This window comes from Anoplopoma fimbria, chromosome 15 (assembly GCF_027596085.1).
Source record: "Anoplopoma fimbria isolate UVic2021 breed Golden Eagle Sablefish chromosome 15, Afim_UVic_2022, whole genome shotgun sequence".
Classification (NCBI taxonomy): Eukaryota; Metazoa; Chordata; class Actinopteri; order Perciformes; family Anoplopomatidae; genus Anoplopoma; species Anoplopoma fimbria.
The window spans coordinates 6900692-7044870 of record NC_072463.1 but is presented as its reverse complement, the minus strand read 5'-3'; the positions used below and the strand labels follow the sequence as shown (position 1 = coordinate 7044870).

Genomic DNA, 144179 nt, shown 5'->3' with positions numbered 1-144179 from the left:
ATGTCTTCAATACTTTTATAACAAAATACCTGCAAAACTGATAACAATCCCTTCTGCTTCTGCACACTAACAACACTAAAATAGGACATTGAACATGTTCATTTCCATTGTCAGCATGTTAGCATGCAAACGTTAGTTTCTTTGCTCAAAGCAGCCTCACAGAGCTGGTAGCATGGCTGGAGATTTTCAGTCTTGTTTTAGCCTGAATAATGACATAAAGTGCATGAGTCCGAAATTACTTAACATTTTGTTCACTTCTTTTTCCCTTGTCTGTCCCTTGTTTTTTCCTTTTTTTTTTTTTTTTATTGTTTTTTGGTTAGATGCCTTAGATAAGGTCTGTGGTTGCTTAAAATATTTTAACATTTGGTTCAACGATACAAATACTTTACTAAATACCTCCCATGAATATTATCTTTCGTATCAAAATGTGTAGGTATCATTAATTAGGTTTGCCACAGATTTTATTTTGGTCAATAACCCATCAGCTTTTTGTGGAGGTAACCAGTGCGAAGCTAACTTCTGTGGTTGGCCTTAAACAAAACACCTCATCCCTGCAGTACTCTAGAACCAGGCATTCAACATTTAGCATTTTATCCACGGTGGTTTTATCCTGATTCATGGTGAACAAGTTGTTCTCATCACATGATAAAAGATGGTTGTTAAAAACATCAGTCGATAGTTATAAAAGCAACATTTCTACATGTTCAGCTGCCGTGGGGAGCTCAGTCTCGAGGCCACAGGAGAGGACTACATTTAATTATTCCCCTCTCAGTTTAACGAGACAAAAACCTTCCCACTGCAATCCACTTGCCTCTTTACATTGTGCTCCCTCTTTCTCCTGACCCTCCCGTCTGGCCTTTACGCCGTCTCATGCTCTGTCAACATCATCTGCCGCTGTGGAGCAGACAGGCTCAAAAGCGGACCTTTTCACTTTCCTGCAGGTGGCTGATGTGACTAAGGCAAGAGGCAGCAACAATCCCTCTTCACTTGCTTTCCTCCACCACTAGCACCTCGTTTCTTGTTTAACACCAGGCCAAAACTGCATGCTTGTTTGCCAAAGTAAAACATTTTCCACCTAACGTAAATGGGAAACTACAAAGTTATCACCCTCCTTTTTAACATTTCTAAGTATTTATAATGTGTATAACATAATGTAACACGATTTTGCAGACATTGTTTGTCTTTGAAAGCCACTTAATTCTCTTGTGTTTTCTCCTTAAACAATCTCATGGGGTTAAATATTTTAAAATGCACTTACATGCATCTCAAAACCTCTCAAGAAGATATGATAATTATATACTTCCAATCCCACTAAACTAGTATTTCTATGCTGATATTTTCATTTATGCAATAATAACAATCCAAAAATATAATACATATCTGTAGGACCCATTCGGCATAATGAAGACTTTTATTTTTAGATCCTTGTTGTTGCCAATACTTCTATACTTCCATTTGAGAATGTTGGACTTTCACTTGTAATTTAATGTTTTTATATTGTACTACATGTTATTTTACTAAAGTTAAAGATACATTTTACCTGCTTCAACCAGTCTTTTACAGTTTCAACTACATCAAATTCTTAAAAAATAAAAACACGACCGCATTAAGTGACATTCAAAGACTGTGATTGTCTGCTACATTAAAATTCTGTTTAAAAAATAATTAAATTAACCTACTCCAACGCTCTCCTCGCCTTAGATTGCATTTCCTGCTAGTTTAAAGAAAAGAAAAAACATCACATCTCTCTTTGCAGTCAGGCAAATTAAATGAGCAGTTTTTTTTTTATTATTTCTGAGCTCCTTGTGGTGTGGGAACATTCAGCAATGGCTCAGCATGTCAAACCATGTCAAGTGTTACAGTTCCCTTCCTGTTTTTGGGTGGTGGGGGGGAGAATATCACCCCAGAGATGAATTAACTAAAAGGCTGGTCTTCAGACCCCTTCCTAAAATGATTAACCCTTCTGGAGAGCATTATTGAGTTCTGAGTGGTTGTGCTTTCTCATTGCCTGTAATTGTTCTTTTACTGTTGTTGCCTTCATCAGTCTCTCTCCTCATTATATGAAAAGAAGGAGAAAATGTCTGAATAGAGGAGGGAGATTTTCCCACAGTCAATCAACTCAGAAAAATCCACCATTGTAGCCATTTTCCCATCCCAGTGCCCCGCTACACAGTTGGCTGTGGTCCGAGGGACAATGTTCTTATAATTGAGTGACCATTCCTTCCCCTTTTTGAAAAGTAAATTATGACAATGCAGTTTAATGTGAAGTACAGTCTCCAGGTAACCATGTCCAATTGTTTCCTATATGACTGCAGATATAATTCAGATTGAAAATCCTAGCGGTATAATGTACTTCAGCTATTTAATTTATATCCTAGGCATATATAATTATGCTTATTTGAGAGAATACAGACAGAATATAATTTTCTTTTTTGAGCATCATTCATCTTGTATGTCACCAATTACTGAAAGGCTTTAGTGTGTACTGTGATCTATGTGAGCCATGTACCGGTGAACTTTTTTATTTATTTTTTAGCTCTTAATGAGAACAAAGGTAACATTATTCTGCTGAAGCCTCTCCTAATAATATTACCATTACCTGCAATATCCTTCATTTATTTTACAGTTATAAGACCAAGAAAATCATTTTTTTTATGTAGCTCAATTCATACATGGGAGAGTTTTAACCTGCTTGACTTGCATTTAAAGCAGTAAAAGTGAAATTTAAAACTGTGAATAAAATAAAATATGATAAACAAAGCCAGAGGCAGTCCAGATACAAAAATTAAAAAAGGATACAAAAGAAAAATGTAATTAAAGAAAAATAAAAGTGATAAACATGACATTGATAAAATTAATTTAAGCTTACTCTTCAAGGTGGTCAGAGATAAGGCACAACTTTGATTCCCATGTAATTTATTCCATTTGGCACTATTGCTATAAGAGTAAGGATAACAATAGTACTAATCTAATAAAATATATATTGTAATATATGTCATACAGTAACACTTGGGCATAAGGAATACTTTTATGGGTTATTTTAAAGAACATTTTGCTGTAAATTTTTCTGTACTTTTTTCATTGCAGGCACACATGCATCAATATTGTTCTATCTACAGTACAACATACAATTACTATAAAATATTTTACACTAAATCAGTAAAAGTAAGAAATACAGTACCAGTCAAAAGTTTGGACACACCTTCTCATTCAACTACTTTGAAGAATCTAAAATATAAAACATATTCTGGTTTGTTGACCACATAATTCCATATGTGTTCCTTCATAGTTTGGATGTCTTCAATATTAATCTACAATGTAGAAAAAAATAAAAATACCATTGAATGAGAAGGTGTGTCCAAACTTTTGACTGGAACTGTAAGTAAATAGTCATATTAACAATTTTAAAGAAACATTAGCAGATAAAGCCAATTAAATAAACACACATAATAAATATAGAAAGATTAATGGATTAAAACCCAGACCGAATTAAATAATAATTAAATGAATTGCATTTGGCTCTATTCAATCTTTTAATCTTTCTATATTTATTATTATTTTTATTATATGAAACTAAATATAAAGGAATAAGTAGTAACTTCCCCTACAGCAGCGGTTGTGTCAGTGCACGCGCATTTGTGAACGCGCATACAGCCCCGCTCTCACGTGGTCTGATTTAAGCCAATCAGCGGGCCGCATCGAGCAGCGTCAGAGGAACTTCAATGGCGGAGACAATGAAGCTAAGTGGAAATCACGCTCCCCCTAATGAATCCTGCAACATGTCCAACTACAGGGACTGCACCTGTGCGATGCTGAAGCTGCTCTCAGACTTCGGGAGAGAGGTTGGTTGACATTGTTTGAGCACGAGGGACGTTTATTTCCGTCCGTGCAGTTAATAAGACAGCTAGCTACATGCTAATGTTTTTAGCATCCAGGTGTAGCAGCATTTTGGGCTGCTGCTTTAAAGCCAGCACCCTCAACTCATCAATTGAAGACAAATCCCTTCAAGTCTTGTCACTGACCCCGCACATAGCTTGTCCCTTCTCACCCCTGCAACCTGAATTTAACATGTGAGACATATAAATTATGTTTATTTGGTTTGAACGTCTGGTTATTGTTGAATTATTGTTACAAATGTGACACAAAAAGTTCCCAGAGCCAGAGAAAACACCTTCAACTTAATACTGCACATTCAAAAAGTTATTTTTGTTATTTAACCCTAATTCAAATGGATTAACAAAGTTGCTTCTGGTTTATTATGAGCTAATCTAAGTCATTTATAAATATGTTAAACATTAAATCTGCTTGAATCCCTAATGTCTAGGTGTGTAGCCTTACTATGTATGTGTGTGTGTGTGTGTGTGTGTGTTTTAAATCAAGCTCAAATTAAGTGATGCTGCTCTGAGAATAGAAGTCAACATCGATGCTGTTGATCTACCGTCATCTCCAGATACTCACGTATACAACTGTTTGCAGGAGCATATCACTCAATTACAGGTAAAGTGGCTACATTTGGTAAATTGCATGATTCCATCGTGGTAACACTAACAAGATTTGCTGTAATACTTTTGATTTGATGACCAATACATCATTATTTATGGTGGCACAAGGATTTTTAAAAAATGTATCATACCATGTTATGCTTGTTAGTAGGGTATTTAATTATAAAAATATTATTTGTGCTTTGATGCAATATTCTCTCTGCCCCAACTGTTAAAATAGGCTGTATCAGAAAACTTAAAGACACTGATGGAGGCTCACCGTGATACATCATCTACAAAAGACAACACATCAGTCGATGCTGTCACCTCATCGTCACTCAAAGAGCAGACGACTGCGATGTCTGAGCACCATCCTCTCAGCCCAGAGGATGCGGAAAGCAAGACGGCAGCTGATGATGTCATGGTTCAGATCAGAGCCAGGAAGTCAGAGGTTGGTCTCTGTCAGCAGATCTGTCAGCTGTTTTGGCAGTGACATTTTTAGTGCCCTCTCTAGTTTCTGTCAAGCAAATGAATAATCATAAGTAATTGCTTGACGTGCCGCAGTGAAGCAAATGTTTGATGGAGATCTGATAAGCCGAGTTCAGCAGAGAATAAGGGGTCCTTCAGAGCTGTGGTTGGGTAGAGCAGACCACATTGCTGGAGGGCTTTGAGAGAGGGCCAGGTCCTTGATGGATTATGAAGTGGATGCTCATTACTCTGAGATTGCATGTGGATGAAGGACAAGAGGCCCCATTCTGTTGTGCATTTATTTTGGTAGCCAAGCAAACAGTATTCATATTCCATCATCTGAGGATGGCAAGCGGTTCAACTTTTTTGGCTACCTGGAATAATTCCCCACTACATTTCTATTTGCCCCAGATCATTACACTTACCGAGGCAAAAGAAAATCTCATTTCATTCTTGACACCTATCAATAGCTCATCCTTCCATTGCATCTCATTATCTGTGTTGTCTCTCCTTTGTTTCCCCAGATTGAGCGAAGAATATCTGCATTTATGGAACGCAAGCAGATGGAGATCAATGAAAACAATGTACGCGAATTTTGCAACGTGATCGACTGCAATCAGGGTGAGAATGGGAGAGAGGTTTGGGGGGCAGGGTGGAGAGGGAGCCTGCGCACAGATTGCCAATGTTTGGGAGAGAGCTGATTTCCACATGTGAGAGGTCAGGCTGAACTGCTCCAAGAGTGGGGCTGAAGTAGCTAATGCACTCGGCCTCAAAACACAACCAGCTAAGTCCAGAAAAACACGACAGAATTTTGCAAGACACCAGTTATATAAATCAGGACACTCTAATGGTAATAATTGTATATTAAATGTTTCTTATCACTGTTGATCACATTTGTTATATTACATTCTAAAAACATTTTTTAATCAAATTTTCTCTCTTCTGTAGAAAACAGCTGTGCAAGAACAGAGGCAGTTTTCACTCCATATCCAGGTTTTAAAAGCCACGTTAAAGGTAAAAAAAATTATATTTGCCACAAATGTCAATGTGACATTTTTACAATTTGTAACCATTACTTTTGAAATTGCACAAGTCATTTTGAAAAAGCCATAAGTCCAAAATCTTGACAAATGACAAGAAATGTTGTTTATTAGTTTTGGTTTCATAAATATAATTAAGTTTATATGTCACTCTACAGTACCTTATATGTATCATGACAAAAATATGTGCAGAACAGATTAATCACATAATTTATCAAATTGATCTAAAATGCTTAACAAATGTCAATGGTTTTGTGGAATCCACCTGCATGCTTTGTACATGGCCTTAGACCATACTGTTAACTAGTCTCTGGTTAATATTATTTATTCTGTTCATGTGTTATTTTCCTTGACTGGCTAGTCACAAGGGTGGTAAACACTTATGGGCCCCAGACACGTAGTGGGGGAGGACAAGGAGAGGCTGTGGAGCAGCAGAGGGGGCCGATGGCAAGAGACTGTGGAAATGCAGCCATAGAAGAACGACTTCACAATATCGAGACTCACCTGAAACTCCCAACAGGTCAGAGAAGGACAAAATGTGTCTCACTGTATGTCATGTTTTACGTGTCACATTGCAATACAGATACTCTTTTTAAGTGTTTATTTTAAACTAAACAGAAATATTAGCAAATTTCTTTCAGTAAAAGTCCAACGTAGCAATTGACCATTACAATGTTTAGGAAACTTAACACATTGAAATGCGATTGTGAAGGCATTACAGGCAAAGTATAATTTATCTGAAATTGTTGGTGAATTACGTAAGATGTCAGTGTTTAACAATTAGCTAATTGATTACATTTTTATCTGATATAAACAATCTGACAACTCAACTAAGCCACCTTTTTATTATGACCCTACCTCTCTACACGTGCCTTACTTCCAATCCTTTACTAAATATGTTAAACTTGTCATGTAAAATGATCATTATTGAAACCCCTTTAAACATGTGTTTATTCTTTAGCTGGCCCAGTTCCATTGAGTGTCTACCAGAGACTAAAGAAGCTGGAGGATCGTATCTTGGAGTTAGAGGGACTCTCACCAGAGTACTTTCAGTCCACGGTGAGTCTTGGCTTTGAAATAGAAATATGAAAGGCACTTGATAATTATTAGTAAGAGTTTACACAAAGGCCTTTTGTGCTAGTGTGCTATTAATAGTATTTTGTTTGACTTCATTTGCAAACATATAATCAAGTTACTAGATTTCATGGGTTTACTCTCCCCTGACTACTGACATTTAAACTCTGGAGCTCTGATTATTTTGGCAGCCAGACTTTCAACAGTATATAGACCTTTTACATTAAAATGATGGCAGACACATGTTGGTGTGTGTGTTACAAAGGGTGAGAGTCTACAATGTGTTCCATTTCAGTTGTCTATAAAAGTTGGACATAGTGCAGCGACTAGATAGTTAATTGATTCCGGCCTTTTGAAGGTATATTTTCCCTGTCCGTTAAACATTTATATTGGATTAACGTAAGTGTTTTTGTTACTTTAAGGAACCACATAAATGTTCATTTAGAATTCATTAATTTCACATGCTCTCCGTCAGTTTGGAATTTTGTGTACGATGCCTTAATTGGTATGTAGAATATTGGTTTGCTCTAGGCAAAATCATTTCAAAATGAAATCTACTTACTGAGTGGAGTTTGTGGGTGATGCTAATGGAGTTTCCTCTTATATGCCCTGATACTTCAACACGTTTCCCCCCTCGAGTTACACTTAAGCTGATTTGACCCAAAAATGCAACGCTCATGGTTAGATGTTCTTTCACTTTTAGGTCACTACAGACAGCTCACTTGAGAAATTAGTTATTTTTTACCTCACCATGGTTTTTTAGGAAAGCAAAGACTCAAAAGATGGCTGCAAGTAATACATTGGGCTTCTTATAAAACCTGACAGACTTCATTTCCTATCTTGAATTTGTATGTCCAGCTTGTGTTTAGTTATGTGAGTAAGTGTACTTAAGATGCTGCATGTCTCTTCACACTGGTGTCTCTGAGCACAGCATGCTGCTCTCCATCTGCTTTTGACTCACTGCATGGTTGTGTGAGCAGAGCAAGAGATGTCGAGTGGCTTTGAATAAACTGATGGGGTCTTTTATATTCGGAGTACCACTTTTTTTTGTGGCAATTTCTGAAAATACTGTAGTTTGGTGTTTGCTGAAGAGCTGTGCACAGTTTGCCCAATATTTCAGCAACAACAATTTAACACTTAACAGTAAAGGAAGCTCCTAAACTATTTTTTTTTGCAGCAAATTAAAAAGAAACAATTCCACAAGGTTTTAAAGTTAAAGTAAAAACACATTTCTTAGAGCAGGTCTCAAACATGATCCATGTTACCGTGGCATCCCATTTCAAGTCTGACAGGACATCTGTCAGATGATGTACCCATGTTAATCTCTTAAAAATACAATAAAGGCAGATTAACATTCCAAGCACACATTTTGTTTTTTGAAAAACTTCCTTCAGTCTTTGAGGAAAAGTAAGAACAGGAACAGACGAGTACCTCAGTATGCTTCTCAAAGCTTGAGACAGTTTACTACTTAAAAGGGTCTAATGTGTTTTTTCTTTTGTAGGGTCACCTCCACAAACGACCAAAGACATCCCCTGCTCAGGTAAGGAGCTGCTTTGTTTCCTTTCACTGCATATTGTAAGTCGAGGTTAACCTTTTTTGATCAGTTGATCCGTTTTTACTCACTTTGTCCTTCAGGCCTGTAGTCTGACAGAGCTGGATGAGAAGATCAGTGCAGTGAAAGCTGCCCTACTGAAAAGGGTGAATGAATTCGGGCCAGGATATGGAACAGAGTGTCCTCTGTAATATCCCCCCACAGCAACACTCCAAACAGACTGTTTATTAATGCAGTATTGGTTTCTTTTTGTGTTCCTCCATTCTTCATTAGCACCGTTCTCAAAATATGCCATCAAAAACACATTTTATACGAGCTTCATGACATGGGCAGAAAAACTGTATTCCTATAAATAGTTTTGTAGTTACCTAAGATGTAATTGTTACTTTAAATAAAGACATTTCTTCCTTGGAAAACTGATTAAATTATGAGCTTAAAGCTACTACGAGGAACTTTTTTTTCTGTTGAGTTTGGCGGTCCCTGTGAACAAAAGTGGTAGCGTGACAGTTTTTGACAGCATACTATGCCATTATTTCTTTACATACTATACAATGATGTTTTAATAACGTGGTATGTCATGAAATTGTCAAAAGAAGTCTTAGTTTAGTATGCCATTACGTGATATTATTGTACATCATAAGAAGTCCAAATAAAGTATGTAATAAAAGTGTCAAAAAAGCAATTGTATCATATTTCATAAAAAACTTTTTTAGGTCATAGTACACTATGTCAAATTATTATAGTAATGTCAGTCTGTTAATGTCAAAAAAAGTAATAGTATAGAACAATGAGCCAATTGATTACATAGTTTAGTATGTCATAGAGTAGTTTGTCATTAAAATGTCGACGTAAAGTACATCAAAAGTTTAAAAAAAGTCATCAAAAGTTTTAAAAAGTCAAAAAAAAGTCTAGTAGAAGAGTGTCATCAAAGTCACAGTATGCTTAAAAAAATGAAAAGTCATAGTATGTTATGTCATACAAATGTCTGTTGTAAAATGAATAGTATAGTATGTCGAAAAAAAAAGTCATAGTATAGCATGTCGAAAAAAGTAATAAATGTCTTAAAAAGTAGGCAGGTAAAAAAATAAATAACTGAAACTAATTGCTAGTAATACTAACAGAATACTATAACATCGAAAATAAACAGCTGAAGTTATTATATTAACGTAGTGTATACGCTGGATCCCATATTTACAATATAGACAGTAGTTTGTATCAATATATGAATACTCTATAGGACTTAAAGGTGCAGATTTCAGCAAGGTCAAGGGGAAGAAACAGTTCCTGAGCCTGTAGGTCCTGAAACGGTGAAGTCTGTGGCCGGGGTGAGAGGCGTTCTTGACAATGCTGCATTCCCTCAGAAGACACGGTTTGCCCAGGACAGTCTCAATGGCAGGAAGTGGAGAACCGGAGAGTAATGGGGCTGTTTCACATGCCTCTGCAGTGCTTTACGAGAGAGCAGTTGGTGAGGATGCTCTCAATGGTGCAGCGGTAGAAGATCAACGGAATCTGAGGAGAAAGATGGACTTTCTTTCGTTTATTCAATACTGATTTGGAAAGAAAATGTCAAAAAGTGTTGTTTGGTATGTTCTATGTATTGTATGTAAATAAAATGTCATGTTATAGTATGTCAGAAAAGTCAAAGTATAGTAAGTAAAATAAATCATAGTATAGTATGTCGAAAAAATAAAAGTCATAGTATGTCTAGAAAGTCATAATATAGTATGTGGAAAAAAATCATAAAAAAGTCATAGTATACTATGTCTAGAAAGTCATAATATAGTATGTGGAAAAGAATCATAAAAAAGTCATAGTATAGTATGTCTAGAAAGTCATAGTATAGTATGTCGAAAAAAAAAAAGTCATAGTATAGTATGTCGAAAAAGTCATAGTATAGCATGTCTAAAAAAATCATGAAAAAGTCATAGTATAGTATGTCTAAAAAAATCATGAAAAAGTCATAAAAAGTCATAGTATAGTATGTCGAAAAAAGTCATAGTATAGCATGTCGAAAAAAGTAAAAAAAGTATAGTATGTCGAAAAAAAGTATAGATAAAAAAGTCACAGTATAGTATGTCGAAAAAAATGATAAAAAAAAAAGTCACAGTATAGTACGTCGAAAAAAATGATAAAAAAGTCATAGTATAGTATGTCGAAAAAAATGATGAAAATGTCATAGTATAGTATGTCAATAAAAGTCATAAAAAAGTCATAGTATCGCATGTCAAAGGTCAGAGTATAGCATGTCGAAAAAAGTCATAGTATAGTATGTCTAAAAAAATGATAAAAAAGTCATAGTATAGTATGTCGAAAAAAAAAAAGTCATAAAAAAGTCACAGTATAGTATGTCTAGAAAGTCATAGTATAGTATGTCGAAAAAGTCATAAAAAGTCATAGTATAGTATGTCGAAAAAAAGTCATAGTATAGCATGTCGAAAAAAGTAAAAAAAGTCATAGTATAGTATGTCGAAAAAAATCAAAAAAGTCATAGTATAGTATGTCTAGAAAGTCATAATATAGTATGTGGAAATAAATCATAAAAAAGTCATAGTATAGTATGTCGAAAAAAAAAGTCATAGTATAGTATGTCGAAAAAAAGTAATTGTATAGCATGTCTTAAAAAGTCATAGTATAGTATGTCTAAAAAAAATGATAAAAAAGTCACAGTATAGCATGTCCAAAAAAGTAAAAAAAGTCATAGTATAGTATGTCAAAAAAAATCATAAAAAAGTCATAGTATAGTATGTCTAGAAAGTCATAGTATGTCGAAAAAAATCATAAAAAAGTCATAGTATAGTATGTCGAAAAAAATCATAAAAAAGTCATAGTATAGTATGTCGAAAAAGTCATAAAAAGTCATAGTATAGCATGTCGAAAAAAGGTAATTGTATAGCATGTCGAAAAAGTAAAAAAAGTCATAGTATAGTATGTTGAAAAAAATGATAAAAAAGTCATAGTATAGTATGTCGAAAAAAATGATAAAAAAGTCATAGTATAGCATGTCGAAAAAAGTAAAAAAAAGTCATAGTATAGTATGTCTAAAAAAATCATTAAAAAGTCATAGTATAGTATGTCTAGAAAGTCATAGTATAGTATGTCGAAAAAAATCATAAAAAAGTCATAGTATAGTATGTCGAAAAAGTCATAATATATAATATAGTATGTGGAAAAAAATCATAAAAAAGTCATAGTATAGTATGTCGAAAAAAAATCATAAAAAAGTCATAGTATAGTATGTCGAAAAAGTTATAAAAAGTCATAGTATAGTATGTTGAAAAAAAAGGTAATTGTATAGCATGTCGAAAAAAGTAAAAAAAAGTCATAGTATAGTATGTTGAAAAAAATCATAAAAAAGTCATAGTATAGTATGTCGAAAAAAGTAAAAAAAGTCATAGTATAGTATGTCTAAAAAAATCATAAAAAGGTCATAGTATATGACCTTTTTATGAAAAAAGTCATTATAGAAGGTTATAGTATAGTATGTCTAGAAAGTCATAGTATAGTATGTCGAAAAAAAAAAAAAGTAATATTATAGTATGTCCGAAAAAAATAAAAAAAGTCATAGTATAGCATGTCGAAAAAAACATAAAAAAATGTCATAGTATAGTATGTCGGAAAAAAATCATAAAAAAGTCATAGTATAGTATGTCTAGAAAGTCATAGTATAGTATGTTGAAAAAAATCATAAAAAAGTCATAGTATAGTATGTCTAGAAAGTCATAGTATAGTATGTCGAAAAAAATCATAAAAAAGTCATAGTATAGTATGTCGAAAAAGTCATAAAAAGTCATAGTATAGCATGTTGAAAAAAAAAGTCATTGTATAGCATGTCGAAAAAAGTAAAAAAAGTCATAGTATAGTATGTTGAAAAAAATGATAAAAAAGTCATAGTATGTCGAAAAAAATGATAAAAAAGAGTCATAGTATAGTATGTCAATAAAAGTCATAAAAAAGTCATAGTATCGCATGTCATGAAAAGGTCAGAGTATAGCATGTCGATAAAAGTCATAGTATAGTATGTCTTAAAAAGAAAAAACAGTCATGGTATAGTATGTCGAAAAAAAGTCATAGCATAGTATGTCGAAAAAAACAATATTATAGTATGTCGAAAAAAATCATAAAAAAGTCATAGTATAGTATGTCGAAAAAGTCATAAAAAGTCAGAGTATAGTATGTCTAAAAAAGTCATAGTATAGTATGTCGAAAAAAATCATAAAAAAAGTCATAGAATAGCATGTCAGAAAAAAATCCTAAAAAAGTCATAGTACAGTATGTCTTAAAAAGTAGGCAGGTAAAAAAATAAATAACTGAAACTAATTGCTAGTAATACTAACAGAATACTATAACATCGAAAATAAACAGCTGAAGTTATTATATTAACGTCAGTGTATACGCTGGATCCCATATTTACAATATAGACTAGTTTGTATCAATATATGAATACTCTATAGGACTTAAAGGTGCAGATTTCAGCAAGGTCAAGGGGAAGAAACAGTTCCTGAGCCTGTAGGTCCTGAAAAAGTGAATGCTGTTAGCGCCTCCCAGTGAAGAGGGCAAACAGTCTGTGGTAGTATGTGAAAAAAATAAAAAGTTCTTCACAATGCTGCATGCCCTCAGAAGACACGGTTTGCCCAGGACAGTCTCAATGGCAGGAAGTGGAGATCCGGAGAGTAATGGGGGTGCTTTACGAGAGAGCAGTTGGTGAGGATGCTCTCAATGGTGCAGCGGTAGAAGATCAACGGAATCTGAGGAGAAAGATGGACTTTCTTTCGTTTATTCAATACTGATTTGGAAAAGAAAATGTCAAAGAAAATGTCAAAAAGTGTTGTTTGGTATGTTCTATGTATTGTATGTAAATAAAATGTCATGTTATAGTATGTCAGAAAAGTATAGTATGTAAGTAAAATAAATCATAGTATAGTATGTCGAAAAAAGTCAGTATAGTATGTCGAAAAAAAAAAAGTCATAGTATGTCTAGAAAGTCATAATATAGTATGTGGAAAAAAAAAAAAGTCATAAAAAAAAAAGTCATAGTATAGTATGTCTAGAAAGTCATAATATAGTATGTGGAAAAAATCATAAAAAAGTCATAGTATAGTATGTCTAGAAAGTCATAGTATAGTATGTCGAAAAAAATCATAAAAAATCATAGTATAGTATGTCGAAAAAAATCATAGTATAGTATGTCGAAAAAAAATCATAAAAAATCATAGTATAGTATGTCGAAAAAAATCATAAAAAGTCATAGTATAGTATGTCGAAAAAAAGTCATAGTATAGCATGTCGAAAAAAGTAAAAAAAGTCATAGTATAGTATGTCGAAAAAAATGATAAAAAAGTCATAGTATAGTATGTCGAAAAAAATGATAAAAAAGTCATAGTATAGTATGTCGAAAAAAATGATGAAAATGTCATAGTATAGTATGTCAAAAAAGTCATAAAAAAGTCATAGTATAGCATGTCATGAAAAGGTCAAAAAGAGTATAGCATGTCGAAAAAAAAAAAAAAGTCATAGTATAGTATGTCTTAAAAAAATGAAAAAAAAGTCATAGTATAGTATGTTGAAAAAAAAAAAAGTCATAGTATAGTATGTCGAAAAAAAGTCATAGTATAGTATGTCTAAAAAAATGATAAAAAAGTCATAGTATAGTATGTCGAAAAAAATCATAAAAAAGTCATAGTATAGTATGTCTAGAAAGTCATAGTATAGTATGTCGAAAAAAATAAAAAGTCATAGTATAGTATGTCGAAAAAAAGTCATAGTATAGCATGTCGAAAAAAGTAAAAAAAGTCATAGTATAGTATGTCGAAAAAAAATCATAGTATAGTATGTCTAGAAAGTCATAATATAGTATGTGGAAATAAATCATAAAAAAGTCATAGTATAGTATGTCGAAAAAAGTCATCATAGTATAGTATGTCGAAAAAAAAAAAGTCATAGTATAGCATGTCGAAAAAAGTCATAAAAAGTCATAGTATAGTATGTTGAAAAAAATCATAAAAAAGTCATAGTATAGTATGTCTAAAAAAAATCAGAAAAAAGTCATAGTATAGTATGTTGAAAAAAATCAAAAAAGTCATAGTATAGTATGTCTAGAAAGTCATAATATAGTATGTGGAAAAAAAAAAATCATAAAAAGTCATAGTATAGTATGTCGAAAAAAATCATAAAAAAGTCATAGTATAGTATGTCGAAAAAAGTCATAAAAAAATGTCATAGTATAGTATGTCGAAAAAAGGTAATTGTATAGCATGTCGAAAAAAGTAAAAAAAGTCATAGTATAGTATGTCGATAAAAAAGTCATAGTATAGTATGTCGAAAAAAATGATAAAAAAGTCATAGTATAGTATGTCGAAAAAAGTAAAAAAAGTCATAGTATAGTATGTCTAAAAAAATCATAAAAAAGTCATAGTATAGTATGTCTAGAAAAAAAATCATAGTATAGTATGTCGAAAAAAATCATAAAAAAAAAGTCATAGTATACTATGTCTAAAAAGTCATAATATAGTATGTAGGAAAAAAAAAATCATAAAAAAGTCATAGTATAGTATGTCGAAAAAAATCATAAAAAAGTCATAGTATAGTATGTCGAAAAAAGTCAAAAAAGTCATAGTATAGCATGTCGAAAAAAGGTAATTGTATAGCATGTCGAAAAAAGTAAAAAAAGTCATAGTATAGTATGTTCAAAAAAATCATAAAAAAGTCATAGTATAGCATGTCGAAAAAAGTAAAAAAAGTCATAGTATAGTATGTCTAAAAAAATGATAAAAAAGTCATAGTATATGACCTTTTTATGAAGGTTATAGAAGGTTATAGTATAGTATGTCTAGAAAGACATAGTATAGTATGTCGAAAAAAAAATAATATTATAGTATGTCCGAAAAAGTAAAAAAAAGTCATAGTATAGCATGTCGAAAAAGTAAAAGAAGTCATGGTATAGTATGTCGAAAAAAATCAAAAAAGTCATAGTATAGTATGTCTAGAAAGTCATAGTATAGTATGTCGAAAAAAATCATAAAAAAGTCATAGTATAGTATGTGTAGAAAGTCATAGTATAGTATGTCGAAAAAAATCATAAAAAAGTCATAGTATAGTATGTCGAAAAAAATCATAAAAAAGTCATAGTATAGTATGTCGAAAAAGTCATAAAAAGTCATAGTATAGTATGTTGAAAAAAAGTCATAGTATAGCATGTCGAAAAAAGTAAAAAAAGTCATAGTATAGTATGTCGAAAAAAATGATAAAAAAGTCATAGTATAGTATGTCGAAAAAATGATAAAAAAAAGTCATAGTATAGTATGTCAATAAAAGTCATAAAAAAGTCATAGTATCGCATGTCATGAAAAGGTCAGAGTATAGCATGTCGATAAAAGTCATAGTATAGTATGTCTTAAAAAAAAAAACAGTCATGGTATAGTATGTCGAAAAAAAGTCATAGCATAGTATGTCGTAAAAAAAAAAATATTATAGTATGTCGAAAAAAATCATAAAAAAGTCATAGTATAGTATGTCGAAAAAGTCATAAAAAGTCATAGTATAGTATGTCGAAAAAAAGTCATAGTATAGTATGTCTAATAAAATGATAAAAAAGTCATAGAATAGCATGTCAAAAAAGTCATAAAAAGACATAGTATAGTATGTCTTAAAAAGTAGGCAGGTAAAAAAAAATAACTGAAACTAATTGCTAGTAATACTAACAGAAGACTATAACATCGAAAATAAACAGCTGAAGTTATTATATTAACGTAGTGTATACGCTGGATCCCATATTTACAATATAGACAGTAGTTTGTATCAATATATGAATACTCTATAGGACTTAAAGGTGCAGATTTCAGCAAGGTCAAGGGGAAGAAACAGTTCCTGAGCCTGTAGGTCCTGAAACGGTGAATGCTGTTGCTCCTCCCAGTGAAGAGGGCAAACAGTCTGTGGCCGGGGTGAGAGCCGTTCTTGACAATGCTGCATGCCCTCAGAAGACACGGTTTGCCCAGGACAGTCTCAATGGCAGGAAGTGGAGAACCGGAGAGTAATGGGGCTGTTTCACATGCCTCTGCAGTGCTTTACGAGAGAGCAGTTGGTGAGGATGCTCTCAATGGTGCAGCGGTAGAAGATCAACGGAATCTGAGGAGAAAGATGGACTTTCTTTAGTTTATTCAATACTGATTTGGAAAAAAAATGTCAAAAAGTGTTGTTTGGTATGTTCTATGAATGTAATGTTTTGTATTGTATGTAAATAAAATGTCATGTTATAGTATGTCAGAAAAGTCAAAGTCATAAAAAAAGTCATAGTATAGCATGTCAAAAAAAGTAAAAAAAAGTCATAGTATAGTATGTCAGAAAAGTGAAAGTATAGTAAGTAAAATAAATCATAGTATAGTATGTTAAAAAAAGAGTGAAAAAGGTCATAGAATAATACGTCAACAAAGAAAGGCATCGTGCAGTAGGTTATCAAAATGTCATAGTATAGTATGTTACAATTTTTTTCTCCAAAAAGTCATAGTATACTAAATCAAAGAAGTCATAGTACATGATGTTAAAATAAATATTCAGTCAGTAAAAAGCCAAAAAGGTTATAGACTAGTATGTCAAAAAAGAAAGGCATCATAAATTAGGTCATCAGAATGTCAAAAAAAGAATAGTATAAAATGTCGAAAAAAAGTGATAGTATAGTATATCGAGTATGTCGAAAAAAGTCATAGTATAGTATGTCGGAAAAAGTAAAAAAAAGTCATAGTATAGTATGTCGAAAAAAATCATAAAAAAGTCATAGTATAGTACGTAAAATAAAATTCATTAAAAAGTCAGAGTGTAGCATGTCAAAAAAGTTATAAAAAGTCATAGTATAGCATGTCGAAAAAAGTTATAGTATGTCATAAAAATGTAAAATAAGTAAAAGTATACTATGTCATACAAATGTCATAGCATTATAGGTCTTAAAAAAAATTGTACTGTATGTTATAAAAATGTCAAAATAAGTCATATATATAGTACAGTATTTCTAAATAAATATACTGAGTCGATTGCCATAAAATTGATTAATTAAATATGTCTAAAAGTGTCAAAAAAGTAAATCTATAGTATGTAATAAAAAGTAAAAGTATAGTATGTTTAAAATCGAAAAAAGTTATACCATACCATGTTGTAAAAATTGAAAAAACTCATAGTATCGTATTTTCCCCCAAATTAAAACAATTAATTGTGAATTATTTAATAAAAAAGTCATCGTATTATATGTCATAAAAAGTAATATTATAGTATGTTATGAAAAAGTCAATGCATAGTATGTCATAAAAAGTTGAAAAAAAGTCTTAGTATAGTACATCATATTAGTATTGTCATCGGCAAACAGTAATCAAACTCTGAGAAACCCTAATCTAGTCTTTCTATTATTTGTAAAAAAAAAATAGGTATACAAGTAATGATTTTTCTTTCCAATTAATATACCAGTTTCTGCCAAAGCCTGTGGTGACGTTTTACCAACAGACCATAAAATGGTTACATTTGAAAAACAGTCATTTCTTTGCTTACATCATAACTTTAACAATTAATGAATTAGTACAAGTTGCGGCTTATTTTTCTGACAGTCGTTTCAGTTCTAATAGATAGTATAAATATTTGAACCACAACTAAAAACACAGTAAACTCAAAAACACAGTAAACTCATCTGATATAAAATGTATTTATCATTTCACATTTTCATCTATAATCTCTAATGCTGGTAGGTGTGTGTGTGTGTTTGTCATGTATGTGTGTGTGTAATTGAGATGAATCTGAGAGCACCTGATTTATCTGCCTGACTGCTGTGTGACGATAATGGTTGTCATTATAACAAATGACCTGATTACTGCAACTCTGTTTGGAAAACATATTGGAGACCCAACAAACCAGCATTAAATAGGACGCTGCTGTGTTTGACGCTGTGACATGTTGATAAAAGACTTTCGCATAGAGCTTTTACTGAGCAAGCAGCTGAAGAGACAATCGTTATGTTTTTCTTTTTACTTTTTATGAGTAGAATTGGGCCCCGTTCTGTACGTGGACTCATCAGAGCAATAGCTCTTTTAGCCCAAACTTGCAAAAGTGCATGCTGATGACATGATGACAGCCTGATCATGGCCATGATGTTTAATGGTTAACCCTAAACATTAACTTATTGTCAGATACAAACAGCCGTCTTTCATTGTAAAAAAAAAAAAAGCGTTGATATAAATACGATTTTAGATGACACCATGCAGGTTATTGAGACTTCATAATGATCTGCTGATGTAATTATCACAACTTAATTCTTATAACTTACCTGCACTTCAACTAAAAATAGCTTGTGAAACTGTGAGCCAGAATAAATAAACTGAACTTTAAGATTCTGACTGTTAAGAGACCTATGGAGCAAGAACATTTCATTTAACATCATATAATTTGTCATTTGAACCCTAAACTGTAATAAACTTTCAACTGCAGAACTCACTATGATGAAAATCGTTCATGTAATTAAAGCTGGTTTTTAAGATATTTTAGAAATAAAAAGTTAGATTTCTATAGCAAGCTTATGATTACCAATTAAAGCAGCATAAAAAAGGAAATATTCAAGTAAAGAATGAGCAGTACTGTAGCGATAGTAATAGCAAACTCTAGTACAGTACTTGAATAAATATACATGCTTACCACAGCTGTCTGTCTGAACCAAGTTTAAAGGAGAGGGAAGTTGCAACTTCCTCAATGCCATATCTGCCTTTTTGAAAACATGAAACTAATAAAACGATTTATTTTAAATAAAAGTTGAACGGTACTTCAACAAAAAATATTAATTAAGTAATTCTGCAACAGGTGTGACAAACAGAAAGAGGAAAAAAGCAACTTTCTCACATCTTTGGAAATTACTGTAACTCCCCTTTCTTTTCTTTGCAGTTGCTCTTTGTATGTCACGTCAAGATTTATTTCAGAGTTGATTGATGGAGTGACCTGAATACAATAGAAGACGTTGCATTGTGCTTTTTTCGGAAGATATTTCATTCTTAACGCGGAAATGGGATTTTTTTTCACCCCTTCTTTCAGGTGTACCTCGCTTGTTCGGCTCTGTCTCTTGCTCATAGACTGGAACCTTCTGGGCAACAAGGGGCCACAATGTGCTGGGAAGGGGAGCACTTGAGCTGCAGCAATGTGGATGGACGTTGAGGGGGGTTGCTCATTGTTCCCAAGGAGCTTTTGTCTCAGACACAGTCCCCTTATGAGGGTTAATGAGGACAAATTGGCCTGAGTGGAACAAATGAATTATGGAGTTGGACAAAAGGTTGTATTTTGTGGGCTGCGTTTGCTGGGATCCACCCATCATCTGCCCATTGAGCCGAGCACACTGACTAGCGTCTGCTTGAAGTGGCTCACTAAATATATCATTATCTTTATCCATGTTTTATTGCATGAGCACATTATGCATGCAGCTTCCTACATTGAATTTAACTCAAATGTAAAGTTTAGATCACAATAATGCAGTTTGTAACAACTGTTACAAATCTGGCTTATTTCCTACGGTTTATTCACAGAAAATAAAGTCAATATGTCAACATTAGTGTCAGTGGTTAGTGCTCCAAGGTTGGGTGGGAATAGTGTACCCTTTCATATGAACAAAGAGCCACTTCCTCATTGACTCTATGTAATTCCTGCCTGTCAATCAGTCCTCCCTCTGCCTGATTTCTTGTAATGTCCTTGGGAACCTCGGTAAAAAGACACAGAGGTGTTCCTTGTCTTCTATGGGTCCAGTTGTATTTTTTGGTGGGGTCGATGGAGAGGATTCATATCCATTCATATCTCACAAACTCTTAATGGGCTCCAAACCCTCGCAAAAGAAAGCTCTTTCCTGTGACTAGTCAGCTCCAGTCTTTATTCATCTGTGGCTCCGTGTCAAAAAAGACTGTTGCTCGTTTGTGCCCTGAACAATGAGGAACAAGGCTAAATCTCTAGCAGGGAACAAAAGACAGAAAACAGGCTTTTCACTCTGCAGAACATTAGATTCTGACACATTTTGCCATGGCAGTTTTTTCCCCATCCTGAGTGCTGTGGCTCTGGTCTTTTAAAGAGACCACCTGTTGGCAACAAGCCTGTTCTTCATTACAGACAGGCCTATTATCACAGGATGAGGAGCGCCACAGGCTAACTTTTTAAAGTTAACCCTACTGCAGTTTCCAAAGCTGGCCGATTGGGAAACATAGATTACGTATTGCCACTGGAAAATCTATTTCTGCTCGTAATTTTGTATCTTGTTTTTGAATAAAGGCTTTTGTCGCTGTAAGAGGGAGGTACTTCATTCATGCCCTTGTCAGTAACAAATGTCACAAACAAAGGGACTCGAATGTAGGCAGCTTGAATGTTCTATAACTACAAATTTAGAGGCAAATTCATATGTATTGTTAGGAGAAAGCCCAAATGTATTTAGTGTAAAGTTGTTGATGGTGGTCTCTTTTTTTTTTTACTCAATTATTTCTAGCATCAGGAGGGTTTTTGTTCTTCTTTTGAAAGCAGATTTGAGCAATTTCCAACCCCCAAAACATTAGCATAGCTGCAGCATGGTAATGATTTGTGTAAAATAAAAGTACTGTAGGTGGCAATATGAAGCAATCAAGTGCATACTTGGCGTGTTTTGGCATAAACACAGGCTGAAAGAAAGTGTTTGCTTTATTTTTTGGTCAGATTGTGAGGAGATTTAAAATATAATGTTAAATTATTTATAGATTTCATTGCTCTGAAAACCCATGTTTATACCAGCGAAATTTAAAAAGAAGTTACATTTTTCATGAATAATCTTTGCTCGGGATTTGGTCGTACAAACACAAAGCCTGCACATGATGTAAGGCATTTTGGAATAACTGGCCTCAGGACAGCTAAGGGGCAAGTTTTTATTCCCCATAAGTCGGCATTAGTACAGCAAATACCTCGGTCATGCTCATGCCATCACTGTCAGAGTACGCCCGATGCAGTCACACTTGTTTCATGTTCACAAACACCCAGAGGGGGTTACATGCACCTGTGACCCTCCCCCACAAAGCCGACAGAACCAGAGAGGTTCCCCCTGCAGCCCACAGGCTTCAACGAGAGGCAGTCAGCTGCTCTCTGTGGCCCTGCTGCTCGGTCCCCAGGCTCTCTGGAGTTAAATGTGCCTGTGATATTGCCAGGAGGGAGCAGCGGGAGTTGAATTCAGGCAATTACAATCAAGTCAGGGCATAGTTAGTGCGTGGGCCCCGGCAGCACCTGAGCTGGATGCTGATGAGACACTTAGCCCCAAACCCTCATGCATTGGCCCAAGCGCTGCGTAGAGCAGGCCCCCTCCCCCCACTTCCTCCCTCTCTCTTCCCACAGCAGCAGACCCCCTACTGGACACTTCCACTTTCTCTCTCTCTCTCTCTCCCTCCCTCCCTCCCTCTCTCTCTCTCTCTCCCTCTCTCTCTGCAATACTTCTGCTTTATATAGGCGGCGTGGAGGACTGCACTCAATCACTCTTCATTCATTCACACTGTACAATAATAGACAACTACTTCGATATTGTCCTTCAAGCACCTGTGCATAGCAGAGCTTCTAACATCATGCCAAGTTCTTGAGAGATATGTGAAGAGTTATTTCTCTTAAAAAAAAAAAAGGCACCAAAGGAAAAAAAGCTACAGGTGCGTGCAGATAAGTCGCCTTTGATCATTTCTTTTACACTTCAAAAATGTGAAGAAGAAACAACCTTTAGGGGAGTCTTCCTGTCTGTCCTCATATGTATCACACATAAGACCATCATGCCTCTTTCTCTGCATGGATACTCATTTGCAGGTGGCCAACTATAGGACTCCGTATTACGGCAACAGGATGAGAGAATGGAAAGGGAGATGCACTTCTTGAATATCTATGACCTGAGAATATGGAGTCGGGCATCACAACAACACTCTTAGCCCCTTTTCTCAATAAGATGCTCTCAGCTCTTCAGGGGGAAAGCCTCCCGGCTCCCGCCCTCTCTCAGCCACCACACTTTGTTGAAGTGTCATTAGGTTTGTAAAGGGCAGGTTGCCATAGAACCGATGTATGGACTCTGGATAAAACCACCATATTTTGAATGTAAAGATCTGAGTGTGGCTCCTAACACGAGGGGCCATGTTGGCGACTACACTCGCAGTTTCTTCATCTGCAGTCTGTGCGCATGTATCGCTTTAGCGCTCTGTTTTGTGAGATTGCTAGCTTTGCTCTTCAATCCACTTTCATTGTCTATCTGTGGCTGTGCTTGTTAGTTAGAGCTGGGCATAGTATTTGGCGAAGCCAAGGGGAAAGGTGGAACACCTCTTTCACTATTTTTTGCCATAATGGTTGTCTTTTGATTTTTCCTGGGCTTTGGAGACTACCAGGGATTGTCTCTTTGAAATTATTCCATTTTGGCAGAGAAAAAGAAAATGGATTGCGCTGATCCTGTTTTGTTCCTGGGGGGACGGCTGCAGTATTATCCCGGGCTGACACCGGTGGCGAAGAGGCAATCACAGTAGCCCTCGCTCTGACAAAAACACTCCATCTGCAAGGAGAGGAGGAAATCACACCACAATGATGTCTGACTCTTCTGCCTCACTCTGGCAGCTGGGCCCTGGGACCCATGAACTGCTACACAACCTCCACCACAATGGCTGTTATACAAACGCACAAACACCACACTACAAATCAGCAGCTGTAACACACAAAGGCAATGCACCTGCCATCACACAACAACAAGAACAGGATGGATTTGTTCGAAAAAGTTTCTTTGGCTTCTCAAGGCCGGTAAGAATGGTCTCCGTTTTATCTGCTGCATGCTTATTAGTATAAGAGTTGATAGTATTATAAGTATTAGAATAGTTTCATCATTAGTTTACTTTTTCAAGCCTAGAGACAAATTAATCCACATTTATCAAGCTTTAAACCCACAAAGCTAACTGTTTGCTATCCTAATGGTATTTGTTTGTACACACACACACACACACACACACACACAGGCACGCACGATGAAAGATAAGCAGCCGTGTAGCGCTCCCTGTTAGTATTCAGTAGTGTCACCTCCTTTCCCTTCGTGTCCCATACCTGGGGATCAAACGCACCTCTTTGTGAGAGAGTCCTGACCCCCTGCTATTAGCAAACAGAGGAGAGCCCAGCTGACACCACTCTTGAGATGTGCCATGCAGACGGAGGCCTGTGATTACAGCACAATCCTGAGGAGACAACCCTCCACCTCACTCCAGCCCCAACCCCCTGCAACTCCCCACACACACACACACACACCCGCCCATCCCAGCACCCACTCCCCCCACCACCTCTCCTCCACGACAAATTCACCTCTCTCTGAAATAGATGTTAATCTCTCGCCCAACTGGCTGCCTCTGAGACCTTGTTGACACACATATAGCCATGCCTGAGCCATGAATAATCAATAGGGCGCTATTTTCGTGAACATATTTCCCAGAACAGGTCATTTCTTGTAACTATTACTGTGGCAGATTAGAATGCAAGATTGGACTTTCAAATCGGTGGCTGTGCATGTATGTTTCTTCCTATGCGTGTGTGTGTGTGTGTGTGTGTGTGTGTGTGTGTGTGTGTGTGTGTGTGTGTGTGTGCTCTCTCTAGAATACAGTGGAACACTGAGGGATATAGGTGTTTCTAGTGCCTTCATAGCGCCACATGAAAACCAATGAAGGTAAAGCAAGAGAGGGGATTCATTTGTGAGAGAGGCAGAGGCTCAAGTGGGTCTTCGAATAGCAAATTAGCAAACCCTCATTTCAAAACCCCTCATATATACTAGAGAATAGTAATGCACAAACACACGCAACATGCATGTGCACATGTATACAGTATGTTCCAGCCAGGTTGCAGACTAAAGAGCAGAAGCTTTTTTGTCTCTTACTGAAATATATTTTTTTCCCCCCCTCCCTCTCTGTCTGTCCCTCGCTGTCACATGCACATGCACGCACACACAAGAAGAAAACTTCAATTTTATCTGCAGGGGCAGAAATCAATCTCACATCTCTTTAGTTAATCCGCAATGGCTCTCTACAGATCCTGACACTAATAAGGTATTGAGCAGGTGAGGCCAGGGGCTGAGGAGGAGAACAGAGGGAGAGGAGAGGCCTGCAGTCTGGGGCCCGACTGCCGGCTGGCACTGTTCCAGTGCAATTATGGGGCTTGTGTATGGGAGAGAAGGGTGCAGGAAAGAAGCAGCCGGGATAGAAGGGAGAGAGAGAGAGGCATAGAGAAAGAGCGAGAAAGAGGGGGTGGGGGGAAAAATTGATCCCATCTGTGGTATGATGGTTAATTAAAGCAGCTCTTGAGCAGCCCAAGGATGAGAGGCTTGGCTGGGCTCCTGGAGGCACAGCTCTGATTACTCACACAGAATGGATGGTTTCTTAGCAATGAAAGGAGGAGGCCAAGAGCTGCCTGGTGGGGTGCACAGACGACGTCAAGGAGGAGAGACATGTGCATGCTGCACACTTACACATGTGCACGCACACACGTGCAAATGGACTGGCATACGGACACGCACTTCCATGCATACGTATACGTATGTAACACACGTATGCTTCACGAGCCTGCAGACACGAGTGCAAACATCATCAAATTAACTCAAAATAATTGCATCAGGAAACTAATCAGATATAATGCGAGTCCACTAAATGTGAATTTCAACAACAAGATGAGCTCAAGAGGTTAATGACAAAACAACCCAAAGTTCCTCTAATTGTAGCTTATGGTGCATGCTTCAGATTTATACTGAGAATCTTTAGTTCTACATGGCGTTTCACAGTAAGAAAACCATGATCCTTAATTTAGCATACTATTATTATTATTATTTCCTTATACACCTTATACACAGTAATCATGTACCTGAATAAAAAGACACAGATTCTGCATCCAATTGCTCCATGTCATCAATGTTTCATCTTATCTTACCATTACATTTAGCCCCAAAGCCCATTACGCCCTCCTTATTGACATTCATGGCTCTCTCATATTTAAAAGGGCATGGGTGACAGCACTAGCACTTTGGTATGACCCCACCCCCATATGGTGAGATCTGGTATTACATAACATGACCAGGAAAAATAAAAATAGGTGTTTTTTTGCATTTCTGCTCAGTATATATAGGCAGGTACGTGAACATATACTATGACTTGGTACATTATTACAATTTTTATGGATTATAACTCAATTATTAGGTATTGATCGATGATGTGGAAATGACATGCATAGAGCTTGTCATTGTCTTGACATTGAAAGCTGTAACAACAGTCACTGAGACTATGTAAAACAACGGCTCTTGAGAGACGATATGGAGATGGGACAGAAAGACAGCCCAGCCGCCTATTTTTATAAAGTTGAAGATATAATCATACTCTCAGAGTTAGAGAGGGGTTATAATAAACCTCCAGATCTGAGGTGTGTATGAATTATGTATATGGCGATGATTTGATGGCTGCAAAATAGAAAAGAGGCTGTAAGCGGCTGATTGAGGTGCGCCACGTGGTGCGTCGTTCGCCGCCGTGTCTCCTGGTACAGACATCTGAGGTCAGGGCCTCGTGCTAATTGGTGTCGGGCCGAACGCTTGTGAGCTAAATGAGAAAATTACACGTTCTGGGAGGAATCAGCTGCGGTTGTTGGGGTGCCTTTTTACGGTGCGGCTGCAGTCGTATCTGTGTGCCGGAGACAGCCGTCTGGCTCTATGTTTGTTGGGGGGGAAGGAGGAGAGTTAGAAGGTAAACTTTTAAGGTGTGGGAGCTCCAGTTCACAGCCCTACCCATTAGATATACATACTCTGCATGAGCGTATGTGGCTAAAGTGGTAGTATAAATTATGTATATAAATAAGATTAAGCATCTGACAAAAAAAATGTGTTTTCTCCTTTTAACTTTACTCGCTTGCATGGAATATTGCCTTAAAAACTATTTAAGTAGGTCAGTTCTCCGCCATCACAAATAAAAGATGCATCTTCTACTTTCTCAAAGACATCAAGACATGCAATACGTTTCTGTTTTATGTGCTGAGGTTTTAAGGATCCACCACCCCGACAGAGCAAAGGGGATTACAATTTTATCCTGATGCTCAAAGGGTGGACAAATGCCATTTCAAATAAATGCTCATCCTGAGTTGGCTATCCTTAAAACTTAAAGCTGCTCTACCCAATATGTTTACATTAACACTGGATCAAATGACTATGTGTAATGTGGAAGTTGTCTCTCGTAGTGTTTAACTCAGAATCATCACCAACTCTGCAGTTCTCCTCAGCTCTACGGGCTTTTTAGCATCTATCAACATATTGTGCAAGTTTACTTTCATTGTTATTACCAGCATGGTTGTCAATGTTGCACTGTATCTGCTGGATGTTTAAAAAAGCAACTGAACCGCTAACACGTTTGCAATATTGACTTAATTAATAATATGCCAGTGTTTTTCAATTCACCAAGTGGCAAAAAAACCAAACAGTTATTATAGGTTGAAGTATATTATATTATTTGAGGTACTATGGTTTTCATTTGACTCTCCTTCATACTTCTTCTGCCTTATATTCATTTTTGTAGATAAAGATTTTAAATAAGGGTTTTTGTTATTGTTTTTTCTCTTTTTTGTCTGTGATTTGGATGAATTGAACTTGTGTGTCGAAGGCAAATGAAAATGTTGTGGCGCTAACAAGAACAACCGAATTGAAATACTACAAAAACTCTTTAACCTTTTAATGCCATTATAATTCAGCATTTACTGTCACGTGCCTTTTGAAGCCGACAGTGTTTCTCACTTGCAGCCCAAGACTTTTTCCAGTATTTGTTCATATCATACAGCAAAATTCACTCAATCAACACAAACCACTCAACATGATCTACATGACAAAGCATTCTTCACTCCCAAATCAACGTATTGAATCCCCTGATGCATGATACTGTTTAAGAACATTTAATTCCACTTAAATTAGCTTTTATTCATGAAATGTTTTTCTTTTTTTACCACGTGTCTGTGTGCAGGTAAAGTTGTGCATGTATGTATCATTCAAGGCTCGGGCGAATTATTCACTTCTAAACACAGCATTCCTCCACTCCTCCGGCACACCCAACAAACAGACAAACAACAATGTGGACTAAATGACTAAAGCAATGAATTGCCTTCCTTTTGTTCTTTCCATTATTTCTCTTTTCTGCTGGCTCTTTCTCTTTCCAAGACAGAATCCTTTGGTGGCGAGTCCCAGTAATCTTAAGTAAACATCATTAACTGTTTGCTCATATCGCCCACGGAAAGTATGCCACAGCCTCCTTTGTCTCACTATCAGTTGTTTAAAGAGGTTTGTGCTGTAATGGCGTGGTCAGCCAGTGCCAGCAGCTTTGAAGTGTCGTCTCACCTGGAGAATTCACCTCTATGGTCACTGAAGCCCTGACGTTGCTTTTTTAGAATGTCACGTGGCAAAATAACTTTTTCAACGCATGGTTTTGCAATTAACCTTTGCAGAAAGAAAGCCTGTATCACTCTAATACAGTACACTTTATGACGGCTAATGATTAATACGTTATTTATTAATGTTTTATGATCATGAATAAGCCATTAGTGGACACTTAAGGACAGTTTTTATTCTGGTCAGGTTAAGATAATCCCTTTGATTGGTGTGCATCATCCTCTAGAGTAACTTTCTTTTTTCTTACTTGCCATTTCTTTATTAAAAAGACTCCCTTTCCAAAGGACCATTTGACGACTATCTTACTTTAAATGAGCTGCAGAGCATCCAAACCATAAATTATTTATTAACATTCATAACAAGATTGGTTATGTAACAAAATAACTTTATAAATGACAAACTCTCACTTATAACTGCAGACCTGATGGCACGTTGTAAAATAAGAAACCTGTGACGTTTCTAATATTTATAGTGCAGATGTTGTAGCAAAACAACTCTCTGTGAATGACACATTTATAACTATATACTTGATTGCCTATTATAAAGTGTTCATATTAACAGGTTACTTACTTATTATAGAAGTATTAACAGTAATATAAAAGTGAAAGCGCCTTGAGGAAAGTTTATGATTTGTGATATTGGGCTATACAAATTAAATTGACTTAACTTTAGACCATCATCATCAAGTTAGTTCACTAAATACAGAGTTTAAATGTCCAACTTCTCATGCTGGCAGCTTTATGTTTAGCAAACTAAAACTTCTTTGTTACGAATTAAAAATATTGTGGTCTCATTCTACTTCTGCCTTTGTTATACAGATAGAAAAGTCAATAATTATATGATACTGCAAAAAGCTGTGAGGAAAACAAAAACAGAATAATTTGAGTTTTGAAAAAAGATTTCTGTTTAAGAGAGTCTCAAAGTGATTAATGGGCACATAAGTAATACAAATAATCCTTCAAATGAATGTTGTTTATGTCACAAATTGTTAATAAACAGGCTTTGGATAGATGGAATTTAACCTTACCATACAGTTTTCATCTTTTGTTTCTAGTTTAACAGCTGTTGGTTGGAAAAATATTCACATCTTCTCATTTCCCTAAAAATGTACATACAGCATTTGGTCAATGGGAACCCTGGGATCTTCAGTAGAATTTCAAATGAAGTTAATTGTGTTTGAACAGGATTCGGCTGCAAACATGAGTTTGTTATATGGGACCCAACAGTGAGTCAGTGAGGTTAAAGAGCTGAATAAAAAGACAAAACAAAGTTATGCTGGAAGACGAAGTATGTTTTGATGCTGACTATTTTGAAAAGTATTATTTCTACTTCTACTTTTACTTGAGTAAAAGAAATCCATCCAAGTGTACATCTTATCCATTTGAACACCCTCAAGCAAAACAAGTTATTCCCAGCTCATTACTATTCTTTAAAGCATAAATAACTAATAAAACTATTAAGTATTGTTTTTTAACTATTAAAAATACATTAGTTGCAACTTATAAAGCATGCCCTTTTAAAAAGATTTTATCTCCATTTTTATTTTTATTTTTTAAATGGCACTAAGTTAGAGCCAAGATGCTTTTGGGGACCCGGGCCCATTATTATAGAGATTTTGGCACCGGCAGAACCTGGGTGAGTAATGGCAGTGGTGCATTAGGAGAGAAAGGGAGAGAAATATGTGATAGCCTGAGTTGTGAGTCAACATCAGAGGCCTTGGACTGACCCCACAGGGGATTACACACTCTGATTTAAGAGCATCTCTCCAGCTCCCCTCCTCTCCTCTGTGAAGCACTCGGGTCCTCGGTGCATACAACACCCACCTGATGCAACATGCAGGATTACAGACTCAATCTCATGACGTGCATGCTCACACGCACACAGTTTTATGCAGGATCATTCTCGTTATACCCTTATTCTTAGCCCTGCTCCATATTCTGTTATAGGGCCGGGCAGAGTAGGATCATATCAGGGTTTGTATCCAGAGAGAGAGGGAGAGGGAGAGAGAGACCAGAGCCCCTGCAGTGGTAAGTAAATACAGCCTAATGGCCTCTGATTAATTCTACATTGCTCTCATCGGGCCAGTAAAAAGAGATGTAATGACCTGTATGTCTCTCTCCCTCATTCCTCTCTCTCGCTCCCCCCTCCACCCGTCTCTCAGTATTTCTCAATTTCTCCCTCATTTGCTCAGCTTTTGATTATGAATTAAAAGGGATTGCAAATGGTATGCTGTTGGTTGGCCCCCTGATTGCCATATTTGATTAAGAAATGTCAGTGTGCATGTTTCCCATGTCTGTCTTTTTTTAGCCTCTCTGTTCACTGCAACATTCACACATGCACGAGGAACACAATGGCTCCGCGGCTCTCAGACAGTCTGCCATGAACAGCAAACTTGCGCTAATCAAACGCATTCTTCCGTCTTTGCCTTTTTCTTTTTCTCAGCCTCCTTTCTCATTTTTTGCCTTTCCAAGACTCGTGGGTTTTTGTATCAGCTGTGAGACACACCAACAAGGGAGAAATCACAGAAAATTAAAGAGCATTGAGAAAGACAGGTGGAGCCGCGAATAAAGACAGGAATAAGTGATGGAGAGCCGTGTTTTTTTTCTTTCTGAGGACTGAAATCAGAGCAGACAGGGGGCAGTTTCATATCTCTGTTTGTTAATTGTAATACTCAAAACTGAAACTTCTTGCACTTGTTTGGCGGTATGAATTTGATTCGCATCCAATTAAAACAAAATAAATAATATTAAATAAATAAATAAAAATGTTATATATGCACACAAACATGCACACCTGTTTTATAGTAGCTATAAGCAAAATAATAAAAAGTACCCTCACTGCTTTAACATGGAAGCTGCAATTGACCTATATGTACATATCTATATGAGCTGCATACAAGGCTGTTAGACATTATATAGTCTTTCCTTTCAGAGCATTGGCTGACTGCAGATCTGCTCACATGGAGCTGCTCTGAGTTTGGTCCCTTTCTTTACAGGTTAGTGGTCAGCTGGCCTCCAATCAGCAGCTTGGGAATGAGAAACACGTTGCAATCAGTCAAAAAGGTGGATGCAGTCATTGGATTGAACGTCAAAGGTGTTAAGTCTCATCTCTTGATACAGTGGCCCTAATGTTTAGGTACCCATAGCGTCAGTTTTGGACGTACCTTGGACGGCGTGCCGGTTTCTACTCGTTACATGCATAGCGCCTTTTCATTTAAACCGTCTTCACAAAAAGTTAGGTGTAGTCAACAAAACCACTCAGTCAAGTTGACGTGAATCATGCTCTTTTACTAAACCTAACTAAAGACTCACGTGACTAGCGAGTGATGTTAATGTTTACTTTTAGTTTCACACAGTTTAACAATGCGTTATTGCTATGTTCGCTAACCAGTTCCCATTAAAAGGTGATATGTCAATATTGTTATAACTTTCCGCTGTCCCCAAGTGGCCAAATAATCAGTTATTGCAGGTTTAACTAACTTTAAGTGGTGCAGTTTTCGATTTAGTCAATCACTAGTGCAAAACAAGCTGGTATAGACTAAGCCCTTTGCTAAGACTTTATACAAAGACATAATGATGATTTCAATTAGCTGGTGCAACCCACAAAGCCCTTAACAAGCCGCTATGTACAAAATGAATGCCACACAACAAAAAACGAAAGCTGTGAAGCATATGCTCATAAAATGACAAGTAGTAACGGTTTTCAAACCAAACAAAAAGAGCCTTTTCACAACTAAACTGTGTGTGCTTTTTTGGGGGTAAGTTTTAATGATTACACTGCAGCTTTTGAATTTGAAAAGAAGAAACCTTTTGTAGTTCTTTCAGTGGCAGTTTTTCCATAAAACCTTTAAAATCCTCTCTCTGGATCTGTTCACTGCACTAGTCTGTTTCAGTAGTTGACCTGCTCTATCTCAGAATATTCTGCAGTTAAAATGTGTCCACTTTGAGGAGGGTAACATGTCTTTTAAATTATAATTCTCAATTGCAAGTAAAGTTACAGATCCTTAGTTTTCAAGTTTAAAGTTATTAAAAGTTGCAAGACTCTTTTGATTTTGTCAAGCCTAGTCTGAAGTCATCAAAGCTGACTCACGTCCAGGAAATGCGTGTACTGCACATCTACCTGTCGCTCTGGTTGCTGCCCTTAAACGACCCTGAGATCTTTGCTTTGAGCTGGTGTGTGTCTTGTGTTTAATGTCTAATCACCACTCTCTCGCCTCTCTTCACGATTCAGGTATCTTCAGCTTTGAACGTTTCTCTCCTGTGACCTCTTCAACCCTCTCCCCGCTCCTTTCAAAGCCATTAGTTCGTACTCAGCAGCACATATCTTATGGTCTCAAAGCTCAATCTTCGCCGTTATTCTCTGCACATCGGCTCGCGGGCCACGCTGCTTGAGTCTGTGTGAGTAGCCTATGTATGTGCATGTGGCTGCATGCGAGGACCCGCAAACGGGTGCGTTTTTTTTGTAGGTGTGTGTGCGTGTGTGTGTGTGATAATGGGCTGTGTCCATCAGCACACAGAGCACGAGCCCTCTGTATCAGGCAGAAGACACACTTAATGCCTGTCACAGGGTCAGATCAAGTGTGTACAAAGGAGAATTGAATCCTTTGAAAAACAGAATCCAACCAAGGACAGTTTTCCCATTTGCCAAGGAGTAAGAAAGAGAGAGGTGTATAGAAAGAGGGGGAGAGGTAGAAAATGGGAGAGAGAAATGGTGTAGGTGCCTGCAGGAGAGAAATGTGTTGATCTTTTGAGATGAAAAGCCCTACTTTCACAGGCTGCAAAATGGAATGGTGGGCTTCAGGGCCAAGGCTGTAAGAAGAAGAGTTTCTTTTTCCCTCCTGGTCCTTTTGTTATCCTCTCATCAGTCCATCTCAGAGGAGGTGGAGGTACGAGGCGAAGGGCGCGAGAGGAGGTGGCTATGACAACTGGCTGCACCACCAGCAAGAAATGGGCTCCCTACCCGGCCATCGGGGGGGGTTATACACGAGCTACCTTATGTTTGAGATGAACACAGGAGCAGAGGAAGACCCGAGATAGAAGTCTAAAAGGCGAGCGCAGAGCAGAGGAGAGTGTTAATGAGGGGACGGCACAAGTAGAAAAGGTTCCACTGGGGCTCTTTTTTAGAAGGTGGCCTCTCACGCATTATATTCTTGACTCCCCTCCAGGAGGGTCTAATGACGCTCTCCAAGGATGGCAGGGGAGGAGGAGGAGGGTGGGGGGAGGCTGACATACCAGGAAGAAGCACCCAGAACAACAGAAGCAACAGAGGAGCTGGCCAAGAAAAGGGAGAGAGAATGGTGTCCCCACTAGAGAGACAAGTGAAAAGGAGCTCTTTTTCTCAAGACTCTTCATGTGCCCATCTTCCTCTCACTTCAATCTCTCTCTTCTTCTGCGGCTCGGCTCACCTCTCCACCTCCACCCATCATCCCCTTTCTTGCCGCTCCGTCCTCTGGAGCAGGCTGATAATTGTCACACATACAGCAGCATTATTTTACATTAACCTAAGTATGTACAAGGAGCTAATACCTAACTGAGCTAAACGTGGGTTTAGTTGGAGGTTTCAAGCTGAACCGGGAGACCCTTACGTAGCACCGCTGAGTGCAGTGTATATAAAAAATTCTGGAGAATTTTCCCATCCTTCAGGTTTTTTTTAAGCCATCTCCAAGACAAATTCATAATTCCCACCCATCTACCCCCAACCCCTTCTATTCCCCAAGAATGTCAGAGTATCCATAAACAAAATCAGAGGGTACAGTAAGGTCTCTAATCAAGGCAATCAGTGCTGTTTTCAGAGGTGTACAGCACAGCAGCAGCGCTGGTCTCATCTTTGTCTGTGCTTTAATTACTTGCTTTTGCATTTTGATGGAGGGGGGTGACGGGGGTGATTGTGCCTTATCACCTATCTCCAAGGATAAAAGACTACCCAATTACTTTGTTTGGATGCTAATGATTGCATTTCATTAGTAGCCGCTCTTAGCCCTCCTCACCCAGTAAATGGATGAATATGCCGTAATTTCAATTATTGGAATTATGAAAATTGCTTTTAAAAAGACGGCACGGGTATCATCAGCTTTCCACTGTGACATAATGCCATTTTAATTTCTATAATAGTTTTAATTGTCGGTGGCCCCGCTGTGCATTAATCATTTAATTGTATTGTCTTTTTCTGCTGCAAACACCTACACCCCCTGAACACCCAAACGCTTTCCCGCCCCAGCTTTGAAAATACAAATCACAATCAGCACTATCATCTTGAGAGTGATGAGATGATGAAAACAAAACCAAGTTCTAAGATGTTGGGAGATAGTTTTTCTTTCTTAGAGGTTATCTGCAGAGGAAATATACAGTTTTTGGACAACGTGTGACCTCTGATCTATCTGACATTTTTGTTCGGATTAATAAAAAAATATAAAGTTTTAAAGAAAAGTTATAAAGCCTATTGAAAAAGGTGAGAAATGACAAAAAAATGATGTTTATTTTACTTTTACCCTTCGTCAAGGCTTCATAGCCACATTGAATACAAGTAGAATACAGTAATACAGTACAATATCTTTCTAAGCTGTAATTCTATTAAAAATAGACATTTCTTCAATCACTAGGTCAAACAAAGAGACATATTGTATATTAAGGGAATGTAAAGGCTCTTTTGCTGTGATAATACATTTAAAAAAACCCTGATCCCAGCTTTCTATGCCTACACGGAAAGGTCAAAGGTCACGGACATCACACAGAATGCCAGTGAACAGTGTCTGAATGGTGATCTCACATAATGCAGCAAGAAACAGTACAAGTAATATTAATAATAATATTTCCATTCAAGAAAAATACTAACGCTGTTTATTCTTGCTTTATGATCTTTATTATAAATATTCTCTTATTGAAGACACTTGAAGATACTTCACATAACCTAAAAGGCATATCAAAAATACATTTTTAAGAATTGCAATTTGTTGAAATTAAAATATGAAATAGAATAATAAAGAAACAATCATAAAAAGGGACTTAAATCAGGTAAAAAATTGAAAGAAATGTTCAAACTATTAATAGGTTGGGTCCCATATCTTATCCCTTATATGTGTTTGTGTACAGATGTTATTTATTCACAAACCACATACTGTATTTTATGAGGCAAAAAGGAAACGGAAAAACCACAGACTATTATGTTTAAGCACAAAAGGCCAGAAGAGAAGAACTGCACTGAAACAAAGATGTAAAATACAAAATACTGAACATATCAATTTATTCAGTGTTTTACACGTGTGGAGTTGTGAGACGCAGCAGCAGCAGCAGCACGAGAGGAAACAGTCTGACTGACAGCCTTGAGAAGCCCTCCACTGTCTCCTCCATCGCTCCTCGAGAGGGAGGAGGTCAAGTGTAGCCCCTCAAACAAACACACTCGGATGCCCATGCAGAACACCTTGCCAAGCCTTTTAGCCACAGCTCTTTTTCTTAAACTCATGTCATCAAGAGCACCAGAGGCATTGCTCAAGCTTGAACTTCTGGGGCGATGAAGTGGGCTGACGATCGGGCAGGAAAACACGTCAGCGTCAGGAGGATCAGGTGTGCTCCCCCGTGAATACATTTAATGCCCCAACCTCCAAATGTTTTCTTTCTAGTGTGTTTTGAAAAGAGGAAAAAAAAAAAATCTTTCTGCAACGTTTTTAATGCCAGCAAATTAGTTGGAATAGTCACATAGAAAACGGGCACTTCAGACCGTTCCGAGATCAGTTCTCTCTGAAAGCACGACCAAACCTTTTCTCACAGAAACATGAAGCTTTATAATTATAGAGGTTTGAAGGTGGTCTTGTACTGGACAAAGTTATGTTGAGTTTTAAAGGGAGCATATAATTAGAAACACCTCTCAACACCATCTCTCTACAACACCATCACCAACTATGACCTCAATGCTAAAACGTGTAATTAATTTAACACTACTGTGAAACTGTCAACAACAACTGAACATGTAGGTATAAATATACATGTTTGACCTCCTGCCCTCAAGAAGAAAATGCAGGTCTATCCAAGGATTCTCCAAGCAGTCGGGCTGTTAAACAAAACTCCCCGGCAACAGAACTCTGAACCATGTTTGCAGTTCATGCGCTAGTTTACACGTATGGGTGCACCAAACCGATACGGATATCGGGCCGATACTGACTCAAAATTGCTGGATGGAATATCTGTGACAATGGAGCCAATCTATTTAATTCAAATATATGTTTTTATACTGTATATATACACTCCTTTATTTCCCATTCTATTTATATTTATTATTCATTTGAAATAACATAACAGCAAAGATACTTGGACAGACAGACAGACAGATAGAAAGATAGATAGACGGATAGACAGACAGACAGATAGATAGACAGATAGATAGATATATATATGCATGATAAAAGTAGACTATATGGCAGAACAGTGGTATTAGATTATATTGGACTGCACAGGTGTATAAACTGGACAGACTATAACAGTTTAATGAAGTAAAAAAGAAAAACTGTCTATTAAAGTTGTGTCAGGATTCTGTCCCTGATGACAATGATAAATTATTATTTAAAAAACATATTCTTTGATCTACCAAACTATGTTTCTAACAACACTAAACAAAAATGTGCCCTCCTTGGTGGAGGTCATGAGTAATCTGCACATCCTTTGAGCACCAGATGATTAAAAGCCAGTTCTTTTATTTCATTCATAATGTGACAATAAAAGCTAGATTTAAAATCTTTAATGCAGAAATTTAACTTTTACTCAAACTACACATTCTCCCAGTAATGTGGGTTTATATGACCCAGTTGTACTGTTCTTAAAATCATCTTAATAATTAATGTGTATTCTAGGGATGGGCGGTATGACCAAAATCTTCTCTCTCCATATATGAAATACTGTGTGGCTATTTCATAAAAACAATATATTTATGGAATTACCAGTAGATGGTGAAATATGTTGAGATATGAAATGACCACACGGTAAAGCCTATTTTTGTATTCTACTGTGTTATATAAATACTTGAAAAGTCAAGTATTTTCTTGTTTAATTAAGACCATTAGAGCGAAACGAACATAAACAGTTACCAGTGAAATTAAAGAGAAATAACTGAATACATATTTCCAGCTATACACTGTCTATATTTACATGCATGCACACAAATACGATGGTTTGATTGAACTACACTTGGGAATTCCCACGAGCAGAATTCAGAAAGACGATGCAACTGTGTATCAAGACATCTCTGTACTCGATTTGGCCACAATATGATTTGATTGAAAGAATACAAAATATTATTTTGAATTATCACCCAGCAATCTAGTATCCCACACATATAGTGCGGCAGTAGAACTCCCCGAGAACACTGAGATTGTTTCTATTTGTTTCTTGTGGTGCTTTAAGACAGCAATTACAGTTGTTGAGGAATCATCTTGTCTTTATGAGACCCGGACCGACGCTGTCAATCAAAAGTGCCAAGAAGGACGGAGAGAAAGAAAGAAAAAGCGTGTGTGTGTGTGTGTGTGTGTGTGTGTGTGTGTGTGTGTGTGTGTGTGTGTGTGTGTGTGTGTGTGTGTGTGTGAGAAAGAGACAGAATGAGGGGTGAAAAAAAAAAGTGCGAGCGAAAGACAGGAAAGCACACTTGATTGAGGAGAGGATTTACAAAAGACTTAACCTTGGTGAGTTTGAATTATGTGACTTTGTGAAAGGGTCACATACAGCACTCTTCATGTGAGACTTTCTTTTCACCCAGCGGTAATACAGGCAGTGTGGAGGGTCAAGAGGTCTCTTAACATACAGTGAACAAAGATGGAGATACTGTTAGTGCGACTGTCTAAAGGGACCTCGTTGACCAACTCGCTGACAGACTTCTTTATATTGCACCAATGCCAGCTCGATGAATGTCTGGCCTGGGATCAGCTCTTGCACAATTGTGCCACCTTCTGGAATAAAATGGGAAAATCGATCAAGGACAAGTTTGGACTTCAACGGGGATTCAGCTTCAGGATAACTTTGTTTGAGCAAAGAGGAGGAAAAAGAAAGAATCTGGATTTCTTTGGCTGTATAGATGATTATGAGTTGGTGCTTCGTTATGGTTTATTGCAATTTTAAAAACCTTTCATCAAAATATTCTTCAACATATTACATGAAATTCTACTTCAGTTAAATGATCATACATTCATTTTAATTTACTAATAATTTCCTCTGGAGCTGTCTGGGAAAAACTGTTTCACTTGGTGGAATTAAAAAATAGTAACCATAACACATTATGGTAAATTGGAACAATTAGCTGTGTCCCGATTTATTAATATTGATAACTGATTTTCTTTAAAGAAATAATTATTCCATGCTAATAATACACATAGATTGATAAAGTGTATATAAAATAAGATCATTTTATTATAAAGTTAGGGAAACAGACTCTCTCTCCACCTCCCTACACTCATATTTTGAGTGTTATTAATAATTTGCCAAAACGCACAATAAAAAGTTAAGATGAATTTGTCTTCTATAGAATGTTATCATTAATTATTTTGATCGTGATAATCATGCAGTGAAAAGCTGATATTGGGTCATTCCTTCTATAAATGAATTAATTCCAATTAAGTCTCTTAAATCGATTTCAATTGAACATACAAAAATGCAAAACAATTCCCATAGAAATTCAACAAATTTGGAGAATAAACTTTCCTATTATAAATGAATAATTAAATACTATTTACTTGGGTGGAGCAGTTAGTTCAAGGCATATTATTATTATTAATATGTATTATTGAGTATTATTGACCCACAAAAAAAACATACGTACCAAGAAATTCAACTGTTGTGGTTTTTTGAAGAAATAGTAACAAAATTGTCAGGGCCATTTCCACTGTTTGGCTCAGATGGATATGTTCCTGTCATATTTCTATTTGGGGTTTGTGGAGCTGTCAGAAAGGCTCTTGTGTGCGTGTGCATATGTGTGTGTGTGGTGTGTGTTGTGTGTGTGTGTGTGTGTGTGTGTGTGTGTGTGTGTGTGTGTGTGTGTGTGTGTGTGTGTGTGTGTGTGTGTGTGTGTGTGTGTGTGTGTGTGTGTGTGTGTGTGTGTATTTGGGCACTGAAAGCGTGGGTGTACGGATGCGTCTTGTGTATTTGGGGTTGTGGGGGGCCGGGGGACCGACAGAGAAGATTGGGGAGTGATTCAATCGCTACACAAATGGATTTGGCTAATAGAAGCAGCCTCTGATCCTGACTGGTGCACAGCTGGAGCTCCCCTAATTGGAGAGGGTGAAGAGTGGAGAAGAGAGCGCAGAGAAAAGAGAAAGAGAGAATATGGCCCCCAGAGAAAATGCACCTCTGCTGTAACACTATTGACTCGACGAGGATCATGCCGAAACGTTAATACCGGTGAAAAAGGACACGCGCCGGGAGAAACAAGTCATGTGGAGGCTCAATGTTCATATTTTCACCCTGAAAAGCAGCTCAATAAATCTTTTTGTAATCGTTCTCAGTGTTTTAAATATCTGATGAAGGGTGCTATACGAGCAAAAAGTGTCCCGCTCTAAAACCCACTTCACATCAGCAAGGACCATTAGAGAAACAACTCGGCCTGATAGGTGACAACGGGAGCCTTATAAACCATTTAGCTGCACTCAGTACTCGCCACTTCCTGTCAGTGAATTGCGGTTTGAAGTTACAAATATCAGCGTAGTTCAGGCACAAAATGAATTCACACTTACATTCCTGAATAGATTAAAAGACGTGACAATTTCCCATCGCTGTTGCCTTTGTGGAATTATGAAGAGACGTGAGTGCACAAACATCCACAAAGAGAGCAAGGCTCATCGTTTTGACAGCAGCTACTACAAATACTGTTGAGCACTGAAAGATTATGAGAGCCCATTATTACTTATATGCCTCCACTAAAGCTTCAAAAAAAAAAAAAAAAAAAAAAAAAAAAAAAAAAATATACAGATCTCAGCAAAAACAAAAAGATAGAAATGTGTATTTCACTTATTGTACTGTACACAAAATCAATATCCTAACTCTTAATATAATAAATAATTTGCTTTTATACACACAAATGAGTAAACAGTTAAAGTGCAAAATAGACAAGTTTTCCTCAATGTTGCTGCCACAAAGATTTGTTATTAACGGTATAAAAACTATGCAATACAACTCAGGACATGCAATAGACTTAAAACCTAAAAGGCTAGAATATAAATGTATATATATATTAAGCTCTTTTTCCCCTCACTGCTTTGTTATTGACTGTAAAAACTAACTACAGCATTTATACATTTATTGTATTATCTACCAACCAACTATCTCAATATATGAACAATATTATCACAAGGAATTAAAGAACAAAGTTTTTACAAAACAAGGTAATCTGTTTAGGTCTTGCACCATTCTCGTCATTAAATCCGACTTTATATGAGAAGGAAGTGATAAAGTGTCCGCCATACATCCGGAAATGTGGAGATTATATCCTTTTTTAAACATTAAAAAACAAGTAAGTATAAAAAACTAAATAATACTATTTTATAATAAATAAATAAAATAGTATCTTTGATTCGGTCTTTTACCGGACAACGTGTGGATTTGCTGTTACAAACAATGTTTTGAAAACAAAATAAAAACTTGTGAGATATTATCCATGGCTTGGATAAAGGCTCTATGCCACTTCTCATAACTATCTACAAACTAATCAAGAACTGAGCCACTTCGGAGACTTATGACCCTCACTGTTAAGATATCCGTTTATTGATATTTTATATATTCTTTGCACTACTTCCTACTGAAACTGCTGCAGAACAATTTCCCCTCAAAGAAAGATGATCTTAACAGGACCAAAATATATGTTTGCATGCAAAAAACATACAACGAGAACAGGTGTCCGGCCGGAGAAAGAGTGTGAGTGTGTGTGTGTGTGTGTGTGTGTGTGTGTGTGTGTGTGTGTGTGTGTGTGTGTGTGTGTGTGTGTGTGTGTGTGTGTGTGTGAAAGAGAGAGAGAGGGACAGACAGTGAGAGAGCTCTTGTGTGTATTCTAAAAGCAGGGGGTCTCTTCCAATTGCCCAAAACACAAAGAGCTGCTCAGCATGAACACACCGGGGGGGCTCTTAGGAAAAGCCATCAGCTCATAGGAAAAGGGCAGAGGAAAGACTTTTACATATAGAAACTGGCTTTATGGGAGGAGCACATACACACACACATCCTCAAATCCTCTCCGAGTTTCCGTCTATACTGCAGAAGGAAGAACCAGCACGGGAGAAACTTGTGAGAAACAAACTTTTTACGCACTTCCATGCAGAAAAAGAAGAAATATTTGTACAGCATGTGTCAAAACTGGGAAAAATAAAAGTGTCAAGAATGTGGAACAACTTGGAGAAGAAGACCTTTACCCCACGCCGCCCGTTTGACAACCCGCAACCTAAGATCAACATATTAGTGTACAAACTGTCAGATCTTGCGGGGACACTCTCACACGGAGGCAGGCCGGCAGACCCTCCCACCGTGTTTCCATTGTGGCGACCATTGTAACAGTTTTGTCTGAGCCATATGGGCTGGTTTAGGGATGTGGACCCCCGGCAGCTGAGGCTTTGTCCCCGTGTCACAGAGGTCGCCGGGATTGTGTTCCCAGCTAATTCCCTCTTTCAGGGACTGCAGATCAGAGTCTATAATGATCTGGGCGGCCTAGCGCAGGGATTACTGCTGCTGCCTCTGACATCAACAGGCTTGTGTGTGTGTGTGTGTGTGTGTGTGTGTGTGTGTGTGTGTGTGTGTGTGTGTGTGTGTGTGTGTGTGTGTGTGTGTGTGTGTGTGTGTGTGTGTGTGTGTGTGTGTGTGTGTGTGTGAGATGAGATGAGAAAGAGAGCGAGCTAGAGAGAGATGACATCTTAAGATGAAACATTGACGCTCCTCCTTAACAACAGGGATCAATTGATTCCCCCCTCAGGCCAAACCCACCCACCACACCGACACACACACACACACACACACACACCGACACACACACCATTTCCCTCAATCCAGCTTAGGCAAACATTATTAGCAGAGAAAGTGAAGGCGGTGAAGGAAAAGTAATAGCTTCTTGTGTCTTCACTGACCTCCATTGTCTTCATATGGTTTACAAATTACAGAGTGCCGTCTGGATATGACACCTCTAGTGTAGCCGCTTCTGTCCTGACACAACTAATTAATCCACCATTTAAATCTTATTATCTGTTGTTCATTATCTGCTGTGGGTGGAATCAACACTCACCACTGTGTACAAATACTGCTTTAAAATGTTTAATTAAGTTAAAGGAGTTATCAGCCAAATACACTTATCAAAAGTAAAAGTACATCATGCAGTAAACCTCTCTGTGTTACAATATTATATATCATAGTGCTAATTTATAGTAGTGATAACTTTCTTATATCAGAGCTGAAACAATTACTTGCAAAGGAAATTTTTAAATAATCGGTTATTTTCTCAAGCAAGAATGCCAAACATGACCTACTTCCAGGTTTTAAGTTGTGTGGATTTGCTGTTTTTTTATGGGATATTTATCAGAAAGGTTTCAGACTCAGACAAAGCAAGTAACGATGATCAATAATAAAAGTAACTGGTTACAGCTACAGGCCTCTTTATATGTATGTATGACAATCATTTAAAATCTCATCATGTTATTTCCCATATTAAATTTAGTCAGCACTTTTACTTTCCACCACTTTTTAACTGTAATTAAAAATAATCTTAGAGCCAATTTTTTGCTTTATAGCATATGAAATTATTAAAAAACAAAGAATGAATGAAATAATAAAAGTCTCTTTATCTGAATCTTTTGTTTCCAACACAGACTGGAGCACTCAAGCAGAAAACCCTGTATTCAAATGAATTGCTTGTTGCAACAAGAGCATATCAATTACTTGCAGGAAAAACTACGATGCCCAATTGACTTCATGTATATGAACATTGTTTTTATTAACAATGCATGCCTGACATGCCCCCAGGAAATAGGGAAGCAACCTGGTTAATCAGATATATGTGTTCTCCACAGGAGAGGCATCTACATCCTAAATGAAGAGCACTCACACACATGTACATGCTGAAGACGAAGCACCCTACTCTTCATGAAGCGCTCCGCCGCTTGATAGAGAGCACTTTCAACAAAGGCAGCTGAAAACAAAACTTTTTTTTTTTTTTGCTTTCTTTCATTCCACTTTTAATTTTCTGCTCTTATTGGTCTTCCCATATTTTATTCCCTTTCTTCTTTCCCACCGGTGAAAGCGTCTTTCATTGAAATTCATGTTCTCAAGGACCGGCACCCATGCAAGGCCAGAAGATAATAGGCCGACCTATTTACCCAGCAGTTTTATTTATCTTTTTTTCCCCTCCTGCTCCCCCCCCGGCTTTGGATTGATCATGGTCGCTGCAAGATGACAGCTGTCTCCTGTGCATTAGCATTGCAAATGAAACAGAAGAGAAAGAAGTGGAGCTTCAGTGTGTTGAGCCACAGGCCGGCAGTCTGGCAGAGAGCAGAGCAGCGTCCTGACCAAGTGTTGCCAGGACGCCGTGGGACGAGAAGCAGCTGACAGCGGGACACGGAGACAACCACGTCCACGGCTTAAAGTCAGCTCAATCAGCCCTTTGGCTGCATTTCTAATATCATACTTGAGGACTTCATAATTGACCAGTGGTCACATGCATATGTAAAATGTAAATCATTTTTTTAAACTTTTCGGTTAGTATGTTAAGCAGATGGTCAGGAGGCACCTGTGTATTTGTGTCATGTCGTTAATGTTAATAAAAATACAGTAAATTAAGTATTCGTATGTGCACATGTTATACATCTGTTGTAATTTAATCTAATATTGAAGAGTTATAGCTGTTTATTCCCAGCGGCCACGGTCACTTAGGTAACCATTTCTGGCAACAAAATGTAAGGACGCCAGTAAGGAATAGGAGGAATAGTTGTTTCTGAAGTAGCTGCAATATTGTACAAAGCTTGTTGAAGATTGGATTGAATATGAAGAATAGTAAGAGAAAATTGTGTTTTATAACGCAACTCAAAAAGCTGAAAAATGTAGTTCTGCAAACATCATTGATCAATTAAGATCGACTGCAATTAAATTGCTTCTTTTCTGTCTGATATTTCAATAATGTATCCATCGACTTTATAACTTTGCATAAAGCAGTAATGTCAGTTTTCTATCGTAGGCAGAGCAGAAAGTCACACTGAGCCAGACAGCAGCTAAACAACACAAGAGCCACAGACTCTGATCAACAATAACCACATTAGCACACATCAATCTCCTCTTCATCTAACTAATAAATATGAGCACACGTCTTTTCCTGAACCTCAGCCTGTTGAACGAGCCACCAAACAAATATTCAGTGTGGAAACGTGCACTGCTAATACCAGTTAGCAGGTTAGCTGACTCACTGCTCAGCTTCAGCACATTAAACAGCATGTAAACGTTTCTGAAAACGTCAAATGTCACTTTGGTCCGTTTTGATGCTGGTGTGGTCTTTACTCCTAAAACACCAATTAGACCACCGTCTGTCGTTCTCTACGGTGTAACACCGACAGTCTGGCAGCCTGCCAGCTATCAGTCAAAACCCTTCAGCTGACCAAAATGCCCTGAGGCTACAAAAGCATTAGCCTAAACCATCAAAAAAGGTAGATTATTACACTTTATGAATATTATGAATTCTTAATCCGTGGAGGTTCATATTTGTAAAACTTTCACAGAGTATAGAAAAGCAAAAAGCCAGCAGGTGACACACAAACCCTGAAGCTAGAAGATTTCTTTGGCTGGACGAGCAATTTTCGTTTTAAATAAATGGACGGCATCTTTGAGTTTCGGTGTCCAGTTGTTATTGGTGCTTCCCGCTCTTAGCCGATTATTCAAGTAATCTCTCACATTGGTGTTTCATTGTTAGTCGACTAAGAACTTCTTTGGTCGAGGACAGCCCTAGTTCCTTTAATACATCCATAGTCTTGATCGAAGGAAATCGTGGTTCAACACGTCCACGCCTCACGGTTCATGAAGTATAAGCCAAAACACTACATTTCTTTGACTGACCACATTGTTGCGCTATTTATGCCGCTATTGATGCCATTTCTATCATGTGAGGGCAAAATTCTCGGAAACCTGTGTACCAAGTTTGATGTCTTTAGCATTTATAGTTTTGGAACTATTTGAAGAGAAAGTGCTCGTCGTTCACATTTTAAATTCAGTTTTTTCTCTGTCTTTCACATTGTGGCACTTTGGTTTTAGGCTGATGTCCTGATCATTAATGGAAGTCTGGCTTGCAGATGGTCATACATTCAGTTTTGAATTAGGCTCATGGGTCGGTATTTCAATGCAGGATTATTGATTTCTATTCATAAAAATCCAATGCTGCAAGGACTCTGCACACATTGTGTTGAAGGAGAAGAAACACATTTACTTTGGCCATGTGCTGAACGCATCCGTATAAAAAACGGATCAATTAACACAATGTAGTAAACCTTCAGAGTACACATGTTGGTTGGTACACAAGGACAAATCTTACTAGTATCACTGCTACTGGGAGGCAATACAGGTAGGCGATTGTTCCAAACCCCTGCAAAAAAAAAAAAAAAAAAAAAAAAAAAAAAAAAAAAAAAAAAAATGATTGTCATGGTAACCAGTGAGCACTTCAGACAAAGCTGCATGCATCCTCATGGAGTGAGAACTCGAACACACACATGCACATGAATGCATAAGCAGGCGTACAGAAACCAGAGAGGAACGACACAAAGGCAGCGCTGTGAGAGAGGCTCTGAAATTTACATGAGAGATAATTCAACACGGATGTTATGCTTACTTCAACTTTGCTCTTGGTTATGTGTCGCGCTCTCAATCAGCAGCGTTGGAATGTCACTAAGTGCATTTACTCAAGTACTGAACAATGAACAGTTTAGCGGTAGTTGACATACTTTTTACCAAACTACATTAACTTTACAAATGATGGCTACTAGTTGCTATGCAGATAGAAATTTGAAGTTTATGAAATATAAACCAGTAGATCTAACCTGTTTTTACCTTATGACACCTTACAAAAAGTATCTTGTTGGAGCTCTTTGTCACATTTCAGATGTCTATGAGTTTTAATTCTTAACGATTTGCTCCAGTCATATTTTAAGACATATAAATATACTCTACTCTGAAAAATAACTTGTGTATATGTTTTTTTTATCCCCTAACAGAGTAAATTAATATTAATACATTAATTAATTAATTGAAAAAAATCCATACATTTTAACATGCAAATATTCTAATAAGTCCTCTTACTTTCAGTTTTGTAAGTTGCATTGTAAAAACTAGTGATTTGCAAAACTCAGATTTAAGGAGATCACGAAACAGTTTAATCTGTTTCAAATTGGATCAAAAAAGTGTCAAGATTTGCACAGAGAAGCTCAAAAATCAGAGTCAATTCAAAATACTGTGATTGTTAAAGGCCCAAAGAGGCAAAACTATCCCATTTTCTACAATAAAAAGCAAAATTGACAGTAACAGTTTATGTTTCTAATCTTTTTTTCTTAATTCTTTCTCCATTAATTATCTTACAACTCAACTCAGATGTATCCCTTTGCATCATTGGATTAAACTTCTGTTCCATATAAAGTATCTAAACTAGCTCCAACTTGACCAGATACAACAGTAAAACGCTCCTTAGGCATAGATGCAAGCAGTCTTATAATGTAATATATAATATCACTGGGGCTGTCTGTTAAGCTGAACAAAGTACTACCTTGAAACTTTAAGTACATTTTGCTGACAACACATAAGTAGGATATTAAATGCAGGACTTTTACTTGAAATTTAATATTTTTGGTTGCACCACCTCCACCGCCATCATTGAGAGTTACCTGAGGAAGATCGGTTATGTCACCTCTCTTCTCGAGCCCACCTCAGATTTCACAGGGCCAAAGAGACGCACAGAGGAAGGACAAGTGAACTAGCCGGGCCCTTTACAAATGCTAGAGTGGCCATCCTCCCACTGCCAGTCCCTCACACAGGACCACAATTAAATTCTTCGCCCACTCATTCTTTTCCTCTTTTTTGTCTCTCGAGAAGACACCTCACTTGAGAAACCACTGAGGCTGCTTTTTAAAGGTCCCTGTGTGGCAGGGTGACAGAGGACACCACTCTCTGCCTTTTCTCTCATTTGGAAAGACCGAGTGAAATTGAAAAGGGGGTCCTCAGCTCCCTCCCCGAAGACCCTCTCTAGCCCGGCTCCCCTCCGACTCACCCCCCTAACCACCCGCCTCGGCCTGGGTGGACTCCCTCGGTTGGTTCTCAGACCTCCCCTGTCTGTGTGATACCAGCGGTATTGTGAGAGGGTGACAAAGAACAGGAAGCCCCGGGGTCGGCGGGGCAGGCCTGAAGGTCAGCTCAATCAGTCTCTGTATGATGGATGCAGCGCGGGGGGGACGGGTCACCTGAAAATGCCCCAAACAGGACGGCCCAACACACACCGACCTGCTCTCCTTTTGCAGCCTCTGCTCTTTCCCTTTCTCTATCACACACACACACACACATACGTTGTCCAGATCATTCTGTTATAAAATGTTCTAAAAAGATTCTGTATGAGGTTCATCTAAATACATGTTTAGACGAGGAAACAGAGGAATTTAAAGCATGCAAAGCAAGATGCGGACATTTCACCCCACTTTTTTCGCCTCCAATCCACTTTTTTTAGCCACTGCTATCTACTACAATCTCAATTTGTTTAATCTGAATTACTTAGATGTACTGAAGGATTATAAGTATTACATTTTCCTTGTTCTTATAATAACTAAACAATGTAAAAAAAACAATTGATTACTGGATAAATACATTGTCACAGGGCTGAAAACTTATGATTATTTGTTTTAAGAGATACATGGTTTTACACAGGACGGTAACGCTGCGAAGAATAACTCAAAAGCACAAACTAATGTGCCGGATGAGTAATTCATAATTGTGATTTTGGTTTAATAATTTTTTTTTTAAAAACCACAAAAACATATTTATTATACTATTTACTATACACTAATGAAAACAGTTAGCAATGCTCTTAATCTTAAATACATACAATTTGAACATTGTTTAGCTATCAAGTGTCATCTTTTGATCGTTTGGGAGCCAACACTAAATGAAACAATTAGAGGATCAAGAAGTGGGCAGATACAACAAAAATATCTGCAAAGCTAAATATTATGGGGGGGAAACTATGTTTATTTTGAATTTTCGGGTTAACTTTGAAATATAGTCATTTCATTTTTGCTCACTGCAGGTGCCTTTTTAAATTATTAGCAAAAAACTTTTAACAAAGAAAGTGTTCTTCAGGAAGATAAAATAACCAATAAAATACAGAAAAACAAGCAGAATCAATTGTTCAGCTCGAAAAATAAAGAGATTTATTATAAACACCAGTCCGACACATTGATGCAAGATATATACATTTTTGAGTGTGTGTGTGTGTGTGTGTGTGTGTGTGTGTGTGTGTGTGTGTGTGTGTGTGTGTGTGTGTGTGTGTGTGTGTGTGTGTGTGTGTGTGTTGTCCATCGTCGTCATGGAGACCCCTGTGTGTGGGAAGCAGTCCAAACATGACAGGGCTGAGTTTACTGACTCAAGGTGACTGGGCCGAGGGCACAGCAGCACACAACGGGGGGACAATGGTCGCTCCATTAGTGCTAATGGGGGACACATGTAACAGGATTAGGGTGAGGACACCTGGGGGGGGGGGGGACCACATGGGGAGATGGTACACCCCAAAACCCCTCCCGGTCCTGTCCCACTCCATCAAACATGCACAAAACCAGGAGGCTGCTGTGGAGGGACAGCTGACTGCCCACCAAGATGTTTGCCATTTTTTAACCTGCAGAATGTTTGAGTCGACCAAGAAAAGTATCCACAAACAAATGCAGAGGGAAAATCCAATCAATAGTATTTGATGGTTTAATAATGAGATGAGACATTTCTGCTGTGCTTCCATTTATGAAACAATTTCAAAACTTATTAGATAAATTTGAAAGTTCATGGATAACAATCCTAAAATAAAAATAAAATCTATTTAATTTAATTATCAGGTCATTTATGCAAGTAAAAAACTACAATAAACTCAAGAAAAGTCCCCAAATTCAAAACCTTACTTAATTTAAGTATAAGTATTGACAAGACAAAATAAAAAGTTTAAAAAAAGAACGGACCTGCCAGTGTTATCGTTTTAAATTATTTGATCATCATTTATACATTATGATATAGGCAGTGCTCTAATGTTGTAGTTAGTCAAGACTTTTAACTGCTTTATATACTTTCAGGCAATTTAATCTCCAACAATGCATCATATTTGATCAAATATCACACTTTGTGATGGAGTAGAAGAACAAAGTAGGATGAAATGAATCCATTAAGTAAGGTAGAAGTACTTCTAAATAAGAATTAAGTGCGGTATTGAAACATACTTAGTTACTTCCCTACTATTGTAAAAACTGGTCACAGAATTTATATTCAATATATTTGGCTTTTTATCAACTATGAGTAGTGCTTAAATCCACAAGGTTAACGTAGTAGTGTAAATAATGTTATTGTAAATAGAAATCAACACAAAACAATGAAATGAAAATGGCCTTTTTTCCCCCCCCATTTACAGCTAAATGCAAAACTGTTAATAACTCAGAATAGTATATGGTAATAAAAAAAGACTGGTTTCAGATCATTACAGCTACATCTCCACAACTCTCGCCTTCCCAGCAGCAATGTAAATCAAACAGAAATAAATCTGAGACCGAGGTCAATGAATCTCCGATGGTGGACTGTGAGTCTCCCGGGTCGTCCCGCCCCTCCGTCCCTCCCAGCTCATCCCTCTTCCCCACTTTTTTTCCGTCTCCCCCTTCTGCAAATTCCTGCACTCTGCCCAAGACGCCCAGTCAATTAATAAGACATTGTCTCCTCCCCTCGGAGCCTGTGCACAAGAGGCCACCCAGGAGCCGGCGGGCCTTCCCTCTAAAGCTGCTTCACTGGTGGCCCCCAGGAATGCCAGTCGCTTTGGGAACAGGCAGAACAGGGTCGGATGGATGGAGGGGAGGTGGGGTGGGGGGGGGTCTGGGAAGCTGGATAATAGAAACAGCCCCATCATGCTCATGTGCTGGGGCAAACCGGTCAAAAATTGGAGGGCAACAAAAGGAAATGCGTTCCACTCCCAAGGATTGGAGGCACTTCACCCCTCTACAGTCCTAAACCCCGCTCTCTGAAACACACAAACAACCAGACACACACTCGTTCGTTTTTACCATACTTGAGAGAACATTGCCTTGGCTTACATTCACTTCCTGCTGGATTATCATAAACTCATCCCCAGTCCCTAATCTTAACCAGAGAACCAAAAAATCACGACGAGAGTTGGTTCAAAAACATCTGCACAGGACTGGTGGTGTGTCAAGAGTCAGTACCACACCCACACCCACCCACACACACAAAGCTCAAACTCCTCCATCATGTCCTGTGCCATTATGTATTCATCTCTCATCTCCCCCATTTGAGGAAACGTCCTATGGGAAGAGGTTTGTGGACAACTTGTTTTCAGCTAATGGAATTCTTGATATTTTGTGTGTTTTTATATCTTATTTAACATCTGAATTGTCAACCTTTGGCATTTCAATGTAGCCTTCCATATTGTTTTTAGCTTATCTTATCTATATTCTATTCCATGTATTTTTCGTATATTTCATTCACACAATTGATTTAGTAGAATGCAGGGTTGAATGTTGTCATTTCTGTGCAGTATTCAATTCACCAATGCAATTTCCTGACATTTGTTTTAATTGCAAAAAACTCAACTCAGCTCTGCCCCAAAATTAAACTCTTCCCCAAAACTGCAAACAGCAATTCTGCCCACCATATGCTAGTTTAGTTCCTCATAAAGTTAATCTATGAAACGGCAGCAATGGTGGCCACGAGTGAAAGTTACAGGATAAAGCAAACACTTGAATTTGGCAAAACAGTAGCAAAAGTAGAAAAGGGTTAAAAAGTCAGCAGCTGACTTAGTAATATCTAAAGTTTGCTGATATTAGCTTCGGGTCAAACCAGTACATGAGGCTGTAGCAGAAAAGAAACCATGAGTGAATATAATTGAGTAATAGTGTGTTTTACTGCTCGAACTCATGGATGAAGGACTAGAACATTTTACTCAGGTAGAAGTAAAACTACTTGCATTAAATGTACTCCAGTAAATATGATGATGTTATGTGATATAATTATTAATAAAAAAAACATTTAGGCACAATCTTAAATGTATTATCATGTCAACTATCACAGTAGTCACAAAAAACAGCATCACAAAACTTCCAATCAATCAATTATACATAAAAATAACCCCAAAAACTTTCTGTTTACATTCACAATAATAAAAGAGACAACAGTTAACAAAATGAGTTATGGACACCACGGGGGGCGCAACAAGGATTATTAAACCACAAACATTAATTAACAGCAGAATAAAACATCAGCAAGACTAAATATAGACGTAAAGACAATATAAACTACACAGCAGCCCCCACACACACACACATGCAAAAAGAGAGCTGCACACTTTTACAGTTACATGCATCACAGTGTTGTTGTACTCACCTGTCTGCACAGCCAGGTGAGCTTCCTCCTCCATCTGCTCCACATTCAACATCTCTGGTGGTTCATTCTCCATGCAGAGTAGACACAGGTCCACATGGCCTCTCTCAGGTCCACATGGTCCACATAGCCTCTCAGGTCCACATGGCCTCTCTCAGGTCCACATGGTCCACATGGTCCACATAGCCTCTCAGGTCCACATGGCCTCTCAGGTCCACACATGGCCTCTCAGGTCCCACTGAGCTCCCCAAACACACCTGTAGTTTAATTGACACCTGGGTGTGTTTGATTTGGGTCGCTTTTAATCAAGGTAGATGCAACCTTCTTTTTTCACCTGTGCTGAGATACATTCGTGTTAATATCAACGATAAACTTTAACGATATCATCTGTAATTTTATTGAATTGTGCATTTTGGACTGTTTTCAAACCGGCCGCTAATTTACGATTCTCGCAAAAGCGAACGTTGGACCCGCCCTCCTCTGCCTGTGATTGGCTAGAACTCGAACCCTTTGTTGATGAGGAATGTGATTGGTCAGAGTTTTACTGTGAGCCAATCAGAGGCAGAGTAGGGCGGGGCTTCGTAATGGGGGGATTAATGCAGGTGCGACCGCAGCCCCGTCTGACCCGGTATGAAACTGTATAACTTCCGGGTTTCTTAGCGCCTCTCCGGTGCACTGCCCCCCTGTGGCCGCAGACGGAACTGCACCTTTTTTATTTTCTCCATTCTCACACTGTTTAGCAGGATTTTCTCATAAAATAAGATAAGATAAAATAAAATAATCCTAAATTTACAGGATTACAGCAGCATAGAGGATAGTGCAAACAAGAGACATAGTAAAAAAATAACAAGATCAAAAATAAGTATTATAAATAAGCAAATGAGCAATAAAAAAACTGTAAAAAACAGTAAAGAATTCACAGTAACTGAAATATTATATATACAGACATAAACTATTATAACTATTGTATTGCACAGAGTATTAGTGTCATGTGGTCTACTGGGGGCAGAGCTGGTTGTGCAACCTGACTGCAGCCGGAAGGAAGGACCATATGACCTTTGTTTATAGTTTGTATTTTTCAACTACTTAAATACTTTAAAAATGTGTCCTGCAAGTTCACAAAAATTCTACTTAATGTCAGAAACGAGAGTAAATGTAATTCGTTACTTCCCGTCCTGATCCAACCTCATTACATTACATTACATTACAGTCATTTAGCAGACGCTTTTATCCAAAGCGACTTACAATAAGTGTATTCAACATAGGTATTCAAGAGAACTACTAGTCACCAGAAGTCATAAGTGCATCTCCTTTCTTAAACAAGCATCTAAAAGCATAAACCAGAGCAAAAAAACGCATCCAACACCTTCTCCATTGATCTGTCATTGGTGAGCATGAACTGTTGATTTGACTGAAGTCATCAGGTGTTTTTGGTTGCTATAATTTATATAAATATGTTATTTCCAAGGTTCTTTCTCCTCTTTGAGTGCCATAATGACGAGTTCTCACAACATCACTTCATCATAAAATTGGCAGATATGATTTTTTTTTTTTACTGACAGATGAGGAGAGTCTTTTTGGAAATACATCAATACATGTTGACATGAAAGTACAATTGTTTCAGGTTGTTGACAGAGTGCTTTGAAGGTGAACGAAACAGTGCTTTGCATAAATAGGCAGAATTATGCTTTATACCACAACAAAGGTTCACATTGTCTTGACTTTACTACAATTTTTCTTATTATTCTCCTTATTTCAAAACTGCATCAGCAACCACACTGCCACTGTAAGTAAGAGTCTACTATGTGTTGAGCCACAAAAATAAAGGGGACAAAATAGAAATCCACTGACCACATCTTGTACTTACGCCTCCTTTTGAGTCTGTGGAAAAGGATTTTTTTAAATGTTGGTCTTTCTGGGTGTATTAGCCAATAGCCCCCCCCCCCCTTAAAAAAAAAAACCCTCATTGATGGATTTTAGAGTGCAGACCTTCCATCTGAATACTTGACCACAGTACACCACACACTATTTAGTAATGGATAGTATTTTAGTGCAGAGAGATTTCAAAGAAAATAGATATCATGCACACACACACACACACACACACACACACACACACACACACACACACACACACACACACACAGGATACACTGTGTAATGAGTTTTCCTGCTGAACGTCCATATTGACATTCGCATTGCAAAAATTAGCCAGGCGAAAGTGCTCTGTGAGTGCACCATCTGTATTGTTGCATATACTTTAGTAGCAAGTGGGGTGAAACCACAATAAGTGGATTGAAAGCCATGCATAAAAAAAAAAAATTGTGCAGAAGTACTGCATCAATCTGATTGTGACCCGCAGAAGCCACTGAACCTCTTAACTTAAACATAACATTGAGATTAGATGATAGAAAAAGCGTAAATAAAACACAAAGAGGAGAGGAAGATAATTAGTTGCGCAACTGTGCACATAGATGACCTTTGACCTGTCTCTTGATTCAGATCCTCCCTGGGGACAAATTTCTGGTTTGGTTTGTGATTATACATATTGATTTTTGTCATGTAAAAAAAGAAAATCTGTAGTGGAGCTCCCCTCTTGTACGATTAACCTGCTCAACACCAAAAACTCAAATATCACCTATTTATAAGTAAAAAAATTTCAATAAGCAGATTTGACACAAGCTGTCCAGCTGATTGTGAGCCAAAGAGCGTCCTCTACTGTCAGAACATGGGAGTGCACAACAGAGCAGACTACTTTTGATTTAATCTAATAATTCTAATAATTTAATAATTTAATAATTTAATTCTTTATCAAAAATGCCAAAGACCCACTGGTTTTAGCTTCTCACGTGTGAATAGATCTGCAGGTTATCTTTGTTTTCTGATAGTAAAATAAATATCTTTGGGTTTTGGGTGGAAAAAAACCCCAAAACAAACAATATGAATAAGTCAGTTTTGGTTTTGAGAAATTGTTTCCCACCAATTTTCAGACTTTTTAGGTGAAACAATTAATCGATTACTTCTTGATAATGAAAATAATCATTAGTCGTAGCCCTAGTGGAGAAGATATGTAATGTTTTATTTATGTTATTGCAACATTTGACAACAGTTGCCTATTTTCTAAAAGGATTTAGAGACATTAAAGCCCTTAACTTCTAAAATAAATACTTCTTCACAGATTAACACTAAACAGGAAACAATGTACAAACACAAACACTGCTCTTTATTGTCACTTTACACATAATCAGGAATTCTTTCATCACCCACTGAGTTCATTCAGATCTTCCTCTGAAGTCTCACACTTGTATATTTGTCATACAATATCAAATTTGTGTGCATCTTAAAATCACTTTTTTAAAGAGACTGGAAACCTTCATCAGGTCCACACTGCATATGACTATTTTAATCAGAGCACAAAAATATTATAACTGGACATTTACAGTACTTACTGTTCACTTTTTAAAGACACAAATCTTAATTTGGTTATAAATATGCATTTAGTCGACTTGGTACATAGACATAAATCTCTAGTCCCGCTAGACAACATGACAAATCATAGTTTTACTTTTGAAGCATATTTAACACAATCTTATATTTGACTCATCTATGAATAAATCCTAAAGTCTGAATAGAGTTCATGCTGCACAGGAAACTATTCTCAATGTGGCACTTTATTAAACACTGCCATCTAGAGGCCACTCGCTGCAATAAAGTCTCCTAACATGCCTTTTTTAAATATAAAAAAGATTTGTACCTAATTTATTAGTCAAGATCAATAAATGGACAGGAAATTCGTACATTTATTGTCCTTCTGACAAATAGTACACACAAATCCTGGTATCACAAAATATCTTCAGTAATACACTTGAAAATGAAACCAAATGTCTGTTAGAAAGACTCATCACGACTGGTTTCAGGTTATTTCATGTACAGATGTATTCAGCCACTAAGTAAAGCATTTATTGAAGCAAATCAAGGTTTTTCTTCCTCATTATATCAATGGTGTGCCTAAAGACCTGAATGATGAAGATCACAGTGCCCTAAGAAAGCAGGTGTGCAGTAAAAGTACTATTCGGTGTTGAGGTTTATATTATGGTGTCGTCTCACAAATGTCAGAAACAGACGGAACCCGCACAAAATCAAAGAGACATTTTTTCTTCCTTTTTTTTTTTACAAAAAAAAAATCAATTGATGGTAAAAAATAACATACAAGTGCAAAGTTTTGCCTTTAAAGCTTGATTGCGTGTTTTTAAACAGTTTAATATATCGACCAATCTCAAAGGGAATCACTGCTACAGTACTTGTTGACACGCTTCAGTAACGTTATGACATGGATATGAAAAGAATCGATGGAATTGAGAGATATTGACAGGAATCAAGCAGAAGCACATGCATGACGGTGACGCAGAGGATGATGATCATGTCTAAAGTGACAAGTTGGCATGACGACTGAATGACATCTCTTAAAACTTTTTGTACAGAAAAGCATCAATGTTTTTTTTCATCATAACAAAACATTACAACCTTCTCATGTTTTATTAATCTCTGTTTACAATAATGTAACACTGGGCTGAGTAAACCTTATAAATACACATGTTCAAGTCTAAATGTTGCTGCTGAAGTGTCTTTGAGCAAGACAACAGTGCCATTCTGTAGCTGACCGTGTATTTTCACCTCCCTGGAAAGGGTAAGAGAACATAGAATACAGTATTTTCTTAAAAGTGGTATCTAGTTTTGTTATGATCACAGCGTTGAAAAATTCCATTTAAAACTGTAATTTATTTTACTATAAACAATGTCTTTGGATAGTCCACACACAACATATTGTGAACTTTTTTCCCAAGCTTTATGTCTGAAGTTAATATAAACCTATTATTATACGTAACTGAATACCATGTCTGGTCTGGTAAACCCACTTTTTTTCTAATTCTGCACCCCCAGATTTTTTTTATTTTCATTTTTTCACTGGTGTGCCGAAGTGACATAACCTTAAGAAACTGATCAGGTTTTGCCATAAAACGTTTTTTTATATGACTTTTTCACATATGCAGTAGTCGTCCCAATGACCTGTAAACAGACTTGGATGCATAAAATCAGAGGGTTTCCCCTTTAGGATTAGCCTCATATCAGTTTTTAATCCTATTTATGTGATTGTTTTCCTCCTTAGCAATAACTCCTAGTTCTTAAATGTATCCATATACTCCCCAGTGTAATTCACATGTAACCTTCAGGGGAAAAGCACTCCTTTTTCTGACCGCTTTGAAGGATCACGTCATTATGGGACATTGTGGAAAGCTACTTGTTTTTGCTGCACCATCAGAGGTTCGGATACTTCAGCACCGTGGACAGCTCCACATGAGCATCTGTCACTTTCACAGACAATATATCCACAACAGCAAGATGACACCTTCAGCTTTGGCACCAACATCCGTCTCGAAAGCACAAACATGACTCTACTGACAGAAGGACAGAAGTAGGAACGTCCCCAAATCCAATGCTTTGACACCAAAATGCACAAAATCAGTCAGGTATTTATACAACAGTCCAAACTATCAGACCCTCTAATAAATGCATAAAGGTACAAAAGGTTTTTCTTATCAGGTGGGATACTTTCAACCCTAATGGAGAGAAAAGCAAAAAAGGAGGAAGCACGATAGCGGGAAAATTAACTTTCAATCAATTTCCAGGGAACCAATAAACAGAAATGTATCACAGGCAATAGGACGTCAAATCAAAACTGGCTTCTCTTCCTCATAGTGGCACACTGAACAAGTTGTTCATCAAAGGGGGGGAAACCTAGTTTTTAAAAATCTGCCCTCGAGAGACGTTGGTACTACACCAACCCTCTTCCTGTGATACTCTGTTATTTTCCCTACAAAGAAAAATGAGCCGGGTCCCACAGAGGCAGCGTGCAGCGTACGGTATTTTTTTTGGAACGAACAGCACTGCAGCGCATCAGCTAATAGAGCCTGGCTCCCAGAGGGGGAGCTCAATATAGGCCACTTTTCCTCTTCCTCCTCTTGAGCTATTAATACACCCAAACAAAAGAAAAGAGGCTTAATGAGGCAGCAACGGGGAACTCATGCGAACTAAGTTAGACAAGAGCTTTGTAGTGTTCAGATCCAAGGATTCTAGCTTTTTAGAAGGGCGAGGGGTTTTACTCTGCTATTTCTATTGTGGCTGATGCTATGAGGTTAAAAGTACAGAATATGTACACGGTGCCCTTTACGCATTATGTTTGGACCCATTTGGCGAGGTCTTTTTGAAATGGCAAAAGCAACACAAATAGTGAAAAGTGATGCATAGTTTTAAGCATGATAATGTGCTGAGTATGGATATTTCAAACCCTATAGAGAATCTCTGAAACAAAAAATACACAAAGAAAAATGATCTGAGCTAAACACATCTAGATTATTTCATCCTTTGGAGAAAACAAACAGAAACCTTGATATATATGTGAAGCATTTCTTTGCATATTTGCATGAAAGGAAATATCCCATGCAGCTTAGAGCAGCTACCTTGAAGTTAATGCTTTGGTTCAAAATCAGAGCGCATTAAAATGGAAGAAAGATGAGGGAGTGTGTTTTAAATGCACACAGTATTCCAACTAGAGTTTATATCCTGATAAAGCAGGAGAAACTGCTTCTAGGCAGCTTCACATACTGAACACAAATACCCATGTACATATCAATAGAACACAGTATTTCAAATATCACCATGAAAACAGACGAACACATACTTGCAAAAAACAATTAACAGAGCACGGCATTTACTTTCCTAACTCTCCTGGCTAACACCAGTATTGTAACATTGGGACATTACAATATTCAGGCTATTGTAAAAAGGGTTTTCTGGTGTTTAAACACCTCAAACAGTAAAAACTTCAAAGTCCCCAATTCAATCGTGGCGTATTCAAATGTGCAAGTAAACAAACTCCCATTAAACCAAATGAGAATCTGCCAAAAACACCCATAAAAACAAAGTGATAGAAGAGGTTGATGTTTCAGTTTACATCATGCACTGGGGACCAAATACTAACCAGATATCTGCCTCAAAGTGAGCGCTGTCACACACTGCAAAGATCACCATTTCAGTCATGCAGTACAACATGGTAAAGAGAGCAAGGGCCGGTGTCAAAAATAAAAGCAGTGCTTGTTTGAGGTCAGTCCTCAGGGACTTGGTGTTTTCATAAAGGGTAGATGTTCCGCAGTAGTGGTAACACTTTGGGCAGTGACACAAGTGGCAACGTTCTGCACTATATTGCATTAAAAATGTGTCACCGCCCTTAACTCATTGACTCAAACCTGTCCTTTACCTGATTTAATTGCATTTTTTGGCAAATAAAACTCTCCATTTCTCAAACTATTTAATCTCTTTTCATCCGAAAAGGAAGCCACTTGAAGTCGCCCTTTGTAATCTTGGATCACAGAAAACTCAACCTTAAATTCCTGGACGCATTCACCTCGCACTAAGCTGATTGGAACCACACAAGGCAAATCCACTGCTGGGCTAAATACTGGCTTGAGGATCAGACAATGTGGAACAGCAGCAATGCTGAGCCTTAACATCGTCATGCTCCCACATAAGAGGCAAAAATAAATCTAAATATAGCTCTTCTTGTGGGGTCACATCCCCTCAGGCGGCAGTATTCCCCATACAACAATATAAAACCACATATTTGGCTGAACATACTACATCCACATTTGGTTGTTCCTATAAAAGATGTTTACTTTTGCTTTTTTTAATCCTTATAAACAAGGATATATCTTTTTTTGACCACTGGACACAGTTGCAGTTCAATCCCAGCCTCCATAAAAAAAAGTCCAAAGGACTTTGCTGACATACATTTGACAACCGTTAACCAGCAGCTAATGGTGTCAATCTCTTCTTGCCTTTAGAAGTCTTACAGTGTCTGCATAACTGCTGTACCTACTTGAAGCATTGCTGTCTGATGATTACAAAGATGAATGAACAACCATCTGACAACATGGAAACAGTCTTTTGAGCTGATAGGGTAACACATACACACATACACAAAATGTCTTTTTTTTTTTTTTTAAAGACGCACTGTATCCGTTATTTCTTTTCAGATCAGTCTGAACCATTAATAAGTTAACAATATAGCTTATCATAAATAAATCTTAGTCTGTAAAATTCACATATAAACAACCTGCTCCATCTTGCAGAGAAGTGGACCGACGTCACGTTACGCTGCAGCACGATGCATTTCCTCCTCTCCCTTTGACAAAAAAATCATTGAATCCATGATGTAAACACTACGACTTTCCCTTTAAAACCCCCGGAGGCGTGGACAGAGACAGGTAAGTGGGGCGGACAGAGAGCGAGCTGCGATTTTATGAGGAGACTAAAGATGTCTCTCCATTGTCTGTCTGGACCCGGGGCAGTAGGGCAGCCCTTTTCATTTTGGACACAACTTCTTCCTGGTCCGGTCCCTGATTAAAAAACAGTCTGTGTGTGAAAGTGAAAGAGAAAATAAAAGAGATAGGCTATTGCTAGTGAAGGTTGATTGATTGATAATGAGGTGACAGTTGCTGCTCCTGCGGCATGCTTGGTTTTTTGGAGACGTACGAACGTCCATGCAATTGAGCCAGATGCAGAGAGCTGCCAGGGAGAGAGCGAGAAGAGAGAGCGAGAAGAGAGAGCCGTCTCTACGCTGGTCCAAGCCGTCCTGTGGGTCATAAAACTTTCTGAAATTCCTTTTTTCCTCTCGCTGTCTCACTGTCCTTCTGAGAAGTGAAAGGCTGGATGCACTGGTTGTTGCTCGGAGTCGGTTGCCAGGACCACGGGCGTGTTGACGGGCGTGGTGAGAGGCGTGCTGTTGGAGGGCTGCGGCTTGGCGTCGCCCTCCGTGAAAGTCTTCTCCTGCGACTGGGAGGAGGAGGACGAGGAATGGGTGCTCTCGCTGGAACTGCTGCGGGTCTCTGTGCTGGTACTCGTCTTTTTCATCTTCCTCCTCTTGGCTAGTGGCGCTTTGTCCACCGTTTGCAGGCGGAAACCTTCCCGCTTACATTTGTTAAAAGCCTAGGACAAAATATTTTGGGAATTGGTGAGCCAGTTATTAAGATTTCATAATTCAATTTCCAAGTGATGCACCGATCCTGCTTTCTCTCCCTGTACCGATTTAGATTCCTCAACTCTGGTGAACTCTGCTGATCTTGAATACTAAGTCTTTACCTGTGCTTAAAGGGGTCAGCATCAGTGCTGATGGAGATCCAGTATATGGGATCGATGCATCCCTGAATGCTCTCCATCTTTTCTGCACTATTTTGAACTATGTGCAACAATCGTGTTTTTACCAATGAAACACATTTTTCATGTATGAAATACACATCTACAACAATCCGTTTTGGCTAGGGCTGCAAGTAATGATTATTCTAATTAGCGATTTCTAACATTTTCCTTTTTAACCATTTCACCTAAATTACAAAAAAACAAAAACCTTGTAATAGATTTAAAATAAATAATCTAATAATAATCTGTGTTTAAGAGTGGCTTTCCGTTAAACTATGAGCAGCAGCAGGTTGTTGTTCAATATAACATCGTTTACATACAGAAATAATGCCCTTCTGGTAATTTCTTACATGAAAGGTAGCTTTGACGTAAGTGTGGACGGAGGCAGTGGAGGAGCCGAGAATGTCCGGTGTCATGAGTGGGTTTGAGGACAGCTGGCTGTCGTCCTGGAGCCAGGCATTGTAGCGTAGGCCGCACATCTTAATCCTCTTGTTTGGGTCCACTGTCAGCAGCTCTGCAGGAACAAGACACAGATAATTACCTTTGGTGCTCTAAATACGAGTTAGGAGGTGGTTTCCTCTTCAGGTAGCTCAGCCGCTGTGAGCTGCTTTGAGGGTTAAAAGTTAAATCTGTGATTCAAATGTTTTAAAAAAAATTGGTAGTACTGTTCACAAAATTCAAAACGTCATTTCTTCTAGTAAAGGAGGCCAGTATTTTCTATTACGATTCGTTGGAAAACTCACAAGTCACATTATTAATCTGAATCTTTGTTACCTGTAGTTTGTATGTTCTTAATATGGGAGAGACAATGTGGTTACTAATACAGTTAAATGTGCACTAATCCACAGTTCCAAGGTGACATAACATCTGAGCTCTTATTTTATGAAAACATACAGATCAAGACACTGGCGTTAAGAACAAGCCACCAGTTCCTCACCTTGAATCAGGTCCTTGGCCTGCTGGGAAACATTTCTCCAGGCCTCGCCTTCAAAAGAGAAGTCTCCCTGTTTGATTTTTTTCATAATTTCCTCAGCACTGGTGTGGGTCAAGCTCTTCTCCTGACATTGAAAAGGCACCTGCCCAGATAGCATGGTGTACTGCAAACAGAGGAAAACCACACAACTGTCTGTCAAAACACCAGGAATACAGTTTCAAGGCTTAAATATCTACATTGAATGGACATATTCTGTACAGTCAGTGTGGTGCAGGATATACTACATGTTTGTTTTTTTGTACAATGAGCTGGGAAAGTAACTGGGGAAGTTAACTGTGTTAAAACAAATCTGCTGTTGAAATAAACATGTGCTTTAAAGGAGCCCTTGACCGATCACGACTGTCCATTATTATTCCACTGTTATGCTGCATGTTGTTGACCGTGGCTGAACCAGCACTAAACAGAAGAGCGGTCTGTGCTCAGCGGAGTGAACAGGAGGCGCTCACCTTGGCCCGCTTACATCTGATTTCTCATTATAATGACAGTGGTTGGGAACGGCCCTTTTGGCAGTGGAGGATCAGTCCTGAACTCTCCCTCCCTCTCTGTGTGTGCTCACTTTGCTTCCAGGGCATTGTGCACACAGCTTGTCAGTAGCCATTTCATCAAAGCTCCATGAGGAACACTACTCTCATATCCCCCCAGGGGGCGTCGGTGCGAAACAACACTCGCACAGAAAGCCCAGATTCTGCTCGGATGACTGGCCAAGAACAGAAATTCTCTCTCTCAACTCTCTGCACTCTCCTTTTAATTTTCACTTTTATATCTTATAATTTATCTTATAATCCATATACTGGATAACATCTACAAATGATTGCTGTATGGAGCTCATAATTAAACATTCATTTGGTTTTAGAAATGCTTAAAAGTGGCTCGGAGCTGAGGATTTTTGAACACATTTTTTTCTAAATATACATTCATATAATCAGGTCACTTTCCTGGAGCATTGTGGGACGCTGTAGTCTAAAGTAGACCTATGCTTCATAACAAATAATGATGCTCCTGAATAGGGCTAATCAAAGCTCTGTTATTCCTCACTGAGCAGCATCAATTTCTTCAAACTGAAACCTTACATTTAATGAGGGGCATAAGTATTCTCAGTAACTTTTAACTTGATCATATCAAATATCAATAACCAGTTGGCCATAAGAAATTAGCAGATCTCGAAGTGATTGCTTCCTCAATCCAATAACGTTAAACAACTTAAAGTTATCGGATTTCAACAAATTTGAACATTTTAGAAAATATCACATTTTAAAATCCATCACCAGCAACTGTTATTTTTTTTCTTAACGGTTATGTTTACAATCTCTGTTCAAATTACTGTAAAATAAAATACTTAACGGGCTGCTGATTTGTTTATTTCCCATCAGGATAATGTGGAGTTAATAATGAAAGATTCTCCATCAGTTCAATTTCTATTTTAACCGGAGCACGACTCTGGTGTCCCACACTCACTCACCAGAATGACCCCCAGACTCCACAGGTCACAGGACTCATCGTAGCCGTCATACTTGAGTATCTCTGGTGCTGCGTACTGCAGGGTGAAGCAGGGAGTCTTCAGGAGCTGATTGTCTGGTGGTTTGAGGCGGGCAAAGCCAAAGTCTATGATTTTTATCTCGGAGTTCTCACTCTCGTCCGTGAAGAGCAGGTTCTACGAAGCAATTGGAGACACGAACAGCAATCATTTCTTTCTGTCCAGTAGAACTGGTCCACTCAAAATTGAACTAAATTGGACATCAAGACTTGTCTGACCAGGTACTTTTGACCCACGTTAGAGTCAAACAATTTTACTCTTGTTTGGTGGAAGATTGCAGAGTCAGAATGATAATATGGCAGATCATAACAAGGTCAGAATAAAAACACTGTAACTCTGTTTTAATGCTTATGATCCAGTGTTTCTGTATTCAGCAAAAAGACACAAACTTTGCTCGGACAGAAAATATTTCTTAGCAGCAGTCCTGCTGAGTGTGTGTCCAATACCTCTGGTTTAAGGTCCCTGTGCACCACTCCTACATCGTGCATGTGACTGACGGCCGACACCAGTTTTCTCATGATGCGGCTGGCTTCTGTTTCGCTGAAATGTTGCTTCCTGCGGATCCTCTCCAGCAGCTCCCCTCCACCGAGCAGCTCCAGAACCAGGTACGTGTGGAGCTACAGCAAACACACACACACACAGAATATATTTACACTACTCACCAACCTCTATTCTTTGATACCCTCTGAAATTGCTTTTACAGCTTGAAGTGCATGTTGAAAACAGCTGAATCTTAACGTGTGAAATGGTGGATGAGAATTCTTTCTTTTGCATAATAAATATAGCAACAAAAAAAAAAAAAAGCCCATTCCTGATCCAATGACGTTGAGATCAAACCATAATGGTATTGAATAAAAAGTGAAAGGGGCCAAACAAAGTGGGAAGGGAATAATGTGTCTGGGCGGCAGAGTAGAGTTTCTCATTAGCGCCGGGCTTTGGGAACAAAGGCAGGACTCGGTTGAGGCGAGGCGAGGCAGCGCTGCTTTGATCTGGGTCACAGGCCTCTGAGGTACAGTAATAACCCCACTGAGCTCATCAGGACTAAAGTGGTGCTCCCGGGCTTGAAGGGCCGGGGCTAATGAACCTGTACACAGTCAGCCACACGGACACACCATCCTAATAACCGAGGTAAGCTACAGTTGGAACACATGCACACTTAGTTTGGATAGAGTGTGCAGCTCGATTAGCAACACAAGTAAATCTAGGTTGTTTCTATTTAGTGGTGAGAAATGGACGTTTGAACAGCTGCAGTTTTAAAAATACCGTTGGTGTGAAATATCGAGCACACAGAGAGATGTTTATAGGATAATACATGAAGAGATAAAGAAGGACCTCGAGGGCTTCTAGCATCCCCATTAATCTGCCTTGTTCCAGTTCCAGGACTTATTAAAGCTGCAGTCTCCACAGGCTACAGAGAGAGCCACGCAGAGCAGAATTTACAGTCGCAGTTGTATCCGCAGAGATTAACCTTACCTGGTCGTGGTAAATTTCATGTAACTTGACAATGTTAGGGTGGCCATCACAGAGCTTCAGGGCGGCAATTTCTCGCTGAGTCTGTGCCTCCATCCTACAGCAGGAAGCCAGATAACCAGTGTCACGAAATGCAACATAAACACACACACACACACACACACACACACACAGTAGAGTGAGAAAGTAAATTTTGCAGAGGGCAGGTTTTCAATTTACATTTTTGTCTCTACTGGGCACTTTTGATCTGTCTTTGACTTATTAGCAAATAATGAAGTCAGTATAATGAACGAAGCAAAAGCGAGGTTTAGAAAGAAGACAGAATATCACCTTTTTCCTTTTTGTAGGACATTTGTACAGTACAACAGTGAGTTGTGTGGGCTGGGCATTTTCTTCTGCTTTGTTATTTTCCATAATTCACCTGGGCTAGCCCACAAGGTTGAGTTCTCAAAGTCTCATATTTTTTTAATTTCAGAGGCATTTCTATCCATTTTAAAGTGCATGGATTGTCTTTACCCTGACAAGGATATATTGAAACTACTGTCCAGTTAGAAGAAGGATCATACGTTTGTGTCAGTCAGATTGCCTCAGTGAGGCTTACTGTTATTAGAGCCATAATATTTGGTGCCAACATGTCAGTGGAGGAGTGTAGGAGTGCAGTGTAGGACTGCAGTCAACAAACATGATCAAAGCTTGTTTTTTCAGCACTTTCCAGCAATAATAACCAGGTTTGTGAACAGAGATATATTAACATTTATTAACCCACGTCTGGCAACATTTAACAGACTAATAAGGCAAATAAAATCAAAGTTATTATGTATAAGTCAAATTATGATATTATTTAGCATTTATCAATTTAAGACAACATACTCATTTCATATTTTTGGAAAGATTTTGACTAGAGTAGGCTGATAAGGGTCCACGTTCTTCCAGGGAGAGGTGGAGGATGGCCGACTGATTTATCCAGTGAAACTATAAACATCACACAGCCAAAAGCATCGGAGTAGACAAACACATCTGAGCAAGCAGGATGGGGGTTTGTACCTCTTGCTGACGATCTTGACTGCGTATTTTTGTCCAGTCTTCTTGTGCGTGCACCGTCTGCAGATGGAGAAGCTGCCCTCCCCTAAAACACTGTCCTTCAGATCCATCTCATAACTCATATAGAAAGGTGAGTCCTGCAGAGGGGTGACAGTGGACCAAAATAAGTTGACAGAGAGACATCACCAAAGGGTCCAATAATTACAAATGGCCTCAATTAAAGAATGCTCTCAATGTTGTGAGGTTGTACATACAAATGTGGATAAGTAAAATGTAATTCAATTAAATAAAGACTTTGCGTACTCAAATTTAATTTGCCATACATTTGAATATTATTGCAGCTTCAGGGCTGCTTTTATCTTTCCTATAAAATAATAATTTAACTACTGCTACTTACATAACCAAAAACATTTCCTTTGTACACTTTTCTTAATATTCTTTATAATGTCTCATTCTCTAAACAAAGATTCATAAAGTTGGGGAATAAATGTCTTCTCAAATGTAGGTCTAATCTAGAATTCTTATATATAGCATTTATATCAAACATGCCACCTAATTCAATAACCACTGAGAAACAGCCTGAAATCTGAAGTCTCTTAACTGCTGTTATTTCTTTTATAAATATTGCTTTTTCTATGTGATTATGAAATTCAAAATAGTTTTTCTTTCGTGATCTTAGAACGTCTATCACCACTCAGTGATCTGCAGCAGTCCATGAAAACCATTTTAGGAACAACCCAGGAAACTTCTCTTTTTGTGCAACGTTCTCCAATTTCAGTTGCATACAAAAGAGAAACGTGGAAGTGAGAAATGCAAGAAATGTGTAAAAATCTACATTATACAGATCTGTTTTAAGATAAGTGTAAGCACTAAAAGAGTAGTAGGCTGCCACAATGCTGGTTTTCTTTTCTTTTTTTAAAATTCCAGCATTTTGTAATTAATTCAACACTGCTAACAGGTTTTTGGGCTAGACTGAAAAGCCTTAATAAGATTAATTATAATCCCAATCACCAATATACCAAACTGATCATAAATCCTGAAAACAGCAAAGTTTGCAGAAGGCACCCAGGATGTTGATGAGAGAGATTGGAACCCAATGAAGCCACAAAAGGAAACACTCTGCTACATTCTCAAATGCATTACATTGAACAGAAACACAAGTGAATTAATGAACTAGCATCATTAAATAAACAGGATCATACCTGACAACTGAATCTGAGTGTGAGTGAGTAAAACAACTACAGTAGGAAAAAAAGTTTGAGTGGAGTCGTGAGAAGGAAAAGAATATCATCTGTCTGTGACAGCAGCCATTAGCTTAAGTGTGTTTGTGCAGAGGCATCCAAGTCCATTCATCTTACCTTCATCATGGCGCTGCGGGCCACCGCAGCAGAGCCCGGCCTCTCAGAGCCCCCACACAGCTGGACATGGTCGTCCATCACCACATTCCTCTTGAACAGGATCGAGGGGGCCATGAAAGAGTAGCCCTGCACACAGAAACAGATGAACTCTAGGTGTTTACGTTTTAAAGTGAGGGTTGGACTGTAAGGACAGGGGGAAAGGAAACATCATTGCTGCAGTTTACAGCCTCAGAAAAAGCTTGCAGCATTAAAAGGCCCCTGATTATACTATAAAAAGACACTTACTGCGTTTTATATATTTCCATATTTACAGTAAAACTTAAAATAGTTGTGCATTTTTCTTCATATGTTTCTATATCAAACTGGCCTGTCAGCTCCACAATAAACCCAATTCTGTTAATTTGTGAGTGACAGTGGCTGTCCAGCTGTTCCTATTGTTAGACCTGTCATTGTGGAGCGCTGCCTGCTTAATTCTAGCTGTGGGGAACCCAAAGCTTTGAGCTGGCATTAATCTCTCTCTCCCTTTTTTCACCAACACACTCACAGCTGTGTGGTATGTAGTGACAGCCATGGATGGACGGAAGGATGGGTGGTGAATGAATGAGATGCCCTAAATTGCCGGGCTTGAATATTTGATTGCTCTGCTGTGAAATTACATCTTGGCGCTCTTAATGCAATTTTAATTTTGTTTTGTGAGGCACCGTGGGGGAGCAAGTGCACGATTTAAAATTGGGATTGCTGTCGTTATCTCAGAGATTGCTAGGCTTGCAAATTATAAAGACCCCAAAATTTCAGACTATGTGAATGGCAGCTGAGAGCGAAAAAAGCCAAGATGAAGTTGGCAATCAAAGACTGAAGGCGTAACCGAGACAGACGTGGTGATGCTCTCAAAGTGTAACCTTTTATTCCACGAGAGAAGCCCGTTAATGGATCTATTGATCTGCCGAGCTCAAGGATCCAGAAGGCAATCAGAGTTGAAATTTCATGCAATACATCAGACAGCCATCAGCTGGCACAGAGTTGTGGGCCATATTATGGTTCAAAGCTACATCAAAAATAGTCATTCACATCTGTTACTTCAATAAGAGCTGCATATGGCAGCAATTACTTCAATAAAAGACTCTTTAGTCAATTTGAAATACCAGTGCACACAGACAGACTCATGTTGACTTACAGCAACCTTTTGAGGACATTCAAAACTTCACTTGATTACTTGGATTGCTGTGGAGTATGACAAATATAGTCACAGACAAAAAGGGGATAATGTATAATGCATTTTTCATCCGTGTCAACATCTCACACTGCCTGCAACTAGAGCCCAGACAAACATGAGCACAAAAGCAAATGCAAATATAAATGGCGTCCTGTGCAATGACCTGCGGGGAGCACAAAGGAATGTTCCGATATGTAAACAACAAAACAATGAGTCACAACAACAAAAAAATATTCTGGTTGTCTAAACAAACCCAGAACACTCTCCCACCTGAAAGATACGGTCACAGTTCTGAGGCAGAGCTGCAGGAGAGTAGGTGGGGTCCATCTCTGTGAACTCCTCTGCAAAGTTGCTGACATCCAGCTCATCCCGAATCACTGGCTTGAACGGGGCAGGCACCTTCTTAGCTGCCAAGTCCTCCCAGTTTATTTTCTAAAGTTTAGAAAAAGAAAAACATTGTGGTTCATCCACATCCTTATTAACCTAGCTTATACAAACACTCCGTTTTCCTAAATGCTACTCACTCAAAGCAGCCCCATTATGTGGAGTAACTGCCCACCCTGCCATTTAGTTTTTCTAAATATTGTGAAATATTCAAGACAAGCAATGAGCTCCACCTGGTAAAACGGGTGTTTTTTTACATTCTCCGCTCCATTAGGACCTGATCCCAGTCTCTTCTTTGGATCTTTGATGAGGAGTCGCTGGATGAGGTCTTTGGCCAGAGGTCCCATATCTTTGGGGAAAGGGGGATCCTTTTTTGAAATCCTCCTGTGATGTGTGAGACAGATATGGTCAGTGTTGTAGAGAGATTTAACTGAGAGGCTGGCTGAAAGCTGTGGCTGACGATCAGGGAGAATCCATACTTGGCAATGTCTGTGTGCGAGTTCTCATCTCCATCAACAGTGAAGGGTGATCCGCCAGTCAAGAGCTCGTACATCAACACGCCGAGGCTCCACCAGTCCACCGCCTGGAATGCATGAAAGCAACCACCCGTGACTTTGGCTTATGAGACAAAACAAAAAAATCTCACAGGAGAGCACACGCATTCAGGAATACAGAGGGGAAAGTCAGGGCTGCTTGATTTGAAACAGAAGACAGCATGAAACATGCAACTACAAATTACCTTGTCATGTCCAGACTCTCCTCCTTCCACAATTTCTGGAGCCATATATTCAATGGTGCCACAGACAGAAAACGCCCTTTCCACCTGTTTTAACAAACGGACAAATCAAAAGACACAGCTTAGAATCCAAATATAACAAAAAAGAATCCTTGGTGCCTATGCCTGCAAGAAGGCAGGACTTTGTTTTTAAATTTTAAGTATTTAATATACAAGAAAAAAATTGCTTTGCCAAAGTTTTATGAGGAAGGATATGCATTCATCACGTTTGTAAGATCTCACGGACCCAAACAATGCGTTTTTGGTAAGAAACACTCGATATAGACATTCACATATTCTGTACCTGATCAAATTCTTTACTGAGGCCAAAGTCTGTGAGAACTATATGACCACTTGAATCCAGCAGAACATTCTCAAGTTTCAGGTCCCGGTAGACAATCCCAAGCTGCAACAAGAAAATGACAGCAGGGCAGGTGAAACACAAAGCATGTACGCGTCAATAGATGACTTCTATTGTGCGTTGAATCTGGGGTTACCTTGTGTAGATGCTCTAGTGCCGATACAATCTCTCCACTGTACAAAGCAACTTCTTGTTCCTTAAATCGCACCCTTTGCACCAAATGTGTGAAGAGCTCCCCACCATTTACATAATCTATAACAAAGGATATCATGCATGTCACCAAAATATCATCCAAAATAAAATGTGGGTTCATTTTCTACAGGAAAGTGCAAATACTTCTTTTGAATTTCAACAAACTAATTAATTCAGCCGGTGAATGCCCATGTTGTTCTCAGGGTTAAATACAATCATTAGCCTTTTCATTTTTCATGTATGAACATAACACTGAAGGCGGTTTCATATAAAACGTCCTAACCCAGAATGAGGTGCAACTTGGTATCCGTCTGGAAGGCATAGTGAAGTGTGACGAGGAATGGAGACTCGCGTATGTGCTCCAGCACTTGCCGCTCGGTCCGCGTGTGTTCGGCGGTCTTTGCCTTTTGTACGATGGTGGCCTTCTTCAAAACCTTCATGGCATACAGCTTCCCTGCATCATGACCACTCACTTTCCTCACCAGGAACACCTTGCCATATGCTGGTGGTAAAAATAAACAAGGACAGAGAATTATGTTCATTGCAGAGCAACAGTTTAAGACAAACAATATTGGATGCCAGACTGGCATGCAAATTATCAACAAAATGTCTCGCTCTGGTAAACACAGACATGGATGGAAGTTCAAATTTTCACTCACCTCCTGTGCCTAGCACCTTTAATAGCTCAAAATTTTCAATGCCCACCCTCTCTACGTGGCCCGTCAGGTTGGCTGAAGTCAGAGGAGAAGTAAAATATAACAAAAGAATAAGATAAGCCACTCAATTCATATAAGCAAAAGAATGATATAATACAATAAATAACAAACATCATGTCACAGTATATTACTGTAGATGAATTCCGTTTTGGGTTATTCACTCACACATTCATTATGTGAGAGAGTACATATTCACATCCTTACAAAATTACACAATATTGATGAGTAGTTGCTCGCAAAGAATAATAAAAAATATTTCCATACAGGTATTTTTCCACCAATTGACTACCTGAGGCTTATCTGGAATGTGAGAAAATGTATGTTTATATATTCAATGCACTGGCAGGCATGCTGTTTGCAACTGCAATTGTTACCACCTCCCATGACTGGTGCCACATTAAGAGTAAGTACGTCCAAAGAGCCTTTCACTTACAATGCTGAAATAATATGTACTAAAACCAAAACATTAAAGATATGATTAGGAACAAGTAGTCGACGCAGATTGGATAATAAGTGAAGGGTCTGATTCATTAACAAAACAATACTTAAGTATTTAGACCACCTCTAATCCTGGTCCTTCTCTACAGTATAGCTGTTTCTGCTCCTAAATGATAAAAGTTAATCATTTAATGATGAACATCCACACTCTGGTTAAAATCAGTGGAAAAAGGTCTATTGAATACAGTATCACAGCCAAGTTGTAAATACATTCAAAACAGATCAGCTGTTTTAAGCCGTTGTTGCCAAAAGCTGGACACCAGAAGTCACATTACATCACCTTACACTATAATCCTTGTTTTGTAACTGGTGCCCATGTTATACATGATGTATTTCTTTTTGATACAAAGAGACTCCAGCCAAGACGCTTTGAGGCAAATTAAGTTCAAACTCTGCAAAACTCAAAGGTTGCATAAGTGGGCATTAAACTGGAGGATCAGCGATAAAAAAACACCGGAAAAGTTAGGAAAGTCTTGGTGGTGGTAAAATGAATGCATAGCCAACAGTAACAGACTGTGTATGTTGCACAAGTGAATTTGTTTAATTGTAAAAATGTGCAAATGCTGCTGACACAACCACATGCATAATCAGTAAACGTCCTTCATGTAAACAAAGATCTAAAAAATGGATGTGATAATCTTCCATGCCACCGCAGGCAAACTTGCAGCATTAACGAGCAAAAAAACGTCATTATCTTCCATCACAGATCTTCAGTGAATTCAGCACTCACTGTGAGTGATTCCTCATGTCTTTCTAAATCATGGTTTCCTTGTACAGATGACTGAGCATAGCACGCTCTTAGACATGCACGCCCTTTGTAGTGAACACATCCATTCTGTCTCACACTGTGAAAATAGGCTACTGAGCAATTAAAGCGGCTGATTTAATCTTTTCCGCTGCCTCTCCCGTTACGCACGAGAAGAAATGCTGCAACCATTAGACACTTTGAGTGCACAGTGTATCATTTCAAAACAACAAAGCTGTCCTTCAAATCTGAGGTCAAGGGTTTAGGTTGCATAACACCCTTGTCCAGCTCATCTGCCAAGTACAAGTTTGATTTTGGTGTTTATTAATAGACTGACAGAGGTGTCCAACCAGATGATTTCCTTCCTGTCAGTCAAGAGGGGCCTCTTCAGTCTGCAGAAGAGAAATGCCAACGTTCCTCAGAATAAAAAGCTTACCTTGAATAGTGTATTTTGATTAACTTAAAAACCCAACATCTAAATGCAACTCAATTTCAACAAGCTGTTAATTCGCAGAAGTGGATATCTTGTCTTTTTTATTGTGCAAAGCATCAACACAACTACAGTACCAGTCAAAAGTTTGTTCACACCTTCTCATTCAACTACTAATCTAAAATATAAAACATATTCTGGTTTGTTGAGCATTTGTTTGTTTACCACATAATTCCATATGTGTTCCCTCATAGTTTGGATGTCTTCAATATTAATCTACAATGTAGAAATAAAGAAAAACCATTGAATGAGGTGTGTCCAAACTTTTGACTGGTACTGTATATATATACACAGTGCCAGTCAAAAGTTTGGACACACCTTCTCATTCAACTAATAATTTAAAATATAAAACATATTCTGGTTTGTTGAGCATTTGTTTGTTTACCACATAATTCCATATGTGTTCCTTCATAGTTTGGATGTCTTCAATATTAATCTACAATGTAGAAAAAAACAAGAATAAAGAAAAACCATTGAATGAGAAGGTGTGTCCAAACTTTTGACTGGTACTGTACGACTACTGTACAATCACGTCCCCTATAGTTTATTTCTTTACCAATAATTGATATGTAGCAGGAAGATTAACACAAATGAATGGACTTAGCTACATTATGATGTATTTAGCTATATTGTGTTCTTGTAGTTCAAATGAGAATGGGGTCAAAAGCAGGGTTTAGTTGATGCAGCAGCTTAAATGCTGTGTAAATTCAAAAAAAAAAAAAAAAAAAAAAGTTCAAGTAACAACTAGACTGACTGCATATTTAGGGCAGGACTGTGAATGGGGGGTGCAGCACAGTCATGTTGCAGCCTGAACAGCAGCACTGCTATTATGAACCAATGTGTCCAACTCTGCCCAACTATTATATATAATAATTCGTATTCGTTTACTGCACTTATCCTATTCGTAGTGGTTTGTAGCACTTGTTATATTCGTATTAGTCTGTTGCAATTATTGTTTTCGTAGTAATTTGCCTCTGCACTATACTTTTGCTCTGGTTTATGCTTTAAGATGCTTGTTTAAGAAAGGAGATGCACTTATGACTTCTGGTGACTAGTAGTTCTCTTGAATACCTATGTTGAATACACTTATTGGATAAAAGCGTCTGCTAAATGACTGTAATGTAATGTAATATATATATATATATATATATATATATATATTGATCCCAATGGGGGGACAGATACTAAATCCAACATATTATACATTAAAAACACTAGTTATGAACTACAGCTTCCTGTTCAACACCACTTCCCTCTCTTATGTCATTCAGGACTGACACCAACTGACTAAACGTTGGTGATTAACGTTGAATGGGTTGACAGTTGGCATAGACGTTAACCAGCCGTTAGCTGCAGTTGGTGCAGTTCTGGGCTCCTTGTGGGTTTACTAACGGGTGGCTGACGTCAGTTTAACCGTTAGTGACGTGAGGTCGCTGAACGTTCGATGAGGACACAGTCAGCTAACGTTAGCCTCCGGTGGCGGTTGTGTCGCGCACAGCTAGCCAGCTAACATGCCCCCCCCCCTCCCACCCCGTGCGCGGGCACGTGTCTCTCAACGGATATAAAAGGACCGTGTGAAAAGTTTAGCCCGTGGATAACTTACCGTTTTTCAGCTCGTGTTTCACAGTAAAGAGGTCACCTTCTCTGGAAGATCCCTCCATCGGGGACGGCATCGTAATCTCCTGCTTCAATTGTGTTGCTTTTCGAAATAGGTTCATATATGTATTAAATGATTAAGCAAGAGAGCTGAACGTTTACTTAGGAGCCACACATAACACATATATGTGCAGCTGCGAAACCTAGCAGCAAGCCCAAAAGGAAACACTTGCTTCTTCCAGTACACCACCACTACACTACCCTCGCAACCAGACAGTCCCTCTTCGCTGATTGGGGTTGCTATGGGAAGAACTGAGCTCTGATTGGTTCGTTTCGTGTTGGCGACAAATTAGTCCCGCCTCCCCGATAGACTGGTGCTGCCTTCACTTGTACATGCTCCTGTCAAAGGTCAGGAATGCAAAATATCGAAGTGCAATCAATTGGGAATTTAAAAGATTAGTCAGTGGTGGAAGAAGTAATCTTTAAAAAAAAAAAAATCAATACAACAGTGTAAAAATACTAATAATAGTTACAAGTATGCAATACAAATACTCTGTGCAATACAATAGTTATAAAAGTTTCTGTGTGTATATATAATATTTAAGTTACTGTGGATTCTTTACTGTTTTTTACTGGGTTTTTTTATTGCTCATTTTCTTATTTATAATTACTTATTTTTGATCTTGTTTTTTACTATGTCTCTTGTTTGCACTATCCTCTATGCTGCTGTAATCCTGTAAATTTCCCCGCTGCGGGACTAATAAAGGATTATCTTATTTTATCTTATCTTATCTTACCTTATGTATCCTGCTTTCAAAATCTTACTCAAGCAAAAGCACACAAGTATTATCAAAAGTACCAAAAAGAAAACACTCACTACACACTGACACATTTCAGAATAATATATATTATGGTATTGAATTATAATTATTGATGCATCAATGCGTACGTGTTGCAGCTGGTAAAAGTAATAATATATTGGTTGATTTTATATTTGTTGCCTATTAATAACTGATAATACAAACTAACTAAATCTATCTAATACAATGTAGTGGAGTATAAAGTACAATGTTTGCCTCAAGAAAGAAGTGTAGTAAAGTATAAAATACTTAAGTAAATTACAAGTAGCTCAAAATTGTTCTTGAGTAAATATACTTAGAAAATACTGAGAATAGTATTGTAAACGAATATATATTTTTTGGTCAGAGTGAAAGGTAGATAGAGGTCAGAAAGTATTGGGAAATTAACACCATAATAGAAAAATAATCAGTTCCTGTTAGTTAAGATGATAACATCTGAGTGAGTTTATGTCTTCGTTTGAGGCAACACTGAGATGTGGTCATTTAACAGAGAGTTTAATAAGTTTCTGCCATTCTGCTGGTAAATAATGTCTGCAGGGCTAACCAGACTGGAGCTTTCTCATCATACTGTAGTTATCCCTGTCCATCCTTAAACCTGAAGTAATCTTCAGGGATAGTCATAGATATATACCAAAGAGAGGTCAATGTAATGTAGTTCCCCAATTTGTACACAGGGTGTCAACCTTGTACTGTATTTAAACAGGGAATTGGATGGAAAGTACACATTTATTAGACTTTCTATATATCTTTTTCTGTTTTTGGTGAAATATTGATTAACCTCTTTGAGGCGCAAACAGAGTTATAGAAGGGAAATGTCTCTTTGGTAGAACAGCTAACTACAACTTGATATGTGAATCATGAAAAGGTCCAGATGATTGGAAATTGGTTCTCTACTCCCATAATGTTTTTGCAGTAGACTGATGGTTTTGTGATACAATGTTCATCCAGTTTCTGAAAAGGTTGTGCAGTCAGTCTGCTTGTGTTTGCATTTAGCTTGATTTTTTATGTAAAGGAAACAGTTCAACACACCCAGAGGTAAATGGGCGTGTTACGTAATAAATGGGAAAACAACATTTAAAATAAATATAATAAAATACTTAATAAGTTATAAAAAAATATATTTTTCTGACAGCCCTACATTTTAAATGTCCTCACAGTTTTTTTGTTTTGTTCTGTAATTAGATCAGCCACTGTCAGTAATCACACTCCCTGTCTCTCGTAGACTGATGGATTGTAAGGGGTTTAAACAGGGAGGTGCCAAGATATGTTAAAGATATGTTAAGTTGAAATAAACAACAAACTTCTTTCCAAAATGTGTGGCTTCCAAACTCTGTAAACTTCCCAAAACAATCAGTTATTTTGATTCCCTTTCCATTTGGACATCTCAATCTGTTTTCTACCTCCACCTTGTGGCAGTATGCTGCTATTATTTTCATTTAGTCTATTAATAAGTTTTCCACATGCACACATTTGTAGTAACTACATATTTTTCCTAAAAAAAATTTTTTGGATAACAAGGTGTATTTTAAACAAAAAATTTCCACTTTTCTGCCTTCAGATGTCTTGTTCATGTAGGCTCAGGAAGTGGCAGGATATGAGGCGTTTCCTAGTTCTTCAACAACCAATGAGCTTCGAGTTCCTCAGAGCGAGCCAATGACATGAGGCTATTTCCAAGCGGCCAATCAGCTGCCGAGCTGACTGATCGGATTCAGGAAGTGGCAGCCTCTCATGTACCGCTGGTAGTACTTTGACAGCAAGCTAGCTAGCTTCACTTCACACCACCGCAGACTGACCTCCGCTCCAAAGATGGCTGGTGTTCGAGCCCTTGGTGTTCTTTCCAGATTCACAGCAAGGAGATACGCTCTCTTCACAGGTAGAAACTAAATTAATATAAGTGTTTAAACATTAACGAAACCTTTGAGAATGACACTGAACACGGGATTAGCTGTGTTTTAGAGGGCTAATTAGCTTGTTAGACTAGCTGTTAGCTCTGGAGACTGCTGTGCAAATGTGTGTGGTGTCCGTGATTCATTCAGCAAACATTTAAAGTTATTTATATGAAAGATTAATAAACATATTATTCAAAAGTGGAACTTTTTGTTTGAGCCGGCAAACTTAAGTTTAAACTAGCTATCGTTAGCTGGCTGCTGCAGAGTCCTTGATTAAAATAATAAAGTTTTAAAGACTGTTTGCGTCCATTTTTGACTGTAAGAAAACCCTGTCAGGACAGTTTAGACGAGGACATGAAAACTTGTGCCATTGACTCGCCATTGTAATGACTGTACTGCCTCTGAATGGGAGGCGGCGAATGTAGGTGAAGGGTCATTTCTCTTCACTGCAGTCTGGGGTCATGACAACATTATGTCAGCCTCATATACATTTCATGTGTATTAGGAGGAAAAGCTTGTGTTTAGTGCTCAATATGTTTTTTCTATTTTTAAGGGTGAAGCAGGAAGGCACTGTGCAGCAGGTTGGATCACGTGTGCTACTTATAATAATACATCTAACCTTAACTCTCATTTCTCTTTTGACAGGAGGTACTTGCCGGACCTTCTCAGTAGCTCCTGCAATGCTGGGTAATTCAAAAACTCACATTTGTATAGTATGTTGGTTAAAAAAAGGTCACCCTGTGCAGTGGCACAATTATTTTCTCACTGTACACTATATTCATTCTCCCTATTTTTAGCTCGAACTCATGTGAACTATGAAGTCAAGGGCGATGTTGCTGTGGTACGGATCAACGACCCAAACTCCAAGGTGTGCGCTCATTAAAAATAAACGTGAGAGTTTTCACCTGTATAATGCCTCTGTAATGTATGTGAACCTGAATGGTCTTTTCTCCCGCCAGGTTAACACACTGTCAATCCAAATGCAAAAGGAGATGGCAGAAGTAATGGATGAAGTGTGGGCCAACAATGCTGTTCAAAGTGCTGTCCTCATCTCTTCAAAGCCGGGATGCTTCATAGCAGGAGCTGATATTAAGTAAGATAAATCTCATTAAATCTACTGCCTATTAAATGTTGAGTGTGTCATGTAATTGTGACTTCTTATGTTATTTATTTTATAGTATAATGAATCTATTTACTATGTAAATTGCCCGTTTTTATCTACTTACGACTTATATTTTGCATATCTGAATCAAGATCTTTTCTTATATTTAAATGAATTGTCAAAATGTCCGATGCCTTGGATTTTCTTTTGATATACTGAATATCTGTTACAGTATGATCCAGTCCTGTAAGAATGCAGAAGAGGTCACCACACTTTCTCAGGAAGGGCAGAAGATGTTTGAGCGGATTGAAAAATCACCAAAGCCCATTGTTGCTGCCATTAACGGCTCTTGCCTAGGAGGAGGCTTGGAGGTTAGTAAAATTATTTCAGTAACCAACTATATGAAAAATATTTGACTGGGATGATTTATGATAATGTCTTATCTAATGAACTCTTTTTGCATTTCAGTTTGCCCTCGCCTGCCAGTACAGAATTGCAACGAAAAGTAAGAAAACAGTCCTCGGTACTCCTGAAGTAATGCTGGGTCTTCTACCTGGAGCAGGTGGTACTCAGAGACTCCCCAAAATGGTTAGTACTGGAGTTATATTCCCCAAATTTCCTTGTTTGAATCACTTGACTTTATGATGTAACTCATAAGATATCCCCTTAAACTTCCCAGTTGATTACTTACATTATGATAATTCTTTTTTTGTATGACAAGTTTTCTGAAAATGTATGTTTAAATATGCAAATAAGGGATTATCTAATTCTTACTCTTGGTTAATTTTGGATAAATCTACAGACGCAAATAGACAAAGTAGAGAATAAACACCTGCCTGTGTGTTTTAGAGGTTGTCTTTTCACTAGCCTGAAAGAAGACATGTTATGGAAGCAAAATTAGCCTGGCGTGTCTCCCCTCAAGTATAAAAACCCTACATTAAGCAGGATGATGCAGATTATAATGTGCAAAAGTGTCCTATAGTCATAACGTAGTGTTTTGTGTCAGGACCAGACCTGAAATGGCTACGCTGTGAAGCAAAATAATCTGGTTAATGCTCATAATTGGTTTAAGATGTTTACGTGGACCTTGGAGATCCTGCAAACCGATTATTACACCCTGCCCATCGTGTCTAGTGTTCAACAAGCCTGTCCTTCAAAGCATAGGATTGTGACTAACTTCTGTCCATAACATGACTAAATGTATGCCCTGAGTATTAATGATCAACCAGTTCACATGTGTTTTCTTTTATTACCTGTAGGTTGGTCTACCCAGTGCCTTTGACATGATGCTGACAGGAAGAAATATTCGAGCAGATAAAGCCAAGAAGATGGGTCTTGTCAACCAACTTGTAGACCCCTTAGGTAAACTATCTTGAGTCGCATATAATGAAAAAACATTGTACTGCTTCAAATGGGTAGTTTTCAAATATATCAACCTGTAGAAATTGAAATCTTTTGTCAGTAATTCACCACTTAATGTCACACTGCTTGATTATTCTAGTATTGAGTGTTTTTACTGGGTATCAGTTGATCTTTAGGCTAGAATTAATTGTTGAGATTGATCTCATCATGATTCTTCCTCTTGCTATTTCTGCTCATATTATAGGACCAGGGCTGAAGAGTCCAGAGGAAAGAACAATAGACTACCTTGAGGAAGTGGCCATTGAATATGCCAGAGGGATCGTCAATAAGAAGATCCCTATCCGCAAACAGAAGGGCAAGATGGACAGTAAGTTTGAGCTTTTGACTCCTTTTGTAGTCATTTAAGGCCATGAATAAAAATACTACAATGAAGTGATGATTTTCTTTCTCCATAGAAATTCAAGACTACGTTATGAGCTTCCCGTTTGTCCGCAATCAGATTTACAAAACTGTCCACAGTAAAGTTATGAAGCAGAGCAAGGGGCTTTATCCAGCACCTCTGAAAATAATCGAAGTAAGTAAAAACTCTTTGTTAGCAGTAACTCTAAAATATGGGTTGTAATGGGAGAAATTTATGAAATAAGACTTACTTAAAATGATTTGCCATGTGTCCCACTTTATTTTTTAATAATTGTTTTGGAAAGCTTGTCTTAGACTACCATTCTCTTTTGCCTTCTCTGCTTTGTTGTTCATTGTAGATTGTTTTTAGAAAGTTTTTCTCATATTTAACATGACTTATCGCCCTTATCAGTGTGTGAAGACCGGAGTAGAACAAGGCCCCGTTGCTGGATACTTAGCGGAGTCTCAGGTAATGTTTGTTGGCTTACATCATTGTCAAATATAGCATTTACACCATTATACTGTGAATATCACCAATCTTTATATTTGATACAGAATTTTGGTCAGTTGGCGAAAACCTCAGAGTCGGGAGCCCTGATTGGTCTCTACCACGGTCAAGTTGCGTGCAAGAAGAACCACTACGGAGTTCCTCAAAAAGAAGTGAAGTAAGTGTATATTACTGCTCACACACTGAGCTTGTGTGATGTGACACAATTTACATATGTTCCACCACGGGAACTTAGAAACAACCTTAAGACCAGTTTGTTTCTGGGTTTCTGTGGGTCCTTTAAAATTCTTTAAAGTTTGAATCCATTATTATAAAAAATAAGGCCTTAATGGCTATTAAAATATCTTGAATCAATCTTTAAACAGTCTTAAAATGCTAAGACATGGGAAGTAGGATCTTATAAATATATATTTTTTGACATTATTATAAAAAAATCTCAACATTAATTTTTTTTTTAAATCATTTACCGGATGCCTCTCGCATTAATGGCAAGCAGGTCCAACAAAATTCCTATTTTGTTTGCAGTGGGGATGCTCAGACAGATGCACTGTCTGCTAGCTAACAACGAAAATTGCCTATTAAACCCAAGATTTTGCGGCATGACTAAAACAAATACCAGGCAATGTATACGAGGCACAGTGTATTTTGTGCACTGTGCCTCGTGTACATTGCCTGGTATTTGTTTCCAGTAGGAGCTGTTCGTTTGGTCAATGTTAAACACTGGCTGGCACTACTGACAAGGCAATGTCTGATACTCTTGTTGGCACAATAACACTGATGACAAGACAGGCTTTGTTTTGGTGTAAAGGAAATATAAGAGTCTTAGAGACTACTCTCTTTTGCTTTTTCAGGTGGTAAATACATTCTTTTGTTGTTGTTGTTTACCACTAGGACCCTGGCCATCTTGGGAGCAGGTCTGATGGGAGCAGGTGTCGCCCAGGTGACCGTGGACAAAGGTGTACACACAATCCTCAAGGACACCACTGTGTCTGGACTGGCCAGAGGAGAACAGCAGGTTTACAAAGGGTGGGTTGTCATTTAAATATTAGTTGTTTCATTGAGAATGTTTTCGGGACGGAACAAACCTGTAGTGCTATTTATCGATCTAGATTGTTTTGGTGTGAGGTGCATGTTTCATGTACACAAACTGCTGACAACAAGGTCTGTGGATTATCTTCAATAACTGTGGCATTAATTTCAGGAGAGAGACATTGCTGTTGAGTTTTATTAATGTATATGTATTTGGCACTTTGAGCACCACAAGCAGAGTGTCATATAGTCCCATTTTATTCAAGAGAAGTGAGTTCTACTGCAGATATCTCCAAAACTAGACAACTCACACCAAAACAATAAATAATAACTCTACAGGTGAGAGGAAAATATGCATTTTTTTTATTTTGGAGTAATCTGTCCATTTTTAAGTACTCAATTCACATCCTGATTTTAAATTTGTGTAGATGTAGTTCCAGTCTAACGATAGAAAAACAATTCAAATCAGCAATGAAATATGATAATTGAAAGTAGTTGTAAATTGTGTAGTACAAATGTGTTGGGACCTAAAATCTGTGTCTTATTTTAAACAAGGCTCAATGACAAGACCAGGAAGAAGGCCATCACGTCATTTCAGAGAGACTCCATACTGTCCAACTTGACTGGCCAGGTGGATTACAGCGGCTTTGAAAAGGCCGACATGGTTATTGAAGCTGTGTTTGAAGACATTAACATCAAGCATGCTGTCCTGAAGGAGGTGGAGGCTGTAAGTGTGACTGAAAAGAGGCTTGATAGGACTTTACTACAAAAAGAATGTACTTCCTTAGTTGTAAATATCAATCCATGGTATTAAGATTCGCAGCATTTAATCCAGGACAGTATTTTTGTGACTTTGAGCTACGATCTAACAGACATTTGTCTGCAGGTGGTTTCCCCTCACTGCATATTTGCCAGCAACACATCTGCTCTGCCCATCAAGGATATTGCTGCTGCCAGCAAGAGACCAGACAAGGTTTGGACCTGGTCGCCTCGTAGTTTTAAAAGTGCCTCGAAATCAAAGAAAACAATGTTGCTGAATATTCTCTGTGTGTCCGTAGGTGATTGGGATGCACTACTTCTCTCCAGTGGACAAGATGCAGCTCCTGGAAATTATAACCACTGATCAGACTTCAAAGGACACTACAGCCTCCGCTGTGGCAGTCGGCCTGAAGCAGGGCAAAGTCATCATAGTTGTCGGGGTGAGATTTAGCGTCATGTTTGTGTCTTCTTTCCTTGGGTTGTTACACAACAATCAATATTTTAAATTATTTTTAAAAGAGAAAGCAAATGTCCAATTAGTTGTCAAAGTGGTTGAAGGTGATTAAGCAAGAATGTTAATAATTATAACGTTATTGGACTTCAATACAATAATTCACACATTTCTTTGCAGGACGGACCTGGATTCTATACGACAAGGTGTCTGGCTCCCATGTTGGCTGAAGCAGTACGAGTACTTCAGGTTAGTAGTATTACTACAGTTGAAAATGCAGCTGTGAACACTGTATTTGTTATGTGCTGTTGTAGTAGGATTTAGGAACTAATATGGACACGGCCAGCTCATTTGATTAAGCATTTTCATCATTTGGCTATAGTTGTTATATATATTATAAATATATCCATTTAAATTTACAGGAAGGCGTTGACCCCACGAAGTTGGATGCACTCACCACAAGCTTCGGGTTCCCCGTGGGTGCAGCCACACTGGCTGATGAAGTTGGTATTGACGTTGCCGCCCATGTAGCCGAGGACCTCGGCAAAGCTTTTGGCTCTCGCTTTGGTGGTGGAAATGTGGATGTCCTGAAGACCATGGTGGACCTGGGATTCAAAGGTATTGAAGCAGTTTGGCCAGTATTCGTTTCATGAAATGCTCGAGTTTAAATTTTTGTGTATACAGCAAGTTTTTATTATTAATCCTTGCATTTTTTTTTTAATCTCAAGGTCGCAAATCAGGAAAGGGTTGCTACATCTATCAGCCAGGACTCAAGACCAAAGAAGTGAACCCAGAAATTGGGGATGTCCTTGAGAAATTCAGGATGACACCAAATCCTGCTGTGTAAGTTGACATTGGACAATTACAGAGGTAGCAATGCAGTGATTTAAGCCACACTGTGCACCTTGTCTTTTGTAAAATTAACAATATCACTACAAGAATAAAAGTACATACTGTTGAGTTTAAAACAGAAATACAAACCTATTGAGCCATGATATTATATCACATTTGAGTGATTCTAACATATATACTCTGTTCTTACTTGTGAATCTTTTTACAGTTCATCAGACTCTGATGTGCAGTACAGGCTGGTTTCCCGGTTTGTCAACGAGGCCGTGCTGTGCTTGCAGGAGGGCATCTTGAACAACCCTCTGGAAGGAGACATCGGTGCTGTGTTTGGGCTGGGATTCCCTCCCTGCCTTGGAGGTCAGAGTTCAACCTTAGTCATGGTCATATGAGCCGCTTGTGCTCCGAGGCTGCATCCTTTTGTCAATGTAAAGAGCATAAAGGGTGTCCTTTAGTCCTGTGTAGTATGTGAATTAAAAAAAAACTGAGGATTTGTAGTGACAAAACATTTTTAGGATTCTTAATTTAGCTGTTAATCTAGCGTTATTTATAGTTCAGTAACTCAGTCGAGCCTGAGTTGAAGCTAAGCCTGAAATCCAACCTGACTAGTCTGGAAGAATAATTATTGATTTCCTGGTTTAACCATTAATCTGGATTTAATAAACACCATATCCCGATTTTGATTAAACATTCAATCCTGTGATAACATTTCTAACATGACTTCTTACCCCTTCCAGGACCTTTCCGTTTCGTGGACTCCTTTGGCGCCGACAAGCTGGTGGAGAAGATGAGGCACTTTGAATCGTTCTACGGGAATCAGTTCACACCATGCCAGCTCCTTCTCGATCACGCAAAGGATTCTAGCAAGAAGTTTCACAAGTGAATGACTCACCGAGTGTGCCAGTAGCATTTAATATATCTCCAGCCTGCCACTAGAATGTGCCTACCATTTATATCACGAGTGGGGGCAAACATAATGAAAATATGCGGCCAGTTTATTAGGTACCGCTAGCTAAAACTAATGCAGTGTAATACAGCAGTCCTAAGCCTCCAACAAATTGGACATTATAACCTTCATGAAGGTAAGATTTATTACAGGATTGTGTTGTATAAAAGGTTTTAGCTGGTGCACCTAATAAAGTGACGACTGAGTGTATAATGTCAGCAAAATTGGGTTGTTTTTTTGTACTTTAACATTATTGATTAACTTGATGGTAATGTATAGATCAAAAAGCAAATGGGGGCTCATTATTCACACATTGCAGATGTAAAGAGACCGTGGAGGTTAAAAGATTCAAATATTTCCCAACTGGCAAATTAATTCTCCATTATTAATGAATGTCTACCAGTCTGGTTCAGCGACTGGTTTCTATTTTTTTTTGTACATTAAAGACTTTCTGGCCTCGTTTGAACAATGTTGTAAATGTGAAGCCTGAATAAAAAAAAAAAATTTGATATTGAATCAAACCTGCTTTTTATTTTCTCTCACGGTGCGTTCAAGTCATTTCTATGTTACAGAATGAGAGCATAGCTGTGAACCATGAGAACATTTTATTTTTTTTGCTCCAATCCAATTCGTCTGGCAGGTCACGTGTCTGCTTTCCATTGTCCGCAGAGCAGGGTGTGTACCACGGGGAGTCTGTGTGGGCTGGGCCGAGACAGCAGGGTGTGTTTTTTCTCACTCAGGCATCCAGCATCCTTTAATATCAAGTGACATCGCTTGTTTTGGGGAAGATGCTCGGAGTGCGTCGGGAGGATGAGGGCGGCCCACATGGGGTGTGACATCAAAGGAGATTGAAACATTGTAGCACCTGAGCGGATAAAGGAAGATCCCGGACCCCGCCCGAGAAAATGGGTTTTTAAGACCTGGTGACGACACTTTTTTCTTCTTATTATTAATATTATTATTGACCAAAAATGCCTAAACCCAAACACTGCGAGGCGGTGAGGGTGGTGGTGCGCTGCCGGCCGTTCAGCAGGAGAGAGCAGACAGCTGACTGTGAAAACATCCTGCACATTGATGACAGACTCGGGCAGATCACGCTCAAGAAGCCGAAGGCGCCACCTGATGAGCCCATGAAGGTGTTCACGTTTGATTCAGTGTACGGGTGGGATTCAAAACAAGGAGACATCTATGACGATGCAGTGAGACCCCTGGTGGAGTCCGTGCTCCAGGGCTTCAACGGGACTATATTCGCCTATGGACAAACCGGGACGGGCAAAACGCACACCATGCAAGGGGTGACTAACGACCCAGAGATGAGAGGGGTCATACCAAATTCATTTCAGCACATTTTTACACAAATATCCAGAACTCAGAATCAGAAGTACCTGGTGAGGTCATCATACCTTGAGATCTACCAGGAGGAAATCAGAGATCTGCTGTGCAAAGACAACAACAAGAAGCTGGAGCTCAAAGAAAACCCTGACTGTGGCGTCTACGTGAAAGACCTGTCCTCGGTGGTCACAAAGAACGCCACCGAGATTGAACATGTGATGAACATAGGCAGCCAGTCCAGGTCTGTGGGGTTCACCAACATGAACGAACGCAGCTCTCGCTCTCATGCCATTTTTCTCATAACAGTGGAGTGCAGCGAGGTGGGGCCAGATGGCGAGGACCACATCCGCGTTGGGAAGCTGAACATGGTCGACCTGGCTGGCAGCGAGCGCCAGAGCAAGACAGGTGCGAAAGGGAAGAGACTGAAGGAGGCCGCCAAGATCAACCTGTCCCTCTCAGCACTGGGGAATGTCATATCAGCCCTGGTGGATGGGAAGAGCACCCACATCCCGTACAGAGACTCCAAACTGACCCGCTTGCTCCAGGACTCACTGGGTGGCAACGCAAAGACGGTCATGATAGCAACAGTTGGGCCCTCGCACAAGGACTTCGATGAGTCCCTGGCCACTCTGAGGTACGCCAACAGGGCCAAGAACATAAAGAACAAACCTCGGATCAACGAGGATCCCAAAGACGCCCTGCTGAGGGAGTTTCAGCAGGAGATTGCACGCCTGAAAGCACAACTAGAGGAGCGAGGGATGCTGGCAAAGGAGAGGCAGAGGAGGAGGAGGGACAGCAAAAGACTGAGTAAAAGCATGGCTGGGGTGGAGGAGGACATGTTCGGAGAGAGGGATGGGGAGGTGTGGAAGGCCTTTGAGGAGGAACCAGAGGTGAGACGACGCATTAAAGATGGATGTGACTTCTCCAAGCCTCTGAGGAGCGGGGAGAAGTTAAAGCACCTGAATGAAAACAGAAAAAGTTTAGTGGACATGCAGTGGGATCCAGATGCTCTGGAGAAGATCATTGAGAAATATAAGGTACGTGTGAGGATCATAATGTGTGATAAATGAGACACTGGTGGAACAAAAGATATTTACATTAATAATTCATTTTCATGTCTTTGTTCACAGGCTATGGAGAGCAAACTGTTAGTGGGAGGAAAGACTATAATTGATCACACAAATGAACAGCAAAAAATGCTGGAGCTGAAGAGGCAAGAAATTGCAGAACAGGTATGTAAAATAAACAAATAATGCTTTTTGGTGTGTTTTTTCCTCCTTATAAAACGTACTTTTGTGTTACCATTCATTGTAATAGAAATATGATTGTTAATGTTTGCATTCATCTTTACCTGAGCTAAATGTTCTGTGTGATTTGCAGATAAGACGGGAGAGAGAGATCCAGCAGCAGATGATGTTGCAGGACGAGGAGACGTTAGAGATGAGGGAGACATTCTCCTCCCTGCAGCAGGAGGTGGAACACAAGACAAAAAAGCTGAAGAGGGTAAGATGACTCACCCACTGACACGTCCCACGATGTTATTACAAAACGAATTAATCATAATTTAAGCAGTTACTAAGCATCCCAGGAGAGGTAACACTGGTGAATCCAGCTTTCTCTGGACGGAGCTTTTACTTCTTTAGCATTCTGATTTTAAACCCTAGTGGGTGTTTTATATCCAAATCTACAGTAACAATATAATAATTTATTTCCATAGTTGTACGCCAAACTGCAGTTGGTGAAGGCGGAGGTGAGAGATGTCATTGATGAACACGTCATAACCAGACAGGAGCTGGAACAGACACAGACCGAACTCACCAGAGAACTCAAGTACAAGTGAGTATTCACATTACAGAGTGTGCGTATATACTGTGTGATAGTGTGTATAATATGTCTTTATATCTGACGTCTTGTTTTCTCATCATCATCATCACGTGGCTTTCTATTGTATTAAGATCATATCCATGCATTTAAAAATAGAGAAAGCAAAAACTCTTCATTCCAAACAATCATCATGACAACGTGGCATTAGCATATAGTTGTAAAGTGTTTTCTACAAATAATTTCAGTAATGTAAAGAAGTGTGTCAAAGTATGGTACTGTATTTGCAGTACATTTTTTAATATATCGGATATTGGAGATATTAATTTAGATGAAAATTACCATTTTGAATTTCTCTTTAAATTAATTTTTTTTTTTGCAAGACCTTTTTTTAGTTCAATCTGCTAACAACACACTTCACATGACTTTTCAGACTATACTTACTGCATATCAAAATATTGTTATGATCAAGTGCCAAATCAATGGCATTTCAGAGAATTTTGTTCTTATTTAATTGTTTTTCTTGGTCATTCACAATATCATTAACTGTAACCAAGCAGGGAAAATAAAGGCTTTATGTTTCTTGGTGGGCAGTTTGCTTAATGTGCAGAGGATGACATTGTCAAAACAAACTGTGCTGATCTGTGTTATTTAACGCCTTATATTTATATACTGCACCATTTTCCGGGATAACAAGTTAAATGTAACTGGAGTAACATACTTCTATGAGTTGAGGAAACAAAAGTTCTGCACTCCAGCTTTAACGGTACGCGTTCCTGTGATCTCAGCTGACACATTCTTCTATTTCACTTTGCAGATATCTCCTGATTGAGAACTTCATACCTCCGGAGGAAAAGAACAAGATCATGAACAGACTGTACTTTGACAGCGAGGAGGACCAGTGGAGGCTCCAGCCGGTCATTCCATCAGAGAGGTCAGTGATTTAATTTCACATCGCTGACGTAAGCTACTGGAAGTGGTACAGTAAATTAAGAAAAATCCTCTACAACAAATTGTAAATTAATCACAAAGGGCATAAAACTGACACACTGGGTGAAATCCATCACTGAAGCAGCAGAGATAACACGTTTCTGCACCATCAGTTACCAAAATAAACCATGATGCAGTGCAGCTGTAAGGTGAATTATGTTTGTTTCTCTCTGCTGTTGCTATTTTGGTTCTTTTGACCTCTATATATTACACCTGAATGCATCGGCAGGGCTGTCATTAAACTTTCTGGTAAATGTAGGAAATCACTTACAGAAGTATAAATAGATCAGGCAGACTGAAAGAAAATGGGCATTGTTTGATGATAAAACAACGTTTACTTGTGATTGTAGCATCTTTCTAATAATTCTAATGACCTTGGTTTTTTGGATTGTGTCAGCACCTGTGTCTATTTTGGTGCAAAAACTAGGAGTAACCAAAGTCAAACCTTTAAAGCTATAGATAATTTATGCATTCTGCCTTTCCAGTAAACGGATGTCTTTACATGAAGAAAACCAGTCACACGTGGTATTTTTCTTTCCTAAGACAGTTGGAGATCTGAATGGAAGATATCAGGGCAGAGATAACAGGGTTATTTCTTCCTGGTGGGAGCTGATCAGATGACCATATATGGGGCACTTGAGAAGCTTACAGAAGCTTGCGTCTTAACCGCTATGTGCATTCAACTAAATTTAAATCTGTCTTTTCCCCCCATGTCTTTATCCCAGTGCACCCACTCAGGTCAAGAGAAGGCCTCTCTCTGCTGTGGGATACAAGAGGCCAATCAGCCAATATGCACAGATGGCTGTTTCCACAGCAACCGGGGCCCCATCTAGATACCAGGTCAGTGCTCGGACAGTTGGCAAAAAGTACAGCGGAGAGAAAGAGATGTGATATTATGGGCTTACGCAGCCTCATTTAATTTACACCGCCTCCTTCTTGGAGCTGGAGGATGTGAAGATGGTTGAAGTAGCCATGGAAACTATTCACAGCTTTAACAGTTGCATCGTGTGATAGTGAAACATCAATGTAATATCATAAAGTATAAAAAATACGATGCAAATAAAAGCCAGCACTTTAATACTGGCTGGATTTCAAATAATAAACATACTAAAAATGTATTTACATATGTTACTATAATATTATAACTACAACTTTACTTGTATGTGTCCTGACAGGCGGAGAACATAATGCTGTTGGAGTTAGACATGTCTCCACCGACCATGTTCGCCCTGAACCTTAACGGCGCTCACCTGGAGAGAGTCTTTTCTCCGAGGCTGATGAGGGATCTTCTGGCAACTGTTCCCATCAGAGAGAGGAGCGCTGCATCATCACGGGTCAGGAAATCCCAATCCTGGTGAGAGAACAGCTGAGAAAGGAAAACGTGCTTACAGATTCTAAAAGTGCCTTCAGTTAATTTAGATTAAGACCGAACATTGCAGTAGAAGAGTTATGTGAAGAACTATCATGAATTGTAGTCAAACTCACTCCTATTTTGGGTCCATCGTAGTTTCCTAAATACAGTTTTTAGCACGTATTAGTGGCTTCAGTTAATGAGGAACTGTCTTTCTGTATCGCAATGCAGAAAGTGTTTTAAAGCACTAAACAAGTATTTTTGCATGTTTTTTCCCCTTTAACTACATACAACATTTACTTTATATTTATATTGACCGATCTCTCCAAAAATACCAATGTTGTTTTTTCCTTTACATGCAAATCCACTGGTAGTCTCACTACTTGATTAAACACCTAATTATGCATATATAGCTATTGATGAACCCCATTAAATCTGGTAGAAACATTTGAGATGTGTGATGTGGCACCGTTAAATACTGCATTTTAAATTAGTCCTCATCTGTTTGTTTTTTTATAATCTACAGGTATCAGGCACCACAAGCAGCCTCCATGTCATCATCCTCATCGTCCACCACTCTGACATCAGCGTCTCAGAGCTTCTCTCCCTCTCAGAGACAAAGACCATCCTCCGCTGCCTATCTTCCACAGACAAGCCCCTGATATGTTTCAACACAAATGCGTACAGGGCCGGCCTTAGTTCAAAGTGGCACAAAGGACTCAAGATCTGGGTGACATGGGGTGAGGGGGGGAGGGACTCTTATGCCTTGATTTTAAATTGATTTCACAACTTTTTTCTTGAGAAAGAATCACTTTAGTAAGCATGTAGTCAACTTAACTGGGAAGAAAGTTGCCAAAAAACATCTAGTTTCTCTTGGCTTTTCCCAGTTTTAATGAGTAGCACAGCCTAAACGTTGTCATTTGAAACCTGGCATATAGTAAATTGTTTTGAGGGTCTTAATTTATTTTATATTATTTGGTGAAAAAGATATCCGCACACTTTAATCTATGCAGAGAACACTTTTCTTCAAGCTTTTGGTCTAAAGGACCTTCATCAGAGCATACGGGGTGAAGTTCCTTTAGACCCAAAGCTAAAATAAAGTATCTTCTGCATAGTTTAAATTGTGTGGATATCTATTTTTTCCAGTTTGAGCTTTTTGATACTGCAAGCACCTTATTTAAGATAAAGCCGGGTAAAGCGGTGATTATCCTGCAATTTATATTTTTTGGGGAAATGTATCTGTTTTTTTGTCAAAACAGTGGATGGTGATGGAGGTAACTGAGGGCCCCAACCACTGGGGGGCCACCTAGTTTAAGCCTGTACGCTTGATGAATTGTTGCTTCAATTTCTTGGCAAATGTAATTGTGAGCCAAACATGTGAGCAAAGCCTGCAATGTTCTCTTGATTAGCTGCCTTATTTTTTTCATAGTTGTGAAATTGTACAAAAATCCATTTGCTTACACATGCAAATAAACACGGAAATGATCTTGAACTGCCTGCTGGATTGGTTTTTTTTTTTCAAAGAGCTGCTGGTTTATGTTTGCTGATTTTCTTGTCACATAATTACAGCTGACATCTTTATAAATATATGTGAGGGGAAACCTGCAGACTTTGCAATGACAGCTTCATACAGTAAAGATGACGTTTCCCTCGGAGTCACGTGACTCTTTACAGTAAGTCCAACATGGCAGACGGAGTGGATCTTACGCGGTAACTAAAGCAACATTTCAACTGGAGCGGACGCGTTCAACACCACTCTGCGGGGGAAGACGTCCACAATGAGGGAGAGACAGAAGAAGAAGAAGGGGAGGACGTGGGCGGAAGCCGCAAAAACGGTATTCTCGGGGTGTTTTTTTTTTATTTTTTTATAAATCTGCCCGTTTGTTGTGGTTGTGTTTTTCCATGAACGCTCCCACTTGTACAACTGTGTTTATGAGTTCATGACCCGCTGCTGGAGACGAGACGTTGCGTACACCGTGCGAGGCCCGTGTTGGACGGTGTAGGAGACCCCGCTGTCACTAGCGGTCTAACTGTCGCCGTTGTAGCATAATGCGGCGGTTGACTGTCAGCTGTGTGCACCCAAGCATCCTTTTTAAACCCCCCCACACACACACCCCCCCTCCCTCCTCCTCCTCCACACACACACACACACACACACACACACACAGCCGAAGTCGAGTAAAGTAGCCGTTGAGTGAGTGATGACGTCAGGGGCTCTGCGCGGTAGCCACGTTAGCACGCTAGCTCCTGCTAACGTGGAGCTCGTCAACAAGTTGAAATGTAAATGAAATACAGTACAATAAACACTATTCGTATTAAACTCATTACGACATATGTTTCATTAACTCCCTAACAGACCACACAGTTAATATATTGCATGCCAACGTTTGGCGATGTGTCAGAATACAGCGATGACTGCTGCTAGCATTACAGCTAGCTGTCTAGCGTAGCATGCTAATGCCTGCAACATATCACAACAACTTCATAATTAAAGCTTATCGTTATTAATTGTGTTCAGTTGTGCATTAGCGTTAGTTGAACTGAGTTAAGTGTATTTATTGTCACTAGTTTGCTCACATAACGTAGCTGTAGTTAACGTTTATTGTAAAACCGTTAATACAGTTAAAACCGTTAGTTTCACCCAAGTCGTGTTTGGCTGAGACCGCAGTGAGAACGACACATAAACAGTCGTTAAAAGACTGTACAAGGTGGAAACAAAATAAAAACAACTGCATGCTTATAGAGTGAAAGTTTCTGCACTTTTTTCTGTGCTGTGAGCTTGTTTTTGTTGAAATGTTTGTTAATGTCATATGTTATATTCATGTACATATGACAGTGTACCATATGTGGACATGTACAGTACCAGTCAAAAGTTTGGACACACCTTCTCATTCAATGGTTTTTCTTTATTTTTATTTTTATTCTACATTGTAGATTAATATTGAAGACATCCAAACTATGAAGGAACACATATGGAATTATGTGGTAAACAAACAAATGCTCAACAAACAAGAATATGTTTTATATTTTATATTCTTCAAAGTAGTTGAATGAGAAGGTGTGTCCAAACTTTTGACTGGTACTGTAAATGTACTTGATAAGTATTTGTCAAGAGAATGGTGCCAACATTATGGCAGAATATCTGAATCTATTAAAGGCAAAACATGGCACAATGTTTGAGGTCTTGATTAGTCTGGGGATATGATCCTGCTCTTACAGTTAAGGGAACTGATGCTTTGTGGGAACTTGTTAGAAAGCTTCTTGCATATGTGAAATCGTAATGATTCATCATGTTTTATGACAACCACTCTCACTTCAACAACATAACTGTGCTTTTTTTGTTTGTTTGTGATAATGATATTTTTTATTATTTTTAGGTTTTGGAGAAATACCCCAATACGCCCATGAGTCATAAAGAGATCTTGCAGGTGATCCAAAGAGAAAGACTTAAGGAAATAAGGTGAATATTTTCCTGTCATCTTAGCTTTAACTACCGCAGATAGGAGACATTGTCATGAGGAAGAGAGAGAAGGAGCACACAGCTTTCTCCTTCTGTTGTTGATTGCTCATATCACGTACTTCCCTTTTTTTCTTGTTCACATAGTAACGGTTATTTTACTCGATTAATAACTGTTTCATTTCTTTTTGTTTCATTGTCACTGTTCTCATCCAGAAGGTAAGATAAAAGCTAGCCCCCAACCCCTTATCTTAACAAACTCACTTTGTTTGGTTTTACCTTTTGCATGTTATTAACAATAACATGTTGTAGGTTCAGTTGCATAAAGGCAGCATTTTGCGTAGACTTGCTATAGCAATTTATAGCCACCTGTTGCATAAAAACACATTTATATTTTTCAGTATGGTAAATTACTTAACATTCTGACAAATAAAGCGTGAATCCTGATGGTGATGTTTTTACTCTATATTTTCAAAAGTTCAACACAGGTACATTATCCAAAAATGTAACAGGGGTGTAAATTTTATGAGATAAATGATCCAGCGGGCAATATTTGTAACCCTTACTAATGTTATTTGCTTAATTAATAACATGTTTTTTTCTCAATTTGTTTTAATACCAATCATTTTGCTGGATGTACCTTACGTAACTTACTGTATTGTCCATTGTATAGAATAAATGTAATTTGACAAAAATGATTTATTTGCTTCACTATATACCTGGATACACCTCTTGCTAAGCTTGTGAAGCATTAATGTGCACTCTTAATTAACTCAAGTATGCTTTGAAAACGTTTGACTGAACTAGAGCAGATTTTTATGCAACAGACATAGTAATGCCCGACCTGTTTAATATGAGAATAATAGGTCCTTACAATGATGAGATTAGTCTTGATCCAGTTTTATTCAACTGATTTTGTGTAAAACATTAAATAAATTGGCCACAACTTCATTGATGTGAATCTGACCTCCACTCATACGTGTCCTTTTTGACGCATTGTAGCGATTTCTCCCCTTTACCCTTCTTGCGTCTTTCTCCCAGCTGTCTGATTTATTGGCGAATAAATGTGAAATTTGCTTTTTTTTTCTTTTCATGATCAAGTGGAACATCGCCGCTGGCATGTCTGAACGCAATGCTGCACACAAACTCGCGTGGAGAAGAGGGGATCTTCTACAAAGTCCCAGGCAGAATGGGGGTCTACACATTAAAGGTTAGTGAGACATAAAGCAGCTTTGCAAATCGTATTGGCTACCATTATGTAAAAGATCATTCCTGATGTCAGTCCACTTCAGGAACAAGAAAACATAACCAAAGATAATATCTTCATGCTCTTATACTTAAATCATGATGGCTTTTGTTGAATTCTATGAGTATGACGTGAGATGGATGCGGAATTGTTGAGAGTAACTGCTCTTCTCTTTCTGTACATATGTCTGTACTCCTTTTTTTTATGCAGAAGGACATCTCAGATGGGGCGAAGGAGCTTTCCGAGGAGGACTCTGAGGAGAGCAGTGACGATCTGTCGGACTCCCAAAGCACAGAAAACAACAGCGGCGCCATCGCAGGAGAGGGCAGGAGGGGAAGGTGGATGCGAAGAGGTACTGCGCACCGCGTACAGGATCATTGTTAACCGTTTGTATATCACTACATCCCTTAAGCAGATCCACTTTAAGAAGAGTTTAACGACCATCATTCATAAAAGCTTGAACACATGAATAATTAATGGAGATGTAAACAGAAACTTTAGTGCAATACTTAATTTAAGAATTTGCAAGAAATTTAAAAAACATCACCATTACGTCATAGCTAAATGTTCCTGATAGTGAACCAGGTTTGCAAGCTAACTAATATTAAATATGCTTAAACTACAATGTTTAAATTAGCTCTATTTTCCAGATCTGTTTACAGTATTAAAGAGTAAAGGCTTGTAGGATCAATAGGAGAGAAATATGCTCCGTTCTCCATCAACAGCAGTCATAACGCACTAAGTAAGGACTGTAGCTCTACTCATTAGTTCATTTTTGCTGGTTGGTTACTGAGCTCTGTTTTGGCGGTGACAGTTAACGCCCCTTCACAGCCGTTGTGAAAAGCCATTGCGGAAACACAGGAAACCAGCTGAAGAAGCAGTATAGGAGGCAAGCATACATTACATCGTGTCCTCGCAAAAATCATTCCTGGAATATACTGATCATCAAACATGATGATAGCAAAAGGTGGGTTTTTATCTTTTAAGCAAACACGCTGTGTTCATTAAGTCTTCGTTTAATTGTCAGCAGAGAAGCAGCTGGCTGCACATGAAGGTCACGTCATAGCACGTTTTTGCTCTTTTAAGCTTCTGTGTGGTCAAATAATCGTTCTGTGAAGTGCACACCTGACTGCAGAGCAACTGTGAAGAATAATCTTCTCTTCAAGTAGAAACTATTTTGTTTTTCCTCACGCTGTGCTCTCAATGACTTGAATATTTTAAGTGACTGTTAAAACAGGAAACTGTATTTTCTCAGCATGACCCGTGGCCACTTCCTCATTATGCACAAGAGAGGAGCTGCCAAGCAAATAACCTTGGTTCATATCTGAGTGGGAGGCTTGGATATTGTTTTATTTTTGTACTAATCAATGCAAAGAGCGACAAAGTCAAATGCAAATGAAGATGCATTGAAAAAAGAATCAAGTGGAACTGCTGCATGTAGAAAAATAGAGGTTGTTCAGCCCATTTTTTTGTAATATGATATTTTAGCAAGGTAATGCAATCTGCTTCTTTGTGCAAGGTATTGGTTTCAGTTTCATCAAAACAAAAGCATGATGTGATGAAGTCTGTACACCACCCTTCCGGAAGTATATTTTGTGACATCTGTTTTGTGCGTTTGTATTTTCGTAGTTCCCTCCAAGCTGCAGTCACAGCCGTCCTCTCCGCAGCCTCGATGCTCGTCGCCTTCCGTCCCCGCCAGTAAACTCATCTCTCCCTCGCAGAAACACGGCAAGAAAGCTTTGAAACAGGTACAGACTGGTTTGCTCTTCCTTATTGTTTTGATTGTGTTAAAAGAGCTTCTTAGCAGACTAAACACTATATTCACTGTTTGTGCAAACGCGTCTCAGATTCTACACAAGTTCCTGCCACACCCTCGTACTCACATACAGCCATATACATATAGGCCACACCACGCTGCAACACACAGATACATACTTGTTAAGTTTAGTAATATATTCATGCAGTTTTACTTGCATTAACATACAAAGAGCAGCGCTTTTGAATCTCACACCTCTAATCAATGTCAAAAATAAGTTTTCATACTTCTCTGCAGAGTTCACCAGATGTATCTGAACTTTTCCGCTGACACGTTTTCAGTGAACGTGTACATAACCCATGTTTGCATGTCAGCAGGCACCAACTATCCTTTCCCCATTCCCTGCCTGTAAAACAGCTTGTGCTGATTATTTAAAAACAATGAGGCGGCAGGAAAAATGCCTATAGCTGGTTTTTACAGTATTAATGTCCTCATAATCCACCCTGTTCAACATTTTTCCTATTGGCTGCTTTGTGTCTTACATTTAATTAGATTTCACTTGATTGCAGGGTTTGTAATTCACTCCATCTGTGCTCGTGTGTGATTTCATCTCAGTAAGACCGATTTGTGTTCATTTATTGGGCGTAGGAAGCACAAGAAGGTTGCAATTTGGCAGAAATATTGGCGCAGAAGAGACTTATTGTGTATTATTCCTCTTAAAACGCAACTTCTTTGTGAGGTGATCAGACTTCTCTGCAGATTCACAACGCAGAGTTGATTTAAGCTTGTGTTATGCAACCTATGTTTCATTGCTGCACTGCTATTTAGCTGTTATTTAACCAGGCAAGTGGCCCTGGGGGAGTAGTTGCAGGGAAACAGTGGGTTTCACACATTCACACTCTTTCTCACACGGCTGTCTATGTGTTCCTCTCTTGTTTTGCTCGTTTTCAGGCCTTGAAGCAGCAGCAACAGAGAAATCAGCGCAGACAGGGGGGAATGCCAACCACCTCCAGTCCTAGACTGCTTCTGAAAACCATCAAAGATATGGCTGACAACATTACTACAAAGGCTGGTAGGTGGCAGCTATTATATTGTCAAATAAAATATCAAATGAAATGAATAGTAGTCACTTTGGATATTTTATTCACGTTCTTTGCATGAAAATCCACACGGTTTGACGCTAAACGACTGATGCCGTTCTTATGTATTGTCCTGATATAACTAATAACTCATAAACAACAAAAGGAATTGCAGTATCATCATCCAAACATGACTCATAATTGGCAGCATCATCGTGGAAACAGTTAGATCTCAGAGCTTTTTCTTTCGGTCCAAACAGACTTATGCCACCCGGTTGTCCCAAGGAAGGTTTCTCAGAGGTCCGGCCGCCTCAGTGCAGGTGAGTCAGACATCTACTGTAAGTTGATCCAGTGGCTGGGGAACTTCTATATTTCTATGTTTTCTTAAAAACGACCGGAGGGGATTTCTTCAAATTTGTCAGCTCAAGGACTGATTTGATTTTGGTGTTCAAAGGAAAAGGTCACTGTGACCTCAGAAAAAACAAGTTTTTGGCAATTACTCAAGATTCATATGTTAATTATGACAATTTCCTACCAATATCTAAAATGATGAAGTAATTAAGTTTGAACAGACATGGATGTAAACTGGTTTAAAATAGTCCCCATCAAATGCACTATGTGCCGCGTGTGGGTAGCATTTACTAAAAACCACAGTGCCCAGCTGTATTAGGACATTATTTAGCGTTTTCTTTTAAATTAAACTATATATTTGTGTTTTTTACTGTTTATTTCTTCAGTAGAAAACAGTGTGTTTCTGGCTTTGTGCCATATAATTTGATGATTTTATTTTTATTTTGTGTATAAAAAACGAATATAAAAACATCTTTGGCTGTTCAGTCAACCCAGAGGTTAGCACACAAAAGGATAATGCAACACTTATTTCCAAATTGGACCTCGACGTTAAAACAGTACGTCATTATACATACACTTCACTCAATGAAGCGTCAATCTAGTTACAATAAACTACGATTATAATGTTTTACACTGCTTTATCATATAAAATGCTATAAAATATTAAAGAAAGAATAAGCTTCTAGACTCCAGTCTGCGCCAGAGATGCTGCTTCACCTTATTCTTATGTACTTATCTACTCTGACTCTGTTTGATATTCACGGTAGGGAAGTCGGACAGTATCTAAACACGGACATATGTATTGTTGATTCATGGGATTTGTTGACATTGTAAAATGTAGAACAACACCAGCCTTAGTAGTGTAAAATAATCTCACAGTTGGGTGAAATCTAATTTCTGCCTGCTTGCTGGGACTTAGATGGAGTTAACTGCATCCTTTAAAAAAGGGACCAAGTGAAATGATCCCACATTAGCAGAAAGAAAAATGTTAGGAAGGAAAACAAACTACACGACCACACGTTAAAGTATATCACTCAAGGTTTCAGTTGCACCATCGGCGTTGCTTCATCTGTCTTGGCTTTCATCTGTTTCCTGTTCTGTATTGCAGGGCAGCTGAAACGTACAAAGTGTAAAATAGACGTGGAAACACCAGACTCCATTTTGGTTAACACCAACTTAAGGGCGATCATCAACAAGCACACCTTCTCTGTCCTGCCTCCAGACTGCCAACAGAGGCTGCTCAAACTTCTGCCTGAAGTTGACCGGCAGGTGGCTCTAAAATTATACTTTTTATGCATTTGTTGAATTAGTGTTATTTTATTGCATTTCATTTCCCATGTTTCCTGTCAATCGTAGTATGTTGTGTTAAACTATCTCACAAAATATTTGTTTTGAAAACGTAGAAAACTTATCTGCACATTGATAAACATTTTAAACAAAGTTAACCTCAGTGCAGGATTAATTAAAGTCCACTGATTCTACATGTTTAACTGTCTTCTACTGTGCATCACTAACTTCATGTACTCCATGTACCGTTGCAGTGGTGGTGATTATGATGATGTTAGTCATAACATTGTGCCTCCTCTCCCCAGGCTTGCATGGACGGCCTTCTGAAGGTCACTAGTTCTGCCTTGAACAATGAGTTCTTCACGTCAGCAGCTCAGTCTTGGAAGGAGAGACTGGCTGAGGGTCAGTGCAACTGTTTGCATCTGATAAACACCACAATCAGTTCATATTCAAAGAGCAATTGTGTCACCAAGGTTCAGTGCCACTACACAGAAGAAGTGTAACTTTTCTTTTTTATGTATTATGTACCTTTTTCCCTACAGGGGAATTCACTCCTGAGTTGCAGCTACGAATGCGCCAAGAAATAGAGAAGGAAAAGAGAGTTGAGCTCTGGAAGGAAGCCTTCTTTGAAAACTATTATGGGGAAAAGTGAGTTCTCCTCCATGATATATTATTTATTCATTCAATAAGCTGGAAGGCATATTGTTTTTCAGTTTTTCCAAATGCCAAAAGACAGTTCCTTTCTATCTACGACCTACAAACAGTAGCGTGGCAATCTTACTTTTCCTGAGGATCTTTTCTTCACGTCATTAACATGTAATGTTAACAACATCTAATCTCAGAAATGCAGACTGTTATTAACTGGTGGCATGTTTAAAATGATTATTCAGAGCTGAATAAGATTCCTAATAGAATCTAATCACCATCCTCATCTCGTCACATTACAGTAATATTTATTTCTCGGGAACATATAAGTATATTATTATTTAAATTGTATTTTTTTTCACTTTATTCATCACATTGGATCCAACAACACCATATTACATCAAGATAGGCTAAATCTTATTGAATCGACCTGTTAGCTGCTTAAAAGTGTATCTAATATGGAGGCTCATGATGCATCAAGATGCAAATCAAAGAGGATGATCCCTACTTAGTGTATATTCCTGATAATTCCTTTGAAAGCTCAGTGTTTTATAAAACATCTGTGTTCCTTTTAAGAGAGAAATCACTTGATTTATGGATTTATTTTTTTATTTTATTTTGTTTTCTACCTTCCTCTTCTCTCTCTGTATAGTTCTGGGCTCAGCTTTGAGGAATCCAAAGAGCTGACAAAGGCTGATGTGAATCAGGAGTCTGCCAGGCCCAAGTCCTCCCCTCATCAGACAGGACCTGCCGCTCAAACAACCAAGGAACCCAAGGGCACCGAGGACGACAGCCGGACCGATGCTGCTGCTACCGCTGTGAAAGAGACGAGGCCCACAAAGGAGCCTCAGAAGGCACAGGCTGCCTCCACCACTGAGCCCATGAGGACACGGCGATCACAGTACGCTGAGGATCGTAGGTTGAACGCCACAGCGCAGCCCGGGCCAACACCTGCAGCGAAAACACCGGAGGTTGAGAGGCCGACTGAACGGGCCGTGGCAGGTTCACTGCCTGAAAAGAAGCTTAAAGAGGAGGTGAAGGAGGAGGTGAAGGAGGAGAAAACTGAACTCCCCCAGTCGCCTGTGAAGAGCCGTCCACCACCGGCTAGTTCAGAGGCAAACGAGGATCAGCCAGCGTCTGTGGCTAAGCCTGCTGAGGAGAGCAAAGAGGTCATCTCTGAGCCTAGTGGCCCCTCAGAGCCACTGAAAAGGAAATCTCTCAGTGAGATTGTGGAGGAACTGACACCAGAGAAAAGGCCCCGTATGTCCTCAGTATCCTCAGTGTCCTCGGTCTCCTCTGTGTCTCCTCCGGCCTCATCCATCTCCAGCCCTGCTACACCAACTTCAGCGACAAATCAGAGGGTTCCACCACTCAAGGTGGGAAACGTGTTTGTGAGTCCAAAGTCTCCTCTGATTTATCCATCCATCTCTTTAGTATTCAAAAATAACTCACCACTTGTAGGCTTGAAAGGTGGCTCTGACAAGTTTATAGCTTGGTCCTTTGCAGAGAGCGGCAGTCACAAATTCACAGCAGTTAGAGAGGCATGGCAAAGAAAATGTATCAAATGTCCATAGAAATGTCTCAAACCCCTCCTGCATTTCTCTGCTGTTGATCTTTATTGTCAGTGTATTCCAAACAGTATAAGCTTCTAAAATAAATCCCTAAATCCGCTCCCTTCAGAAAGGTTTTGTAGATGTGAGGAAGCGTTGACATGACATATTTAGCTATATCGTAGAGAAACTTTACATTTTTATTATGGATGTTTTTCATTTACTTATATGTGCATGTCTTGAAGTATTTCTTTAACATCTCCTTTTTTCTACTGTTTAGATCCCAGTGGCACGAATTCTCCCCGTTCCTTTGTCACCTAGTCAAGTCTCACCCAGGACTCCCCTCCCGGCTCCGCTTAGCAGCCCGGGCCGTACTGGTGCTCGCACTTTGGCTGACATCAAAGCTAAAGCTCAGCTTGCCCGAGCGCAGCGAGTAGCGGCTGCCGCAGTATCAAAGGGAGCGGTACCGGGCCCGGGGCCAGGAGGAGGCAGTGGTGAGCAGACACAGCCGTCGCCCAGCCCCAGCCCAACGTCCCCACAGGCACCAACCAGGTTACCAGCCTCCAGCAGCAGCAGTCAGACCAGTACACCTCCTTCTCGCCCACTGGAATCTTTTCGCCAGCTAAGCCCAAACTGGTATCAAACCTCTTTCCCTAAAAAAACTGATGAAGAACCCATGTGTCATTCAGCTGGTTCTGTCAGTGGTGGACCGGATAGCATTCATATGCAGCACACTCCGTCATCTGAGCACTCTATGAAGGGACAGGAAAACCCATCACTTGCTGGATCAACCAAGACCAGCTCCTGTATTCCTGCAAATAACCCGCTGGTCACTCAGCTTCTGCAGGGAAAAGAGGTTCCGTTGGAGCAGATCCTCCCAAAACCGCTATCCAAGGTGGAAGGGAAGATGTCAAACTTACCCTCTGGTAGTAAGGGGAAGACCCCACACTCTGCTGAGCACAGGGCCGATAAGCCGCTGTCCCTTCAGTTCAATACAGCAGGACGAGCAGGACTGGTCTCAGAATACACGAGACACCACAGGGAACTTCCTGATAAGGAGACTCAGAACCAGATCCTGCAGGCTCTAATGCAGAGGAAAGGCCAGCAGAGCCTGCCTTATGCTGGTTTGGGGCCTCAGCACAAAGTCCTTCAGCTGGTGGATGCAGTAGAACATCAGGACCAATCCAGGATTTCGGTAGGATTTCTGGGTCGTAAGAGGATGCCCAGGCCCGCCATGACGGGGCATTACCTGCTCAATGTGTCCACATACGGCCGAGGACCGGAGAGCAAGAGACTGCACCAGTCTGTCATCCCAAACTTGTCTGTGTCCAGTCTAAAAAGGGAAAGCACAGAAGAAGAGGAGGCAGCTGCAGAAGAAGAACCTGCCAGGAAATGTTTCTTTCCCGCTTCTGGGGTTAAAACAGAGCAGCACGGATACTCGATAACCAAGTCTGATGACGCAGCGAGCATTCAGCATCGCTCCGATGTTAAGGCTGAGCCTGGATCAGAGGACAGTGCAGCCGGGGGCGATAACAACAGCACCAAAGACACCAGCCCTTTTTCTCAGTCACACCGTAGGCACCTCGAACTCCGCAATAGTAACCAAGGAAACTCCGAGCCATATCTTGCCCAAATGGACCCCATTCACCAGCGGCAGTCTGCCTTTCACACCCAGAGAACGCTCGATAATCAGGAAGTGGTGGCAGCGTCATGCTACGGTGGCACCATCAGCATGTCTGTACCTCACACTTTGAACCACGGCGCCGCAGGCATCGGCTCTTCCGCATCCTCATCGGAGGCTGACGGCGGCCGCGTGCACGGGAGCGTCATGTCTTTCTCAGTGACCGTCACCACCATACCTGCCGGACACTCGTTAGACCACGGCGACCAGGGCGAGCCCTCACCGGAGCAGTCCTTCATCGAGGGCTCCAACATGGAGGACGTGCAGTCTAAATGCTACTGCAGACTGAAGGCGATGATCATGTGCAAAGGATGTGGAGCCTTTTGCCATGATGACTGCATCGGCCCCTCCAAACTATGCGTGTCATGTTTAGTTGTGCGATGATATGGAATTAATAATAATTCGAATATATCATGGTTTGATTTGTATTGAAGCAAGACACGAAGCAGAAGCAGGTCATTCAGAATCAATCACTGCTGGGGTGAAGCGTGTCAGACACACTCCAGATAAAACAACCAGCATGTTGCCGCTGTTGGAACGGCAAGGATTTACACTGGATGGTCTTTTGTTCCACCAACATCTATAAAAAGTTGTTTCATGCAATTTTTTGATTGACATGTCAATCAGTTTTCAATCAAATCAGTAGTATGTCAGATGTGTGACAAATATAAAGTCTGGCAATGTTTGCACTCGGCTAGAATTAGTGTGATATATATTTTTTTAAATATATATATATACGTATATATGTGTAGTTTTTAAAAAAAAAAAGGAGGGAAAAATGAATGTTGCTATTTTTGTAGAACATAATGACTGTTGTGTTTAATACTGACACTTTTTATTACTGGGCCTAATCATTTGTGGTTTAAAGGCAAAAAAAGGGCGCTAATGATAATCATTTGTTGTAGAGTACCTCCTGGCATTTATGCACGCATGGCAGGAAAGTGCAACTCACAGTAACTATTTTATATAAAAACTGTACATTTATTACTCATCACACTCAGATGTAAGAACTAGAAAGAACATGTATAGGTTTAGAAAGAGAATATAAATGGACTTTTCAATGATGCCATAAAATCGGCTCATGAGGATTCCACATTACATCATTTTTTGACTAACAGTTAAAAGGCAAAGCACTTGAAAACCACCTGGATATGTGGTAGTAACTGTGTACAGTACTTGCATTCGATAATTAGGGGGGAATATAATAATTTATATATAAAAATGCCTATATGTTCCTTTTGGCAATTTGAGATATTTTCCAAGTCAAGGTCTAGTCACTTCCTACTGTGTGAACCTTCATTTTCGCCCCAAAAAAGCCAGTTTGTAGATATTGTCTCCCATTAGGTGAGTTTTTTCAAGCTTGTATGTTTGTATTGAAAGATCAGCAGTGGCAATCAGTTAAAAAAAAACACTCAAGGCAAGGGGAGAAAGTGAAGATCATTTAGTTTTTTCACTGTAAATATTTGCTTATTTACAGCATATGCCTAGATGTAGAAATGTATTTTATTTTATCCATGCAGCAAACATTGCTTAAGTATATCCTGTTTATTACAAAATTATTTTTAATGTGGAAAGAAAATGGAGAAGAACAGTACGTTATGCTAAAACGCTAAATGCTTTATCATAGAATGATTCAGCATGGCATGTTTCAGTTTTACAAAAATGATTTGGTGGTACAATAACGCTGATTAACAGGCGAGTTAACACTTCCCGTTTAAATGGCCTTTTTCCCCAGAGAATTGAGAGCGTTTCCCTTCATTTTAATGTGGTGTGAAGTACCGTAAGCACAAAATAATACTGGATCATGTTTATATAATGTACAACTATAATGTTTGCGATGTACAATGATGAATCAGCACATTAGTGTTGTGCACACTGTGTTGTTACAACCTTGTAGCTGCATTTGGATAATGTAAACACAGTATGAGTCCTTACTTAACCACAAATGAACATTCAAAATGCCAGAGTGAAGCGTTACCTCAGCAGGTTTTTTGGTGTTCGTGCTGATTGCAAATTAAGACGCATCAACTTCAATTTGAAATCTCCTGGAGGTGCAAAGTAGGCCTGTTTTATAGCAATTATTTCAAGGTAACATGCCAAAGTCACCTTTAAACAAAGTAATATTGTAATCCTAAAGTAATATATTTTAATTAATATATTTTGATATAAAAAAATCTATTTGCTAATTGTTTTTGAAAATCAACAGGGTATTTACTATAATAATATATTGGCTGTCCGTTTTTTCCTATAATTTAGTTTGGACTGGACAGGCCACCATACAGAGAATAACTTTGACTTTTATAAATCAAATTGCCCAGGAATCAATAGTCTGTATGGCCCAGCTTTTGTTAATTGATCTGTTGGTCTGTATTTTTCCATAGAGACGTTGTTGTATGTGTGTACCTTTTGAGCTGTCTACATCTGTGTCATTACCTTATGAAAACAAAAAGATATGTTTTTAAAGCACCATTTGTAGGTCAGTGGATTAAACAAAGTCCATTTTTAAATGTATTTGTCATTGAATGGGGACTTATGTCTTGTGGAAAATTGGTTTTAAGATTATAGGGCTAGAGTCGGGAGAGATTTCCACATATTTAGAATAGTCATTTCACTAAAACTGGCGTACCAGTGTTTGATTTTGTTAACACAAATTTAATATACCCCCCATAAATACTACGGTCTTATTTGGTTGAATGTGATGTTAGGATGTTGTATTTACTCATGTAGAGTTGGGGACTGGATGCACTGCAAAAAAACAGTTAACAAAAACAATCAAACAACCCAAAAGGCAGCTGAAATCTTTGTTAATAAGGACTGAAACGTGAGTCAGGCAGCAGTCCCCGCTGACATTGAAGTTACCTGTTGTGTGTGTGTGTGTGTGTGTGTGTGTGTGTGTGTGTGTGTGTGTGTGTGTGTGTGTGTGTGTGTGTGTGTGTGTGTGTGTGTGTGTGTGTGTGTGTGTGTGTGTGTGTGCATTCAGAAGAGCAGTTCATAAAGCGTTGTCCAGAGAGCGTCATGGGCAATCACCACCGTTTGGAAATGTCAACTTTTTATCACTAGATGAATTAGTTCAATATGTCTGTGTCATTTTGTCTCCATTTAAACTCCGGGTGAATGTAATATAGTAATCAGCACTTGTAAACAAAGTGTATTTTATCAGAAGTTATAGACTATTATGAATAAATAATGAAAAAGAAAAAGCATTTTTGTGTGTTTACTGGTGTTTCTCTCTCACAGAGGGGTGTCAACGGTCGCCTGAAGTTCAGTTTACTCGACACGATGAGGACTAAACTCTATGAAAACTGTTGTATAGTGTTTAAATCTCATCAGGTTTTTCTCAGATTGGGCTTGAAACTTTAAAATTTGAAAAGCAGAAAGCCTGGGTTTAAAAATTGGAGATGCGAAGTTTGAAAGAAGTTGGCAGGGTTGGTCTAATAACTGGGACCCCTGGTTCTGGAAGTAAACACTCTGCATGATACTCTCCAGTTTGATAATCAGTTTAATAAATGTACCACTGTGTTTAAAAAATAAAAACAAAATCTGTTTCTTTGTAAAAATGTGAAGGCATAAAAACAAAAGAAACACACTTGGATGGATAATTAAGGACTCCAAAAGGTGCATTTGCATTTTAATCCAATCACCAATCTCACAATGCTGTTATGTATACAGCTTTATTTATAAAATGATTTACTTCTGGGTCATTTTGGGGTAAATTAACCAACTATTGTGCCGTGTTCTGTTAATTACCGAATCGCATCCTGTAATGAATTTGCTACTTTTGGATGTACCCTCCATGCTTTGACTGGCTTCTTCTCCATGGCAACAGAAGATGAGACTCCAGGGCTTTGTTGTACTTATGGATTGTGTTACAGTCACCACTTTCTTCGACATAAAGACGTCATGCTTTGTCCACCTGTTCTTATCGCATGGCCAATGGACAAAACATGATTTCTCTATGTTTAAATAGATACATAAACTGGTTACTATAACATAAGCCTGCAGGGTTAATACTGCTACTGATATTACTTAAGATGCAGAATTTTTTTTTAATAATAATAAAGAATGGGGGAAACCTCCCACAGAGATGCTGTGATGCATTGTGGGAATGTGGATCCAGTGTTTTTGGAGCTCAACTCATAAAGTCATTGTATACCGCAAGTCCTTCCTTCCTGCTGCTGTCAGGCTGCACAACCAGCTCTGCTCCCAGTAGACCACATGACACCAATACACTGTGCAATACAATAGTTATAATAGTTTCTGTCTGTATATATAATATTTCAGTTACTGTGGATTCTCTACTGTTCTTTACTGTTTTTTATTGCTCATTTGCTTATTTATAATACTTATTTTAATCTTTTTTTATTTACTATGTCTCTTGTTTGCACTATCCTCTTTGCTGCTGAACGCTGCGGGACTAATAAAGGATTATATTATTTTATCTTATCTTATCTTATCTTATCTTATATATTGCCTCTGCTACTTTGATTTTTTTTTTTATCTGTCTCTTTTGAGTCCACCATCTTTATGAAAGTGCTATAAAATCACAGTAATATCCCTTTATGCAAAATGTAATCAGTTTCTTGTCTCATCCCTCCATCATGCTGAGGATAATAACTCAACAATAAAAAGCAGGAATAGTAGTAGTGCGCCTTTAACCGGAGTGCGTGCGCACATGCGTAAAGTATAGTAGGTGGTCGCGCATGGCATCTCTGCTCTGCCGTCCTCTGCTGCTGGGTCTCTGATGATGATGATGATGATGATGATGATGATGGTGATGATGATGCCGAGCGGAGCGGGGCGCTTGTACGTTTCCTTGTGCGGCCACAACCGCAGTTCTCAGGATTGAAGTGGAATGAAACGCTGAGAGGAGGAGGAGGAGGAGGAGGTTGAAACAATGAAGATGGATAGCCCGAGACGTTTCTCCTCGCGCCGACAGCTGTAACGTCGGATTCATCAAAAGGTGAGAAGTGCGGCTTTGAATAACGCAGGAAAATATCCTCCTTATTCACCCTGGACCACTTATCCTTCCCATCTGATGCTGCTGATGGTGCTGATGATGCTGATGATGCTCTAAACGCAACCTGCGTGGTTTTCCTCCGGTACAGGCCAGCTGCCTGCCTCTCTGGTGTGGAGACGTCAGTGAGAATTGGAAAAAGATGCAGGATTGCCATTGTTTGTTATCCTCCTCCTCCTCCTCCCCCCACAAAAAAAAAAAAAAAAAAATTCTTATATATGAGCATCACGACACAGCGTTCCCATTGCGGATTCAAGGTAAATAAGCAGTTAAATCAGCATTCTGGCTGCGTTTGCGCTGTGCCGTCGCCTCGGGAGTGGATTTTAAAGTGTTGCAGGATTGCTCACAGTGAGAAACGAGGCTCGGAGGAACCGAGAAGTGGATGAGATCAGCGGAAGGGAGGTACTGCAGCAACCGAGTCCTTATGTTGACTCAAAGGATGTTGTCACTACTCCAAGCTGAAGGTGCGGTTACAGTAAAACGCACCTGGCGCCTATAATGACCACCACACATTTCTGTTTGTAGCAAAGAAAGATTTGATATCAAAAAGAATGAAGAGGTTATGATGGTTTATGTGCAAATGAGTGAATGCAACGGACTATAAAAAAAAATCCCATTAACTGAGCCCTTCTGCTGTGTGCCTTTCAGTGTGCTCTGGTCTGTGAATTCATCTCGTCTATGAATTATTAACAACTTGTCTCTCTTTCCTTATCTAACATGAGACGATCAACTCCTGCATTAAACTCATTGCTTTTGCTGTCATGCACTGCTTCCAAATATTATTTTTTCTTCCAAACATTGCCCTCCAATGCCAGGCCTGAGGAGTTGCCTACTCATGAATTTCTGCAGTTACTTCACAGGCTGAATATTTTTACAATGAGCCATTGTGTTATTTTGCTGACATGTGTCTGTTGGGTCTCCCACTGCATAGCAAATGTTTTCTTCCACCCCCCCTCCAAAAGTACAGCAGTGCTCCTCTAACATTTGATCTCTAATAAATACAGCATGTGTTGCCCATATAGGACGCCTTTTAATATGCAATTAAGCTGACCAAGTGTTTTTTAAATGCCATCATGATGACCAAAGTGAACCCTTAACACTGACTGAGTTATTGCCATGATTTGCCCTCTGAGCTGTAGGACGCCATACCATCTTTTCAGAGCAGTAAAAATGCTATTTAGGTTAGCACACAGTGTGTTATTGCTGTCTTATAATGCAGCCATATCAGTGAATTAATTGATCAGTTGCACAACAATAACAAAATTAATTGGCAACTATTTTAATAAGTGATTAATCATTTCAGTATTTTTTAAAGCCAGCATGACAAACATGCTCTGGTTTCAGATTCTCAAATGAGAGGATTTTCTGTTTTTCTCTTTCTTACATCATCGTCAGTTCAATATTTTGGGGGTTTGGATTGTTATGTGGAAAAAAAGACACTTAAAGATGTCACCTTGAGCTCTGGGAATGGTGACGGGTATGGCTGCTATTCTTATGACTGATTAATCTTCACATTATTCTGTCTGTAAATCAATCAATTATTTTGTCCAATAAAACGTCAGAAAATAGTGAAATATGCCCGTTATGACTCCGTAGAGCCCAAGGTGACATCTTCAAATGTTTTGTTTTGTCCAATAAACATTCTAAAATCTCAAAATATTCAAATATATGACAGAAAAGCATTCAATTCTCACATTTGTAAAGCTGCAACTGGCAAATGTTTGTCATTTTTGCTTAAAAAATAACCGAAATCGTTATTTAAATGCTGATTAGTTTCACGTTGATATAGATAATAATATAGTAGATTAATCGACTTTAATAATGGCTTACTTCATTATATATCACTTTCGTTTTGACATTTCACACTTAATCACGAGGGTAATCATTAGTTGTAACCCTGATTATAATACTTGTTTCAAATAAAAATGCTTGACTGCATTTCAGTGGTCAGGGTGCGTTTAAAAAGCCCTGCCGGTTGCTGCAACCAGCAATAAGAACCACTCAACACAAGCCAGACTGAGAAGCAAAGTTAGTGACTGGAAAGAGTTTCTGTCACAACAGCAGAGATCACCGAGAGAAGAACAGCGTCTCTGAAACAAGAATAAATAAATAGAGAAATCCTGCCTGTGTGTGTGTGTGTGGAGCTCCTCAGGGTAGCAGAACCCTGGTTTCTCTGCTCATGCTCTGCTAGTCAGCTGATCCTCCCCCTTTGAACACGCATGTGATCCCGACATGTTTTGGGGGCACCCAGCGCTGCTCTCTCATTGGCCAGCTGTAATGTGCTCCGTGTCCGTCATCATTAAGTGCTTCCTTTGCAGCTCTCGGTCGGTGTCATTAGCCCACAGGATGCAGTTACCGCTGAGCTGGGATGTCATGGACAATTATCATTTGCACAGACCACGGGCGCTGGAGTGTTCCCCAGCCAGCTCACCAATATCTCTACAGGAAGAGAGAGAGTGGGGGGGACAAAAGCACAAATTGAGAGTTAATGAAGTCCTTGAAGGAGGGGAGAGAGGGGGAGGTGTTAATTACTTATTCAAAAGTCTAGTACATTTTGTGAGCGAGGGATAGTTATCTCTCATAGTAATGGTGACATCAAGGCGAAAGACACCTTCACTAACTCTTCTAATGTGGCTTCTCTTCACAGGGTCGACGTTCAGGGCTTCACCTTGTTTGACATTCAGCCAGCGACAGGTAAATATTGAAATCTTAATGTTGTGTCTTATGATGTAAAATACCTAGTGTATCTGTGCTGTATAGTCTAAAAACAAATAATACTTTTCACTATATTGATACCACTATTAAATGTCTAGATTTCACAAGTGACATTACTGTTACAATTGAAGATATGTTTCAAATTAAAATGCCCACTATATATGAAAGAAATCCCCTTGAATAAATAACATATACCACAACATTAAAGAGCCCTGATGACAGTTATTTTAACAATAATAGAAAGAAGGACTGAATGAAATAAGAAACCTGTTGTGTTTCAAAGGGAATTTTTCTTCCACAGGTATGAGTACTATGTTGAAACAAAAACAAAAAGACAGAAACAATGAATCGTCTTTGAAAACACTGACGTTGAATCAGACGTCAGAACCAAAGTTAAAGTTTAAATAGTTCAATAGATGTGGAGTCTTTGGTATGACAGAGATGATTTGTTCCTCCATTCAGCATCTGATATCTGCATCCTGAGGATTAAAGTCTTTGTGGGAAAGATTCATTTTTAGACGGCGGCAATATGAAACATTTTTTATAATCTTTGTGTAGTCGGTTTTACGGCAAAATGCAGATTATTATTATATTTGTTTGAATAAATTATATTTGTTTGAATAAATGGGACAATTTTGTTAACATTTCAATTTAAGATTTTAATTTATTTATATTTATTCAACTGGTTCCCACATCTCTAATATTTCCAGCAATTAAAAATATGAATTATCAGAAATAGACTGAAAGTTAAGTCTTAGTCTTTCAAATCAAAAAAGGTTTTGTTGTATCACTTAAAAATTGCTTGTTTCATCATCTGTTAAAAAGTCAACCAAAGCCGTAAAATCTATGTACTGTACACATAACAGTGAAGTGAAAAGCTGGAGAGATGACTCATAAAGTCCTTTATGTACAGGGTGAATAATAAAGATAAGAGAACATACTGTTCTGGTATACCATAAATTAAATTGCATTAATAGTAATATATATATATATTATTCATCTTCATTTGCAAGGTTTCTGAGCTGAGTTATTAACAAGCTGCCGTCTTAGCAGTAACCGTTGCATGCTCTGTTGTTTGATGTGCCACAGAATGATCGAGGAGGGCAGTAAACGGGGCAAGGCCATGGTGGAGAAGAGACAGCTCTTCATGGAAATGAGTGAGTGGAGTCGACTGAGAGAAATCTCTTTTCACTATTCATACTCAGCGGCGGCTCATGTAATTCTTTGACCGGCTCGAAGTTGCGCAGGAGATGTGTGTTCCCTCACACGTACAGCATAATTCCTCCCACACAGAGACAGTGATAGTGTTTAAATGGTCCTCCTGTAAGCCTGATTGTGTTTGGACTTTCATTTGAGTTTATTAAAGTGGACAGGCGTAGCATTAATTTGACTTTTTGTTTTGCAGGAGCTCAAAACTTCGATGTAATCAGACTGTCGACTTACAGGACGGCCTGCAAACTCCGGTTTGTGCAGAAGAGATGCAACCGTAAGAGCATAAAGATTTTCCTTCTCATTTCACCGCGAGACAAGGAGAAACATCTGTTCCAACATGTAAACAGACGCAGCTATATCCAAATCTGTCTGTCCGTCCCCTCACAGTTCATCTGGTGGACGTCTGGAACATGATCGAAGCCTTTCGTGACAACGGGCTCAACACGTTGGACCACAACGCTGAGATCAACGTGTCGCGGCTGGAGACCATCCTGTCTTCGATCTACTACCAGCTCAACAAGCGTCTGCCCACCACCCACCAGATCAATGTGGAGCAGTCCATCGGGCTGCTGCTCAACTTCATGGTGGCCACCTACGACAGGTACGGGCCAGCTGGATCAGTGCAGAGGAGTGAAACACTGGTGGTGATCACTGGAATCACTTATTCTGGTGTTTTTTGGGTGGTGTTGATGCAGAAGTCACAAAGCGCGGGTTGATTGTTTACAAATGCCTCGGAAGCTGAATAACTCGGAATCACATTTTAGAGCAGTGGTTCCTAACAGAGGTATGTTTACTTGTGATCCTTTGTCACTGGTTGCATACGTCTACTAGTTGTGACTAGTTTAAGATAATATTCAGAGGCCTAAAGAGGTAAACTATTTTAGTTCTGTATTTCACAAGGAAAAAACTAAGATCTGAGAAAAACTGAAATTTGTTTAGCTGATTCTTTTTTCAGTCATCTCGCTACCCCTCAGACAAATATTGCGACCCCTTGTGGGAGTCTTGTGTTTTACCCCTCCAGGTAAAACACACCTTTGCTTAAGTCAGTACATGTAGTTGTTTTGCCACTAAAGCCTTGCCTGGTATGACCAGTAATGTACAGTAATTTATACTTCTGCTGTTCAGAAAAGTTGAAACGTCTCACTTTAATTTTTACTTGAAAAACTGAAGAAATCTGCAAACAGACTGATGCAATTTCATCTAATGTGCTTGTCAATCAATTGATATAAATTAGTCTGTAAAACTATTTAATAAATAATAAAAAATAATGACTTGATGGATAAATGGTGGATACATTATCGTAGCCTATAAAAGCAAAATAGTACTCTTTATGAAGTTTGATTATTTGTACATTATTCATTGATTAAACGGTTCTATTATTCATATTAAGCCTTCAATAACATTTCTTTAAACTAATTAACTAGTGTTTTAACAAATCTGTGGATCTAACAGTGTGAAGATTTACTGCTCTGCTCTTGTTCTTAATGTATAGAACATTAAATATCTTTGGATTTTGGACTGTTGTTCGGAAAAAACAAAACATCTTAAAAAATAATTCTGATGTTTTATAAACTGAATAATAAAACAGTGTATTCTGAATAAAATAATTGTTACACAACATTCTCAGTTTTCCACATAATAAGTTCCAAATAACGTAGTTCTTTCTTTCAAGGAATCTTAGGAAATTGGACGTTGTTAGGAAATTACAGATATAAAGCATTAACATTTTATTTTCCAATATAAATATGTAAATGCTGATTTAAAGCCCTCTCAAAACTGCCAAGAAATTCAATTCTGGTAAGAAAAAATGCTGAATCCATGTGTAGGTGTATGAAGGTAAATTCCCAAGAAATAAATACGCAGCACATGCCTTCAGTGTTTTCAATGGAAGCTCTGGCCCTTGACTTCATTGTACAAACTATTCAGCTAGCAGGTTTTAGGCCTCGGAAATCGAGCCAAAAAGCCGACAAATGTTGGAACAAATACACATCAGCCTGCTTTCTCTATCACACAAGAAAGAAATGTGTGCTCTGTAAAAATAAGTCCCAATCAGCTGAAGTATTCCTGCTGTTGTTTCACTGTATTTCCCTCCTCTCAATGTCAGCTCTGTGTTCAATCCATCCCGGAGCTCAGAGACTTTCTATTGACTGTAAAGCTCTCTCTCATTATTCTACCCTGTGTGCTCAAATTGATTGGCTGCTCGCCTCGTCCGCTCATCGACCCATTCGGTTGGTTCACTTTTATCTGTGAGGCCGCTCTGGTCCCGCTCCGTCATTATTCATGCTGCCGTATCTCTGGGAAACTTTGTGGAAATGACTGTCTGCGATCACAGGAAGCAGTTTTCAGCAGCCATCTGTCCCCGAGGTCCAAACTGAATTAGGCAGAAGAGCTTTCATGTTCTCTGTTACCTCTTCTCGGAAACCAGAGCTAAATGAATCTGAATGGAAGAGCCGGTCTCTCTGCAAGTTGAAGAGAGATTCTAAGGGGACTTGAGGAAAGCCTGACCTGAATTTACCGTGTTAATCTGTGATTTAAAGCTTAGTTCATGATTTTAGACATTTTTACACACGACTACTGGATGCAACATCAAAAATGTAATCATGACATGAGCAATCAAATGTAGTTTGGCACATGCACTGTTGTGTAATATGTTAATCTTGGTGACATTATTTTAGTTTTCATCTCAAATCTTGGCAGAGTTCTCAGGTCAAACGATCATTGCAACGTGACATATTTATCTTTTATTAAAGCAAATCTACTGTATGTAACTTTAAAATTTGACAACTTTATTAAGTGACAGTTGTGGGATAATATGATATGCTAAAACATAGAGTGACAGTAACACAAGTAAAGAACAAAAGCTAATATAAGCAACTAAAATCTACTGGTCTGTTGCGGCAAAACCAGTCAGTGTATTGAATTGAGCAAAGGTGCGATTTATTGCTTATGAATTCAACTTTTCTCCCTTTTTTCTACTTGCAGTGAAAGCCATGGGAAGCTGACCGTTTTCTCTATGAAAGCCATGCTGTCAACAATGTGTGGAGGGAAAATTGTGGACAAACTACGCTGTAAGTACCCTACATTTTCCAAAATCACAAGATATATATGTGAATGAGCTGCTTTTTTTTTTTTTTTTAAATTGGCTTGATTTTCTTAAATCTGATGTCATGGCTTCTTTCATGTAGTTGCTCAAATCAAGCACACGGGGGCGCTGTTGGAACGTGTATGCAGAATGAATTGGCTTTCACTGTGTATATTGAGTTTACAAACTGTGGCTCCACACATTCACAGATATGTCTAAAAGCAATTTTTTGCCCTTTTCTTTTTGCTAAGAATACTAAATCTGACATATACACTCTCTCAGATATTTTCTCACAGATCTCCGACTCAAGTGGAGTCATGATGTTTGCAAAGTTTGATCAGTTTCTCCGGGAGGTGCTGAAACTCCCCACAGCTGTGTTTGAGGGCCCTTCCTTCGGCTACACGGAGCATTCGGTGCGGACGTGCTTCCCTCAGCAGGTATGAGGAGGATAACTCAACACTCTCCCTTCTTCTCAATCTTCTATTAGTTCTCTAATAATACACATCTCGTTTGATACATGTTTGTGTGTGTTTGCATCTAGAAGAAGATTATGCTGAACACGTTTTTGGATGTGTTGATGGCAGATCCTCCCCCTCAATGCCTCGTGTGGCTGCCCCTCATGCACCGACTTGCCAATGTTGAAAATGGTGAGATCTGAACTCTCTGCTATTTATGTTCACACTCTACATCCATAAGGGATTTTCAACATTCATAAAACTACAAACGAATCATAGACATCTGAAACCTGAAAAGGGCCTCAACTATATACTGTTTTTCAGAGGTGCATTTACTAAAGTACTGTACTGTTGTACAATGTTGATGTACTCGAGTATTCCAATTATATGCTACTTTATACTTCTACTCCACTACATTTCAGAGTAGAATATTGTTCTGTTTACTTGAATGTTTATTTATTGACTGGGGTTGTTAGTTACTTTACAGGTTCAGTAACATTTGATTACTTTATAAAATATGATGCTGTGCTGTAGATTATCCAAAAATATATCAAAGGTAATTAATCTCCACCAGCTGTTACATTAAAATGCTGCTTATGTGTTGAATCAAGTACTTTTACTTTAATGCTTTATTACATTTTGCTGTTAATACTTTCATACATTTACTTCTTAAATGTAGGACTTTTACTTGTGGAGTGATATTACTACGTTAAAGTAAAATACACAAGTACCTTTTCCACCATTGCTGTTTTATAAGAGTTCACAAGCCATTAGTTAAGAAACTACTGGTTTAAGCTTATCATATATATGTTTTTATGTAAACTCTTGTACTTCAGACTAAAAGGTTGTGTCAAAAAAGTAACTGTATGCAAATGTTTTTTGTTAGTGAGATAGGAATCAAGCACATATACATAGAGAAAGGTAAAAAATTAAATACAGTAAACAATTAGAGGTATGTAAAATACAAACAACTGAAGATATAAAAGAGCAACTCTTTGTAAGTTAAGATGTTTCAGTCTCGTTTTCTGTTGTTGTCTTTACCGCCCAGTCTTCCATCCGGTGGAATGTTCATATTGCCGGAGCGAGAGCATGATGGGTTTCAGGTACCGGTGCCAGCAGTGCCATGGCTACCAGCTCTGCCAGAGCTGCTTCTGGCGTGGCCATGCCAATGGTCCCCATAGCAACCAGCACCAGATGAAGGAGCACTCATCTTGGGTAAGGTTAAAGCCCTGATCACTCTCAACTTTACATCCTTTTTCAAATTAATCCCAAAGTCAATATCTCTGTGAGAGTGTGCAATCATTTTACAACATGGCAGACTGTCCGGTCAGAGCGATCCAAGACGGGGTTTTATGAGGTTTTATTTGAGCAAATTAAGTTGTATTGAATGAATTTGCCTTGTTGTCTCATTCCCCCAAAGCTTGATCATTATGTTATAATTCTTAGAGAAGTCCAAAGGCACTGGATCCCAAATCCAATTCCCCTCCCACACGGTTTTTGCAGATGAGAGAATGACTCAGGACTTGAATTGCATGCCTGAGTGCATAAAACACAAGACACTGTTTATGATATGTAAACAGTGAGGCTTAGGTGGATGAATCTGTTCCTGAGGATTTCTCACTTTTATGACAAATTGGTGTAAATGATGTCTATGAAACACATGTTGGACGTTGTTTACGGCATTTTATTCATTTGGTTTCTGGTGCTGAAAACCATCCACCACACTTCTGATTTGCTGGCAGTATAACTGGCCATTTCCCTTTGTTGTGACAGAAAAAATGGCTGCTCATAAAGGAGCAGGACCTTTGTTGTGTCTGCTAGTGCACTTTATCTATTCTTCACCTTAGTCTGTCCATATTATAATGTTAATTTGCACTATATAAAGGCAAGCAAATTTTATTTCTTTAACATATTTTATACTAAGAAAACTCAATTTGATATATATTAAACAGTTGCTGTTTTTTCCTAAATGATGGCACATGCTTCACTGATCATGGTGCCCCAAGGAACTGCTACCCCATCATACCTTAAACATTAATCAGTTTGTGTTTTTTTATTTTTTTTTATTGAAATGTGAAATACAAAAAGAAGAGATTTAACCAGCCTACAAAGAATGACATTCTGGAGAGTTTGGTCCTTTTTTTGCATGACAACGGTCAGATGTAAATACACTGAATTTGGTTATCAGTGAACTACGATAAATAGAGTCACAGCATCATCTATCAGAAAAATCTATCAATAAAAGGTATGGTATGTTTATACCCCATTTATGTCACATTAGAGTTACAGTACTTGTAACTGCCAATTTCAAACTATTAGGTAACATTGATCTAAATATCCAAGTTGAAATTATGAATTTGTAAAGTTCTAGTATATTCAACTTGGGGCTCAATAAAAATGGACGTTCCTGAAAAGATAATTAAACCCAAAATTGTATTTTTAACCAACTCACAACAAACCTTTACAACTGTCATCAGTTGTTCTTATGACATAATCACAAAGGTAGCAGATACAAGCACTTAACTAAAAATTCATAAACTACTGCTGATCCACAAATTTGGCACCGTAAACAAACTGTTGACCCAGTTATGTAAATTACTTCTGAAGCAGCTTAAAACTGTTTCTACTATTCCAACCCAATTATACAACACACAAGGCGGAGCTCAACATTAACTTTTAGAAGTGGTTGCCTCGCCGGCTACCAGGCTTCAGCTTTAGGTTGACGAAACTGAAAATATGGTTGCCATTTTTAGTCACCTTAAATTTTGAAATAATCAAGATACTATGTAGTTATAAGTCAGCTAAATAGTGAGAATGTTATATAAAAGTCTAAAAGTTTAAGTTCAATAACCAAACTAAATTCCATGTGGTTTCTGTTTGAGCTGATACTTTACAGAATTTGAACCTTATGTGATAACGTGTCGACCTTCTATTCATGGTATAAAAAAATACCAGTAGTGCAGCTGTTGTCATGTTCTTCACACATCCTTCAAATATGAATCCAGCAAGTCACTGGTTGCTTTTTCATTTGTTCTCTTCATCCTTCAGCACTTATGTTTTTGATTGTGGGTCCCTCAAGTGACGCCAACACAAGCTACTCTCTCATTTCTCTTTTCGGAGATGACCTTGACAGCTAAACCCACTCCCCGATACGGCTGAAGGGACTTGGGTTTACATATTGTTGTTTGCTTTTTTGTTAAAAAGTTGCTGCCACTGATTACAAACAATGGCCAAAAATCGAAGTATATAAGTAAATCTAAAGTATTTTTCAAAATGGTTGCCAATGGAAACCTGGCCACTGTTACTGTCGAGCCCTGCAGATACCTGACAGATTCTTTGTTTGTCCTGCCCTCCTTTACAGAAGTCTCCGGCCAAAAAGCTGAGCCACGCAATCAGTAAATCTCTCGGCTGCGTCCCCATCGGAGAGCCGCCACATCCTGTGTTCCCCGAGCAGGCTGAGAGACCGCAGGAGCTCACCCACACTGTGTAAGTGCCATTCCCCAAAGCATTTGTTGCCACTGGCTGTGTCATTAATGAGGGGAACCCAACTGATTTGTTGATTAACCCTCACAGCAAGGCCCAGTGTGCTCATGATGTATAGCCTGCTCTTGTCATGTAACTGCCTCCATCTTTCCATTTCCTGTCACTACATGACTGATAGGAGTGCCATCTCGCTAAAATGTCAAGCCCGTGATTATTTGCTAACGTAGGAATGGTGATGTATGACGCAGGCTCAGCCACTGCTGCCTCTAACAGCGAGGGCTTCCTCATCAGTCTGTTGGCAATGAAAATGGGGACGATGGTATAAATCTCACACTCCAGGCTTTGAGGCTCCTGGAAGTCATTATAGGAAATGCATTATATTCTGCCGCTGTCTTAAACCCTGCACACTCATTTACATTTCAGTTGAAAAATAGAACAGTTACCATAATCAATTGAGGAACGTCCGCGGAAGTCCACATAGCTAAGGCCACTTCATATTTTTCTCATCATTTTTACGCCAAAACGCTTTTGTCCTCCACCAGAAACCAAATCAAATAATGTTTCATGTTTAAAAAGTGATTTATGATTTAGCTTGTTTCATGGCATTAACAGGATCACAAGAAAATCTCTGAACTTACTTTCAACATTTCTCATGGCACATTCCATAACAAAATCTTCATATTCATATTCCAGTCACGACCTTAAATCTAAGCTGTCTGTATATGGTTTTGCCGCTGGCAAGTGTCAGTGAGTAATTGATAGTGAGCTACATCATTGGGGAGAAACCAGCTCACTGAAAGCCGAGAAAAACAGACACAACCTAAAATACATCCACATGATTTCCTGTTTTACTGCGTGAAAGATACCATCATCTTTAAATCATCACATCCAGGCTCTGCCCACTGGTGGGAGGATTTTTCTGCATTGTGCCCAAACTTATGCATTTAAGATGAAGTCTATATTTGCATAAATTTACAATTCATCACAGCGTGGAGGATCAACTGTCGACCTGCATGTTTTCCTCCAATGAGGCGATTGGATTTATCTGCACTGTATCGGCTGAGTAGCATGAAATTACATCAAACAAAGTAGATTAAAATACATATTTGTGGCTAAATGTAGTTGGGTAGGAATTCAAGGAATTGTTGTTGTTGTTATGTATTCCTTTCAGGTTTAAATGGACAAAGTGAATTCTCATGCTCTTGTCGATGGCATTTCAAGGATGGTGGCATTGTATGGATGTTTGTTCACTGACTTTTAGGATAATGGGTGTGCCTGAGACGTTTGAATGTCTTTCTGTCTCCATTGTGTTGTCAAAGTTCCTGTCTTTGATGAGAAAAATGTCTATTTTTGGTTCCAGAAGCATTTCTGTTTTTTATTTGTGTGTGGTGATGAAGTAGCGGCTCTCATCAACCGGGCCATGAAAAGATGTTTCCTAAACCTGACAGCCATTCCAAAAATGTATTCATCGGTGACTGACGTTCTCAATTTTGGCTCAGATTTAATGCTTCCATATTTAACTGTGCACGTCTTTGAACTGCAGAACACATTTTATTGGAGAGTCTATAAAAGTCTATTTTGTGCACACATTGGTGAGAATATCCAGATCATTATTATCTTGGAATATGGCACATCATTTGAGATTGAGGATAAAGGCTGAGAAGAACCTCTAAAGCTCACTATTAACATGTTATATCTTGTTTGTTTAATCCACAAAAGAAATGTGGAGACTCCAGGAAGTCAGTGCAAAAGAACCAACATAATACCACAAACTATGTTTTTACGTGTAGACATGACCACGCTGTCTTGACACACTTTTAGAGATGGCGGGCAGGTAGATTTTTTCAGCTCCAGAAAGAACCATCTTAGTTGTTTCCCCCTGTCTCCAGTCTTTATGCTAAGCTACGCTAACAAGCTGCTGTCTGTATCTTCATATCTAACTGATAGAGCCGTGATATGAGTCGAGAACAGTCTCTAATGGAATAATTTTCCCTTGTTAACGGTCGATTTCATAGAAACTACGGATGAATACAGTAAATGTACGCATACCGTTCTAGTGATGATTCCCCTGTTGGCTACAGAAATCTTCCCAAAAACTGGATCTCTCCAATAATTAGTCACAGGAAAACTGCCAAGCCTCAAATTCTATTCTGAAGTGACATCATTTTATTGATGATTCATAGAAGAGAGAGATGTACTCTTGATATTCTAAAACTAGTGCAGCTAGTTGCCGATCCTGATGTATGTTGTCTGTGAAAAGTTGATGTTTTTGTTGTGAACGAGGAGACATCCCACAGCGTCGTCTCTCAGGTGTGTGAGTGTGTGTGTTTGTATGTGTGTGTGAGGCTGAAGAAGCCACTGTGAGTGAGTAATAATGGCAGAATCAGGGTAGAGCGTCAGGTTTGATCAAAACCCCAAACTGAGCGGACATGCGTCTCCCAGTTGTCCGAACCGCTCGCATCCTCTACAGACAAAGTGAATCTATCCTGAAACTGTTTTTAAAATATTTACTGGCATCTGAGAGCAAAGACTAACAGCGAGCTGAGCTGTGGATTTTTTCCCCTCCTCTCAAACTGTCAACGAGATTCTTGCGGATTTGTGTTTTGGAGAGGAGTTGTAGGTTTAGGATGCACCGTCTGTCTCAGGAACTATAAATCTAACATACGGCTTCTTACCTGCATACTTATCGCTGATTCTGCCAAAAGACTTTAAGCACATAAATAGTCTAAGAGTCGAAAAATAGACATCTTATCATACTTTGCATTAATGTGGAACACACGCTTTAGTGTTGAGGTCTCTGTGCCATGTTTAATATTTTGCAATTTTCCACACTATATAATCCCTTTTAGATTTTTAAAATGCCTTCCTCTGTTTTGAACATCTTTTTTTATACTCTCCGGGTCAAATTCCATCAGTGTCATTAAAATGGAGAGAACAGGCATGAAATTCACTTTTCTGTGAGCGTGATCCATTTGGGATTCTTATAGCCGAGGCATCGGGGAAATAGGAGCACCTTTTGCCAGCAGGAGAGTATGCTTCATGTTTGTGTATTATTTTTAGCCATCTGAGAGCAACTGAAGGCAGCCATGCATCCGTTGTTTGTCAGAAGTAAGGTGAATATGTGTGTATGAAGCCTCACCAGACTTCATTTCCCGCTGTACTCCTGCCAACTGCCAAGTGCAAGTAAAGGGTAGCACATTGTCATTCAGTGCACGCAGGTAGCACGACGCTTAGCGCATTGCAGACTTTGATCTTTTTAGTGCCTAAATGTTGTGTTAACTCACTCCGGTTTGACCTCTGAGGCACCGGCTGAATTACTGGACTGTATGTCCTTAATCAGCATTTCTTCACTCGGTCAACCGCGGTCATTGATGTGAATGAATTAGGACGTCTGCGAGGATGAATCCAAATCTTAGAGGAAAATGAAATACTTTTACGTAAGAAGAAAGCCCTACAGTTCCACAGGAGTGATATTGGTGAGCTGGAAAAGGGCTGATGATTATTTATAGAAGGAAAGCTGTGAAGAGCTTTGACTTATGTAACTCGCTGAAGGTAAAAGGTAGAGTCAAGATGTTTAAAATGCAATTATAGTTTGGATAGCATGAGGCCAGTTTGTTTCTCTGTCAGGGATGTGAGTAGATTGGTGCTTTTTTTTTTTGTTTGAAGTTGCAACTGAGGTATTTTTTAGCAAGTGGCATTTCCCTAATTTGCAGTGTGTGTTCATGTGTTAGAGAGGCGAAAAGACGGAGTCAGAGCAGAGAGCTTCAGAGAGGAGAGAGAGAGAGAGAGGGAGAGCATGTGAGATACAGAGAGAGAAATCCACGTCGTCATGAAGTCACGTGACCGCCGAGTTTCCTTGGAGACAGCAGCAGTGTAGTACATTGAGATGCTCGCTTGCTCAGTTGAGGGCAGATTAGGCATCTGGAAACAGCAGCAGCAGTTGGATGTATTTTGCCAGCCGGGCAGGTGCTTTCTCTCCTCACAGAGGTAAGTGTGATGCCCCGTGTCTCCTCTTCTGTCTGCAGCCTCAGGGGGAATTATTGTAGAATAATGAGCGTTAAATGAGAGCTAAACATTTAACTTGGTAGTATTTGTGTAAACAGTCCGTCTGTGAAGGAGACTAGGAGGCAGCATGGGCAGGTTTGAGGTTTAACAGTTTTTTCCTGTTATATTTTTGCTTGAAACATCAGATTTAGCAGGATTGTGTTATAATATATAAAGTAGTTATGCAGGACCGTCTATGGATGGATCTGTTAGGCTAGTCCTGAGGGAAATTTGAATGTATGAACCAATAAATAATTACGTGTCTTTAAAAAGAAACAGGCTTAACCCCCACGAGCATCCACATTAATGCAGGGAATATCTACTTTAACAAATTATTTGAATACAATTAATGATCCAGAAATAATGCAGCTTCTCTTGCTCTTATTTTTGGAAGCACAATAATATAAAGAGAAGAAGAGCGTGTGTGCTGTTGAGGCACTTTGTGGCACCGAGGCAGACAAATGCTCTGTGTCTTGTGCTGATAACAGTATTCTGCACAATGTGGATATAAATAGTTGGATTTTGGCAAAAAAAAAAAAAAAAAGCTGATTGGACAAATAAGCTTATCGGGACACCATGCTGTTCAGTGCTTTTTTGCCTTTAATGTGATAATGAGTGCTTTGAATAAAACAAGTCGGTTTCAATAGAATCAAATCAAACAACAGAGCGCTACTATGTGCAGACGGAGGAGATGCTACTACAGAGGCATGGAAATCAAGTGCAATTTTCTGTGGCGGGTGAAGTGTGAAGCGGGGAGCACCTGAGCGATAATTTTGATCCGTTAATGAGACTCTGTGGTCCGAGGGGTTTCGGGCTCCGATGAGCTCACAGGGGCCACCGATGCAGCCGCCAGATGGACCCCATCGCTTTGTTTACGCTCACAAATTACCTCCCACAATGTCACCTTTCCTTGTTTTTCACCGTCTTCCAGTTTAATTAGTTTCCTTGTCTGCTGTTGTTGCTCTTGCTCGTGTTAATTAGGTTGAAGCTAATAGCCCTAAAAACATTTAAAAATCCCCGGAAAAGTCAATTATTTCGTTAACTCAAGAACAACATTTTGTGCACCACCTTCAGTGTAGTTTATAATGATCTTCCCCTGCCTCCCCCTCTTACTCGCTTTTGTACAGTTGGATTAAATTAAAGTCAGGATCGCTGATTCATGATTACTAATAAAATGCAAATGCCCTCCACCCCATTCCCTGGTGACGAGCACCACGGGCCTCTGCAGTGTAGCATTAAAGACCTCTAATCTTGTCTTTTAGTCAGCCGAAACCAGCGGCCAACAACATGAACGACACAATGCTCATGTCCTCTGGGACACCTACTCCTACCAAAAGGTAAGCACCACCAGGCATAACGCACAATGTCTTTTTAAAGATATGATTCTGTTCATTCCACAGAATTAGCTAATGTATTCTTGAAAGATGACAAAACGTCACGTTGAGTTACACACATGCAAATATAAATTATTTTAATCCCACAGAATTCACTCAGAATAGGTGATTCTCTCTCATCGGTGGAAGTCAGACTACAGATGTTATTTGTTTCCTCACACTTGACACACATTTTTTGCATTCGAGCAGCATGCCCTTGTGAGTGTATTGTTAGAGAAAAATTTGTTACGCTGTCATGAGGAATATGTGAGCACTCCTACTTAAAGGGGTTGATTTGACAAATAGATTATGATAGAATTGGAGCCTCATCATGTAAACAGAGAGCGGACGAGAGCCCCGTGAAAGCAGCCTAATTGTCCTCTCGTTTTCAGCCTCTCTCAGTTAAAGGCCACCTCTATTATTATTTACTCCCATTGGTAATGAACCATTGTGGTTATGAATGATAATGGAGAGCACTTTGAGGCGGCTTTAATGGATGTGCACTCTGTCCAGCAACTCTGTGCAGGGTGAATTTTTCCCTTTGTGGACAGTATCTCTCTCTCACATCTTCCCGGCAATTTATGTTTGCAAGATGAGACTGCTCAGGGACTCAGGACTTCCCACGGCACATTAGAAGGGACGGGACGTCACTGTCTGGTGTCCAGAAAGACAATAGACACTGTTTTAGATCTGGTGTTTGATCGGAATCCAGACAAAGACTTTGGTAGAGAATTCAGAAAGAGCTTGAATGAAGTCTGTGGCTGTTTTTTCCCCCACTTGTGCTCTTCTGGGCCGGGATATCATACGGTACTACCAAGGACCCAGACAGCTTAAGGGCAGCATGTACACTGCAAAAAATCTCCATCACTGCAAGACTGAACCTTGAAATGTGTATTAAAGGGCTAAGGTCGTGGCGACACTCCCTTACTTCTCTCTGTCACATTACAAGTATCATTATCTAACCTTGCTGTGAGATCTCCTATCTGTGTTTAGAATAACGGGATGCTAACAATCGATACCAGATTAAGTTTCCTGCAGAGATGAACATTTTGTGCAGTGCAGTCTCGTCTCAGAGGGCTGACAGTATCGAGATTAGAGCGCGTTTGAAGGAAGCTGACAAGATAGGGACACCCGAGGCGGTAAATGACGCCTTGCATCCAGACCCGTGGAGGTCAGCGGAAGATGTCACGTGTCGCAGCATGTACAAGAGCGAGGCGACGCTCTCCTGAGGTTTGTTTCACTGTGGCAGAAATCAAGGAGCCTGATAACCTTTGTCTTGACATTTTGCTCTGTGAGTCAGAGCAGCTTTGGGTAGATGTCATACACCGAGGATGCTGTTGCCTCGGGGGGCATAACAACTACAAAGCTGCCATATTTAGGGCAGAAATTGCGCATTAAGCCACCGTGACGCTTCCAAAATAGGTTGTGTTGAGAGTCAGCGTGGATACCGGTAGATAAGATGTTGAATGAGGAGGGAGGGAGCAGACTTCACTTAGGTTTTGGTTGCAGGGAACAGAAGGCCAGCTCCTAGCAGCCTCTCTCTCTGTCACATTTGGTTTGTAAATATTAATCTATTATTATAATTACCCCGGCACCGGTCTGCCTGCTTCCACATGAAGGGCCTATGAGTCAAAGATGCTGCTGCTGAATAATGCAAAGCTCCTTGTGGCTCTGCCTCAGTTCAAGAGCACCCAAACTGAAAAAAGCAGCACTGGTGTTTTCCCCGTTTGTTGACCCTTTCAGATTCAGAGGAAAATACAAAAACACATTCATGACAGTGTGTTGTCAGCGCATAGTCAAAACTGAATGCGCTCTGTTTGAGAAGCTGTGGGTGTTGTGCTTCCAGCCTCCATCACAGTCTGCTCTCTGATACTGTCTGCTCTGCTGACATGGCATCTGCTCCCTCCCACCTCTCTCTCTCTCTCTCTCTCTCTCGCTCTCTCTCTCAGAGACAATCGCTCACCACCAGCTCGTCCTCCAAGGGCAAACCGCAATTTATTACCTGTTAGTCATGCAGAACCACGGCGGCAGAAGATAAAATTAAAAAAGGAAAAAGGAAAATGCCGTCTTGAGCTTGATGAGTTTTAATTCAGAGTTAACTGAGAATTGTGTGTCAGGATGCTTCATTAACTGTGTGACACATGCTTAATACTAAAAAACTTTATATTAAAACAATTAGTAGCGAGTATACTAACTTTGGCCATACATCTAAACCAATTTGATAACAAAATATGCTAAATACCTCAAAGGGATCGAGCTGTGCTTTGCAATGATTCAATATTAACATGTATTGATTTTCAGTGGAATTGTATTAAAATGAAAGTCAAATATTTTATTACTATTTAACAGAATTCTGCCTTCAAAATGAATGACTCCAAGCTGATTCTAGTGAGAAGCTGACAAAATGAGTTTTGGTTGACATACAGTAGTACATAATCATGTAACAAAGTTGAATTGAACATTCATTTAATTACTTTTAATGTGATTTTGCTTACATTTGGTAACACTTTACTTTAAGTCGCCCCGTTTAGCATTAATACAAGGTGAAAATAATAATTTTAAATTTATGAATGAAGCTCATTGGAATCATTTTCATGTATGGTAACATAAGGCCAGAGATTGCGATATCCAAAGCAGCCGATAAGGCAAATCAGGTCTGCAAACAGTTATATCTAAAGATTAAATATTTAAAAGATATGAGAAATGTAAGAAGAACTGTCGAGCTTCGATGATATTGCTAGATGATTATCTGTCATTGTTAATAAGACAGTCCATCCAACTTTGAAATACAGAGTTATGATAAACAAGTATGAAATATGTCTTCAGATTGGATAAAAAATTCTGGAAATATATTCCAACCACATTGCCTCGCCTTATTAATAAGTAAACATCCCATCCATCAGGAAATCTGCAGGGAAAATTTAGGAACAAGATGCATCATCTCTCCAGATGTTCAACAGATTTGAATCTCTCAACCTCTAAAAGTTTTGACATTCAGTTTTATCACCATCAGGCCGATCAGAACACAATGTTTAAAAAGTATAATCTGTCACGTTTGTGACCAAAATAGGACCAGTGGTGTCTGAGATATTGTGTGTGAGTAAAAAAAGAAGAAATGTTGGTATTTTCAACTGTGAGACAAAAATAAAAAGTGTCTGGGAAAGATGCCAGTTCAGGAGGGCTTGAAGGCAGTTCATGCATCTTTGTCCAAAACCTGGAACCTGCCAACAGGTGGTGCCAGGAAACTCCCTGATCCCACATCTAGACATGCAGTCCAGCCAAAAAGACCTCATTGGGTCACAGCGTGTCCTGGGCCGACCCGAGCAGCTCCCTTATGTGTGTTAATGTATTACTTTCATTTAGGAAGAAACCTCAGGCTAGGTGTAAGCTTAAGCCTGAGGATGCGAGTAAATCATTTAGATAGTGTCCCAGTTTGTAAGACATTTCCTGACAGTCTAGTGCAGACCAACTGAATGTGTTTTTTTTTTTTAAATCAGGTGACACTATCTTGAAAGAAGTCGAATGATCCGCAGAGTATTTTAAGATATCATCACTGGAGCCTTGAAAGGAACGCGTTTCAGGAGCTGGAGCAGCTAAAATGATCTCATCACACGGGCAGCTTCTATTTTTATCTGCTTTGAGAAAGATAAGATTTCAGTTCTAGCGCGGATCAAAAGGCTGGTTTTGCAGCGTGTTTAGGGCCCTCGGTAGTCAAAGCTGCAGGCTCTCTGTGGTTGTTGATGCAGCGGGTTGGGAGCCAGATTGGGTTTAATGGTCTTAATCATCTCTCACTCTCCAGTCAGAGTTAGACGGAGCCCGGCTCCATTTCAGCTCTCCTTCACTCTTCATTGCAGATCGCCTAGCGAGATGGGACAGCATATGTCCCGTCATCTGTCCACGCCATATGCCACGCCCATGATCATTTAAAGTCTCATGCCTTATTTGACATTTCCAGTCAGTGATGAATTGGCCTGAACGAGCATTGGCACAGTCACAAATGCATTTGGCACGCGGCATTCTCTCATGTCCATCTCACTTCACTGTTACGGCCAATTATGTGTCTATTAACGCTAAGTGTCACATTAAGGTCACCTCGATTATAAAGTTTTACATAATCACTTTGACTCGACAGACTTTGCCTTCCTTCTTACATAAGAGCTTTTCATATTAGGGTCAGTGTTGCTGTATATGTGTGTGATGTGTTTCTCTGTCTGTGACTTTGGGCAGTGTCTTGGAGAGTCCCAGTCGGCTAGATGAAGAGCACCGCCTCATCGCTCGCTACGCTGCACGCCTGGCAGCCGAGGCGGGCAACTCCACAGTGAGTGTCTTGCAGTACGGCCCGTGGTGGGCTTCAGTCAACCCGCATCGCACGTCTAATGTTTTGACAAATTATTGTTAGGCGCTTCACTGGGGCTAGAGAACTTAAATGTTGAAACTGCAGTGTAAAGGCCACTCACACTGTCAAGTTAAACAAGCTAATACTTATTCTCCTGCAGTTTTACTTATTCCACAAGTCATAATTACCTAAAAAATGATTTACTGGGAAAATCTTGTTTTGTAGACACGTTTGGTGATTATGGTGATTGATAACCAACAAAAAAATGTATTAATTTCCTGTGACTGCTTCACAATAAAAGCCACCGCTCTTTGGTGTTTTATTGTGTAATGGCGGCAGCAGGAACTGTTCGGTTTGCTCTTGCTGGAACTTAACACAGCTCTGACATGGGTTAAATGGAGTAGACAGTAAACAGTGAGGCTGATATCAATAAGATGAAATATCCTGGATATAATGCTTTGTTTTCTTGTGAATCCCTCACACCTATGTAAGCAATCTGAATCCAGTGCGGACTCCTTCATTACTAATAGAAACTACTTTATAAAGAGATAATTCATTACATTGATCACCATTAAAGACTCAAAAATGAGGATGATAACTTTGAAGCCTTGGAAACAATAAATATTCATGACTAAATAAGCACCATCAAGGAATCCTTCATAAAAAGTAGAAGCTTGTGTACATACGAATTACAGGAGAGAAGTTAACTACGACTCCAAAGGAACAGTTTGCTAATTCAGTACATGTTCATGTTGGGTTACTTTGGGTTTGTTTGGATTTGTGCTTTGCATCCCTTTATATAGAGAGATAGAGGGAAGCTGTGTTGAGCTGTAATGGCTCCCTGTTTATGCAGAAACGTAATACGCCTCCAGCAGAGAGTCATTACTGCTCACCGCTGTCAAAAGGTATCGTTTTTGTCATCCCACCGTTGTTAATGCCATTCTATGCTAATTTTGTTTTTCAGCAACAATGTCCTCCAACAGATCTGGGTTTCAACTTTGATGCCAACAAGCAACAGAGACAGCTGATTGCAGAGCTGGAGAACAAAAACAGGTAAAATGAACTATTCTCACATCAGTTATTTATTATTATTTATTTTAAACTAATCATTACTATTTTACTGATGGGTTGGCTGTGGTGTAAAGTAACTAAGTATTATTAGTTAAATGAACTATTAGCTTGAGTATTGTGTTAGAATATAGTTTCTAGGTACCTGTGCTTTACTTAAGTATTATTATGCCACTTTATTCTTCTATTATATTCTTGGAAAAACGTGTTGTACTTTTTTACGTAACAAAATTTATCTGACAACTATAATTACTAGTTACTTTGCAGATTTCGATTATTTATGCAAAGCATATGATAATCTTGTAAAATGATGCACTGTGACAAATTTAAACAACTAAGCATTAGATAGAATAGTTAGAGGAATAGATTGACATTTTGTGGGACTACGCTTTCTTGCCGAGAGTAAGATGAAATGATAGAAACCACATCCAGTTAATATGAAGTTGGTTAGCTTCACTTAGTTTAAAGACTGGTATTGTGAAAACGGCTAGCCTGGCTCTGCCCAAAGGCAACGAAATCTGCTTCCTGGCACCCCTGAAGCCGTTCATTAAATGGTTAAATCTTGATTGTTTAACCAGCAACAAAAATCTAAAGTGTTCAAACTAAAAATTGTGGTTTCATTTGCCAGATTTTTTTTTTTTTTTGCAGTAAATTCCCAAAATGTTGGACTTTACTTAATGACTATGAAAGCAGTTATCATGCATGAGTAGTACTTTTCCTTTGTTACTGTAAGTACATTTTATATAATACTTATATACTATTACACAAGAAAAATGTAGAATGCAGGAATTTTACTTCATTAGATTACTACTTCAATTTTAACATATAGGATTTAGGGGGATCTATGGACAGAAATGGAATATCATATTCATTATTATGATTTCATTAGTGTTCTCATTGTTTTAGATAGCTTAATGTTCATATGGAGCCCACACACTGGTCCTCTAAGTAAAGAATCTTCGGCTGTTCACTTAACATATTGATTAACTCATTCAGGGAGATCCTCCAGGAGATCCAGCGGCTGCGTTTGGAGCACGAGCAGGCCTCTCAGCCGACCCCAGAAAAAGCTCAGCAAAACCCCACGCTGCTTACTGAACTGCGGCTCCTCAGGTATTATTCCAGCTAACGCATGTGTCCCTCGTACTAGAGCATCTTCCTCCCAACAACAGGAAGAAATAGCCATATATTGAGCAAATCAAGAAGTATAACCACTTCAGGGTTGTTGCATTAATATAGGCTGGACTCATTCTTCAAGAAGAAATAATGTCCGGCTAATTCAGGAGGGTGTTTTTGAATTAGCTTCAGAAGCAATGTGTGCATTTGTCATGCTGGCAGGACGCTGAGACCCTTGGGTTCAGTTCTTGGAATAGACTCACCCTGAGAGGACGCGTTAACAGCTCTTGTTGTGCTGAATGACTCCTTGTTTGTCCGGCCTGACCTAAATAATGAATCAGCAGTCAGGTCAACAGACGTGGCAACGATTTAAATTTAACATTAATCTGATGTTTTATAACACACTTCAATGCTGGGCTATTGCAGTTAAAGCAGAACTAGAGATGTGTTTGAAATCTACCTTCTCACTCTAATGTTAGAGGATTGTTGGATGTACAGAAATCAAATTATAGGTTGTTTTAAAACATAGTAATACAACTATTTGTTTATATCACTGGAGGATTCATTTATTCCATATATTATTTCTCCCAGTTTAACGCAAACGTCTCTAGAAACATTTGCCAGCTCACTGAGCCTGTTTGTGATGCAGGTTTTATACCAGGACATTAATCACAGACTGTGCACAGACCTGGGATACAGAACAGAGCAGAGGTGTTCACGGTCTGCAGATGTTTTGGAGCTTGTTTTTTTGGAGGACGACTCAGATCAGTCAGATATGCAAAATGCAGTTACTCATTGTGAACACCAGAGGGTGATAACAAGCAAGAATCCGCAACTAAAAAACATGGCCAGACTTTTACAGGGGTCTCAAACTTTAAGTTACCTCGGGGAAGGTACGGTTCACTATAGTAAATAAGACTTTTGTTGGTGACAAATATTTATGTTGAAGCTACAGTAGATGCAGCATGCCATGGTTATATGTGTGTGTGTGTGTGTGTGTGTGTGTGTGTGTGTGTGTGTGTGTGTGTGTGTGTGTGTGTGTGTGTGTGGGGGGGGCAAGCTCATTTTTATGCTCCAATATTGCTGCCTGTCTGAATAAAAGTATGTGTTAACTGTAAAACTGAAAGTGTAAGAAAAATCCCAGTGGGGGACTTTTTTGGGGGCCAGATTTAATAGTAAATTAAACAGAATTAGGCCTTTATAACATGGTCATGTGGGCCAAATATGCCAACATGACAATTAAGGTATTTGTATCTGTGTCACAGTGAAAAATAGTCAAATATAGTACAGTGGCATGATGCACATGCCATATGACTCTACATACATATATGCATCATGCACTGCTTTGTCTGATCCTCGACTTATTGCCCCCCTAAGGTAAATCTGAACCCCCTCTCACACATCTGTACGGGTATCTGGGAAAATCTACAGGAAAAACATGCATTTGCTTTATTGCTTCGTTAAAGAGATAAGAAAGAGATAATAATAATATCCAAGTTGCACTTCCTCCCAATTGTGTTTTAATGTTTATAAAAACTCTGTCCTTCTGCTGCAGACACAGGAAGGACGAGCTGGAGAGGCGCATGTCGGCCCTGCAGGAGAGCAGACGGGAGCTGATGGTGCAGCTGGAGGGACTCATGAGGCTGCTAAAGGTAAGACCATCACCCGTTTCTAGAAGAACTAGGTGTGATATGAAAGGCCTCTCAATCTGTATTAATATCCTAGGATGGTGCGTAAACACTAAGCCACTGTCCTGAATTAAAATAGCATTTTAAAGGTTTATCACTGCTATTCCAGTTTGTGATGATGATTCGGTTTTAAAGCTTTGGTGGTGTTTGTTTGATTAAATGAGATGTTGGCATGTTTTCATTCTTTAAAAGCCAAGACAATGCGTCGTATGGTGCATGCAGAAACCTCTTTCTTCTTCTTCTTCCTCTTCTTCTGCTGCTTTAATTCTGTTGCTCTCACTCTTCTTGCTCTCTCTCACTGCTTACCTTTGCTGGCTGATAGGATGAGGAGCAGAAGCAGGCTGTAAGTTGCCTTTAATTCAGTTTGCAAGGCTAAAATACCTAGCTCTAGTCTCAGCACTCAGTTTAATGCTGCTATACTCTTCCTTCACACAGATGTGATTGGAGGAAGTTTTCATAATAGGTTTTTAAGAAGGAAGATAATAGGATTCCACTATCTAACTGGGTTACACTGATCTAGTCCTCTTATCCAGGCTGCTCCACCACTTCCTCGGTAGCACCGTTGAGGAGCAAAACTACAGACTACCACACAGTCTTTAAAATCAGTTTTATCAGGTCCTTAGTCCAAACGAGTTGCGAGAACTGTGTTTTTTTAGGACCAAGTATGAAGGACCTGTTCCTTTCATCTGCACTAACAACCTCCCCTTCTAATGTGACTGCAGTCTGGCTGGCCATCTGCTGCCTGGCTCCGAGCCAACGACCCGGGGCTGCACCAGTCCCAGAGAAACACAGTGATCCTTTCTCTGAGAGATATATCACTCGTCTCAGTGCAGGCCCCACACATGGTCCTCATTACCCCCTCAATGCAGTAAAGGTGCACTATAGACACACAAGGGTGTAGACCAGCCAGTATAGGGATTTCCAGAAGTTTTTTTTGCCTTTAAACCATTGTTTTTGTTTGTTCTCCTTTAAAGAATTAGGTTATTTTGGTCACATCTGTGTCTGTGTTTGTTTTAATAAAAGGTCATCTTTTCCCAAAAGCTGCAAGCTGTGACTGCAATACGGTGTCTTCCGTTGAAATGCAGTTGTTCCAGAATTGGATTTGTTATATTAAGGGATTAATTGGATCCTTCTTTCGATCAGAAGCTCCGATTCACTAAAGGCTTGCAGATGGATGAATATCTAGTATGTCATGAAAATATCCAAATAGGCCATGTTATTGGTCAACAACAAACCAGCAAAAAGAGGCCTGGTAACATTTGTTAGCTCGTCTTTTTGCACCTATCGTGGTTAAATACGTAAAAATAATTTCTGATGCAAATCAAAACCGTGCCAAACTCAAAACATGTTTTAAGACCAAGTTCCCCAAATTATTGTGAGAACTTTTAAAAGGTTATGAAAAAGGGCATATTGTCCTTATTTATTATTGGATGATTAAATTTGGGATTAAATAATAGTTAAGCATTTAGGGAGATTTCTTGCAGAGTGAGACCTGACAGTACCTTAAATATGACGCTATGTTGGTTAGCATAGCTTAGCATAAAGACTGGAAACGGGGAAACAGTTAGCCTGGCTCCGTCCAAGTGTAACAAAATCTGCAAACAACCTCTAAATCTCACTAGTTTACATGTTATATCTCCGTAGAAATCCAAAAAGTGTAAAAACGAAAACTGTGGTTCCATATAGACACGAAAGAGGTTTCAATCCTCTCATCTTACGTTTGACAAGAAAGAAAATAAGCATTTTTCCCGAAAGTGAAACGACTACTCACTGTACAGCACATACAAAATCTAAAAGTTACATTTTTTTGCTGATGATACTGTAACCATCATGGGTGTTTGTATGTTGCAGTCCCAGTCTGGAAGCTCCCCTCATTCCTCCCCCAGTCACGGAGCGGGCTGCTCCATGCCCATGCCCATACGCTCCACCTCGGCTGGGTCCACACCGACTCACACACCGCAGGACTGCCTGGCAGGGGTGGGAGGGGACGTGCTTGAGGCCTTCGCTCAGGGTGAGTGTGCACCAACACCCAAAACAAAAAAACATTCCTTATAAAGCTCAAGCATGATCTACTACTTCCCACTATAATTCTACCATCAGGATATGCACTTTAGCTGCCTTTGCTAGTTACACTTTCACATTACTACACTGCAAGGCTAGAAACTGCATGTGTTTTTAATTTGATTTTAAAATGTCTCTGTTTTCTAGGTGTACCTAGAAATCTTCGGAATGATCTATTAGTTGCTGCTGACTCAATCACAAACACCATGTCATCACTGGTGAAAGAGCTCCACTCAGGTTTGTGGAAATTAAAAATACCTTTTTTGGGGGATTTACAAAGCTATTTATTGGTTTCTGTTTCACAATCTGGTTTATAAACCCGCCTAGAACTATTTTTTTTCCAGAAATGTTACGTTATTACTGAGATATCTTACTCCGCATTTTTGTTGTTCTCACACGTTCTTCTGATATGTTTCCCTCTATATTTTTGAGTTTTTACAAAGCGACCAAAAACATTGTCACTGAAATCTCAGGTTTTGTTTTTAAAGTTGATGACGTGGGAGTGGAAGAAGAGACAAACATGAGGAACGGTGGGGACAGAGGTAAGTCCAAGTTTACGCCGATAGTTTCCTACTTTAATCTCTCAGAGCCAGTTTAATTATATAGTCATACTATCAACAGTATGCGACTCAAAACCAGAATGCAGAATTGTTCAGCATAAAGATAAGCCAAAACATAAACAGTGCTCCCTTCCTTTATTCAGCTGAAGCAGTATGAACAACAAAAAGTAGGCGTTATAATAAATGTATATGATTTTATGCATATATAACGTAGTATAGTAGTTAAGAATAAGAAGCTGTGGTGGTAATCATTTTATTAAGATCAGAAGTTACTTAACCTGTTATTTCAAGATATGAAAGAAGCTTTCTACTGATGATGGGTTAATTGTTAATTATCGAGGAAACAAGCTTGTTTCCAAAAATACAACAGCTGGTTATTTTCCCTCGTTAACAGGATATGTATCTTCTTTTCAAAAGAAAATTAAAAGCCATTTTAAAGTGTTAATTATCCCATTATCTCCAAAAAAACAATGTTTTGTTGCGATAACGAGATAATTAACACGCCATCACGAAAAAACAACCTGTTGTTAATGTATCTTGGGAAACAACAGCTTGTTTTCTCAAGATAATTAACCCACTGTTAAAGAAAAGGCTCCTGAGATAAGGGGATAATTAACCTATGATGTCAAGATAATTAAATTAAATCAAATGAATGCAACCACGACCGTTGTTGCCTTCCGTATATAATATTTTTATAGTTGCCTGACGTACATTTATTTCCTGCAACTGAACAGAAAGTAGTTGGTGTTAATTATGAAGGCAGTTGTTGGAATGGAAGAGTTGGCTAGACCTTTATCAACCAATAAAATACTTACAACCCTCCATCTAAAGTAGCAAGGTACCATGGCACAGTGCCACACACTCATTTATACTGTTTTTTTTACAAATTAATTCAGACTTTGCAGGCTGTCAGCAGCTCTAAATATGCTCTTCTGTGTGTGTTTCCAGGCACATTGAGAGTACAGAAGCACTGAGGACAAGCTAACACCATTCAACCCTGTAAGGACAAACAGTCATCAACTGGAAAGCATCAGTAACAACAACAACAACAACAACCCCTGGCATTAGCACGTAGAGTAATGCATGCTGTAATCTAACAGGATTTCACTATGTGAAAAAAAACCGTCTCTTCACACCTTGCAGGTAGCAAGATGTGTGTAATTAGCGAGTGTGTGTGTTGTCCTGTAAACAAAAGCTGCTGTAATTAATTAATGATTTCCCTCATGACTGCTAAGGAATGGCTTGTTGTGCTTTCTCCCCCAAACTGTTCCATTGCAGCAGATCATTCTGTATATAAAATACTGTAAACACATGACCACGGGAACGCCCCGAAATTAAGCTGACGACATGTTCCCTGTTAGTGACTTTGTATGATTGGCGCTAGTATTTTTCTTTTGTTTTATTTATTTATTTTTAATTACTTTTGCATGAAGTTGCACTCATGGATTTTGGATGTAGGTACTGTACCATGCTATGCCAGCTCTCTGTGGGTTTATGAAGAAGTGTCTTGTCTCAGACTTCACTCCGAGTGTGTTTACTTTCACATTCATAATAATATACATTCATATATTTGTTGAAAATTCTTTGAAGTTTGTAAACGCAATATTCTGGATATGCTAAAGTTTCAGTTAATAATAGATTGACATTTTGGGAAATACACACATTTTGTATACTTGCTGTTAGATGAGATCGATACCATTCTCATATTTATGTTATGCTGGACTCTTAAAAATGGTTAGTTTAGCATAAAGACTGGAAATAGGGAAAACAGCTAGCCTGGCTCAGTTGTAACATAAAAAGTGACTTCTTTGAGCCTTGCCGTCATCGTTGCTAAGTCTGCTAAGAATACAGGACATCACAGCGCTCGGCTTGTTTGCTTTCTCACTGAGGGTCAGACGTAACTGTATGTTAAACATGAAGCTTCCACCAGTAGCCAAACAGGGGAAACAGCTAGCTTTGCTCCATCCAAAGGGAGGCAAAAATACACCTACCAGCCCTCTGAAGTTCACTAATTAACATTTATATCTTAGTTCAAACTGTACAAAGAAGGAAGTGTAAAAACAACATGTTGTAGTTTTACTGTATGCTAGATGCTGGCCCTTTTCCTTGCTGAGCACAGTGACTTCCCTAAGTCTTGTTTTACAGTGAGTTTTTTTTTCCACAGATTAAACAAAAGAGTTAAAGCCAGGCTAGCTCTTTCCCCCTGTTTCCAGTCTTTATGCTAAGCTAAGCTTTGGCTGCTGGGTGTAGCTTCATACTTAACTACACACATGAGAGTGGTAGCCATCTAATTGTCTAACTTTTGGCAAGAGTGTAAACACGCTTCCACACAAAATCTTAGACTATTCCTTTATTCATTAAAAAAATGAAAATTAGTTGCCGCTCTAGTCGGGAGACAGCTATGTTTCCATGATAATACAGTACCAGTCAAAAGTTTGGACACACCTTCTCATTCAATGGTTTTTCTTTATTTTTATTTTTTTCTACATTGTAGATTAATATTGAAGACATCCAAACTATGAAGGAACACATATGGAATTATGTGGTAAACAAACAAATGCTCAACAAACCAGAATATGTTTTATATTTTAGATTCTTCAAAGTAGTTGAATGAGAAGGTGTGTCCAAACTTTTGACTGGTACTGTATTATTACTATGAATGTGTGCAGGGATAGCTGTTATTACAGTAGGAAGACGCACATGAACAACGGTTCCCTGTTCAGACGGGAACCAGGAACGATAGCTGGCATCCAGAATACTGCGTGCTTGCACACACACACACACACACACACACACACACACACACACACACACTGCTACTGCGCTCTCAGTGAGCCGTCCTTGCAAATAAGAGGGCTGTGTGATGAAGCGAAACCAAGGGGCTACTACATAAAAACAAAAATGAGCCGAGTCGTTTTTTCCTCCCCGTTAAAACTTAACTGAATACACCTGACTAGCTGGCAGCCTCAGTATTTATTGTTTCAAGTGTAGGGAAGCACCTCAGGATGTTTAAATAGTGATGAATTAGGCATAGAGTTTTAGTTGTGAGTTACAGAATGAACACTTTTACAGTATGTGGGGATGTAAGGTCATAGTAAGTAAGTAGGAAATGCTTTGATAGCTTTATTTAGTTAACAAAGGAATATTGAAAATGTTTATGTGCAATGAAGGTAGGTGCTCAGGGACTTCAGAGCCACTCTGGGTGAAATATGGTGGTAATGTCCTTTAACTGCCAGACGTTATTGGCCTCAGACTGAGGGGTAAAGGTCAATGATGATTAAAAATGGAGGGTTTTATTCCAAAACATACACCCACTGTTATTCACAGACAATTGCTTGTGATCCCTGTTGTGAGATTTAGTTGAAACTTCCCGAAGTAGTACATTTCACTCTCATATCACCAGTCAATATGTCTAATTTTGGAATGAAACACTTTAATGAATATGTAGAGGAAAACAACAGCAAGTGATTCAAAGCTGGGTATAGAATGTGGATTATTAGAAGGAGAGAAGTTTTTATGAAGTGCTATTTTGTGGAGCATGTTGTTGGAAATAGTTTGTCTGTGTGTGTGTGAATTTGTGTCTTTCACGGAGAAGCCAAGCGTTCTGTCTGTCGCAGAGGTTAGCTGTCAACCAGAGAGGATGTTCACCTTTAAGTCAGGTCTAAGTTACCTTTACATTTCTGTCTTCTGGTTCAATGTTTTTTTTGTCCTTCAGGGTTGCCATTCCTCGCAAAAAAAATGAGCAATGTTTGGTTTTTAATCAATGCAATGTGATAAAGGTCTCGGAGCAGTTTTAGAGTTATACGTTCGGCTCTTAAAAGGAAGTAAAATCTGACTGAATGGAACTGAAAAGCAGGATTTTTTTGGTTTTGAGATCTGTACAGTACGCCTATCCCACAATATAAGCTGAGTATAAGGTTTCAACAACCTGCTACACTGTGTCAAGATAAAAAACAAAATGAGGCCCCTGTTTTATCGACATTTTTAAATGTGATGTTACATTACATTACATTACAGTCATTTAGCAGACGCTTTTATCCAAAGCGACTTACAGGAAGTGTATTCAACATGTTGTTTTTATTCAGTTCTCCGTTCTGCTCTTTTATTAATATTGTTTAGTATTAGTAGAGTATATTCAATGTAATGAGTTTGTCAAGACGGAGAATCACGTGCACACTCGCGCTTGTGTAGTCGCCCAAATATAAATGAATGCAATGAAGGTGTAAAAGTTGAAGTACTGTCATTTAAAATGCTTTGACCGCTGCTGTCGACCTGTTTAGTTTATTCAGTGGCCAGAGGTCCAGAAGTGATTTAAACTTAAAGAGTTACTGTCTTCCCCTTCATTCTGACCGATGCATTTGAACTCTAAAGTTTATTTTCATTCTTTCAGTTTGTGCCTGTAGCTGTTCTGTAAAGTGCTGTATAGAGTAAACCATTCAGCAAATAAGATGACCCATCAGCCTATATGTCCGTGACTTTGTAGAGATTTTATTTATTTATTTAATGTGTTCTGGGGGAAAAACTCATGCTCAGCCTTTACATTTGTGCCAAACTGTTTGCAGTCATTGTGTGTCATACAAATAACAGGTATATATCAAAGTATATCTGCATTAGTATGTTGTTGTTGCCCATCGTTTATTCACAGAATGCCTGGAGTTGTTAAAGGTTTCCACTGCTGGAGAAACATTTAATAGTTGATAAAGACGGACAACACATTCCAGATCTACTGAGAGACTCACTGATGTCATTACAGCCAATGTGGAGGCAATACTGTCCGCCCTGTCAGAACAACTCGGGGTAACATTAATAAAACACAGTCGGTCATGTCGAGGTGCATACATTGTGATCCTTTAATTGTTTGCAGAGAGACAATGTGCAAAGAGGACGAACCTCGACACCAACGCTTCCCCCGATGTTATTTATCTATGTGTGTGTTCTGTACGGTTAAGCTTCTGGTACACATCTGTTTCTCATGTTGATTTTACAAAACATAGTTTTATGTCACAAAGCCACTGTCTTTTGTAAATAAATCAAATGTGAGATATATTAAAAGATTTAAAATATGCCTTTGACTGGTCATGTCATGATTGATGGTGTGGTTTTGATTAATCATTACTAAAGGTCCCAATATTCTTACCAAACATACGTCATTTATTGGTGTTGGAAAATAACAACGTACAGTAGTTAAGTACAATTTTAGGTACTTTTACTTTATATTAGCCTTTTCTTAATTAAGAGATCGTTACATATTAAACTACAGTATACTTTACTACATTGTTGCATTGATACTTTTACTTAAATAACAGAGTACTTTGTCCACCACAGAGGTATTGTTTGTTCTCCCGTCACCCTTGTGGTCATTGTCTGGCCAGATTTGTAGAAATAAATATTTCCCCTAGTCAATCAGTGAGCTTTTCTGTAGCTATTTGTTTTAAAAGCCCTCACAGTCTAGTTAAAGTGGTTTGTTTCTCATCGACATTGAGGTAAAACAAACGTCTCTTGTGCCCAATTTCTCACTCACTTTAGCCGCTTCTTTTAAACCCAAAATGTGTAAACACTCCCAACACGTCAGACAAAAAAAAAAAACCCAAAAATGTTCCTGCTTCACCTACAAACCTAAATCAAAAACTGTCCATTTTCCTTCGGGCACCCATAATAACCATAGCCATACAGGTGAAATGAGGTTGATACAGAGTTTCCACCAGCACACACATGTAGGTCATGTGGCATCGTCTTGCTGCTGCTGAGGCTTCTGTCCTCAGATAAACCTTTTCAGTGCCATTGAAAGAGGAGACGCCGCTTCCAGATCAGTGAACCACATCCGCCTGCTGCTCACACATTTCCTCTCTCTCTCTCCCTCTCTCTCTCTCTCTCTCTCTCTCTCTCTCTCTCTCTCTCTCTAAATGAGCACTCAATCTGCCTCACAGCGAGATGTTCTACGAGCCTTTAACCTTCCTGCATCCTTAGCTTTAACCTCACTGTGTCTCCGTCTAGTGGGCGTGTACGGAATTTAGAGTTGGGTGCAGCAGCAGGCTGCTGTAGAGTTAATGGCATGAATGTGATAAGAGATTTGATATCTTGTTTTAGCTGCACTCTAGGAAATGAAATAAAGATGTGCGAGATGAAGTTACTGCCCAGAGGGGAAAATCTGTGAGATGAGCTACATGCTCTTACATCCGTTTTAAAATACAGACTGAAGCTGAGCCGGGAGAGACCTGTAACATCATAACTACATAGACATTTTTGGGGTTTTTTCTCTCCCACAGCATCACCAAATTGATTGATGGTGGATTTGGATATGATGCAAAAGACACCAGCTTAAATCTTACACAAAATTAGTCATAGCCGAGTCTGGATTTAAGGCCAAATAAATGATGAGCACAGTGCAACCAGGAATGTAACTTGTTTGATTATCTACTTTTGATTGTTGAGCATAATGTATAATATGCCTTAATACGTGTATATACATACTTATATCTTTTCTATTAGTACAGTGTCATTATGTTGCTTTTATACAGCAAAATCAACACTATGGGGTCGTTTACCTGCCTCACTTTTAAATGTTTTCCATAGCTGCATTATTGTCATTTTAGTTTTATGAGAGGAAACACAACTCTTAAATAGGAGAGTCATACCCGTTCTGGATGCTGAAACAATTGCAAAATAATTGTACTGCAATGTTATAATCCGATAACAATACTGGAGAAACTAACCAACAGAGCTAAGTTGAATTCAACTCAAATACTATAACATGATTAAAGCCATGAACTGCCTCTTCCTGCATGCTTCTTATTGGTTTATGCAAATTAAAGATTCCAGAGGTTTTAGGAACGAAAGACAAATGATTTCCTGCTGTATTCACTGTAACTGAATTTGAATAATAGCATGTTTTGGTTGATAAGCAGAATCACCAAAGTACAAGTCTGTCTATCTTGTAAATGGATTTTTTGCTCACATATTGTTTTACTTTCTGGATATTTTTTCCTGATACCATCTGAGCATTCTTGTTTCTTTATTGTTCCTAAATAAATCTGATTTATCAGACACAGCACACATTTTTACTTGTCATAGAAGGGAAAGCCCAGGTGTTACTAATAACATTAATGAAGCACCAAGTCAAAATGTCTGCTGTTAAAATGCTAAATTCAACCCTTGATAGTATAAGAGGACACTGTATTTATCCCTAAACATAATCAAGTGCAAGTGTCCCTGCAGAAAAGAGTAACAGAACAATAGTGAAATATATGGAGAAACAAGAACATTTGAATCACAAAAAATATGTCAAAAGTGTGCAAATGCAACATATAAAAGAAGAGGGGACCACTGTGGAGTAATAGTTGAGGTTTGTGCAATGGAATGTACAGAGTATGCAAACGTTACCACATATACATAAAGCCCTTTACCACACTGTACTCTATGTACTCAAACATCTGTGCCTACACAGGAGCACATAAACTGAGTATGAACACGACAAGCTTGTACTGAAGTGTGAATATGTCTAGAAGAGTTTACATTGATGTCTGGAAGTGAATATGCATAACTGTAGAAAGCACGTTTCGCTTCACTAGGCCTCAAAGCTGGCCTGAGGCAGCAGCTAATTACATGGCTGCTTAGGGGCCCCACAGCCACCAGGGGCCCATAAATGCAGCAAATTAAAAATGGGGAAGTCTCCTCTGGTTCCTGTGTTCATTTTGTCAACATTTGTATTAAATGACTTTGTGTGTTGTACTTGTATGTTTTATGCACAGATCACAGCTGTACTGAACACAGTGTTAGTTTATTTTCTAGCTTTCTGTTATTAGAATTGTAGTAAATTGTTTCGTAATTAATACATGTGCAATAAGCACCATGCAAATATCATTTCAAAAACATTACAGTTGTTAGCTAGTTTAATGTACACCCAATATCAAACGCCATTGGTGATAGTTTCCAATGTAATATGACAGTATAATGGCAAAAATATACAGTTCTGGTTTATATTTTCACACAGGTGACATGGACTGTTGTGTGACCATGAGGTGTAGGGGTGTCGTGGGTGAAATACATATTCCTTATAGTGCTATGGCCCAAACAGGCCAGGGCTGGTGCTGCTTTGCGTCTACATTAACACCTTAGCAATAAAATCAAACAAACCAAATCTCTCTAAGGGAAAGTGGTGAATATAAGGAAAGGGTCTCGTGTTCATTTTTTTCCCTGAGGTCACTTCAGAGGAGCCAGATTTGTACTTTGGGCGTTACTGAACAACTAAAAAGTCTCTCAGTTGTAACCTAAGTTTAAACATTAAGCATGGAAGTGTTCCAGTTGGACACTAATGGTTAAACCTTTAGATAAAAATGTTGAGGCATCCATGTGGCTTAAGATGCATATCAGGGGATTCCAATGTCCCTAGTTCAATATTTGTTTGTTGTCAATTATTGTTTTATCCTCTGTTTAGTGTCTCTTTCTTTAATATCATCGTCCTATGTCAAATAACTCTAATATTGCTCCCAAAATTTTAAATAAACATGAATAAATAGTTTTTTTCCAGCCGTGTTTTCCAAATGTTGCTTGGCTTCTGAAAGAAATATCTTTAGCAGATGCTTTTATCCAAAGCGACTTACAATAAGTGTATTCAACATAGGTATTCAAGAGAATTACTAGTCACCAGAAGTCATAAGTGCATCTCCTTTCTTAAACAAGCATAAACCAGAGCAAAGGTACAGTGCAGAAACAAACTAATACGAATATAATAGATAGATATTTTTTTTATTTTCGTGTCATGCACAAAAACGTGCCCAACCCTCATGGGTTTACAAGACACCAACAATACAGCTGCAGTGGATCCACATCTCATCAGGTCACATTTGATTACAAAACAACCGGTTGCTTCACCGCTCAATCTTAAACAAAACATTCCGCCTTCTCTCCCAGGCCTGGAAAATAAAATCTGCTACAAAGAAGGTTCCTTTCCTAAAACACAACTCGAGTTTTTCATAATCATCCAGCCAAAAGAAATCAACATAAATGGAAGTCGTTTTACTGAAGAGGACATCCCTTATGTCC

The 144179-nt window shown here is 38.8% G+C and overlaps 6 protein-coding genes across 8 annotated transcripts; 5 read left to right on the top strand and 1 right to left on the bottom strand.

Annotated features, from left to right (window-relative positions):
* Positions 1-3718: 3718 nt before the first annotated feature.
* Positions 3719-9190, top strand: mbip (MAP3K12 binding inhibitory protein 1). The gene is made up of 9 exons (XM_054614236.1): positions 3719-3842; positions 4381-4497; positions 4723-4932; positions 5474-5570; positions 5898-5963; positions 6351-6509; positions 6951-7048; positions 8565-8603; positions 8699-9190. Exons 1-9 carry the CDS (start codon positions 3723-3725, stop codon positions 8804-8806), a joined length of 1014 nt encoding a protein of 337 aa, XP_054470211.1. The 5' UTR covers positions 3719-3722; the 3' UTR covers positions 8807-9190.
* A 45654-nt stretch (positions 9191-54844) lies between these two features.
* On the bottom strand, positions 54845-74449 carry rps6ka5 (ribosomal protein S6 kinase, polypeptide 5). Its single transcript, XM_054613703.1, has 17 exons — positions 74244-74449; positions 70851-70922; positions 70475-70693; positions 70136-70251; positions 69943-70044; positions 69603-69686; positions 69343-69446; positions 69097-69247; positions 68750-68911; positions 67267-67392; positions 65912-66045; positions 64871-64964; positions 63844-64014; positions 63323-63514; positions 61807-61966; positions 61220-61383; positions 54845-60659 (listed from the first exon to the last, which is right to left on the bottom strand). The coding sequence occupies exons 1-17, from the start codon at positions 74356-74358 to the stop codon at positions 60354-60356; spliced, it is 2472 nt and encodes an 823-aa protein (XP_054469678.1). The 5' UTR covers positions 74359-74449; the 3' UTR covers positions 54845-60353.
* Positions 74450-76836: 2387 nt separating this feature from the next.
* Positions 76837-84893, top strand: hadhab (hydroxyacyl-CoA dehydrogenase trifunctional multienzyme complex subunit alpha b). Its single transcript, XM_054614402.1, has 20 exons — positions 76837-76969; positions 77631-77672; positions 77783-77853; positions 77945-78078; positions 78320-78458; positions 78556-78675; positions 79347-79449; positions 79694-79816; positions 79905-80023; positions 80261-80317; positions 80404-80513; positions 81248-81382; positions 81941-82112; positions 82272-82358; positions 82444-82584; positions 82776-82844; positions 83018-83213; positions 83324-83438; positions 83656-83801; positions 84179-84893. The coding sequence occupies exons 1-20, from the start codon at positions 76903-76905 to the stop codon at positions 84322-84324; spliced, it is 2292 nt and encodes a 763-aa protein (XP_054470377.1). The 5' UTR covers positions 76837-76902; the 3' UTR covers positions 84325-84893.
* A 465-nt stretch (positions 84894-85358) lies between these two features.
* On the top strand, positions 85359-90543 carry kif3cb (kinesin family member 3Cb). Its single transcript, XM_054614295.1, has 8 exons — positions 85359-86756; positions 86850-86951; positions 87100-87222; positions 87437-87555; positions 88358-88474; positions 89256-89370; positions 89706-89884; positions 90408-90543. Exons 1-8 carry the CDS (start codon positions 85359-85361, stop codon positions 90541-90543), a joined length of 2289 nt encoding a protein of 762 aa, XP_054470270.1.
* A 1046-nt stretch (positions 90544-91589) lies between these two features.
* asxl2 (ASXL transcriptional regulator 2) lies at positions 91590-106119 on the top strand. Of its 3 annotated transcripts, none has more exons than XM_054614395.1 (12): positions 91590-91716; positions 93259-93341; positions 94440-94548; positions 94795-94936; positions 96214-96332; positions 97292-97412; positions 97680-97739; positions 98879-99039; positions 99363-99459; positions 99600-99705; positions 100355-101078; positions 101533-106119. In XM_054614395.1, exons 1-12 carry the CDS (start codon positions 91660-91662, stop codon positions 103315-103317), a joined length of 3564 nt encoding a protein of 1187 aa, XP_054470370.1. In that variant the 5' UTR covers positions 91590-91659; the 3' UTR covers positions 103318-106119. The 3 variants fall into 3 exon arrangements, with proteins under 3 accessions (XP_054470370.1, XP_054470369.1, XP_054470371.1); XM_054614394.1 differs by having other exon boundaries at positions 100355-101093; XM_054614396.1 differs by lacking the exons at positions 91590-91716; positions 93259-93341; positions 94440-94548; positions 94795-94936 and adding an exon at positions 95440-95551 and having other exon boundaries at positions 100355-101093.
* Positions 106120-111752: 5633 nt separating this feature from the next.
* dtnbb (dystrobrevin, beta b) lies at positions 111753-136119 on the top strand. Its single transcript, XM_054614403.1, has 18 exons — positions 111753-111819; positions 112068-112148; positions 112262-112475; positions 114857-114942; positions 115239-115393; positions 115498-115603; positions 116460-116626; positions 118773-118897; positions 124201-124275; positions 128539-128629; positions 129612-129700; positions 130712-130825; positions 132384-132480; positions 132839-132859; positions 134368-134527; positions 134725-134814; positions 135066-135119; positions 136086-136119. Exons 1-18 carry the CDS (start codon positions 111753-111755, stop codon positions 136109-136111), a joined length of 1818 nt encoding a protein of 605 aa, XP_054470378.1. The 3' UTR covers positions 136112-136119.
* The last annotated feature ends 8060 nt before the right edge of the window (positions 136120-144179 follow it).

What these genes read in the sequence shown, in the direction of transcription:
- mbip (XM_054614236.1), top strand. Translation starts at nt 3,723, where the DNA reads ATGGCGGAGACAATGAAGCTAAGTGGAAATCACGCTCCCCCTAATGAA. An exon ending in AGCATATCACTCAATTACAG is followed by an intron (nt 4,498 to 4,722) that starts GTAAAGTGGCTA and finishes CTGTTAAAATAG; the next exon opens with GCTGTATCAGAAAACTTAAA. An exon ending in CAGAGTACTTTCAGTCCACG is followed by an intron (nt 7,049 to 8,564) that starts GTGAGTCTTGGC and finishes TTTCTTTTGTAG; the next exon opens with GGTCACCTCCACAAACGACC.
- rps6ka5 (XM_054613703.1), bottom strand. Translation starts at nt 74,358, where the DNA reads ATGAACCTATTTCGAAAAGCAACACAATTGAAGCAGGAGATTACGATG. An exon ending in GAAACACGAGCTGAAAAACG is followed by an intron (nt 70,923 to 74,243) that starts GTAAGTTATCCA and finishes CTCTGACTTCAG; the next exon opens with CCAACCTGACGGGCCACGTA. An exon ending in GGAGTCTGGGGGTCATTCTG is followed by an intron (nt 61,967 to 63,322) that starts GTGAGTGAGTGT and finishes CTCTGTTTGCAG; the next exon opens with TACACCATGCTATCTGGGCA.
- hadhab (XM_054614402.1), top strand. Translation starts at nt 76,903, where the DNA reads ATGGCTGGTGTTCGAGCCCTTGGTGTTCTTTCCAGATTCACAGCAAGG. An exon ending in ATAGCAGGAGCTGATATTAA is followed by an intron (nt 78,079 to 78,319) that starts GTAAGATAAATC and finishes TATCTGTTACAG; the next exon opens with TATGATCCAGTCCTGTAAGA. An exon ending in GTTCCTCAAAAAGAAGTGAA is followed by an intron (nt 80,514 to 81,247) that starts GTAAGTGTATAT and finishes GTTTACCACTAG; the next exon opens with GACCCTGGCCATCTTGGGAG.
- kif3cb (XM_054614295.1), top strand. Translation starts at nt 85,359, where the DNA reads ATGCCTAAACCCAAACACTGCGAGGCGGTGAGGGTGGTGGTGCGCTGC. An exon ending in AGATCATTGAGAAATATAAG is followed by an intron (nt 86,757 to 86,849) that starts GTACGTGTGAGG and finishes CTTTGTTCACAG; the next exon opens with GCTATGGAGAGCAAACTGTT. An exon ending in GTCAGGAAATCCCAATCCTG is followed by an intron (nt 89,885 to 90,407) that starts GTGAGAGAACAG and finishes TATAATCTACAG; the next exon opens with GTATCAGGCACCACAAGCAG.
- asxl2 (XM_054614394.1), top strand. Translation starts at nt 91,660, where the DNA reads ATGAGGGAGAGACAGAAGAAGAAGAAGGGGAGGACGTGGGCGGAAGCC. An exon ending in GGGCGGAAGCCGCAAAAACG is followed by an intron (nt 91,717 to 93,258) that starts GTATTCTCGGGG and finishes TATTATTTTTAG; the next exon opens with GTTTTGGAGAAATACCCCAA. An exon ending in GGGAAGGTGGATGCGAAGAG is followed by an intron (nt 94,937 to 96,213) that starts GTACTGCGCACC and finishes GTATTTTCGTAG; the next exon opens with TTCCCTCCAAGCTGCAGTCA.
- dtnbb (XM_054614403.1), top strand. Translation starts at nt 111,753, where the DNA reads ATGATCGAGGAGGGCAGTAAACGGGGCAAGGCCATGGTGGAGAAGAGA. An exon ending in TGTGCAGAAGAGATGCAACC is followed by an intron (nt 112,149 to 112,261) that starts GTAAGAGCATAA and finishes GTCCCCTCACAG; the next exon opens with TTCATCTGGTGGACGTCTGG. An exon ending in GACTCATGAGGCTGCTAAAG is followed by an intron (nt 132,481 to 132,838) that starts GTAAGACCATCA and finishes GCTGGCTGATAG; the next exon opens with GATGAGGAGCAGAAGCAGGC.